The sequence below is a fragment of the Miniopterus schreibersii genome (assembly GCF_964146895.1).
Source record: "Miniopterus schreibersii genome assembly, chromosome: 8".
NCBI classification, from domain to species: Eukaryota; Metazoa; Chordata; class Mammalia; order Chiroptera; family Miniopteridae; genus Miniopterus; species Miniopterus schreibersii.
This window is the reverse complement of record NC_138109.1, coordinates 15426964-15568617: the sequence shown is the minus strand read 5'-3', so window position 1 is coordinate 15568617 and position 141654 is coordinate 15426964. Positions and strand designations below refer to the sequence as shown.

The window sequence follows — 141654 nt, the reverse complement described above, 5'->3', positions numbered from 1 at the left end:
GCCACTTAGAACCCCTGACACTGTTGCCCTCACTTCCTTTTCTTTAGTGGCACCAGGGCCGAAGAACCTCTTGGGAGGTCATCTGTCCATCAAGTCCCTGGACAAGGATCAGCTACTGGAACCTGAATTTGGATCTACATGGTGTAGTAGCAGATAGGATTCTTGGTTATGAGCAATAGACACCACCTCTGCCAATGTTCAGTAAAAGAGAAGTTATTGGAAGGATGTGGGTGGGTCTCAAAGAATTAATGAGTAGCTGGAGAAGTAAGTTTGGGGACAAACAAGAACCAAGGAAAGATGGAGGGCCTACTATCAGGTTGCAGGCACATTTTTGCCTAAGTGCTGCCACCACCACTATGATGAATGACTAGCAAGATCTATTTTGGCCGCACTTTCTCAAAATTCAAATTCTCAGAAAAAGGTTTAGCTTTGATGAGATTAGCTTTCATTATAACCCTCTCCTGCCGGGTAAGAAGAATGTGGTTTCTTTAGTGGGATGGATCTTTTGGAGTTACTTTTCCATCAAGGCCACAAAGGAAATTACAGTAGTCCCCTCTTATCTATGGGGGATATTTTCTAAGGCTCCCAATGGATTCCTGAAATCTCAGGTAGTATCAAAACCCATATATATATATAATATATATATACATATTTCCTTTACATACATTCCTATGATAAAATTTAATTTATAAATTACATACAGTAAGAGATTAATAATAACTAATAATAAAACAGAACAATTATAACAATGTACTGTAAAAAGTTACATGAATGTGGCATTATTAAGTAAAATAAGGGCTCCTTGAGCACAAGCACTGTGATACCTTAACAGTAGATTTGATAACTAAGACGGGCTACTAAGTGACTGGGTTGCTAAACGGGCAGGGAGCTTATAGAGCATGGATATGCTAGAAAAAGGGATGATTCACATCCTGGGCAGGATGGAGTGGGATGGAGTGAGATTTCATCATGCTACTCAGAACAGTGTGCAGTTTTAAACCTATGAATTGTTTATTTCTGGGACTTTCCATTTAATATTTTTAGACCATAATTGACCCAGGGTAACTGGAATAGCAGAAAGTGAAACCACAGGTTAGGGGGCATTACTGTAATATGGAAATATGCATAGCAAACAATCACATGCTTTAGAAGCATGTGACAATAAGCTTATACATCTGATCTTGGTTGGATTTGTTCACATGTCTGGAAGTTGGCTGGCTGTTGGCTGATCTAGTCTGACCTTGTCTGGAAAGATGAAGGCCTCTGGCTCTGCTCCTCCATTAGTCTAGTTCTGGCATGTTCTCACGTGTAATGGCAGAGGCAGGAGAGGGGGTAAACCCTATCACACAAGTGCTTTTTAAGCCCTGGCTTGCATCACATTTGCTAATGTGCTATTGGCCAAAGCAAGTCACATGACTAAGACCAGCATTAGAGAGAGCACTGAAAAATTTCGTGGTAAAGGGTTTGGATATAGGGAAGGGTGAAGAATCGGTGCCATCCCTGCAGGGGAATGGCTAGGGGAATGGCTCATGCCGCTATAACGCACCAATGTTTATGACAGACATCCAAGTCCAAGCTCTTTCCATGTTCCACACCACCCGGGGCCCCAGCCAAACGAGCATTTATCCAGGATGGACCTCTGTCCTCATTCAGTGGCATCACTAGAATGTCAACTCCTCAAGAACAGGGAATTTTGTCAGTTTTGTTACCCTGTAAACCCACTGCCTTGAACAGTGCTTGATACAGTACAGGGGCTTAACAAAGAGAGGCTGGATGAAAATTACCTTGTGAACTTACTTTATAAATCTAACCAAGATTTTTCACTTTTCTGGGGGGATTGTATGCTATGGAAGAAAGGACTTAGATGTGAAGACAAGCGAACCTGGGTTAGAATCTGGGCTTCATCATTTACTACTGGGTGGCCTTGGGCAAATTATCCAGTCGTACTGGGCCTCAGATTCCTGAAGTGGAAACCTTTTGGGGTGACTTCTTAGTGCAACCTCCCCATTTTCTGGTAATTGCCCTTCCCAATCTTCACATTTAATATGATAGGGCTTCTACTATTATGTGACCCTCTCTCCCTCCTCCAACCCTATCTCAACTGATTGGACCGGGGGTATGGATCTGACCCAAAATGGGCCAATCAGAGCCTATTCTCTAGGAATTTGTAATTCCAGTCTTAGTCTGGTTGACCTTTTAAATGGAGGAGACAGGAATTCAGGAGCTGACTATGGTCATTATCCATCAGATAGAGTTGAGTTGGTCTGCAGCAGGAGAGGAGAAGAAAGCTCTTATTCCAGATTATTTCTTAGGCCTACCTACCTGTTGAACAGCCAGGTAGTAGCTAGTTAAGCGTTGGTGTAATGAGTAAGGTCATAGTCTCTAGTCCCAGACCACCTTGGCGATGCAACCGGGGTCACATTTACTGGCTGTGTGATCCTGGCTGCATCAGTTAACTTCCTATGCTCTAGTTCCCATCTGTGAGGTGGGAATGACATTAATACCTACTTCATGGGGTTGCCATAACGGTAAATAAAAGCACATGGAACAACATATAATACATGGCGAGTACTAAGTAAACACTACTTGTTTTTATTATCCATGTCCATGGATTCCAGAACACACCCTTTGCTCCTTAAAATGAATACCCCTTCCCCACCCTACTCCCTTCTTTTAGGAAAAGCTCACTTCGGTAGACTGTTGATCCAATGCAAAGATACTGAACTCATACCATTCTTCACCTGTGAAATAGGGCAAGTTAAGAATCATGCGGTCTTAGAGTGGTAGTGAGGCTTAAATGAGATAAGCAAAACCTTTGACATATTGTAAGTACTCAGTGTTTGCATGCTTCCCATCCTTCCTACCGTGCCTTCCTCAGACTTGCACCATTTGACTCACCTTGGCCACGCTGGGGCCAAATGTGGGAGATGGTGCTTCTGGTGTGGATGATCTTGCCCACAGCTTGGTTTGGCCCCTTTCCAAATAGGTCTGATCTTTTCTGATAAGGTTGTTAGAACCACACACTTTGATGCCTCATTCCGCATTTAGAGGAGTGAATCATAGATCTTGAGGTGCCTTCCCCCAGGAAGACTTCATATCCGGATGCACTCTAGATTTTCTCATTGCTGGGGACATGACTTAGAGCACAGCAGCCCTGGGGGGCAGGGAGGGGAGTGAGTGGTGTCAGAGAGCTAAACCCAATTTTCCTCACTTGTCCTCTACTGGCACAATCCTTTCCCTAGTCCTTGGGAGCTACATCGGAATGAGGAAAGGTGTGCCACTGGCTTAAGAAGACTGGGACAAGAGCCTTGGAGATGTGGACCGAGCTTCTTGATTCATGTGATAATATTCCAGAGTGGAGATCAAGTCCACGGTAGGGAGGTCCTTTTCCTCTGGGTTGGCTTCCTTGGTCTCCTGGGCTCTTTGAGGCTCCTCCTCTAAGCCAGCCCAGCCCAGCCCCTGGGAGCACCCTAGCAAGAACAGGAGGTATGTGTGAGTGGGGTGGGAGGTTCTAAATCAGATTTGTCTCCTGCATCCATTTGTCTCTAGGTGAGACAAGCAGGAGGATGATCCCCAGAGACGAGTCAATTGTCCCTGCTCCTGCCCCTGCCCCTTCTCTCCTGTGGGGAAAACAGTTGTGGACATGGCAAAGGCCATGAAGTGTTGGTGGATGCTTCTGGGGACCCATAAATCCAAGATACTGCAGACTTTTCCTTCCGACAGGTTGATCCAGTTATTGACTGGGATTCTGCTTCAGTTTTCCTTTCTAGTTCTCCAAATGATGCACGTAAACATAGCTTCAGATTTTGCTTAAATGGGGCTATGCAATAAACCTGACAAGCTCAGGGGGCCACACAGCAGGCCTGACAAGCTTAGCAACCAAAAGTAACCACACAGGATGGTCGAACTGCAAATTCCTAACTGGGCAGGTCACGGTGGGTAGTCAAGTCCCAGGCCTATAGCTTCCTTAGCAAAGGTCAATCTTTACCTTAAGTTAGCTCTGTCCTTATGCATCTAGGATAACATATTTTTGAAATGTCAGAGTAATTTTCTTTTCCTACTCCTTGAAGGCAGGAAACCTAAGGCACCAGAGCACAGACCACAGAAGCCTGCATTGTTATCTTGTTTCCTGAAGACCATCTCTATGTGCTGTAAATGATAGTTATTAAGTGTCCTGTACCCTACCAATGTAAACAAAGTGTGTTTCTCCATTTTGCCTTTTAGCCAGTCCTAGAGATTTCCCAGCTTTGCTTTCTCCTGCCTCCTTAACCTACCACCAATGGATTTATTTCATGTACCTTCTGTAAGTCTTCTCCTCTGATACTATGTATAAAATAAGCCACAAGCTGCCATTGTCCCAACCATCTGAGATCCTGCTCCTCTGTATATGTCGTCAGTTTGGCTCAAATCGACTCATAAAAATTCTCTACAGGTTTGGACCTTTCCTGTGTCTTCCTCTTAACTGCACCAATTGAGCATCTGCCAAGGCCACACCAAGTCCCTACCCCTCCTTGGATCCCACACCGGGACTGCCTGACTTCCTATACAGGGTATGCCATTAGAGCTGGGTCAGTGTGCCAAGACCCATCCACCCAACATCCTCCCTGCCCAGCCCATCATTCCCTGCCTGAGTCAACTACAGTAATTATATTTTGAGTCTTTGTCGAAGAGCCAGCCTGGGGAAGGGGCCTGGTCTGTAGAATCAGATACTCTGGGTTAGGATTCTGACACCATTATCACTTACCTGCTGTGTGACCTTGAGCTGGTCACCTCCCCACTCTGAGTCTGTTTCCACACCTGTCAAAGAGGCTAAGAATCCCCTACCTTGGAGTTGAAAGGATTTAATGAGGTGACCTATCTATAGTCCCTCACGCATTGCTCCCTCCCCACGCACCACTGTAGAAGGGGAAGGAGTTCTGTATCATCATTACTCCATTTAAATTATCTCCTTCCCGGAAGCTTTTCATAAGCCTCTTATCAGATCAAGATCTCAGCTTAGTGCTGGGGAGGAGTCTGGGAACAGGAAACTGCGCTGGAGCAGCCAGTCACCGAAGACAGAGGCAGCAAGACACAGTGGCGGAGTGTGTGACCCTGGAGGCAGACTGCTTGGGTTCAAATCCCAACTTTAACTCTATTGAGTAATGAGCAAACTACAGTGTTTCCTGTAGCCTCAGTTTCCCCATTTCGTTTATGAGGGGTAAAATAGCAGCGTATACCACATAGAATTGTCTTGAGGATTAAATGAAATCATCTGTCAGGTGTATAACATAGGACCTGTCACAAAATACACACTCAAAACACCTTTGATACACAGGCCATTTCCAAGTTTTTGCTACTTTACTTTTCTCTTCTTTATGTGATATAACTAGGGTAATACTCCAGGAGAGGAATTACTGCCTCCTAAAAGATGTTACCAAATTGCTTTTGAAAGAATTGTGCCAGTGATCATGTCACAAACATATTGTATAAGTACTGGTTTTGTCATATCTTTGCTAGGACTGACCATTATAGCTATTTTAAGTACTTATGAAATCGTTTTTGTCTAACAGCAAAGGTGAACAGGGTATGCCAATAAGTTTATTAGAACTTTTTGAAGAGGGAACTCAGAAAGAAAAACACACACACACACACTTTGTAAATATCTTGAAAACTGAGGATGTGGTTCTTCCTCTTAACTGCTGCTACTTCTCTTTTCTGAGACACTCATTTCTATACATCTTGTTTAGTTCCCTTGGTTTTGACACTTGTAGAACTGGAATGTGGAAGTGCCCCAAAGTGATAACAATTTAACAGCTTGAGAGAAACTTTTGATGAAACTTCGGACAGATTTCTATGTTCTTTGGAACATAGAAATTTTTATCGTGGCAACTTTCAAACTCAGAGGAGGTACGTAAATTTTTCTAGAAAATTATTGAAGGAGATGCGACTCAGTTTCTCTGTCTGTAAAATGGGAGAGGGGGGTTGAGATGAGACAGTCTCCAAAGGGCCTTGCATTCAAAAGGGAACAGCTTCATGGGCCTACAAAGACCTGCAAGGACTTGGTTGGGAAAACATTTCTTGGGAGAAGGAGGAATTAAGCCAAGCCCAAGCAGCATTGAGATTCTCAAAGTCCTGTTTGTTCATCCCAGGAACCTATAGGATGACAGAGAGTTAAGAATCCGGGAAAAGGGAATTGGAGCCCCAGTAGATCAGAAGCCATAGATTCACAGTCATATCCTTAGAGATACTGGGAGGGACTCTGGGTTTCCCACTCCCCAGGGTTTGGGAGCTCAACACAGGTTTTTTTAAAAGTATATTTTTATTGTTTTCCGAGAGAGGAAGGGAGAGGGAGAGAGAGACAGAAACATTAATGATGAGAGAGTCATTGATTGGCTGCCTCCTGCAAGCCCCCGACTGGGGATCGAGCCCGAAACCCGGACATGTGCCCTGACCAGGACTCAAACCGCGATCTCCTGGATCCTAGGTCGACACTCAACCGCTGAGCTACTCCGGGCCAGGCTCAGGGCAGTTTTATTAAACTTTCTCCATCTTAGCAGCCCCTTGCTTTCCCCCTTCATTGAAATTATATGCACTCTTTGGTATTTTTACTTTTGTGGTTTTTTTAATTGACTGACTTTAGAGAGAGGGGGAGGGAGGGAGAGAGATTGATTTGCTGTTCCACTTATTTCTGCATTAATTGGTTGATTCTTGTATGTGCCTAAATGGGGGGATCTAACCTGCAACCTTGGCATATCCGGATGATACTCTAACCGAATGAACTACCCAGCCAGGGCCAGCATTTTCACTAGTTACTGTCTGTCTCCCTTACTAGAATATAAACTCCATGAAGGCAGGGAGTACATCTGTCTCATTCATTGTTGTAGCTCCAATTTCTGGAAGATGCTAGGTGTCCAAGAAGTACTACTGGATTAAAAGGTGACCCTAATGGGCTAGAGATGTGAAAATCACCCAAGCTGCCAATCGTTGGGTTACATACATTCATTTTCTTTATAAAAATTGTCCTGTTAAATATATAATTGGTAGAGGTGGGATTTGAAAAAGGCAGTGTGACTCCAGAGTCCATGTGCTTAACCATGAGGCTTTGCGGCTATGCAAAGGAAGACTGTGCAGCCGTAAAATCCATGTGGCAGAAGACTATTTATTGATGTGGGAAGATATTCACAATACGCCAGTGAGTGAGTAAGTACATCAGGCTTCAGTAGACAGCACTTACTGCCCAGGGTTATTGGAAGAATTAAATGACTTAATGTGTGAAAAGCACGTAGGGAAGGGTCTAGCACATGGAAAGTTCTTGATATGTCTTGGTGAGCCATCTCTCATTGTCAGGATTTCTTAAGGAGAAGTCAGCCCCTGGGCCACAGTGTGGAGACCACCCTGTCATTCAAGAACTGCCTCCCTGGGCTTGAAAGGAGCCATCTCTCCTTTCCCATCCTGGGGGATGGGAACGCTGGTCAGACAACAGCTCTCTCCAAAGATATGTATCTTCATCAAATCCTCTTTCCTTTCCGTATTCTGACCACTTTTTAATATCCTTGATCTGGTCGAGAAGTCCAACAGTGGTAAAACTGGTTCTACACTCTTCCTTTGTAACTTCTGCACAGAAGAAGGCCTCACAGGCACTTTGGAATAAGACATTCATGCGTTGGCATCTCTTTAGAAACAGAAGCAGGGAAAGGCCCCATCGCACCCTCCTATTACATGGCTGCAATTATTGCCTTGGCTTCTGTGAGACACCTGGGTTCTCATAATAAGTTCTTTCCTTTTACGAGTCTGAGTGGGTTTCTTCTCCAATTTGCAAACAAGTGACTGCTGATCAAGGCACAATCCTAAGGACTTGAGCTTGGATGGGGTGTTCCTCCTGAAGTGGCAGGAGTAAGAGGAACCGGAGGGGAGAGTCTGAGTCAAAATCCCCTACAAGTTCAAACGCCTGAAACAGAGCAGAAAATGGAAGACAGAGTTAAGCGTCAGGGTCGGGGTCCCAGAGCTGAACTTCAGTTGAAGAGAAGGTTGGATTCGGAGTGAGGTGATGTCCTGGGCAATGGCCCACTCCTGCTTTTCACAGTTTTGCTTTTTGGACTACACAGCCTGTGATAGGCAATTGGCTTAAAGTTACAAAGTCAGGAAGGTCAGCCCCTGATATCTCCAGCCCTCTGGCCTTTTGTTGAGTTATTTTTGGAGTGGGATTATAGAACCAGAAGATTTGACTCTTGGTATCAGGTACCAATGGCTTTATCCAAAATGGTGCCAATTAGCCCTGCCATTAGCCATGTGTGAGCATATTGAAGGTATGAAGGTGCAGAGTTATAGACAAAGGAGTGTCCCAGGCAGTTTTACGCCTTTAATGAAAGGGACAGTTGCAGGAGGAGCTGACGAGGCACTCACCCAGCAGTCCAGCGTTCCAGACATCCCTTTGGCTTTGCTGTCGTGTGGATTCCTGATTCCCACTTCTTGTTTATCCCCAGTTCCTGGGCTATGTCCTTTACAGTTTGGACTTTTTCTAATCCCATCCCCTTCTCCCCCTTACCTGTAGGTCAGTTCTGCATAAGGAAAGGATCACTGGTTCCTGCCCATCTTTGCTGTTTCAGGCAGGACTGGCTCCCTTGAGCTCCTGAGCCTACTCTGAAAGGCCTGCTGGGCTCTACTTAAAGGTGTTGTCTGGCCAGGGCATTCCGTACCTTCATCTATTCTCTTAATTCTTCATGAGGTAGGATAGCAGAACGGTTAAAAGCACAGGACCTGGAGACAGAGTGCTTGGGTTCAAATGCTGACTCTCCCTATTATGAGCCTGGTAATTCAGGGCAAGCTGCTTAACCTCCCTGGGTCTCAGTTTCCTCTTCTGTAAAATGGGAATGAGAATAACAATGCCTAACTGAGTTCATGTTGCAAAGCCATGGATACTAAACTCACTACAGTGAGTGAGTGATATGAAGAGTCCTGTACAACAAGGGATCATCTCACCCAAAATGACATTAATGCTCCTAGTTGAGAAACACTAGCTAAGAATAGGGAGCCTGGATGCCCGGGATGAACCATAGATCTACCACTTACTAGTTTTGTGACTTTAGACACAACCTTTCTGTGCCTCAGTTTTCTCATCTGTAAAATAGGAGCAATGATACTAACTGGAAAATAAGAACAGTGATAGCCTACCTCATAGGGTTGCCCTGAGGCTTAAGCGAGTTAATATATACATTTCATTTTATGTGATTTATAAAATATATTCTATTTACTTATACAAATTAAATATTTTAAATATTTAAAATATATCTTAGGACAAGGCCTGGCACATAATAAGCTGTAGGTGTAACTGGAGGTGGTATCTGATATATTATAAACATTTTCCCCACATCATAAAATCAGTCCTCTTGGACTGCTCCCTTTGAAAGTTCTCCAGAAAAAAGTTTCCCTCAGGAGATTGACATTTCCTATATGTATTACTCATAAAGTAATAAGGAAAAACACTTTCCATAACACAGGGAAAACAGAAGAGGCCACGTCCTAGATAGTGGTGAATCAGACCAGCCTGAAGAGCTAAGGCGTCTTAGTCAGAGACGGCTCAATGCAAATGACAAATTCTTCCCCACATGCTAGCCTAAGCAATAAAGACATTTTGGGGGAGGGGATGGGAATGGGGGAAATCTGGATAAACCCAGGGGCAGGAAATAGACAGGTCTCACGAGGAACTAGAGCCAGGAACTGGGAACTTCAAAATAGATCCGGGCTTCCACTCATCCTCACCACTCCCCCCCAAGTCCCGGCCACCACCCTCGTCCTAGCCACCGTCTTCTGTTACCTGGGCTATTGCGACATTCTTTCCTTCTCTCCTTGTCCCCCCACAACCCATTCATCACAGAGCAGCCAGAGTGACCTTGTAAAAATGTAATAAGATCGTGTTGTTTTCCTGCACAAAACCTTTCAGTGGTTTCCCATTATACCCAAGGGCAGGAATTTGTCCCTCTTGATCACTGCTGTATCCCTGGGCTGGTGTGTAGTAGGTACACAATAAATTTGTTGAATGACTGAATGGGAATGCACCAGGATTCAAAGTAGAACCCCTCTCTCCTTCTCCCTCTGAGGCGACAGGGTTTCTTTCATTCTTTATGAATCTGTTCCATGGTTCCTCTCTGGCTTCTCAGCACCTCCATTCACATGGCACACAATGCTGCGCAGCCTGGAGCTGTGTCACCTCTCAGCGCCAGCACCACCTGCTAACACATTTCAGAGCCCTAATTCCAAATTTCAAGAAAGGAGTCGTTGACTGGTCCAGCTTGGGTGAGGGGTCCACCCCTGTCCGTTCAGTTATGGCTGGGGACTGTTGAAGCCCACTCCTGTGGGAAACGCATTTTCAGAGAAGAGCATGGTGGGTAGGCCACCCCCCAAATTGTGTACTCCCTCGAGGGCAGGGCTCAGGAGTGGGGAATCCTCAGTTCTCAGGGAGTCCAGTAGTAGGCTTGGGTGGGCAGTTACACCATGTCAAGAAGATCCCAAATAGAATCCAGGATATGATATAGATGTAATAGATTAGCTACCTTTTTATTGAACTGTTGAACCACATGCCAGGCATAGTTCTCAGAACTTCATAGGTATCAACTCGAACTTCTCAACAATGCTATGAAGTAGGTACTATTATCCCCATTAAAGAGACAAGGAAGTGGAGGCACAGCGAGATTGTCAGTCACAGAGCCAGAATTCTAACCTAGCATTCCAACCCAGACTGTCCTTGTTCCTTAACCACCTAAACAAGATAAGGATTCCCCTCTTAAAGTGAGGAAAATTATGTCCCCCGGTGTTTGAGTGCTGACCCATGAACCAAGAGATCACTGGTTTGATTCCCAGTCAGGGCATATGCCTGGCTTTCAGGCTCAATCCCCAGTAAGGGGCGTGCAGGAGGCAGCTGATCCATGTTTCTCTCATCATCAATGTTTCTATCTATCCCTCTCCCTTCTTCTCTCTCTAAAAATCAATAAAAACGTATTAAAAAAATAAAAGAAAGTGAGGAAAACAATGTTCAGAGAGATAAAGTGAAAACAGAAAAATACCAAGGTCACCTGGCGACAAAGTAGCAAAGCCTTGATTGCAACAGCTCTACAGCTTTTAGGCCAAACTTCCCCATCACCTGACCCACTGCAATTTAAAAAAACCCCACAGCTTTATTGAGATATAATTCACATACCATATGATTCACCTATTTAAAGTGTACAATTCAGTGGTTTCTAGTACAGTCACAGATGTGTACAACCATCACAGTCCATTTGCTCACTACAATTTTATGGATAAGAAAACTCCATCTCAAAGAGGGGAAGCGATTAGCCAATAGTCACACGGAGAGTAGCTGGCAGAACGCAGGCCACTGTCCCAACCACTGTGAGAATGCTTTTGGAAACCCCCAAGTGAATAACTAAGCGTGTCAGAAAATTATGGCTTGTTCTGGTGCAATGGCATGAAGAAGAGCTAGGAGGAAACAGGACAAAAAGTCCCCACCGCACGGGGACAGTGACTGACCAAGGCTAAATTCTGGTCTTTGTGGCCTCCGCTGCCTACACAGACAACTGCTTTTCTTGCTTCTCTCCTTTACTCCTTTGACAAACAATTATAGCCCTTTAAGGCTCAGTTTAAATGATCTCCTCCAGAAAGCCCTTGTGGTTCGTACTCCCAGGTTGGGCGAAGTGCTCTCCTGTGGAGCCTGCTGGACATCTTTCTCTGTCATAATACTATAGCTTCTCTCTGTCTTGGCTCCTCTGCCTTTGCTCAGTCCTCCCAGTGCTAAGTGCATGGACTTTGGAACTAAAAAGGCATAGATTTAAATCTAGGCTCTGCCATGTCCTACCTAGCTCTGTGACCTTGGCAAAGCACAAAGTAGGCCTTCCACATTTTCTAGTTCCTTTCACTTCTTCCTCTGGTACAATTCTAAGAAGATGTCGATCAAGCCTCAATTTGCTTTGAAATCCTGGTGCCCTCCTGTCCTTAGCCTTCTGGGACGCTGTAGGCACATTTCAGTTACTCAGCCTGTTTTCCTAGGGGAAATCATTCCTCTGCCCCCAATCCAGTTTAGTCTTTATGGTTTGGGTGGTTCTGACCCCAAGTTCCATGGGTGGGCACAAGACCGAAGGTTTGACCGATCCAAGGTCTATGTCCTTTGTTCCCCTTGATTAGTCCAGGGATGAGCCTGTGACTTAATCAGAATCCCTGAAATTTGTCATATGAACATTAGAAGACACCCCCCCCATCATGATTTACATGGCATTGATTTACATGGCCTGTCAGAGTAAAGCCAAGCAAAATCAAATAACCTGAAAGATAGAGAGAGAGTTCTCATACCCTCTGGATCCAGACATGCCTGAAGTCCCCGTGGACTCTCATTTTCCTTAAGCCAGTCTAGGTTGGATTTCTGACATTTGCAACCAAAAGAATTCTGACCAATGACTAGGTTCACTTCAATATGCAAACAGGGTGGCTGGGCTTATGGTGGCCTGAAGACAAGCCAGCAAGCTGTGGATAGTAGATTAAGCTGCTGAATTAAGCAACCCTAGAACCTATCTAATTTAGGACTTCTTATTATGAGAAATAATAAAATTTCCTTATTGGTTAAGTAATTTCAATTTTTTGTTAAATTACATGTAACCAAAACCATGCTTAACTTGGTCTCCAGCCTTATCCCCCCAATTCCTGTGATTCTAGCCAGGGATAGCATGAAGGTGGGCTACATCCCCCTTGTTAGCCCAAGGAACAGTTTATTTCTCAGTTATTCTCACTCCTTTGATGCCATTTTTCCTTGCAGGCCCTCTCAGCCTTCTGGACCTATTCCTGATTCCTTCATCATCCCAGCTGTCCCTGGCACTTAGTCGGTTCTACTGAAGTTTTGGGGAAACAGAGGGAGAGGTTCAGCACAGTATAGGAACCAACTTAAAATTATATATAAGATGTAACTAAAATTTCATGGGCCATATGGCCAAGAGGAATTTCTTTCTTTATTGTTTAAAATTTTTTTTTATTCATTTGAGAGAGAGAAACATCGATTTGTTGTTCCACTTATTTATGCATTCATTGGTTAATTCTTTTTTTTTTTTTAAGTATATCTTTATTGATTTCAGAGAGAGGAAGGGAGAGGGAGAGAGAGGGATAGAAACATCTATGATGAGAGAGTCATCATTGATCGGCTGCCTCCTGCACACCTCTGACTGGGGATCGAGCCTACAACCTGGGCATGTGCCCTGACCGGGAATCAAACCGCGATCGCCTGGATCCTAGGTCGATGCTCAACCGCTGAGCCACGCCCGGCCGGGCCATTGACTGATTCTTGTCTGTGCCCTGACTGGGGATCAAACCTACTGAACCCTCATTAAAGTGTCCTTAGAAAGAAAGGGCCAAGTACACTTGAAAATTACAGGGAAATTTTCTTCAACAAAATTAAATTATTAGGCTGAGCTCCCTTTAACACCAGTTTTTGGGAAGCTAAAAGGATTAGTATAACAATTTTAATGGGAATTTCCTCCCCTTTTAGCTACATAGAATCACAAGTTGCCCCTGTGTAAATATATACATTTACTAAGTTTTATTTGACATATAGTTCATATACTATAAAATTCACCAGTTTAAAGTGTACAGTTCAGTGGTTTTCAGTACATTCATTCAAAAGGTTGTGCAATCACAGTTACTACCTAAATTCAGAATATTTTCACCATCCCCAAAGGAAACCCCGAAACCATTAGCAGTCACTTCCTGTTCCCCCTCCCCCAGGCCCTGGCAACCACTGGTGAAAACAACTGATCTTAAGAGAAAACATTTAGTCTTTCACTAACAAGTATAATGATATCTATGGTGTTTTTGTAGATGTCCTTTATCAGGTTGAGAAAGTTTCTTTTATTCCTAGTTTGTTGAGTATTTTTTTATCATGAGAAGGTGCTGGATTTTGTCAAATGTTTCTTATCTATCGAGATAATCATGTGTTTTGGGGGTTCCTTTTTCCTATTAATATTGTGTATTATATTGATTGCTGTGTAGATATTAACATGATGTTTTTAACATACTCCATGTTGCTATGTTAAATCATCATATTGGCTTATAAACTCAGGTGGACCTCATTTTAAGAAAATTTGATAAATGACAAACCAGACTTGTACAACTGCAGCTTTGGTTACTTAGGTTAACACAAATTTTTTTTTCTTCCTTACAAAGTTTTTCTGAAGGAGAAAATTTGTTGTGAGCATATAAAATGTGATGCAAAAAAATGAAATTTTAGGTTTTTTTAGGAACTGTTAGTGTCACTCTCTCTGAGGCTGAGAAGTTACAGCCTGCACCGTGACACCTTGGCCTGGGCAGGGGCCTACTGGTCAGAATGGGCCACAGTGCAGTCTATCGCCCTCTCAGGCTTCTGTAGTCAGGAGGCAGCTGTGAAACTGATCTACTACCTCCTTTTTAAAATTCTTTTATTCTCTCTTCTGGAATTTTCTGTCCTGAGAGAAGAAGTTGCTGCTGCAGATCTTGCTCCAGATGGAGAGAGTTGTGAAGTCAGCTTGACCGGTTACCACTTTGAGGACATCTATTTTTGTGTCCAGCATTCCTTTTTTGGGGGAACTTCCCTCCCACCACCACCCCTTGTGATACTCACAGGACCGCCAATCACAGGCCTCTCTGCCTCTTTGACCACAGCAGTGACTCAACTCTTAGTCCACCAGACTTTCTCAGAACTTTAGAACTGTGAGTGGAGACATGCAGGGGTAAAAGGTAGCTGGAGCTGAGTCATTTGACAGGTTTACTATAGAACAGTTGTTCTCATATGTGGTTCCTCAACCAGCAGCAGTAGCATCTGGAAACCTGTTAGAAATACAAGTTCCTAGGCCCCACCCTACACCTGCTAAATCAGAAATTCTCCCAGTTGGCCCAGGCAATCTGTGGTTTTTGTTTTGTTTTGTTTTGTTTAATTTTGAATATTTATTCAACTTTTACACTATTACACAATTTTTAAATGTATTTATACCTTAGATCCCAAAGCAAATGATGTTAGAGATTGTATCTCATGTACCTTTGGTCCCCTTCACTCCCTTGTGTGCTGTATGCTTTGACTATTTAAAGTCTTTAAACCATTTACTTATTAATTCATAAAATTAATGAATTTACCCAATGCTGGGCTTGATTTCATGTGAAATTCTGGCACCAGTGAAGTATGACTTGGTGTTCTTTGATCTGGAAACTTGCTAGAAATAGAGATTTCTCAAGTGCTGATATTTCCTCACATAATTCTTTCAACACAGTCCTGGGCAATATGTGTTTTAACAAGCCCTCCAGCTGATTCTGCCCTAGAGAAACTGAAAATTTCTGTTAGTGGGATTCCCAGGGCTTACTTAAATCTTGTCCTTTCCTGGAACTTGACTGTTGATCAAAGAATCAAAGAAGATTATTGCTCTGCCTTTTCCTAGGACATTGTCAAAGCAAGCTCTCCACCTCTATATCTAAATTCCCAGCCTGTGGGAAAGGGGCTAACTTTTTTTTTTTTTTTTTTAAGAAATTATGTAGGACAGCCCGGCCGGGTGTGGCTCAGCGGTTGAGGGTCGACCTAGGATCCAGCGATTGGGGTTTGATTCCCGGTCAGGGCACATGCCCGGGTTGCGGGTTCAATCCCCAGTCGGGGGCATGCAGGGGGCAGCCAATCAATGACTCTCATCAATGATGTTTCTATCTCTCTCTTTCCCTTTCCTTCCCTCTCTCTGAAATCAATAAAGATATATTTAAAAAAAAAAAAATTATGTAGAAAAAAAAAGATGATATAGGAGAAGTGATGCTCATATCAATTCTATTCACTTTGCAATGGTGAGTACTTGCAAGATCACACCCAGCTTGCTGCAAGGGAGGCTGGGAAATGTGATTTTGAGCTGGGCAACCATGTACCCTGCTACATCTTGAGGTGAGGGTTACTTTGTTACTAGAAGGAAGAAGGAAAACATGGAGAAAAATTAGAAATTTGTTCACACTTTCCAATCCTGAGCCTTATATTCATGTGTTGAAAGCTCAGATACCTTCATGGGCTAGCAGGTGGTCAAGTAAAGCAACCTGAGTATCAGACTAGAGGGAATGAGGTGATTGTGTTTGTGACAAAGTGGGCAGCACCATGTCCTGTCTAAAGGGGCAGCAGCTAGTTGCCTACCCCATGTTCCTTCTCCCTTTATCTTTGCTAACAGGCCTCCAAGTTTGTTTGGATGGTGGTGTAACCAGGGTACAAATCATGAATTCTGAGCCAATCATGAAATTTCTGTTTCTTGTGTCCCCTGCCTCCCTTCTAGCTGGGAGTGTCCCTGTGACACCATGGGGTCCTTCTGGGAAAGTGTTTGCCTTCCTGGTAAAGAGTCAGCCATGACTAGAGCTTCCCCTTACCTGTTCTTTTTGCTTTGAATGTGAGTGTAATGCCCTGAGTTGGGGGAGCCATCTTGTGACAGTGGGGTGACAAGAATGGGGAGAAAGCAAAAAAACTGTGGTGATTCTGAGCCAGAGAGAACCAAGGCCAGAGGTTGCTTACCTCCAGACTTCTTGTTACAGAGGTAAAAGAAAAAACAAATAAAAAACGCCTGTTTGTTTAAGCAACTTAAAATTGGTTTATCTGAACCTCATGGCCATTCAAAACTGATTGAATCCTTCCAGACTTTTTCTTTTCTTTTTTAAATATATGTTTTTATTGATTTCAGAGAGAGGAAGGGAGAGAGAGGAACATCAAGGATGAGAGTCATTGATTGGCCTCCTGCACACCCCCTACTGGCGATTGAGACTGCACTTCGGGCATGAGCCCTGACTGGGAATGGAACCATCACCTCCTGGTTCAAAGGTTGATGCTCCACCACTGAACCCTGCCCGCCAGGCCAGACTTTTTCTATTTGTATATTTACTTGGTAAAAAATGAAGTAATTCACTACTTTGTAACTTGCTTTCCAAATGTACAATAAATAAAGTGCAATGTTGTACAATATTAAAATAATGTATAATATTGTAAGACTCTTTCCCTGTTGTTTACTATTGTTCAACATATTTCACTTTAATGCCTACAGAATATTGATTGTATGACTGTAACATAATTCATTTAATCAGTCCTTTACCATTGCACATTCAAGTAGTTTACAGGTTAGTTGTTTTTGAGGGGGAGGTTTGCTACTATAATCAAGTCATCCTTGCAACTAACTTGAAAACATCTGAACATATCTTTCTAATTACATTCATGAAACAAGTCTAAGAGGCCTGTGCTAAGCACTAAGGGGCACTAAGAGATGAGTAAACTGTAGTCCCTGTCTTTGAAGAGCTCATAATGGAATGGCAGAGACAGGTAGGACAACAGGCAATGATAAGACAGAGTAGAAGGAGTGACAATTGTGGTAGGCAACTTCTGACAAAGTTCTGGATGATCCCTACCTCCTGGTATTTATGACCTTGTGTAATTCCCTACCTGTGAGTATGGGCTACACCTAGGGAGTCACTCCTAGTGAATGGAATATGACAAAAGTGATGGGATATCACTTCTGTGATTAGGTTACAAAGAACTATGACTTCTGTTCCGCTAGCGTGCTCACCCTTGCCCTCTCATTTCTTGTTCTGAGGAAGCCAGCTGCCATGCTTATTTGGTGGGGAGGCCTTCATGGCAAGGGCTCTGGCCAATAGCTCTTGAGGAACTAAGGCCTCAGTCCAACAGCCTGTGAGGAACTGAATCTTGCCAATAATCGTGTGAGCTAGGAAACAGATCTTTTCCCGTTGAGCCTTAAGATGACCAAGGCTTCAGTTAAACCATGCCTACATGCCTGATCCATAGAAAATGTGAGGTAATGAATGGGTGTTATTTTAAGCTACTACATTTTGGAGACATTTGTTATGCAGTGGTAGATTACTAATACACAAGCGGAGTGGTACAAATAAACACAGTGTGTGATGGGTGCACATGTGGCGGGGAAAGGCTGTATCTGGTAAGGCTCCTGAGAGGAGGGCAGGCTTGCATTGCATCCCCCAGGCTAGAAAGGCGTTAGGGGAAGAAGGGGGAGAAGGCATTTCCAGGCGGAGTGTGCAGAACAATCAAGTTTTGTGACCATTTCCCAAACCTGTTACCGGCTCACTCATTCCCCTGATCAGAGGTGAATTTATTGTGAAATCAACAGAGCTTAAGTTTCAGGGCCACTGATCCTCGCAGACCCCCTCCAAAGCCCAGGAAGGGCCCGGCGGTTTTGTGTTGATACTTTTACATTCTTTTTTTGAAGAGGTCACCCAACTTCTTTTGAAGAGATCACCCTCTCTGTGGACCTGCCAGGATCCTTCCCCTGCCCTGCCACTTACCCCTCCTAATCTACAACATAGACGTAATTACCAGTATCCTTTTTGTATTTTATTTGGCTCTGACTCTTTCAAAACTGTTTCTCAGCAGCCCAGCTTTGCCCCTCCTGCCTTCACTTCCTTAACATAAACAATCTAGGTTCTGTAGTCTTTTCTCATGGGCCCTATTTTCTAACTCTTTAATCATCTTTACTGCTATTTTTGAAGACTTTCATAGTTTTCCCTTAGGTAGTGGAGCCCAGAACGGATGTGTTTTTATAAACAGCAAATCTTCTGACCAAATGGCATCTGATCAGGGCCACTTTCAGGCTGGCTGAGTCCCAGGGACAGTCTTTCCACTACCAACTTCAGAATGACTAAAGTTCAGAGAAATAAAAGAAAGAGTGACTAGAAGGAATGAGGTGACTGACTGTGTTTGTGACAAAGTGGGCAGCACCATGTCCTGTCTAAAGGGGGCAGCAGCTAGTTGCCTACCTCATGTTCCTTTTCCCTTTATCTTTGCCAACAGACCTCTAAGTTTTTGTTTGTTTGTTTTTATATATCTTTATTGATTTCAGAGAGAGGAAGGGAGAGGGAGAGAGAGAGAGAGAGAAACATCAATGATGAGAGAGTCATTGATCGGCTGCCTCCTGCACGCCCCCAACTGGGGATTGAGCCCGCAACCAGGGCATGTGCCCTGACCGGGAATCGAACCGTGATCTCCTGGATCCTAGGCCTACACTCAACCCCTGAGCCACGCCTAGCTGGGCAAGTTTTTTGGATGATGGTGTAACCAGGGTATAAATCACGATTTCTGAGCCAATCATGGAGTTTCTGTTTGCATCCCCAGCCTCCCTTGTAGCTGGGAGTAGAAGGGGTGATAGGAGAGGTAGAAGGGGTGATGGGAGAGGGGGAGCCTTGCTGTTTCCTTAGGAGTGAGACTTCTCTTTTAAGATGCTGGTGGCAGTATTTCAAGACGGTGACAGTCTGCCAGAAGGAAGGAAATGTACATTATTCATGCCAGGCACATGGGCTTTCCAGCCATTATCTCATGGAATTCTCACTACCTCCCTGAAAGTTAAGAGTAAGACTCCCCATTTTATAGCTGAGGAAACTGAGGTACAGAGATGAGAAGTTGTGTGCATGCCTCATTGCCAGCAAGCACAGGGTCCTGCCCAGCTGACTTCAGTCCATGCTCTAGACCCCACCTCACGACCCCCTTTCCTTTATTTGTTCTCTCAGAGGCATATCACTTACACTCAAGTTCTAGATGAAAATTGGTGAGCATGCAGCAAAACTCCACCTGGAAATAAGTTTAATGAAAAAGTCAGGCAGGGAGATCTGTCTAAGTGAAGACCCACCAGTGATCTGGGAGCCCACCCAGGGTTGGAATTTATTTTCAGGGAGAAAAAAGAAAAGAAAAAAAACTTGAAAAGAGAAGGCAGGAGATCTGGGCCCCAGACCAGGAAGGGGTTGAGATTATAGCAAGGGGAATAACAATGAAAGTAATGAAAATAATAACTACTGTTTATCAAGTGTTTCAAGTGCTCAATGCTTGCTGTACATTAATGCATCTTATCTTCACAACAACCCTACTAAAAAGGTAGTGTTATCCTTCCTATTTAGGTTGGGAGCCTGAAGATGAAGACACTTACACACAGGTAGGCAGAGGTGATGCAGGGACTTGCACCTAGGAGCATCCGGCTCCAAAGCCATTGCTTTTAACCACTAGGCTTTATTTAGTAAGTCAGGGAGAATGGGAGTGGGAGAAATCTAATTCCTGTGCACGAAGTTAACATAGTAAACAAGGGTTAGCAAGTGCCATCGTTTGAGATGGTGTGGCATGGAGGTGGCTAGGGCTCTCCAGACCCAGTTCCTGCGGACAACAGAGGCGACTCAGGGGACCTGGGGGGAGCCAGCGCATGAGTGCTGTGGGAGCAGGTGTCTGCAAAGGAAGCTCTTGGATCCAGAGTAGCTGGAGAGAAGCAGTCACTGAGTATTCACTGACCTTTTTCCAGATTGGCTCAGAACCTGAGAGGGCAGGGCTTTAGCCTCAGGGATGCTGATCTGAGGCCAGACCAGGAAGCTGGAGCTGGCTTGCCCTCCTGGTGCTACTGTGCTTGAGTCACACACCGGTTTGGAGCCTGCCCTTCCTCCTTCTGTGACTTTGGCTTAGTGATTTAACGACCTTGAGCCCCAGTTTCCTGTAAAGTGGGGATAATCACAGTAGTATATACAACCAAATAAAATAAATATTTTTCTGTAAAAATTAATTAAGTTATTGTGGTAGCCCTGGCTAGTGTGACTCATTTGGTTGGAGCATCATCCTGTACACCAAAAGGTGGTGGGTTCGATTCCCAGGTTGCAGGTTGAATCCCATTCGGGCATGTGTGGGAGGCAACTGATAGATCCATGTTTCCCTCTCACATGGATGTTTCTCTCTCTCTCTCTCTCTCTCCAAGATCAATAAAAAATATATACAGATTGTGCTAATTTACACATAAAATTTACCACCTTAATCATTTAAAGTACACAGTTCAGTGTACACTTAACAATAGTGTTAAATATATTTACATTGTTGTGAATCAGATCTCCAGAATCCTTTTATTTTGTATAACTAAAATTTTACACCTATTAAACGATTCCACTTTGCCCCCTCTCTCCAGCCCCTGGTAACCTCCATTCTGCTTTCTATATTTATAAATCTGACTACTTTAGATACCTCATATAAGTGGAATTATACTCTATTTGTCCTTTTGTGACTTAGTTATTTCACTTAGCATAATGTCCTGAAGGTCCAAACTTGTTGTAGCATGTGACAGTATTTCTTTCCTTTTTATAGCTGCATTGCATTCTATTGTATGTGCATATCATGTTTTGTTTACCCATTCAGGTGCTGATGAACATTTGGGTTGCTTCCACCTCTTGACTATTGTGAATAGTGCTGCTATAAACAAGGGTGTGCAAATATCTCTTTGAGACTCTGCTATTATTTCTTTGGATATATACTCAGATGTGGGATTGCTGGATTATATGGTAGTTCTATCTTTAATTTTTTTGAGGAATTGACATACTGGCTTCCATAGTGGTTGAACCATTTTATAATCCTACCAACTATAGATTGCTTTTTGAGGTTCAACCGTCATATCTATAATAAGATTGTCTCAGGTACAATAGAGAACATCAACAGAAATAAAGCCCAGACCAATGTACTTCAGACATGTCAATCAGGAGAGTTTAAATTGATAACTGTTACAAAACACTGATCATACATTCATTATGTTTTTTAAAAATGGAAACATGATTCAGAGGCCTTATTTTTAGACACTTTTAGTGTAACTAGACTTGTGTTTTGATTTATCTTTAGGCTTTTGTTTAGAAAGATTTGGCTATAATATTTTTGGACTATTTTAATAGCCTTTCCTTTGTGTTCAATTTTGAATGAAATATTTCAGATCTACACAAAATAATATAATATATCTAAGTACTTACAACCCAGCTTGAACAAAACCATATTTTTGCCATATTTCTTTAGATCTGTCACCCGGAGTAGTGTAGGAAAAAACCCTCAATAAACAGTTCCACTCCTGCTCACCATGACAGTAAACATAAATGCATGACATCAGAGAAAAAATTAGTGAGTAAATTAATTCATACTTGGCTATCTATTGCTCTTCCTGTAATTTGAGAGGAGCATGGCCTAGTAGTTAAAATCATGGATCCTAAAGTCATACAGACTTGATTCAAGTCCTAGGTTTGCTTCTTGCTAGTTTTGTGGCCTTGAGCAAGTTGCTTAATTTATTCCTGCCTGTTTCCTCATCTGTAAAATGGACGTAATCACAATACTCCCCAAGGTGTTTGAAAGGATTAAAAGAAAATATGAACACTTATGTATTTACTATGTACAGCCAGTAACACATAGAAAAGCTTCAATAAATAGTAGTAATTATTTATTTTGTTTATTGAGCAGCTACTATATGCCAACCATTCTAGTGCTGGCTGAGAACTTAACTGTGAGTAAGAGAAATAAAGACTCCCGTGGAGCTCACTTTCTAGTGACTGATAAACAAACAAAGCAATTTCAGATAGTGGTAGGGACTATGAAGAAAAGATAAGGCATGGGAAGAGGTATGGGAGTTCCTTTAGACAGGAGACAAGAGGTCATGGGAGATCATGAAGCCTTCAGAGGTGAAATTTAACTGAGAGTAGCAGAAGGAACTAGTCACTTGGAAGTTTGGGGAAGAGTGTTCAAGAGAGAGGGAATAGTATGTGCTTAGGCCATGAGGCAAGGAAACTTGGTTTGTACAAGAAGAAAGAAAAAGACAGGATGGGTAGAGCTCAGCACCTGAGAGAAAGGGAGGTTGGGCATGATACCAGAGATAGGAAGGACAGGCCAGTAAGAGCCTTGTGGGCCATCATAAAAAGCTTGGACTTTATTCTCAAGGGACTATGAAGACATTGGAGGGTTTTTATTGCTAGTAGGTACTGCACTCTTTGCTCAGCAGAGGAATTTGTGTTCCTTTCTGTGGTTCTGTTTTAGAATTAATGAGCATATATATGCTTTAGGAGTAACTTCTGTGAATACCACATTGGTTAGTTGTTTGCACCCCCTGGTGGAGTCAGTGGCTCAGTTTGTATGGTTTCAGATCAGCAATAGCAGTTAATGAGCAATTTATTCTTTCGTTCAACAAATATTTATTGGGTGCCTACATTGTGTCAGGCTCTGTTCTGGTGCTGAAGTATATGCATGAACAAAACAAACACATGTGCCCTCATGGAGCTTACATTCTAGTGTGTGTGGGTGTGGGGAGAGAGACATTAAACCAAATTTATGAATGTTATAAGAGAAAAATTAAGAGGGAAACTGGGTTAAGAAGTGCAGGGAGAATGGTGGTGCTTCAATTGTAAACATAGTGTCAGGGAAAATAATATTGTGTCAGGGTGACATTTGAACAAAGATGTAAAGGAGGTGACAGGGTGAATGATGCTATTATCTGGGGGAAGAGCATTCCAGGCAGAGGGATCAGCAAACACAAAGGCCCTGAGTTTATGTGCAGGTTTGAGGAATAGCAAACAGACCAATGTGCCTTGAGTAAAGAGATAATGGAGAGAGTGGGAGATGAGGTTAGTTGTACTGGGGAGGGGTGTGTGTATGTGTCAAATCCTGAGGGTCCTGTAGGTGAATGTAAGAATTTTGGTTTTCACTTGGAAATAGGAATCCATTGGAGGAGCAATGTGATCTGATTAAGGTTTTAACAGAAGCCCACTGCTGCTGTGTAATAGATTTTGGGAGGGCAAGGGCATAAAAGGGCAGTCACACATTTACTGAGGTGGTAAATGGTCCAATTCTGGACAGATTTTGAAGGCACATCCTACAGAACATGCTGATGAATGTAGGGCGAGAGAGAGGAGTCAAAGATCTTAGTACATAAATATTACTTAGTAAATTATTGTCATAGGTGATCAAAGACTACAGCCAAAAATTTTACCAAAAAGAAAAAAAAAGTATTTTAGAGGCATATCAAGCAGTTAATTAGTAATATATAATTTTTCTGGATTTTGTGTTAGTGAAAATTTTTTAAATTTGTAATTGAATTTTCTTAAAGAAGACCCCCAAATTGAATTTCAAGCTGCTACAAAACCTGGATTCAACCCATATTTGGGTAGTAATTTAAAGTTAATGAAAAATTTTAAAATTTTTGTTTCTGACAAAATAATTACATGAAATAATTTGCACAAAATAGAAGTTAATTGTACGCTAAATACACTATTTGTATAAGCTAATATTGGGGATAAAAACATCACCTTGGGTTAGCCTCCCCTCAAGTATCTTTCAAAACTTCCCACCCATTCTTCCTTCCACAGTTTTTCTAAATCTGCCAAATGCATTTCTCCTCATGTTCGCTTTAGGGAGGCTGGGATTTCACGCATTTTAAGAGATCTTCTAGAAAAAATGAGTGCTTAAGTATTTTTTACCGGGGTACCGTGGCCTGGGCGCAGCAAAAACCAGCCTGTCCTCACCGGGTACCCCCGGGGCCCCCAGAGAGGCGTAACCAGGGGCGGGGCTCGCTGGGGTGGAGAAGTGGGCGGGGCTTGGACTCTGCCCCGCCCCTTGATGCCTGACACACGCGCCCAGAGGCTTCTGGTGGAACGAGGTGTGGATTATGAGGTGACCCTGGACGGTGACTTCCGGTTTCTAGGGATGCGCATCCGGGTCACGCTAACGCCGCGGTTTCCTCCACTCGCTTGGTTCTACTGTGGGTCTGGACCGGTCCCCATGCCCTGCAGCGAGCCCTCTGCAGCCTTTGGGTGAGTCTCCGCTGTCGACAGGGTCTGAGTGCGGCCGGAAGACTACAGCCTGCAGGGGGGCCGGTCAAGAGTTCTGTCCCGGTCCCTGTGGGTGGGGGTTCTCTTTGCCTGTCCCTTGTCCCTGCTGTGCCTCCCTCGCTTCAGCCCTTTGCCTCCCGCTGGCCTCACCCCTTTCACCTCAGCTTAGCCTTTCTCGCCTCCGCGCACCTTTCGCCTCGCTGCTTTTGCTCAGCCTTGCCCGCCCCTCACAAGCCCCGGCTTCGTGCCTGTTGCCTCGGCGCTTCCGTCCGCCACTGTCTCGTTACCCCCCTTACTCTCACTTGAGCACCCTCTTCCTCGAACCCCGTTCCCGGGCTCTCGCTGTTCTTTCACCCGGCAGGACGGTCGGCCGCCTCACTGTGACCTTCCTCCTCCACTGCGAAACGGGGTCCTAGGTTCTTGACCTCCAACTTTCCTCACTTTGACCCTTCCCGAGACTAGTAGGTGACATTTGCGCCTCGCCTGGGGTTCTCCCGCCTTTTCGTAGCTAGCACAGGGCTGTGCTAAACCCCCAATGTGGGCAGATTTACCAGGCCTGGGGGAAGTTTTGCCTTGAGGCGCTGGGTTAGACTGAACTCTGGTAGCTTCCGTAGTTTGGAAACAACAAAGGCGTTCGCAGTTCCTCAGTGGAGCACAGTTTTGGGGGCTCTCTCCGGAACAGGCTAACAGGTAGCAGGCACACATAACTGCTAGCGATTGGGCTTGAGTGATCTTGTTAATTGACAGATCTTGAGGGCGTCGTGTCGTTTTGGTCTTCTCTGTTCCGTGAGAATGGAGACATGCACTTCTGAGGCAAAAACACACACCCATGTTCTGGGAGGGTCGGCTTGGTTTTCTGCATGGGCTTTACTTACAGGACAGTTGCTGTGACAAAGGACAGAGTTTCTTGGGAGATTATTAGGCCCAGATTGATAAATTTATTTCCAAAAATCTTAATGTGTTGTTATTGAAACGTTTTCTGCTAAAGAGTTCACTGCAGTAATTTCAAAGTACATTTTCTTTCGTTGAACTCAGTGTTCAGATGTATCTTTATCCTTGCCTCTTATACATTGTTTCATTTTTACCGTATTGACAATTTTCTGTTTTTCTTCCTGTTTTCTTCATAAGCCAGACATTACAGTACTTTACTTCTTAGAATATTCTTCTTTTATTTCTTTCTTTACTTGTCCCACCTCAGTCTTAAAACCATTTTTTTCTTATTTTGAGACTTAAGTTTCTCTTAAATCTCTTAAAATTTTCTGGAGGCTTTTAGTCATCTCTAAAATGAAGGGGTTGGGTTTAATAATGATTAGTGTACTCTTTCCCAAATTTTGTGATCTGAGGTATATTTGAGGTACAGGATTGGATAATTTTTATTTTTGTTTTTCTGATCTTTATGGTGTATGTCTAGCATTTGATTGCAAATGTTTTTGTGTGATCAGTTTCTATAATCATACAAATTGTGTTCTAAAATTTAGTACTACAGTGAACAGAATAAATACAGCTTTTAGCACCTGCTTCTCTTTTGACTAATGAGTTATAAAAAAGTCTCCCTCATTATATGATACATATACATCTGTGAACATAGCATAGACTTTGGCTTATACCAAAATTGGGCTGCTACCTTCATCTATTTTTAGCAAAGGACTTTGGAGCTTGGCCATATTAGTCCTAGAAGCCACAGAGAAGGACCCTTCTGGTTGGCTTTCAGGACTTATCTAACTGCTGAAGCCCCTTTACAAATAAAGAAGTCCTGTGCATGCACACAGAGAAGTGGGTTTTAGTTCCATCAAAGCCATAGCCTGGAGAACAAAATATAGTATTTAGTGGTTTATTTCAGTAAATTTATGTTATAGGAATGAAAGTTTTAGGGTAATCTATGACAGATTTTTAAATTTAAAGCTTAAGTCACTTTGCCTTCAAAGAAGGACCCTAGAAAGAAACTGTGCAGAAGTAGAAGTTGAAAGTCTTAGGGGAGTGTCTTTCTCCTTTCTTCTAAAATCTCTTCTGCCCCAGATTCTGCATAAAAGCCTCTACATGAAATGAGCATCCTATAGTCACATTGGAGTAGTTGTGTTCATGCTCTTGGTCTTCGTACGGAACACTGATATACTCTAATTACTGAAAAGCCTGCATCTCTTATCTAGCTGCCAAACAACAAAAATTACTAGAGACAGTCTAGTGTGCACAGTAAGTCCTCACTCAATGTTATCGATAGGTTCTGTGACTTTACGTGGAACGACTTATAATGGAACCAATTTTACCATAGACTAATTGATATAAACAACAGCTGAGTTCCTGGGCATCTCATCAATATTAGAACTATTTGAGGACCTGCCACATGTGTTTTTAAAGCTCAGGAGAGGTCTTACTGTCAGTTTTCTATAGAAATTTCTACTTTAGTTTGACAATCTTAGTTTATAACCCAGAGGGTTCAGTTTAAAATGTATTTTTGGATATTAGTTTTATGTCTGCCAGTTAGTTGTGTGTTTTTTTGTTTTAACTTGGTTTGATTATTTTTTATTGTTATTTTTTGTCATTTTCTTTCTTCTGTATTTTGTTTTACATGTTTTGATTTTTATCCTTGAGCCTACGATATGTTTTAAGGAAAATACAGTACGGTATGAGTTTCTGTGATCTGCCTGAGCCACTTCACAGCCCCATTCTCTTTGTTTTGCTTACATACAAAAAACTCATAGAACTTTTTTGGTAGATTTTCTAAAAGATTTTTGTGTTCTGCATATAAAAACAGCATGTTTTAACTCATGTGTGATTTAAGTGGAGGAAGAGTAGTTCAAATTAGTCTGACATAGAACAGCTCAGCTAAGAGATAGTTTAAAATATATTTGAGAATATTAGGAATAGTTTATTCTTTCCATACATTCACTTAATTGGTTTATACCAAGGGGTTGAATTATTATATTTATAGTAAAGTAGAAATTAGGTGGGCTTTCTATCTGCTGATTAAAAAATACAAGTGCATGTTTTTGTACAGAATATATGGCTTAAGCTATAAACTGACTTACTGATATGTCTTATTGGCAGAGAACATATAGCAAACAGTGGAATAGCAGCCACATCATCATGTTGATATTTTTATTTGATGCCATAAACCTAAGTCCTGGAGTATCTAATTATTAAATGTAGAAATAATTAGGGTATTTTCTCTGTTACTTATAGTATATTAAAAAACATTTGAAATATGGACTTCATAAAATTTATACTTACTGTTTTCCCCTTTTAAATATGTAGTATTTTAAATCAGAAAAGGAAATGTGTAAATAGTGCTGACTTACTGTAAGTCAACAGATCAACCCAAGGCAGTCAGTACTTAATATCATAAAGATCTTACTACAGATTGTGATAGATGCACTTTAACGTATTAGCTTGGTTAATATTTGTACTAGTTAGATTTCTTTTTATTCACCCTAGAAAATAGCAGTAATTTTTGTAATACATTTCTTTCAGCATATTTTTTTTAGATATCTACTTATACAATAATAATAATACATAAATAGGCTATCTATGTGAAGTAGGTGACACTATACAGGACTGACATTTATACTTAAATACTGAATTTGGTTTTATTTGTACATATCTGAATTAAACTATAAGACTTAGTATAACCTGCATCTCTAGGGTGTAGCAAAAAAAGAGAGAACATAATTAGAATTTAAAAAGGTTTAACCCTAAGAAAGTTTTGCTTCTTATCAATGACAATGGTATATGATTTTTTAACCTAGATTTTATGATTTTCTATTGTTTTCAAAACAGTGATTTCTCATGATTATTTGAGTTTAAGGTTCTTGAATTACTCTGCGTGACAGCTTAATATAAAATATTCTTTATAGGTACAATTAAATAATTTTTATTTAGGGAACTTTTTCACAACTGAACTATAAAAATCTGTAATGGTAAACAGTAAAAATAAAAGCCAACTTTACATAGTACTTACTATGTGCCAGAAACTATTCTAAGTGATGTGCATATATTAACTTTTTAGTCCTTATTTTAATTTTATAAATGAGAAAATGAAGGCACAGAAGTTACTTAACTTGCCCAAAGTAACAACACTAGTTAGCAGGAGAGCTGGATTTTGAACTTAGTCTTTCTGGCTCCAGAGTTCATGACTTTTTTGTACAAAGTTCTACTAATTTAGTGATTTCTTCCTTTATAGGTTAAGGAAAAAAATCCAATTTCTCTGAAACATGTAAGAATACTGCTTCTGGTTGGGAATTGTGGAGCAGGGGTGGGTTTACCTGGTCTTTTTATTAATGCTGGCTTAGGGCAAATTGCAAACTCTTTACTACCGATATTTCTTAGATGGCAAAAATCATATGTTAAGAAAGCAAAACACGACCAGATCCTTCCCTCTTTAAAAATTATCTTGTGGCCTGCCCGGCGTGGCTCAGTGGTTGAACATTGACCCAGGAACCTAGAGGTCAGTGGTCCGATTCCCAGTCAGGGCACATGCCCGGGCTGCAGGCTCCATCTCTAGTAGGGGGCATGCAGGAGGCAGCCAGTTGATGTTTCTCTGTCATCAGTGTTTCTGTCTCTCTATCCCTTTCCCTTCCACTCTCTCTAAAAATCAATTAAAACATATTTTAAAAATTATCGCCCTGCCCAGTTTGGCTCAGTGGTTAGAGGACTGAAGAGTTGCAGGTTCAGTTCTGGTCAAGGGCACGAACCTTGGTTGCAGGCTTGCTCTGGTCAGGGTGCATTTGGGAGGCAACCAATCAATGTGTCTCTTTGTGTGTCTCTCCCCCTCCCTCCCACTTTCTCTGAAAATCAATGGAAAAAATATCCTTGGGTGAGGATTAACCAAATAAAAAATTATATGGAAATTAATTACTTTTGTGTTATTTGAAGAATAGGCAGTATAAGTAAAATGTATTCTATATTACTAAAATGTCTTACCCCTTGATATTAACTTTTTCCCCTTTCTTTGATCTATAGAATTTCGGCAGCACAAATACCAAAAATAGTTTTAAACTCTGAAATCTTAATATTTCCAATATGAATTTAACAACTTTGAAATATAAAAAACAAGATTAAAACTGAAATTTCTAACTTATCTCTACTCTCATTTTCAAATTTGGAAATTTGTGCAAAATTAAGTACATTAATTTCTTTAAGACTACCATGTCAAGAGTAATATATTTAAATTAGTGTTTTTATTTTTACTTTAGTCAAGAGGAGGGGAACTTTCACAAGCAAATTCTTTTTTTAATTAAAAATAGTCATTTAGAATATTGCTCATCATATTAATATTCTTTTATGCTTTTATTATTTCCAAATTCAAAAAAATTGTTGCACCTCTAAGGGAAGGGGAGATGGTTTTATATTAACTGAGGTGCAGCTTAACTCAAGAGTCTGGGACTCAGATATGATGAGAAATTGTTTTTCTAAGTATTTTTAAAACAATTGAGAATTACGGAATCTGATTAACAGAAAAAAACTATAATTATTTCTGGTAAGAAGTGACACTTGGTTAGGGATACTACTTATTTTAATTCTTATATATTAACTCCGTTTATTAATTCAGACATCAAGTACCCTGTTTGTTTGTTTGTGGGTTTTGGTTTTTTTGTTTTGTTAATCCTCACCTGAGGATATTTTTTCCATTGCTTTTCAGAGAGAGTGGAGAGGGGGACAGAGAGAAACATCGATGTGAGAGAGTCACATGGACTGGTTTCCTCCCTAAGGCACTGCTGGGGAGCAAACCCCATGACCCTTGGGTGTCCAGTGGTGTACTGCCTGATGCTCTGACCAGAGTCATACCGGCCAGGGCAAGTTCCTTTTTCTGGGGTTTTTTAGTATATGTGCTGCCGAAGTGAGCACAATACCCTGTTTTTTTATAGTAGCTTTTGTTTGTTTCTTTTTTTTTCTTTCTTTTTCTTTGGTGGGAAAAGTATTGTATGGAGCTGAAAAGTATAAGCTTTGCTATGATGATTTACTTGTTGGTATTTAGAATGTTCTTTATTTTGATTTAAACATTTAATTTTTGTTTCGGAAGTAACTTTTTATATGTGGATTTGATAATCAGTTTATCTTCTAAAATTTCAGTAGTTTTCTTTCATCTGAAATTTGATAATGTGGCAATTACTGAATTTAGGAAAATTGGTAGTTTGTTGCTATCAGCACTGTTACTATGAAAATAAATTAGAACGATTAGCTCTTAGGTGGGATTGAACTTTATTCTTTAGTTTCCATAGTAGTTGAAAAAGATTTAGGTCAGATTCATCTGTTGTTCCTCTTTTTTTCAAAATAAGAGGGAAGCCCAGCCAGGCGTGGCTCAGCGGTTGAGCATCGACCTAGGATCCGGGCGACCGGGGTTCGATTCCCAGTCAGGGCACATGCCCGGGTTGCGGGCTGCAGCCGATCAATGACTCTCTCATCATTGATGTTTCTATCTCTCTCTCCCCCCTCTCCTTTCCTCTCTGAAATCAATAAAGATATATTTAAAAAATAACAATAATAATAACAGGGAATTTTAATTTAGCACAATGATGTTAATTTTTTCTGTTAGATTGATGATCATCTCAGTGTTTTTACCAACACATGATCCAAAATATGTGTATGATTTTTTCTTAAAATATTTCATAATTTAGAGAATATTGATTAAAAAATAGTACATATGTGTCATATAAAAAATACCCTAGTAATCAGTGTGTTATTACTTCATTGAACTTTCCAAATCTACTTTTCCTTTTTACCAGGTCTGTGCTATAGATTAGGAAGCAGTAATTAGATAACACTGATGAATATGTGTTCTTGAGGTTGAGAACGAGAGCTTTTACAAAGAAAATAGGTCATTTCTCATATTGATGTGGCATTTAATAGGTAAGTGAACTGAAATTCTTAGCTTTGTCTCATTTCTTTCTATCTCTTGTTAGTATATATTTATTTCGTTTCAGTACCTCACATTCTGTGAAATTGTTTATATAGATAACTCTGTTAAACTATTGATTTTTACCCAGATAGTTTCCTTTTTTTGTTGTTCTTTTTCAGAGGCTTGCTTTTAAAAAACTAATTTAGAGAACTACCCAAACTGCCAGTGTTATTTCATATGTAGTTTGAAGTAAATATTTTCTTCTTTTTTGACTGGCCAGTTTTTTATCCTCTGGTAAAGTGGCTTTGAAACTTTTTTCATTACAACCCACTATAAGATGCATTTTCATTGTTACCCAGTATTTATACACACATATGTACATATTAATATTTAAAATTGAAATAAGTTTCATGAAACAATATTTATCTTTACTACTGGTGGTACAATGTAATTTTTTTTATTCTATTTCGTTTTCTTGTATTTCATTCAAAACAAACTTTTGGTCTCCACTAAGTTGATACAAACTATTAATGCGTTGTACCTGCACTTTGAAAAATTCTAGTGAATGCTAAACTTTTTCCAATATTATCTTTTTGGAATTGAGAATGTTTGGGTTTGCTAGTTTCTTCCTCTGAAATGTATCTTGATTCTGTTAAGCTTTTAACCTAAATAATTGTACAGAACAATTGAGAGAGGGACACCCTATTGCTTAGATTATTGTTGCTGTTATCTCTGTTCTTTACTGTGCACATCATTTTTAAAAATCTAACTTTTGGTCAATTAACTTACTTTTCATAAACTTTGCTTCTACTTTTGGCAACTAGTCAAAAGGTTACAAAGCTGCTTTATTCTACTTCCTTCTGGCCCCAATTCAGTCTTTGTAAGTCAAGAAAGAGAAGTGAGGAGTGAAGTAGTTTGCTTCTGTGTATATGATCAGGTGAAAGTAACAGATTGAAGAGTAATTTGGGTTTGTTACAGTGCATTTATTGATTGTACTGATACATTTCCTGTAATGACAAAGGGTAAAAGATGGTAGAAATATCAACAGTTCCTATATATGGCAGCCATTAGAGTGAGGCAGGGTCAGTAGGCATACTCTGCTATTTTTACCACTACTATCTCCTAATAAGATGAGCACTTACTATTTGTCAGGCGCTACTTAAAAGCATCTCATTTGTATTAACCCATGTTTACTTGGGAGGCCTAGGAGAAGAATGAGAAAGAATAGAGAAAGAAAACTTGCATTCTTAGCATCTTCTCATTACTCGGTTTGTGAATTCTGGCTGTTGGTGACTGTAGCATGGCATGGGCATACATTTTTAGGCTTGGTCAGCTTTTAAAATCATCAGTCCTGTCTGTGATATTCCATCTTGAGGCATATAGCTGTGGTTTGAGACCTCAGGCTTTGAAGTTAGGTTGCCGGGGCTTAAGTTCTAGGTTGGTGACTTACTAGGTGTATAACCTTTGGCAGGTTACTCTGTGCTTTAGTTTTCTCATTTGTGAACTCGTGATATAATAAATAATACCTATCTTACAAATTTATTGAGAGGATTAAATTAGTTGATATAGGTAAAATACAACAGTGTCTGACCCGTAAAAACATTCCATAAATGTTAGCTATTAATAGCTCATAACTCACAGTTGGATCTCCTGAAATTATTTTCGACCATGATGCTGCATATTTGCTAAGTAACAGGGCATGACTGACAGTCAATGTTATGTTGCCCAGAAGTTTGAAAACAGCTTTCCTTGAGGACTTGTAGGGAAAGTTCTTGTGTAGAGTATTTGGAATCAAAGCCAAGTGACAAAGGGTATCAGAGCTACAGGCCCAGTTTGTTTAATCTCTTATAGGGATCCCTTGTGATTTGGACCTTACCCTTAATAATTTTAATATTTTGCCCTTTGAAAAACTAAGGGGCACTAGTTAATGAATTGACTTTTACTCAAGACCAGATTTCTTTCCTGAGCCTATCTTATGTCTAAGGTATTTATTTACTTTGTTTTTCTTTAGCAAATAGTTATGTCATATATACTATGTGTCAGGCATTATTATTTTAAGCTTTATAGATATTAACTTATTTAAATCTTATAACAAGCTTATGAGAAAGACATTTATTTTTCCCATTTTACAGATGAAGCACCTGAGTTCCCATGAAAGTTAAGTAAGTTGTCTTAAGTTCCCACATCACTCATCAGTGTCAGAGCTGGGATTTGAACTTAGGTAGTCTGGCTCCAGAGTTCATGCTCCAAGCTTGCCAAACCTGCCTTTTACAGAGATGAATTATGTTGAAAAGGGTAAAATAACAAGTGTTAAAATTTACTTCACTATTCTTCACTCTCTGTGCTGAAATGACAGCACTGAAATTATGGGTGGTGGATTTTTGAAGGGGTAAATAAGTTTGGAGAAATAAAACAGTAAACAAATTGAACCGACAGTTAAAAAAAAATCCTCACCTGAGGATATGTTTATTGATTTGAGAAGGGAAAGAGAAAAAGAGCAACATCGATGGGAGAGAAACATGGATCAGTTGCCTCCCATATATGCCCCGACCAGGGATCAAACCCACAACCTAAGTATGTGCCCTGACTGGGAATCGAACCCTGATCACCTGGATCCTAGGTCGACACTCAACCGCTGAGCCACACCCGGCCGGGCTCTCCCTATTTTAAGGAAAGCTTGTAGGGAAAAGTTTGTGTTAATTTTTATTAAAGATTGGTTTAATAGACAACTTGAAAGGCCGATTTTCCAAGAAGCAATATTAGAAATTGTAAAAACAATTCTACTTAGAGAATCTATTCCTGATAAAATATTTTTTTTATTAAGAATTTGGTACAGCCTAAGTATATATTTAAATATTTTTTCTCAGTAAGTTCTGATAGTGTTAAGTGTAAAGTTACTATAAATATTCCTACAGCTGACAGTACCATGCTATGTTATCAGTCATGCCTCTCAAATAAAGAAGCTAGAAGAATTCATCAACTTTTACCACTGTCAGTTGGCTGGGCTGTTTATTTATATGGAAGGAGTTGTCCAGCATAGTGATGGTTTTTGGCTGTCTGCAGAAAATCCGGCAGGGAAGGTGTAGTTGGTTGCAGTTTTTTGGCCCCAGAAATGTGATTTGTGCTGATGCCTAAATTATGAGAGTTAAAAGGTTCTCTTAAAGTCACTCTAAAAAAAAGAGCCTTAAGGGAGGTCAGCAGAATGTAGATCTGCTGGCTATTTGTATCTACTTTAGCAGGACTCTTAAGTAAATATGTTAGTAGGAACGTTAGATGTTTTTTAAAAGGTGGCAAATAAAAAATGGTTGCCATCGGCTGATGAGACTTTAATGAATTTCTGAAAGATAAGAAACAGATTGGATCAGTAGAGAAACTAGGAGAAGTCACAGCTGGAAGTATGTGTAGAAGTTTCAGAAATGTACTAGACTGTTAAGTAAACAAATATGAAGAATGGAAGGGTGCCTGGAGCATTCATCAGTGTCCTGGCCCTTGCTCTCAATTTTGATCATCTGGTGTTTGTCCCCTGGATAAAGCCCAGAAAAATGCTTTCCAAACATTGAACAATCTGCCTGCAGAGAGCATATATTTCCTTATAGTCTATTCTCCCCATAGTATTTAGTGTTATAAATCAAATCATGTCATTCTCTTGCTTGAAGCACCCACTACCTTCCTAAACTCTGCGTTGTATTTTACAAGGCTGTGTGATCTGGCCCTTTCTTTGCCTGCTTCTCATGCCCCATTTCCTATCCCTCATTCACTTGCTAACATTGGCCTTTTTGCTGTTTCTCAGACATGCCTAGATGTTATCCTTTCAGTTTCTTCATACTTATTATTTCCTTCTGAAAGCCCTCCACATCTTATAGCTCTTTCCTTTTCATTATTCAGACCTCTGATGAAATGTTACCTCCTCAGGGAAGTATCACCCTATCTAAAATAGCTTCCCTTTAGTCACTCTCTATTTTTTACTTTGTTTTATTTTTCATAGTACTTTTTACTTTATGAAATTATATTACCTTATGTATTTGTTTATCTTCTTATTAGAATACAAGTTTCCTTGAGGCTGGGGACTTTGTTCATCACTGAATTCCCTGTATCTAAACTAGGGCCTGGCACATAGTAGACACTCAACTAAATATTTTATAAATGAATGAATGAATTTTGAGGTTAGAGAAAGAAGAATAGACTGAAGCAACTATAGACTGCTATTACAAAAGCAGAGAAAACAAAATGCAAAATGAGTTTCTAACTCCAGTGTTTTTTTCCAGGATAAACCTCTGGTAGCTGTTCTCTCTGAAGTCAAAGGCCTGTCATAAAGACCAGATATATCCCTAATAATTTATATGATGTTCAGAACAGATAGGGATTCATATACAGAAAGCAAGTTACCTACAGATACTGCCTAACTGCATATTTCACCCCTCTTCTGTAGGCACTAGAAGTGGATGTATATAACTAGAACCTGCATATAACAACAAATGGACTAAGATTCTCATCCACTCTGAGGAAAAACTGTTTAGTTGAAACTTCCAACTATGAATATGAATAACCTAGATGAATTAGTCATTTGAGAAAAATACTGTAAGAGGTACCAAATGCAACTGACACTAAAGGAAATAGTGAATAGTATAAATTGAAGGAAATTTTAAAGATCAGAATTATTAGTTATTTCAGAGGAAATAAATTGAAATTTTAAAAATAAAAAATTAATAAGTATGAAGATTGAGCTGAAGGAGTTTCTCAAATCAAATGCAGAGGATGTCAACAATGATGGTAGAGTAATAACCTCTGAAAATTTTCTCCTTCCAAGAGAAGTGAGAACACCGACAAAAATAGAATTAACTTTTTCAGAACTCAGAATTAACCGCAGGCTTACAGCAGTCTGGGAACATTTATTCAAAAAAAATGGCTGAATCTCAGCAAAAACAGTATACTTTGTAGAGTTTTAACTTGCTTTGTTTCCATCTCCCTCTCTCCAGCTCCACAGTAGCCTTGAAAACCAACTTCCCCCAATCATGGTGAAAACTAGCAGCCCCGGAAGCCACTGGAAGGGGCAGAACAAGATTGGAACTCCTTCACAGCCCCATTCCCAGAGAATTGTCATTACTTAACCTGTCTGGTGGTTTCTTGAAAGACCTCATTCACAAGACTGCCTGTATTTGGCCTGACGTGGAGCTCATCCTGTACAAATAGCCTTTTCCCCATCAGGGTATTCACTGAGAACAATTAGAGGCAGTTGTTGAACATCTTGGCTGCCTGTGACAGTGAGTAACAGTTGCGACAAACAACAGGCTAACCAAAAAGCTTAAAAGGAAAAGCTGAGGAATGAGATATCCATAAGGGGATTTGTGAAGCTCTGATGTATTTCTGGGAATCTACAAGGTTGTGCACATGCGTGGGGCTGTGTGCATGTTTAGGAAAGACCTGAGAAGGCCCTAAGCTCTCAGTTCTGGTTCATCTTGAGGCTCTGTGCTGCAAGCAGGTAGTGAATGAAGGCTAAGGTAGAGTTGTAAATTGACTGGCTGAGTGTTAAATATGTGCCCTAATATACATACAGAGCCCATCAGAAGATTTATTGGTTCCAGGCATCTAAGGAAATCTCAGTCTAATCAGTTGCTGACCATTAATACTAATAGCAGAGACTTCAGTAGCCACATATGACAAAGAATCCAGACTCTGCAGAATTAGTTTCTCTATTTCTTGTCCTATTTCATTTTTCTTACCACTACTTGAATAATAAGTTACCAGTTATCTGTCTCTTCTGATTAGAATATCAACACAATAAGAGCTGTGACTGCCTTTTTTACACAGGGCTTTATCTCCAGTGCTTAGAACAATGCCTAGTATATAAAATATTTCTTGAAATAATGAATAACTGAATGACTTGAATATCAGTTCTCTGTCCACTTTGCTAAAAATTTGTTGAATCTTTTCACCTGAAAACACTATTTTTATTTTCTTTGTAGTCGTGTATTTTATCTATTTCATTCCTTTACTGTTATTTTTATGGGGTGGATTTCTGTGGAGAGAGTATATAAATGGGTGTGCTTTGTCAGCTGTCTTGAACCACAATGTTCTGATTCCTGATTTTGATCAAGAGGAAGATCATTGAGAATAAACTGATAGGGACGAAGTTTGGGAGGTTATGTAGTAGGATTCAGCATTCTAAAGAAGAGAATGAAATAACCACACACACATATATATGAAACCCTATACCAATAATTTCGACAATCTGGACGAAGTGGCTTTTTTATTTTATTTATTTATTTTTATTTTATTTTTTAGATTTTCAGGTTTTATTCATCACAGTCTCTTATTCCCATTCCTATTTTATTAAAGTTAAGCCACACATGTAAAAAATTATTTAGGCCCAGTCACAAGATTGATGGAGAAATTATTTGCTAAAATTTTATTTGAGGAGGTGTGGGTAAATCTTTATATTTGCTGTGAGGTTTTAAAACATGTGTTGATTGGTCTAATTAGTTGGTGTTTGTTTTTACAGGCTCATGTGGTCATACTAAAAATGTGATCTGTTGTAATATAGCAATGACTTGGTTTATCCCCCTTTTATGATGATGATTTTCTTATGCTTGAAGTGGCTCTTTTAGAAAAATGTTCACAAACTTGATCCCAGAAGAAAGATATTTAATAGACAATAACAATGAAGAGAATAAAGTTGTCTAAGGACTGCTCCACAAAAACCTTTAGACCCAGATATTTTCATAGGAATGTTATTTCACATAGTCAAGGAACGATAATTGTGTCTGCTCTAGAGCAGCGATTTTCAACCTTTTTCATCTCATGGCACACATAAACTAATTACTAAAATTCTCTGGCACACCAAAAAATGTATTATATTTTCTGCCAATCTGACAAAAAAAAGGTATAATTTTCTTCAATTAAATTATTTTATTTTATTTTATTTTAGAGAGAGAGAGAGAGGGGGAGAGAGGGAGAGAGAGAGAGAAATACCGATTTGTTGTTCCACTTATTTATGCATTCATTGGTGCCCTGATTCTTGTATGTGCCCTGACCGGGGATCAAACTTACCACCTTGGCTTATCAGGACAACGCTCTAACCAATTAAGCTACCAAGCCAGGGCAAAAATAAGTATAATTTTGATTAATTCACCTCAGACTGCTATTGTTGTGTTGGCTCTTGTCATTTTTTTAATTTGACAACCTAAGAGAAAAGAGGTCAGTGCCCCTGACTAAATAGACAGGTATTGCATGTTTTAAAAATTCTTACGGCACATCATTGTGCCTCTTGCAGCGGAGTGGTTGAAAATCGCTGCTCTAGAGCATGGATAAAGAAGAAAAATTTACAATTCTTTTAAAAAAGTTAATGAAATGTTAATTCTAAAACTTCATGGGCAGCACGAAATAGGAAAATATGGAAAAAATTTACAAATATTAATGCAACTTAAATTCAGCACTAAAAAATATAAATCAACAGTACATTAAAATAATCTTCAACCCTAGGGTTTCAGCTCTGAAATAAATGCATATGTGGTTCAGTATTAGAAAATCTATATACATGTTCTATTAATAGGTGAGAGAAAAACCACATGATCATCTTTTTGATGCCAAAAAAGCATTTGACCTAATTAATATCAATTCCCGATAAGCATTCTCCGTATAATTAAAATTGATGAATTCTTATTTCATATGATTAAGAAAAAATCTTATTTCAAGCCAAAGCCACTGTCATGCTTAGTGAGTGGTATGCTAGAAGTATTCTCATTAATTTGAGAAATAAGAGAAGGATGTCCAACATTTAGCACTGTTACTTAATATTATAGTGGAGGTGTAGGCCAATATCCTTAGTCAAGAAGAAGAAATGAAGAGGTTAATATTGAGGAGAGAAGCAGCAAACTTTTTGTGCAGCAGGGAACAATGTATATACATGAAACTTAAGAATCAACCATCTTACCATTCTAATTGTTAGAAACAAGAGACTTTGGTAATGTGGCTGTTTACAAACAATGTACCAGTATCAGCAGCTTTCCTATATATAAAAAGCAAGTTATTTAGAAAATATACTGAAAAATATAACAAACAAAAAGATAAAATACCAACATAAATAAATGAGAAGCTCTACTAAGTGACATTTAAAAAGGATTAACTGGAAATATATACTGTGCTGTTAAATAGGACAGCTCAATATTGTAAACTTACTGGTTTTCCCTAAACTATTTTATGTACTTGATGAAATTTAAGTTAAAATATCATTAGTTTTTAAAGACTTGACAACATTAATGTGAAGTTCATTTGGAAAGCATAAAATGTGAGAAAGGAGAATAAAGAAATATTAAAACACATGAAATAAAAAAGCCTGTACAGCATGTTTTGAAATTATAATAATTCAAGTTGGATTCTGAGGAAGTGCCAAATATACTATGAAACAAACAGACCAGGGAACAAAATCTAGAAATTGCATATATACAGTCATTTTAGATTATACATTATAAAATTGGCATTTCAAATCATTGGAGAAAAAGGCAAGATTTAGTAGATGGTGTTAGGACAAGTGGTTAAGTATTTGGTAGATCACCTAACACTTATTATGCATCAAATAACACCTAACACTTATTATGCATCAGGGTTACTATCATAAACTCTTTACATTTATTTACACATTTAATTCTCCCAACAGCCTTGTGAGATAGATACTATTTTGCCTCCATTTTATAGATTGGGAGATTGATGCAGAGTCACACAGCAATTAAATGGCAAAAAGTAGGATTTAAATCTAGGCAGTCTGGTGCCATGGTATGTTCTCTTAATCACTATGCTATTATTACCTCTCTAAGTACATATGTAAGTGTAAATAATAGAGCCATCAAAGTTATAGAAGGAAGGATGAATGTAATTATTTATAAGTTGGCCCTGTGGAAGCCTAAAATTAGGGCACAAAACCTCGAAACTGAAAAGGAAAAAGATTAACAAATTTTATTTCCTAAAAATTATAACTTATTTGGCAAAATATGCCATAAACAAAGTCAAAAGACAAACAACAAGGTGAAAGAAAACGTGTAATATAAGTGAAAAAGCTAATTTCCATAATTTACAGTGAGTTGATACTAAATAAGAAAATGATCAGCAACTCTGTAGAAATTGGCAAAAGACATGACTAGGCAGTTTACCAGAGAGAAAAGTCAACTGAAAACACTTATTTTTATTTATAATTAATGATATAAAGCATGCAGTTTGGGATCATCTTTTACTTACTGCATTAGGCAAAAATTTTTAAAGTTTGATGGTACTTGGTACTAGTTAAGGCACAAGGAAGTGTGCACTAATCGTTGCAGTCTTTTCTGTAGGCTTTTAGGGTTACTTCAGTCTGGTAGATCTGTCACATTTCATCAGAGAAGTAGAATTAGTCAGGAGGGAAAAAGTACACATATATATGTGTGTGTGTATTTATATATGGGCTAAAGGGCTTACCCTTGTGGGTGAAGAAGGCAATTTTCAGGTACCCCAGAAGGAATATCGTACAGATGGGGCATTCAGTCAGTGTCATCTAATCCAGCAGAAAATGCAAATAAGGTGTTGACTGAGAAAAGACCATTAGTGAAAAATCAGTTATGAATTCCACAGAAAATTTAAAGTTTTAAATTTCGATGAAGTCAAATGTATCTTTTTTTCTCTGTTACGGATTTGCTGTGGTGTCATACCTAAGAAATCCACTGAACCATGAATGCCTTATGGAAATGGTCTTGACTTATTCTTCCATTCCCAGTGCCTAGGAAGATGCTTATGAATGCAAAGGGGACTCACGTTTTGGGGGTGCCTATACTATGTGTCAGGCATTGTGCGTGATACTATTCTCTTTTCCTAAGTATTCATTGATTGAATTAAAATAAAATAAAGTGAATCTATGTTTACAAGAGAAACTAAAACTGACTTGCCCAAAGTTTTATAGCTTGTAGGAACAGAGCTGAACCCTTTTGACCCGGAATCCCATCTCTTTCTCTTGTACTAATTTGCCTCATTAAATAGTAAGCTCCTACAGTGCATTTGGAATGATTGACTTTATAAAAACGTGATCACAAACTTAGAAACATGTCTCATAAAGCAAGATTGCTTAACAAGTTTTTGCACCCTTTTGGTATTATGCCTATAAAGCCCTTTAAATATTTTTTAAAGAAAACAATGCTGTTCATTGTTTTCTTTAACAACCATAATGATACTCCAGTCAATGGTGTGAGCTTTTCTGCAACTTTTCTCTTTTAAAACTGCAGAATTCTCTTTGGGATTTATTTCCTTCTTTGTTTTTGTCGGATACATGTTTTCATTTTACCATGAGATTTGCAAAGTATAATTCTGTAGAATAATTCTTCTGGCTTAATAAATGTATATTTGTTTTATTTATTTTTAAATATATCTGTATTGGTTTCAGAGAGAGGAAAGGAGAGGGAGAGAGAGTATGATAGAAACATCAATGATGAGAGAGTCATCGATCGGCTGCCTCCTGCACGCCCCCAACTGGGGATTGAGCCCGCAACCCGGGCACGTGCCCTGACCGGGACTCGAACCCCGATCGCCTGGATCCAAGGTCGATGCTCAACCTCTGAGCCAAGCCTGGTTGGACTGTATATTTGTTTTACAGAGGTCTTTTACTTGGTTCATTGCCTTTCTCAAGTTCTTTCTTTTGTTCTTTCATCCTTCCTCCCTCTCTCCCTCCCTTCCTCCTGCCCTCTCTCTGTTTTCCTGTATTTCAGTGAATATCAGCTATTTTAGGTGTCATTGCTTCTGAATTGTATATTTTATATTATCTACCTTTAGTGGCTTAGCATAGGGGTAGAATTCTTCCACTACTCTCATTTTGGTAAGGAAAGATCGCCTGAAGGTAGCATTTAAAATAAAATAAAAATAAGAATTTATATAGTTTGACCTTATTTAAGTCATCTCACTAATGGGAAACTCTTCTGTTATGATATCAGGTAATATAACTAACATTTCAGATTTCTGGAATCATAAATAAACTGTTGATCCAACTATGTTTATAATTTTATTAGCCAACATTTCATTCTCTGACTTATAAACTGTTTATTGATCCAACTAGGTTTATAATTTTGCTTGTTTATATTAGTCATAGAATTTTATTCAATTTCATGTGATTAATTTTCTTTCTAAAAAAATCTAAAGAGATCATATTATAATTTTTTAGGTATAATTTACATACAGTATATTCATCCTTTTAAGTTCTGTGAGTTTTACAAATGTGTACAATCATGTGAACTACTAATACAATCAAGATACAGAACAGTTCCATCACCCCAGTGAAGTTCCCTCATGCCCTTTGGAGCCAATCCCTTCTCTAATCCCCAGAACCTGGCAACCACTGATCTGTTTTTTTTGTTCTTATAGTTATATAAAGAATGTCATATAAATAGAATTTTATAATATGTAGACTTTTGAGCCTGGCCCCTCCTCTCCCCTCCCTCTCTTCTCTTCTCTTTCAAAGAAGAGATCAAATGAAAAGAGCCTGACCTTTTCCATTTAGCATAATGCATTTAAGATTCATCCACATTGTTTCATGATGCTGTGTGGTATTCCATTGTATAGATCTTCAGCAGTTGTTTACCCATTCACCAGTTTGAGACATTTGAGTTGTTTCTAGTCCTTGGTGTATATATGAAAAAAAGCCGCTATACACATTCATATACAGGTTTTTAGGGTGAGCATAAATTTACATTTCATTTAGGTTGATACTTCAGAGTGGGATTGCTGGGTCATATTGTAAGTGTATGTTTAGCTTTATAAAAAACTGCCTAACTTTTCTATATAGGTGTACTACACCTTTCTGTCTTCATACCAGCAATGTATGGCAGTTCTAGATGCTCTGCATCTTGCTCAACTTGGTATGGCCAGTTTTCCTTTATTCTAACCATTTTAGGAATTGTGTAATGACACCTCATTTTTCTTAAGATAAGCTTTTTATTATGGAATAATTATTTTGGAATAATTTTAAGTAGGGGATCGTGTAATAATATTCTGGAATAGATTTTCAGAAGTGTCTCAGAGATAGTACAGAGAGTTTCTATATACCCCTTACCCAGTTTCCTCTCTTGTTAATGTGTGTGGTGTTTTTTGTTTGTTTTTTTGTTTTGTTTTGTTTTTTGTTTTTAAATATATCTTTATTGATTTCAGAGAGAGGAAAGGAGAGGGGGAGAGAGAGAGAGAAACATCAATGATGAGAGAGTCATTGATCGAGCCCGCAACCCGGGCATGTGCCCTGACCGGGAATCGAACCCCGATCGCCTGAATCCTAGGTCGACGCTCAACCGCCAAGCCACACCCTGCCGGGCAATGTGTGTTTTTTTAATCCTCACCTAAGGATATATATTTAGAGAGAGGAAGGGGAGAGAGAGAGAAACATCGATGTGAGAAACATCGGTTGCCTCCTATATGTGCCCCGACTGGGAATCTAACCCACAACCTTCTGGTGTATGGGACTATGCTCCAATCAACTGAACCATCCAGCTGGGGCTTACATAACTATTACATTTTTCAAAACTAAGAAGCCAACCTTAGAACATTACTGTTAACTAAATCCAGGCTTCACAAACTTTAGCTTTCACTATTTTTTCCACTAATGTCCTTTTTCTATTCCAGGATCCAATCCAGGGTGCCACATTGCACTTAGTACAACTTTATTTTAATTTTTATTTCTGGCTCTAACATGTCATAACCAAATTATAAGATACCATTACTAGTCTTGGTTCTGTTTTTTGCAAAAATATATTTTTCAGTTCATATCTATTCCAGAATGCTATGTATGTCATATACTCTTCTTTTGTTGAATGAGTTTAATTTGCATATAGTCCTTTTTAAGTTGCAGTCAAAGGAGATTCCAAAGTTTGAGGCTGCTGGCCTCTGTAGAGTAGATTCCTTCCTTTTAGACCAACCAGAAAATAATACAGAGAACCTCTGGGAAGATTGTTTCAGTTAAGAGTCTTTATCAAGAAAAAGAGTAAGTTCTTAAAATTTACTCTTCTCATTTACTTTCTTGCTTGAAGTAGCATTAACAGCTTTTTTTTTCCTTTGGTTAAATTACCTAAGACTTTATATATTTATTATTTTTAATCTACACATTTTAGTGTTAAGTGGCATTTTAAATACTGACATAAATTTTTGACAAACAGCAGCCAAAACACATTAAGTTACTGTGATTTCCTTCAGAATATGCCTTTAATAACCTGGCATGTTCTCCCCTGTATTCTTCGTAGTGTTTTTCTACTGAATTGAGATATTCTGTGACTATTGAGTGTTTAGGAAGGGTTTTAGGGCTCTATTTAAAGCATACAAAAAAGAAAGCCCCAAAGAAAGAAACATGCACCAAAAACAAGTCATTTTCTGACTTAGAAAAGTCACATTTATAATAAAAATTTCTGATGACCTACTGCCATTCTGTGATCTGTTTATGATGTTCTTGATACAGCACTTAACACGGTGTTACAAAATTTTAAATGAAAATTTTTTTTAATGAAATGTTTGGTAAATGCTTTTATGGAGAAGCACAATACAGATATCAAAAAATAACTTTATGAGAGAAATGAAAAATATGAACTTCACTCAAAATAGAAAAATATGAGCTTCAATTTTGAGGCATAGTTTGCCTAAGATTTTTAGTTAAGATCAACTGGAAAAGAGGACTTGTGTATCTTTCAGGTTTAACTCCAGTAGTAATTTTTTTTTTCTAAGCAGAACACATCAAACAGTATAGTGATTGTATTCTGGTTTTAAGTGCTATCTTACAAATAATAGTACAAATAACCCTGGATTTATGATGTAGTTACATCCCAATAAACCCATAAGTTGAAAGTATCATAAGTAAAAAATGCACTTAATACACCTAACCTACAACATCATAGCTAAGTCTCGCCTGCCTTAAACATGTTGAGAGCACAGTATCTCAAAAACACTGGCAGCACACTACACTGTAGAGTATTGGTTCTTTTTTTTTTTTTTTTAATGTCTTTATTGATTTCAGAGAGAGGAGGGGAGAGGGAGACACACATCATTGATCAGCTGCCTCGCACAGGCCCCCTGCCCAGGATCAAGCCTGCAACCCCCGGCATGTGCCCTGACTGGGAATCAAACCTCGATCTCCTAGATCCTAGGTCGATGCTCAACCGCTGAGCCGCGCCCGGCCAGGCAGAGAGTATTGGTTCTTTACCCTCGTGATCGCATACCTGGCTGGGAGCTGCTGCTACCCAGCATCCACAAGAGAGTTTTGTCCTGCATATCGCTAGTCTGGAAGAAGATCAAAATTCAAAGTACGGTTTCTACTGAATGTGTATTGCTTTTGCAGCATCATAAAGTTGAAAAATCGTAAGTCCAACCGTCGTAAGTTAGGTACTGTCTGTACTTGAATTTGTTCTCAAGTCATTAGATCAGTAAGGCTTCCCAAGATCCATGAAACACCTGGGACTGCCAGTGGTATTACTGTGTTAGCTGGGAATTTCTTCCACTATAAATTTAGGGTTTGGCCCAGAGCGAAAGCATGAGAATACTAACTTTGTAGTTATATGACAGTTCTGTTAGGCAAACTGTCCAATTATTTGGAAAGTTTTTGAGTGTTTTATGTTTATCCTATTCTTAATGTTTGGAAGCATTTTCACAGTTGTGTGTATAATTATGTTTTGTTTTATTTTCGTACTTTTCTTCACTTCCCACCTTTGTTTTCAGCTTGTGTATTTCATTCATTGGCCAAGTGGCCAGCAAACCCAAGCAGAGAGGTAATAGCAAAAAAGAATGAAAAGCAAAATAAACTTCTATGCTATTTGTATTAATTTTCTGTGAATACCATAATAAATTACCACAAATTTGGAGACTTGAAACAACAGAAATTTATTCTCTCGCAGTTCTGGAGGCCAGAAGTCTGAAATCAAGGCGTCAACAAGGCTGCACTTCCTTCATAGGCTCTAAGGGGAGAATTTGTTCCTTGCTTCTTCCAGCTTCTGGTGCTGCTGGCAGTCTTTGGCCATATCACTTCAACCTCTGCCTCCATCTTTATATCACCTTCTCAGTGTGTGTGTGAGTTCATTTTCCCTCTGCCTTTCTCTTATAAGGACATGAGTTGGCATTTATGACCTAGCTAGGTAATTAAGGATAATCTCATCTCAAAATCCTTAATTTAATTATATCTGCAAAGAATCTTTTCCAAATAAAGTAACATTCACTGATTCTGGGAGTTAGGATGTAGATTTGTTTTTTCGTTCTTTTGTTCATTCCTTCTTTCCCTCCCTTTCTTTTTAATTTAAAACTTTAGTCTACCATATTGGTAGTTAAAAAATAGTTGTGGGGATGTAAAGTACAGCATAAGAAATATATATAGTCAGTAATATTGTAATAACTATGCTGCCAGTTGCATACTGGAAATATCAGGGGGAACACTTTCTAAAGTATATGATTGTCTAACCACTATGTTGTACATATAAAACTAATACAAAATAATATTGAATGTAAACTGTAATTGAAAAAAATTAAAAAATAAACAAAAACCTTTAGCCTATTAATAAGGGAGGGAAACTAATATGGGCTCCTAACCTCCAAGTAAGTAGGACCTGTGCTGTGATTTCTTGTTACAGATATATTAAAATTTGAAATAAAGTTTATCATTCCTTCCTTTTTTTAAAAGGGAACTTTTTAGTTAACACAAACTTCAAAAGGATGTTTTTCAAATCAGTTAACAAAACCTTGTAAAGAATTAAATTTGTGATTTAAGGCATCCCTGGTGAGAAATGAGAAAAGTGAAGATTTTAATTTTTTGTGCCTCTAAATATATTGAAGGTTCTTAATGAACTGGTTTAAGTAAATATTTAGAGGACTCAAGAGCCTGGAAATTGTGTTTGATAGAATGAATATTTATTGAATGCCTGCCACGTGCTATCATACTAAAAAGAATAAGGTGGTCTCTGCCATTGTGAGATTTAAGATCAAGATTCCACAGAATCTTAGAAGCAAGGAAAAATTAATAGTTTTAACAGAATTAGCTGACAGATTTAGAGGCCACCGTAGAGGTCAGAAGAGTGACTAATTTGAAAAATTCTCAATTATCAACTAATTATGAAGCAGGGAACTCTTTCACTAATAACTGAGGTTTTAGTAGGTTGGGAGATATTTTGTTTTTCTAAAATGATGCTTTTATCTCTGACTAGAAATGGTAAAAGTTTATTTTCATATGCTCTGTAATTAAAATGACCTGTTTCATTAACAGTAGATCATACTCTGTACATTACAAATTAAAGACTTATGGCTGTAAAGAGAAATCAAATTGTTATTTTTGGTAGACTGTACAAGAAGTTAAAAAGTAGCATAAAATCTCATTTTAGGATTTTAAAGAGGTCCTTAAAGTGCCAGATAACACATTTAAAAAGTTTTAAATTTAAGAACATGTTACTATACCACGAGGTCAAAGTAATATAACAGAATAGTTGAAGAATTAATGAAGGAAAAGGAATAAATAGCCTAAGGTAATATTAGGCATGTAATTTTAAAAGGGAAGGTTGTATGCTCAATTCTACATGAAGGGGAAAAGAAGACAAGGGCGTTCAGAATCTTGGATTCCACTACTGGTTCTGCTACTTACAGATGGCATGAGGCAATGCCTTCAAATCTTTGGTTTTAGGTTATTCAACCCTAAAATAAGGATTACCTCTAACTATTTAATTTAATAATCTAAATTTTCTTGCATTCACAGAGTGAATACTTTCTGTCCAGAAGAGGATAATCAAATGTAAAATGTCTTCTGATACCAAATTCTTTTAGCTATTGGAAGCTGAATGCTTTTGCTCAGAACCGTAAAATGAAGCAACCCTGGGTTTATGTGCAGGGTCTGTCTAACTTGACTTCTTATGAAAGAGATGACAGAGCAAGAAAATTAAATGTCTTTCTGCCTGTAGTGTTGTCATGAACTTCTTTGAGATTTGGGGGTAAGGAAGATCATTGCATTTTAAATTGCTTTTCCCTCAAAGTTGAAGTTTTTTCCTGAGGAAAATGGATGAGCCAGAATGTAGAATTTATGCCCAATTTTAGCTTAATACTTGAACATTTTTATAGAAGCATTTTTAAAGTGATGTACCTAAACATTTTACTACACAAACCTTAAGTATTGTATTCCTCTGTATATACTTTTGATTATACTTAAGCTGTTATTATTCTATAATTAATGTAAAATCTTATATTTTTTCATGATTTAAATGAGCTTTTATTGAAATAGGTTATAGTTTTCATCTTAATACAGAATGTTCAATTGTATAATTACAGCATAGGCAAACCATTCTCCATGTGTTAGTTGTTTCTAATTTTTCATTTTTGTGAAAACAGACTTCCCCTTTTTAAAATAGTTAACTTCTTACCCCTCTATTTATTTTAGGAAAAAAAGAACAAGAAAAATTATTGAGATCATGGGCAATTTTATGACCTCTTTTATACTCTTTAACTGGAGAACAGTCTGATTTTAAAGCTGTGCCTGAATATTTCTTATCTTAGAGTCCAGATAACTAGGTTTTGTTGTTTAGATTTATTTTTGGTAGTTGAATAGGCATGAAGTGGTATCTTAAAAATATTAAAATTTATTTAGTTAGTAGGGAGAATCTTTTTTTCCCAAACGCTGATTTGATCTTAAATTGTTTGTGTTCTTTGATGGATGTATATGTTAGTCATTGTTTACCACGTAACAGATGGTCAGTAAATGTTGAATTGGTTAGGTTTACATTGTAGACATTAAGCTTTATCTATTGTAATTATTGCAGGTATTGCTTACATTTGTTATACCCTTTTAATTTTAGGTTTGTTATTTTTCATTGCATGAAAGTATATTTTACATAACCGGATCTGTTGATTAGTTGCTAATGCTTCTGTTGCTCAAAAATTTATCTTTCTACTGATGAAATAAATATGCTATTCTATTTTTCCATTTTTTTAATGCTACTAGTTCTTCATATACTTAGAATTCATCATAGTGTATGATGTGGGTATGTTTTTCTCCATGTAGATATTCAGTTTTTCTGACAATATTTTTTAAAATGGATTTTTCTCCACTTATAAGCACTTTTTAGATTTGATCATTGTTTTGGTATTTCTAGTCTCTTGTGTTTTTGTATGTGGTTTTGTTTTTTTGGTTCTTTGTTTTAAAAAATATGCTTAACAAAAACGATTTTAACCATTTTGAAGTATACATTCAGTGGCATTAAATACATTCACAATGTCAGCCATTACCACTGTCCTCTAGTCTCTTTACTTGATGTATTTCTATTTAAACCTGAAGCATGATTGCTATTATTCTCAGGCACATTGTTTAAATCTCTGAATCCCAGCTGTCCTGTCCATAGAATGAGGATAATGCCACCTGTGTCTTAGGATAGTTGTGGAGATAAAATTAGGTAGGACAATGAATATAAAAATACTTAGTGTATTATAAATGCTTGGTAAATGATAGCTCGCTTACCCTTCTCCCTGTAATTAGTTTTAAAGACTGGTATAGGGCAGCTATTCATTAGTTTCCTCTATTCTCCTCTCCTCCAAAATTTCCATTGTTATTTTTACCTAATTTTCAGTAAGAAATTTGTAGGTATTGGAGTAAACTTTCGTTTACTTCTTATTCGAAACCTAATGCATATATTCTTATTTGAAACCTAATGTATATATTCTGTAGCTTGTGAAGCCCGAATTACTAATTAGTATCATCCCCACCAACACTTACTGCTAATAAGCGCTGTTCCACGAGACCACAGAAATGTTTTCTTATGTTTTGAAACCATTTCTCCTGACATCTTTCTGATTTTGCCTTATAAGCCTCCTAGTTGATAAATTAGAATTTATATTGACCAGATACCTTCAGGCTTTATGTTTGGTACTTTCGGTATTAGGACACTTGTTTCTGAATTCCTTGATAGATCCCCCTTAGAATAGATCAGTTATTGTTGAATAACAATAAAACCATTAGAAGAGCATATTTTGCTTTTTGTTTTCATTCTTCAAGGCATACACATAATTATATTTGAGGATGCCATGGCAAACATTTGCTAATTACTTACTTCTTTTAAATCATGAAGTAATCCACGTGTTAATAAAAATCTTAAGTGGTTATATACCACTTTTTTATACTTCTTTAGGCTACTATTGTTTATAACTATTATTGCTGAGATATATTTAATTTGGGGAGGAAAACTATTGATTTTTTTCCAGGGAAACTTTTGTAGCCTTTTCTTTAGTGTGCTCTGAAAATATATGTAAGGTTCTGGAAGGGGTAGTTAATTGACTTCTAAAATTCAGTGTAGTTAGTGACCAATTTGTGAGCTACCTATTCTATTTAGAACTGTATCAAAGATACTCAGTTAATTCCTGAATATCTCTGCACACTTAGCCACATGCAAGTGTGGACCTATAATCAGACTGTTTTGCTCTATTTAGGACCTATAATCAGACTGTTTTGCTCTATTTAGACACTTTTCTTAATATTATAATTAAGAATAACATATAGTGTGTTTTTGTTGGAAAAAAATGACCTTATACTGTGCTTTAAAGTATTTATATACCTAATTTTTAATTTCCCTTTCTATGTTTAAGGGCTATAATAAGACATTGAAGGAACCTAAGTGCTTGCCTGTTGCCATTTATAATTACAGGGTAAATAGTATGTTGAACTTGGTACAAAACAGAAATTATAAGGTTGGAATATCATTAGAATTTTGAAATAAAATATTTGTTATTATTTCCCTTCTAATTTCTAAGGATTAAAAATTATGGCTGCCATATTACAAAATGATCCAGCTTTTATTTATGAGCATGTGAAGTCACAATATTTAAAATTGTGTGACCTTTTTGTTTCAAACCAAAGTTCCTATTTTTTCATTGTCAGCATTGGCAGGTAAGGAAATATTATTTCTGTTCTCAATTGCAGATTTTCCCAGATTTTTGTCTATGAAGGCATATAAATACTAACAAACTCCAAAAAAGATGATAAAACAGCTGTATTTAGAAACCAATTATAAAAATTGAAACTAAAAAATTATGAAAAGACATTACCATCCAAATGCCTTATAAAGGTGCTTAAAACAAAAAATGAATTCAGAGAGTGTTTTGTAATTTCATCGGCTGCTTGGCTAAATTGTAATTGTATTAATTTACATTACATTAAGAATCCACTTTCCACTCCTGTGTCAAGCCATTATATTAAACTCTAAAACTAGTACACGGAAATGAGAATGCTAAGATTTGTATTGTAATTCCGTACTTTTTGTTATTGTCAAATACTAGATTACTGTGTCTGTGTTATATAACACTTTCATCTGGTTGCTCGTAAACTCGGCTTTTGATTATTCAGCACGTGCCACTGTAGAAAATGGTGTGAGATCTTAAGATTAAAAGTTTTAGCACATTGATAAATGTTAGGAACGTGGTAAATACTTGTATTCTTGTATTGAGTATGTTCTTATATTTCAGGTCTTTTAAATTACAAATTTTTGGAAGGAAGAATACTGTATTGATGGAAAGTAGTATCTTAGATGCATGTTGTGATGCAATTATGTGATTTATGTCATTATTAGTATATTTTATACACATATGTACCAGTATATATGTTTGCATACTTCACAATAGCCAGTAGAATCCCAGAAGATTCTATAAGAAATCATATGTTTTGCTTATAGATTGCCTTTTTTGTTTTAAAATGATCAAAATTATTGGTGATCATTGACCAATTATTGATTTTTAAAGTTTTTTTTTCTAAATATAAAAATTATCTATGCCCCTTTTAGTCCCCTAAATTTAAAAGCTGAGAAAATAAAAGTAATTTTTAAGGATGGAAACAACAAAGGATGCTTCTTTTCATAGAAGAAATAGGAGAGGTAGAAAGGAGTATCTTTCATTTGTTTTCTTAAAGAAGGTTTTCTTACAACTTACCATAGAGTTTATCTCAAGAAAAATAGAAAATTAGTACATTTCCATTATAAAATCACAGTAATATTATCATATTTCTAAAAAGCAAAAAATCAAGATTTTAACATTTAGTTTTATGTGGTCTGAAAAATTTATTTCCCCACTATTAAGAAGTATTTCTTGCCTTTTAAAACCCATAACCTATTTTGATCAATAAAAATCTGTGTTCTTAATGTTGTTCATATTTTTTAAATAAATTAGTTTTTGTGTTTAAAAACAAAGTTAAAGTACATGGTTTTTAGTATCCTTTTTTAAAAAACAAAACAATTTTCCTTACCTTCCTCTTACCCAGAAATAGATTTTAAAACATTTCCCGTATGAGAAGGAAGGAATATCCTCTCCCTCTCCCTTGCCGAGAATCTACTAATTAGAGATTGCAGTTATTACAGTTATGGCCTTCAATTAAGTAAAACATGGAATATTGTCACTTTTTGTTTAGGTCAGAGCTGGTCACACAAAAATTCAACAAATGAGATTTAAAGGCATTACATTTTCCTGATGATTTGGCCCTAGTTTGCTCTTTCTTATGAGATGAAATCATACATGTACATTATGTTCATTTAGCCAGTATTAAAATCCTATAAAGACGCTTCAGTTTAAAACTAAGATAGATATGTTAGTGAAACATAAAAAATGTTTCATCTTTCATAATTATGAGTCAGTTTCACGTCACATTGATTATGCTGTTCTGGGTAGAGCAAAACAAGTGCAGGGAAGATAGCACCTGTGAGCTTTAGTTATTGTGCGCTGTAATTCTGCAGCACTAGTTACCTACGTCAGGTAGTATGAGAACTCAGCTTTTGAGGCTCTGTGCATGAGCTACACGTGAGTGCATTGAGCATCCTGTGCTTCTGACCTTTAAACTTTTTTTTCTTTTGACATTCTAGATTAGGGCAGGGAGTAAAGCTGTTTCAGAGTTGGACATTTTTTAATCTAACCGTCTAGCTTACATATGTTTTCTCTCCTTTTCCCATTCCGGAGTGAGGGTCTAAGAGTGTTGTATTGTACCAAGATAGAGCAATAGAAGTGGAGTGGTGGTATATTGGCATAACTGAAGTCTTTCATTTCCCTTTTCATGTTATTTATCTATTTTCATTACTTCTGCAGTAAGATTTTGTACTTGCTTTAGCTTTATATATTAAGTTGGTTATAGTGGTTGGTAGAAGTGAAAAGAGGTGTTACCTTAATTAAAAGCATAAGCAATCACATCTGTTTTTGGGGAAGTGCTAGTTTCATTTTTGTTAAATAGTAATGGAGTTTTTCTTTTTTATAATGTATTTAAGTTTTCTAATGTCTGTCTGTCTCTCTTGCCAGGAGGGCACATAAGGTGTTTTTACCAGTAAATGTGGGGCTTAGAGTCCTATTTTTCTTTGTTAGTTTGAAAATCAGGACGGGTAGAGCAGGATCTAAGAAGATAAAGGTTTTCCTTAAATAATTGACTAAACAGTATATTTAGTGGAGCTCATTATTTCAGACTAAAATTGGGTCCCAGCCCCGGCCAGATTGCTCAGTTGGTTGGAGCATCGTCCCATACACCAAAAAGGTGGTGGGTTCAATTTTTGGTCAGGGCACATACCTAGGTTACAGGTTCCATTCCCGGTCACGGTGCATACGGAAAGGATGTTTCTCTCTCACATCCATGTTTCCCTCTCTCTCTCTCTGCCGTCCTCTCTCTCTCAAATCAATAAAAACATATCCTCGGGTGAGGATTAAAAAGATAAAAAAAAATTGGGTCCCAGCTTTACATGATTATTTTTTCTTAATTCTAAAATTCAAAGTTTCACTTATTTGCATTATTAAAGTAGATCCAGAGAATTGAGTTTTCCTTTAAATTAATTATATGTACAGATAATTGTGAATGTATTTAATTGGTATTCCAGTTTGTTATATTTAAAGTAATTCTGTGTGTCTGTGTTAACGTTATGTAAATGTTCCACATGAGAGCAGGTTAGATGTTATCATAACTTACTGACTTGCTAGGCTAGTTTTTATCATTAAAAAATGTAACTCTAACCCTAAAAAAAAAATTGCCCTACTTATCAGCACATTGTAAAATGTTTAATGCATTAGGCACTATAGTAACCATGTTTTAAGTACAGCAGAAGTGGTTCCACGTGTTGGCTTTTGTAAGATAGTATAAAAATCATTGCGTATTCCTATCTGGACTTGGTGTAGCATGTCAATTTTGAAAAGCCATGTGCAAGTTTGAGATTTTGAGATTGGAACTCACGTGGAAAGCTTGGGGTAGCAAAATATTTTAAAAAATTATTCTCTGATGGCCTGAATGATAATGCTTTTAAGAGTACATAAGCTTTGAATTCCCTCTCTTTTTTAAACAGACTGTGAAGACTGCTGAGAGACAGTTGTGATACAGTCATATAAGTGTAATAAAGAAATATTGGTCCTCATGGAAGAAGAACAAGATTTACCAGAGCAACCAGTAAGTATTTCCTTTAATAATTTGAAGTTGATTGTAGAAAAGCTAATCTGTAGATATTTTTAATATTATTCAGTTGTACTACAGATTCCAAATTAGAAATAAAAATAAGAAAAAGACTCCTTAATACTTTCCTTCTAAGAAAACAATTTTATATGTTCTTAAATGCATATTTTGCTAACAATGCTAAGGAGTCTGCTTAAAATATTCAGCATTACAAAATCACTATTGTATTTGGGAATGCCATTAAAAAAAGAAATCAATGGATATTTCCTTTGGTCTGTGGCCTGCAGAGCTGTCAGGGAAGGGCATAGCAATTAGCCATTGTGGTGGGTGAGATGGCAGCAGAATGTTCTGTGGGTGTCAGTCAGTTGTGGGACAGACCAGCAAAGGAAAAAAAAAGATAAAACAATGGATATTCTTACAGTTTTTAAAATAAAAGAGGACATCTATTTACCAAACACTATTTACCACTTCTGACGGAAAATTTAGTTTTATCTTTACCTAAATTTTCCTAACTGGCCTAATTTTGAAGAAAGTATAATCTGACCACTAGCTAATTCCTAAAAAGATAAGACCCTAGAGACTAGGTTGAATTCTTAATTTCTTTTAAGTATTTAGTATAAATAAATAAAATCATTTTAAATGTCCACAAGTGATACGGATTTATTGCCTTGCCATGGCTTCTTTTTGTTTGTTTGTTTGTTTGTTTGTTTGTTTTTTGATCCTTAGCATTTAAAAAAGAAAGCAATAATCATTCTCTTAAGGTACTTTTATTATAAGAATCTTTTCCTTTTGTCTTGAGTTTCTTTTTCTGAAGTTAAATAAATACTGATTCAGTTTGCTATTCTGAGCAAACCTCTTGCATTTAATATTAAAAGAGAATATAGAGAGGTACATGTTTACCATCTTTTAATGAAAATCCAACATAGGAAAATTTGAATTTTGAAAGCAGGTAATAGGGTATGTTTTTCATATACTAGATGTATTCTTTACATTACAGAAGGATGGACGACACCAGCTTCCATTTAAATATTAAATTCCTTTAGTAGGTTTTTAATATTTTTCTTTACATTGAGAAATGTGTACTGATGATTACTTTGACATATTTTTTAGCCCTCTCACTTAAGGTAAATATAAAAGTAGGAAGACGTAAACAATTGTTAAAACAACCACAGCCTTTTGAAACATTTGGAATGTCATTCCTTCCCCTGGTGGGACATTAATAATCAGGGAAATGGTAGGGTTAAAAATCATCTTCAGCAGTGTATCTGGGATATACGCTATAAGAACAAATACCTGAATTAGACACACTAAATGTACCAAGAAAAATTACATCATTGAGTTTTAAATGTAGTAAAAGGTCTAGTCATAGTTTCAAAAGACTTTTATAAGTTGTTGAAATGGGTATTGTTAGTTACTCCTTACCTATTTAAGGTAATGAGGATTGTGAGGCTGACCTGCTAGTGGGTCATCTTTTCTGCTCTGCTTCATTTCCTTGCTTTTCTTATTCAGTTTCTATAACATTCCATATAAAACCTGATTGTTACTTCCAAGGAAGGTGAGAAATTAAAGCACTTTAAAAACTAATTTTCTGTTGACTATAAATGGTGATTGCCTTGGGGCATCATTTTCTTACTGATTTGTGCCTGGGTTTAATTTAATTTTTAAAGGTGCCTGAGTGACAACATTGAGAGGTCAGTGCCATTGAAAGAAAAGTTTAATGTTACTCACAATTCCCTTAGAAATTAGAGGCATGACATGCCACACAGGACCCATGGGGTAGGGCAGGGTAAGGGGGAAGCACCAGTTTTGATCAGGAGGCAGAAAGGCTACAGCCTTCATTGGGGTTTCCACAGGCAGGGTGAATGGGGCAAGGCAAGGCAGGGTCAACAGTGTAGGATTGGTTAGTTTGAATAATTCCAGGAGGTTTGGAGTATGGGGGCTGTCACTAGGTGTCTGGTACCCATCTGGCCCTGAGTTGATTTAGAGCAGGGGAAATATTGACTTGGTATGTATGAGTTAGATAAAGGAGGTAGTTCAGAATGCGGGCTCTGGATCGTAGGAGAGATACAAACAACTTTGGCTCCGTGATTAATGAATGTCAAATAAACAAATATGGAATCTAAGAAAACACAGAACACTTATTGACCGTTAAAAATAATTAGAAGAGTCAATGTCAGGCTTTGAGGAGAAAAATAAGTTTTCACAGGCTGTAGTAGAGATGGAAAATTTGAGTGGAAAGACTAGCCCTATCCCAAGTTGATGATGATAAAGTTAAGATTTTTAACCCTACTGTTTACCTGTCTATAGAGGGAGATGTTACTGATGGGCATTATTATTATTGGAGTTATTTTAATCCCATCATCTCTTGTCTCATCCTTACTGGATTATCCCTCTCTGTTTCTCTACTTCTTACTTGCTCTGTCTTAAGATTTAAGATTTGTTCGGGTCATTGTTAACAAAGATTTAAGATCTGTTCGGGTCATTGTTAACAATGCAGCATAAATCCTAGCCACAGGTCTGTCTTTCATTTTCCCTTATTGCCAGTCAATCCTCTGCAGTCAGAAATGGTTTTCTCTGTAGTCAGCAGTTACGTCCCTGATTCAGTCTTCTCCCAGTCTTCATCTTTTTCAACTACTTCGAAGTAGCTCATATTATTATCTAACCTGGAACTCTTTTAAAGAGTGAAAGGGGGCACTAACCAGACCCAGTTTGGGATAACAGGTATAATCCAAGACTATTTCTGGCAAACTGGAAGCACTTTAGTACTCCTTTATGAATATCATAAGTGGTCTCTGACCTCAAGTTTTGAAAGAGCATTATATGCATCGGAAAAAGTTTTAGAATGTACGTATCAAACTCAGTACTCGTTTTATTTACTTATCATTATTTTATTTATCCATTCATCTGTTAATGGATAATGGGGTTGTTTTCACTTTTAGGCTATTTTGAATAATGCTTTTATGAACATTAATGCACAGTTTTTTGTGTGGACATGTTTTCATTTCTCTTGGTTATGTAGCTAGGAGTGGAATTGCTGGATTATATGGTAACTGTGTTTAACCTTTTCATGAACTAGTACTAAAGTAGCTGTACTATTTGCATTCTCTCAGTTTCTGGATTATATTGTTGAATCTGTACTTTTGTAAGCCAGTGAAATATGTCTGTATTCTTTGAGTTAAACTGTCTCTGGTGCCAAGGTAGCACATGCTTCCTATCCCTGACTTACAGAGGGACATAATTGCCCAAATTAAGGTGAACAGTATCTGAAATGTTAAATTTAATCATATTAAATAACTATATTCCCACCTGTTATGTCCATTTAAAATTATTTATCAACATTTTTGCCTTCTTTTGTTAGCTTGAAATACTTTTAAGTATTCATAATTTATACGGTTAACCATACTAAGCATGTTTCTTCTATAACTAGTTATTCTAACCAGAGAGCTCTAAAATCAGATTCTTTTGTAATATGAAAGCAGGGATTATATGGTAAGTCTGTTAGCAGTGTTAAACATTGATTTTTCATTTGTGAACTAAACTGTTTCAATGTAAATGCTTTTACCTCAGAAGGAATTAAGAAAGGATGAAAATCTGGGGGGGGGGGGAGAAGAATATTTTTTAAATTACTGGTAACCTAGTAAGAATTTGTCTTCATTTTTGGTATGTAGGTAGTTTAAGTATAAAGACATTTCTGTTAGCCCTGGCTAGTGTGGCTCAGTGGTTAGAGTGTCAGCCCAGAAGGGTCTCGGGTTGGATTCCCGGTCAAGGGCACGTACTTAGATTGTAGGTTTCATCCCCGGCCCCAATCCGGGCGGTGTGCGGGAGGCAGCCAGTCGATGTCTGTCTGCCTATCGTTCGTTCGTTCGTTCTCTCTCTCTCTCTCTCTTATTCCGATTCCTCCCGCCCTCCCTCTTTCTCTAGAAATCAGTGTAAAAAATATCCTCAGATGAGGATTAACCAAAAAAAAAAAGAAAAAGACATTTCTGTTAAATAAATTTTGAGATGGTATCAAGAGTTCCATATTTACTGTTTGGTGATGTAATTATGCATTTGTTAAAAATTTTTTTAATATATCTTTATTGATTTCAGAGAGAGGAAGGGAGAGGGAGAGAGATAGAAACATCAATGATGAGAGAGTCGTTATTGATCGGCCACCTCCTGCACGCCCCTGACTGGGGATTGAGCCCGCAACCCGGGCATGTGCCCTGACTGGGAATCGAACTGAGATCTCCTGGGTCCTAAGTCAATGCTCAACCACTGAGCCACGCCCGGCCGGATGCATCTGTTAAAATTTAAAACTAATGAGTTTGTATCCAAGTTTAGATATTTCATCCTGGTAAACATTTTATCTTGAGTAAAAATCTTGATAAACATTTTACCCTGAATCTGACAAACACTTTTTTCATCAAAAGATCTGCATGTGAAAAACAAAGTTGTTCATATCTAACTCAAAAATATAATAAGGATTAAATAAATCTAAGCAAGACAAGATAATTATTCTGAAGTTTATCAGTTAATGTTAGCCTGACATTTGAGTAGCTAGATGATTTCAAAAACAGATCACTACATTATTTCTTTGTATATTTATTTTTGCAGGTTAAAAAAGCCAAGATGCAGGAATCGGGAGAGCAAACTTTAAGGTATGTAAAGTTGAATTTCTTTTTAATGATTACAATTTTTTTCACATGCTGATGATGGGCATGATTTAGGTTGACCGCCCTCTTTTTGTTTTTTAACATTAGTCTTTACATTTTGAAATTATTTGGTTTAAAATGAAAATTTCCTCCAAAAGTTTGTTGTTAAAACACATAAGTGCTAATTTATTTTTTTATTCATTCATTATTTATTCAACCATATGTACCAAGCTCATGTGATCTATGGAGGAGACACAAAGGTGAATAATTTTTAGTCAGATGTATAGAATACGAAATAGGAAGAATAAGCAGAAGTAAGGGAAATGCAAGGTGTTTGGCATTAATTACCAAATGGATATGGGAAGCCTCAGTCATTAGCCTCACTCCCTTTATAGAAAAGGGGCAGCTTCTATGCACCTCATACTCTGGCTTCCACAGCACCATGGATTTTAGTTTTCCACAGTTCTTATCTCCTGTCGTTTGAACCGGTAACTATAAGAACCAGTAACTGCATCACCTCCAACATCTTAATTTCTAGAATCCTCCTCTTTTACTACCACATTACATTCCAGCTCATTTATTCTACTGCCACACTATCCATGTTCTTACTCTACACGTCCAGTGAAATGATCTTCCCTATCAGCCATTGACCCGTACCTCAAAAAAAGACTTCAGTATCTTATGTTGCTTTTAAATGATAAGATCTATTACTTTAATCAGTCCCTTACAAATAGTCTTAACTCCCTCCCCTTTTCCTCTGTGTTGTATTTCCCTAGCAAAATCACAACCCTGCTTAAACTCATCTGTCTACCTATTCCACACTTATTTCCAATCACCTGAACATTGCAAGAGAAAAACATAAAACTATGCTGACTGGTCTCAGTTTTCTATCATGATTACAACTTAAACAGACACTTAAACACTCTTGATGGTCCAGCTATCTTTCCTGGTGTTTTATTTCCCACTCTCTGAAATTATCTTTCTTCCTTTCTTCCCTTCTTCCCTTTCTCTCATCCAAGGAAAAATTGTTTGAACATTTAGAATATACTGGGGGGGGGGACTTTATCGATATTATACTTGAATATTAGAGGTTTGTTCAGAAAATATATGAGAGCTTTAAGAATTTTGGTGCTGTGTATTTTTTAATAGAAATAACATTTCTTTAAAAAAGTTTTTTTGTATAGAAACTACTCTTAGTCAGTGTTATCATTCCAGGTATATGGACCCTCTGGTGCAGTGTCCTCCATTTTTCCCTACAGTGTAGACAGCAAAGCAGATTTCTTCCTCGGGAACATAAATGTGGGAAGGGTGCCTGGACTGGGGAGAAGTTGTAATACAGTAATACTAGCTGTAATTATATTGTAGTTACTCTGTTCTAGTCTCTGCTCTTTAATCTCTATAACAACCCTGTGAGGTAAGTTCTGTTATTACCCCTCATTGACAGTTGCAGTTGAAGAACTAGGGCACAGAGTTCAGTGACTTGTCTAAAGTCATAGAGCTAGGCTTGGTAGAGTGGAGTATGGAATGTGAGCTTAAGCAGTCTGGCTCTGCAGTCTGTCCTCCTAAAGATTGTGCTATACTGATAGCTGAGGGAATAACTGGAGAGCGGAAAGTACGGTAGAAGGAAAGAGGAAGGACATTGTGAGTGATGAAAGTTGGTATATTCTCCATTTCAGAATTTCAGTGAGAATCTTCCCAGCATTAAAGCATCTAACATAATGACTTGTCCTCCCAGTTTATATAATTTACTTTTATAAGTTCTCTTAATTTTCTTTATAAGTTAAATAAGAAAAATTTGTCTTTTTTTTTTTTCTTTTCCATTTTTGGAGAAAAGAGAAATACAGTGGAACGAGCCATTTTAAGGTTCAGAACTCCTTCTTGGAAGCAAGCATGTAAAACTTGAAAAAACTTCTCAAGTTATTATGAGAACCATTGTCTTAAAGCATTTTTAGATGTTGTGGAATTTTTCTTTTACCACATTGTCTTTAGAGAAAATGTGACTTGCTTGTGACTTAGCTGGAATTTCTGAGTGATGTAAAAACTGAAGGAGTCTAGAGATATGAGAAAGAACAGTAGAATGCTGTAGGTACTAACCCTGGCCATAGCTCTTCGGGTAGCTGCTAAAAACCAAGAATAAGGATATCACGAGGAAGACTTACTTTACCTCTTTCTTTTTTGTATAGTCTTGGAAGAAATGGGTTTGATTTAACCACTTTTAGCAATGCAGCATGTCAGTCAGGGGCTAATGTGTTCATTTTGGTTCTCCCAGTCAAGTAAGCAACCCTGAAGTCAATGATCAGAAACCTGAAACTTCAAGCCTTGCTTCAAACCTTACCATGTCAGAGGAAAGTAAGTACCAAATTCTCTGCATGACAGAAGCGGTATTCCTATAAACCAGGTGATGCTATTCTCTTATAATTGGTTTTCACTGATTGCTTTGTTTGTCCTAGGATGTCCAGAAGATTTCCTTTTAATATGTGTGCATGTATATGTGTGTGTGTGTGTGTGTGTGTGTGTGTGTGTGTGTATATACACATGTGTGTATATATATATATACACACACACACACACATACTTGTGCTTTCCTATAAACCTTACTGACATACCAGCTGAGGAACAAAGTCACATGGAATTCACTCACCCAAGGAGTCTCCCTTGGTGATTTTATATTTGCTTTGATGTTGGATGTTTTAAAGGTAAGAGTGCCTTACTCAGACTCAGAAAAGTTTGTTGGCTAACCTCTGACTGCTACTCCTGAGGGCTTGGTATTTTTCTATCTTTCTCATAACCAAATGATACTACCTATCAATCCAGGCCAAAAAAGGAAAAGTAATCCCCTGACAGCCCAAGATTGATACTGGGCCCTGAGGATATTCAGCTCAGTAAGATATGCCCCTCCACTTACCAACCCTCACTTTCCTGCAGAATAGTTATATTCATGCCTTAAGCAGAAATGTGTAGTGTTCTGTTTTTGTTTCTGTTTTTTCGTTTATTTGTTTGTTTGTTTTCTTGTGGAGACATAAGCTTTCTCCTGTATACCCGCTTCCACAGATTGCCTTTATAGGGCAAATAGTCCTCCCTGAAACTAAATGGCTATGCCTTTCCTTATTTTACCACAGACTTTAAAAGAATAAAGTTGTGTAAGACAGTTTTAAAAAAGACACTTGTTTCGGGATATTTCTTCTCAAGATGATTATGCTTAATTTTATATACTTGCCATTGTATTAAAAAATAGCATGACTTAAAAAAAACAACACAGGTATGTCTTGAGTTGCATATATTACGTTCTCAAAGGTACTATTTTAGTCGTTCTCAAACTTTTAATGTATCTAAGAATCATCTGGAGTGCCTGTTTATAATATAGAATTCCACCCTCATCTTCAGAGATTTATCATTCAGTAGATCTGATTTGGATGGGAATCTATATTTTCAAGAAGATAGTTACGGTTAAGCAATCTGATGCATGTAGGAAACTCTCCATACTGTGGGAAACTGCTCTAATCAATGAAATGTCTCCTCTCTATTGACGTGAGAGAGAGAGAGATTTGTTGTTCCACTTATTTATGCATTCATTGGTTGATTCTTGTATGTGCCCTAACTGGGGATCCAACCTGCAACCTTAGCATATTGGGATGACGCTCTAACCAACTGAGCTACCCGGCCATGGCTCTCTTCTAGTTTTTTGAATGTCCAACTCATCTACAAGAAAAGACCTTTTCCTTACCTTACTTTAGAGCCAGAAAGTAAGTTAAATTTTTTTGCTCCTTCCGAATCATTTCTATTTTCCTTCAAAAACTCTTAATTTGTTTGAAGTCTACATTTATGCCTCCCCTTACCTTTGTTTTTACCTCTGGTCGAACTTGTAGTCATTTCACTCTTTAAAAAGACTGGATCTTCTTTGTTTTCTTATCCATCAGACTCTTAATATTCTTGGTGATTTCAACATCCATGTAGATGACCTATCCAGTGCCCACCATATCCCTCTTGTCTTCATAACCCTTCTTACTCAGCATAGATTCTATGGTTCTTTATTATAATTACTTCCTTACAAATACTTTCAAAAACCTTGACTCTTGTATATTCCTTTCTAAACCCTAGTTCTAATTTAATCCAACTTTCTACCTTCTCTGTCAGTGCATTCAAATAGCCAAACATTGAATAAATTATATACCTAGCTGACTAATCACAGGACCTCAAGTAGGCACCTAGCATGTTTGGAAATTTTACTACATTTCCCTAATGAGTTTTACTTTTTGATAGTTCACACCACTTCTTTCCCCCTCAAAGCACCCATACTCACCTTTTCTCATTTTTAACTAATGACTCCTCCTCGATTAGAAGCTGTGAGATAGGAAACTCCCTTATCATCCCACCACCACCAAATCTTCAAACCTACCTGTGTTTGTACTCATGTTTTCTTGCATCATTTTTGTCAGAATGGAAATCGTATTCTTGCTCCTGTCAAAGGTAAGGCCTTTTATTTGTGCTCCATATCCTATCCCTTCTCACTTTCCCCTAGGACCTTGCTACTAGTTATCCTAACACCACTCTTGCATCATCATGTTCTTCTCTTTTTAATCCTTCCTGTCAGTAAAGACACATGATCTGGTATCTACCATCTTAATACAAACAAAACCTTCCTTTGGCTTCATATCCCCACTAGTTGTAGACCTGTTTGTTCCATGACTCATTGGAACCTTTGAAAAGAGTTGCCCTCATTTGGTTTCTCACTTCCCATTCACTCTTCAACCCTCTCAAATGTAGCTTCTATTACCACTCTTCTAAGGAAATTGCTCTTGTCAGGGTCATCAGTTACTTTCAGTAACTGCAGGTACTAGTTCTAGTGGACATTTCTCTCTTCTCATATCCTGGCTCTCACTCATTTTCCTCCCATCTTTCTCCTATGCTGGCCCTTCTTTCTGTCTGAACTCTGAATTTAGGTGGGCCCTCAGGACTTGTTTCTAGTCCACCATCTTTTCTCTTTCTGCATCCTCTGTTCCATTATTATATTTCCAGTCTAACTTCTCCTCTGGTTTAATTTGTGTATTCAACTGTCTGTTTGACATCTCCACTTAGCTCTCAAAGGAAAGCCATACTTAAAATGTGTGAAAGCTTTTTATTCCCTTAGCCGCCATCAAATTTGTTTTTTTCCAACTTTCCCACTTAGGAAGTGGTTTCACTGTCCCTCCAGTTGCTTAAGCTGAAACCTAGAAATTATCTTTTTCCCTGTTTTTCTCATTCCTTACATAATCATCCATCAGAATGTCCTATTAGCTTTACCCACAGAATATATTTCAAGGTTTTGCCTCATCTCCACTGCTGTTACTCTACTATAATAGCAGGTTATGCCTTAACTCTTTATAATCCTTTCATAGTTTCTAAATACTGCAAAGATCAAGGCTCATTTGTTCTCTAAAAAAGTAAAAATTGGCCTAAATCTCCTAGGATATTTTGTCGATCTCTTCTAGAATTAACTTAAGTCAGAGGAGGAGAAAGGTTTGGGTTTTTGAAAGTACTTGTCAGCAGAGAAGGGACCATCATGCAGAATTCAGATGAACTTACATTCTTTGTGATGGATAGTAAGAGCTCTACATCTAATTGAGATTTCCTTAATTTCTGTCAAAATGATTATGAATGAATGCGACCTACAAATTTCCAGTCATTATTGTTAAAGACCTTGAACAATGGCAATGGACAAGATCTCCTATGATAAACTCACTGATGTTGATTTGTCTTACTTTTGGGCATGAATATTCCTCTCGTATGCTCTTGAGCAAAGTTCCCTTTTTGGGTCAAACATTCAGGGATCCCAGCTAGACATAAATTTAGTTGGTTCACTCCTAGACCCTATTAGTAGTAGAGCAACCTCCTTTATAGATGTATAGATGCTGAACTCTTGAACAGTTCAGAAGTCTGGTACAAGCTTTATGATGTAACTCAATCTACAGCATGGACTGAAATCGTGCCTAATCGATAGGATTTTGCTAACTGTCAAACTTGAGTTGAATATTTATAGCATTTATCCAGGATGAAATCATGAGGGCCAAGCCTTCACTGTAGCTATTCTAGATGAAGTCATGAGAGTTAGGAAGACATTAGCTATGAAAGTCTCTTTACTTGCTAAGTTATCAGAGCATCACATTGGTTCCTCAGGTCTGCCTCTGCTTTGCCAAACTTAAAACCTTTACCACAAGCTGAAAAAAACAGTAATATAGAAGCATATTTACATCTTTCCTGCTGCTGATTATACATAGCAGTAGCAACAGTTTTCTAATAAAATTGGGTATTTCCCCCTAAATCTGTCTTCCTGCAAGTCACTCACATGGCCAAAATAGAGAGTAAGCACCCATAGAATGAATAGCTGAAGATGTATGATGTGGTTTCCTAGATATGGATCCTGTTTTTTTTTAATAATTTTTAAAAAATATATCTTTATTGATTTCAGAGAGGGGGAAGGAGAGAGAGAGATAGAAACATCAATGATGAGAAAGTCATTGATCGGCCTCCTCCTGCACGCCCCCAACTAGGGATCGAGCCTGTAACCCGGGCATGTGCCCCAACCGGGAATCGAACCCCAATCGTCTGGATTCTAGGTCGACGCTCAACCGCTGAGCCACACCTGGCCAGGCATCCTGCTTTTTAAGTTTGCCTATAGGCATAGCTGAGAGCTTAGGGTGCTCCATCTGTGGTTTTAAATCAGTGAAGGGTGAATGTAGCGATCACTTGGTATTAATCTTCAGCTCTTTTCCATACCCCTCACATTCTGGCTTCTTTTACTGTCTAAAAGTCTCTAAATCCAATATTAGAAGAGTGAGGTATTTTCTATTACATAGTCTTTCTAAATTCTGATGTCCAAGCTGTATTCTGTAATTTAGTTTGAAAGACTATACAGTGAGATATACAATTTTTCCATTTCATTTAGAAATGTTCTAACTTTTTACCTGGTGATATCTTTCTTTCAGTTATGACATGCACCGATTACATCCCTCGCTCATCCAATGATTATACCTCACAAATGTATTCTGCAAAGTAAGTTGAATAATTATTTCAAGATCTATATGGTTTTTCTCTAGGTTATTTGCAAAATTTAACCTGATATTTAACTCAGTAAGTTGACATTTAATTTATTTTCACCCCTCTTGTTCTCAGTCCTTATTCCAGTTTTTTTATTCCCTCCAAATATGGAGTCTATGTAATATCTTTTTATTCATTCATTCATTCATTCATTCATTTACCCAAGGATATGCTTTTTATAGATTTTAGAGGGTGGGGGGAGGAGAAAGATCGGTCAGCTGCTTCCCATACATGCCCTGACTGGGGATTAAACCCAGTACCCAGGTATGTGTCCTGACCAGGAATCGAACCTGCCACCTTTTAGTGTATGGGACGATGCTTCAACCAACTGAGCCACACCAGCCAGGGCTAGAATATCCTTTTAAAAAGTAGATGGTTGCCTGGAAAAGATCACTGTTACCGGGGAGCTTGCTCTAAATGAATAGGCATTGAAAATGAAAAATACTGTTAGTGATCCAAGCATATCACTGATTGACTTCTGATCATTTTTTCTTTTCTTTACCTTGATGGACAGATCAATAAAAACAGCTCAAGCCAGCCTCATCCTGGGACTTCTCAGCCTATTCTATGTTCAGTTTCTTGTCTGAGGAATATCCTCAGAGTAGAAGTGGACTTGAAGTTAGACAGGTTTAATGGGTTGAAGTCACTAAGAGGCAACATTTTTGAGCCTTCAAGGTGTTAAGATTAGCATTTAAGATCCACCAAGTTAATCATCTACCAGTTGAGTAGGTGCAGAACAGTGCATATTTCAAGCTACCAGTCGTACATTGATAGTGAGCCTGTATATACATAAATACATACAAGTGTGCTTATTAAGCTAGGATATATTCTTCTGTGCTTACATAATGCAGGATACATAGAAATTGGCAACAGAGATGAGTGGTGCCTGTGGGGCTGTTGTAAAAAGTAGACTAGCATTTTTCCATCTTTTTGTGCCTTGATATTGCATCAGTTAAAAAGTACACTAATTAAAAAGTTAACTCAATGAGTTTTCCAAATTCTAATCTGGTATTAACACTAACAGTGTCCTTGGGCCAGTCATTTTCATGTGTTTTTCTTCTGTGAGGTGACTAAACCTGTTCTCTGAGATTATTATGGAGTTAACAAAATACTTTGAGCTGTAAAGATACTATATGAAATAGGGTATGGTCTTCAATGTATCTGGAGATTAATCACTAAGATTTTAAATAATATCCCATGCAGTTTGATTAACAGTTGCAACCTGAGCTATTTCCTGGTCTCAGATCTGGTTAAAAAGAATGAAAATTTTCATATTCAGTCTCTTAGAATCCACGGAGATGGGAATATGTTGCATATTCCAAATTCATTTACTCATTCAAAAAGGATTTGCATACCTGGTGTATTCAGGATACCTTATTAGCTATGCCTTCTATCTTAATTCAGACCTCCTGTATAACTTTTTTACCTGGACATCTTATTTCCAGTTTTAATCCATTTTATAAAGCAGTGTTAAACTAATCTTTATTAAGGAGCAGCTCTGATCTTGTCACTGCTCAACAATTTCAGCGACTCCCACTTGTTTCAGATTTGTCTGAACTCTTTTAGCCTGGTATTCAAGGTCTTTGCTATCTATCTTTCTCTCTCTCACTACTTCCCTTCTCTTTATTATACCTCCCTTAGTATAATCTGTGCTTCTTGCAGGCTGAAGCCCTTGCTTTCCTTCCTGTGTACCTTTTCCAGAGTTTTTGTTTTCCTAGAACACTCTCTCATTCCCATTCCTGCACATCCTATATGCTTAGCTCACATACCACTTCTTTATAGCCTTCCTTCATTTTCTTCTCCCCCAAACCTGAAAAGAATCTTTTTGCCTTCTGATACACCCCTTTCCTCCAGGATTTTATCATTATTACTTATATGGTACATGTGACACTTGTATTTTAAGTGCAGTATAACTCATCATATAACTGTTATCTAAAAATTCAGTGCATAAAATTTGGGATCATCTTATTTCATGAAATAACCAAGTCATCTAGCTAGTCTCTATTCCCTGAAGTTTCACTGCTGAATCCAGATCTCTAGGTAAACCTGATGTGGTTGGCACCAACTAGTAGCAGTGTACTCTGATCTAAATATCAGTGGGAAAATTCTAAGTCCTATCTGGGACTTCCCAGATTTTTTTAGTTATCTGGCTCCTGTTTTATGGGCTTGATCTGTCCATATTGGGGCCCATTCCTACCAGCCTCACCCTCTTTTCCAAGCCCCACTTTTCCTCTTAAGGCTTTAGTTTGGCCCAGAGGGCTCGGTGGAGAACGAGAGCCAGTTGCGAAGCCTGCTTTATCCAGTTTTCTGTTATTTTAGAGTTTTATTCTATATGTAGACATAAGGGCATAAACAAGTTTAATCCATCCTTGTATCTCACATAGGGGCTATACATATGGCTTACCATGAATTTTTATAGCATAGTAATTGGACCTTGGGAGGATATTTGAAAATAATAAATTTTCCATAAAATTGTTTCTTAAGTAGGTTGTAGTAGAACCTGGAAAGGAAATATTAGCTCTACTTTTTGACTACAGTGAGAGACATTTTGTGGAAAGTTAGTCTCCTCGTTGCTGATTCTTTGCATTTAGTGGTGTTAGCTGTTCCCCCTATTTTTCATTATTAAAATAAATTACACGTGCAAGTTTTTGTTTTCTTGAACTTTTCTAGACCTTATGCACATATCCTCTCAGTTCCTGTTTCGGAAACTGCTTATCCTGGGCAGACTCAGTACCAGACACTACAGCAGTCTCAACCGTATGCTGTCTACCCTCAGGCAACCCAAACGTATGGACTACCTCCTTTTGGTAAGGCATCCTATTTTAAGCTGTTTTTAAGAATATTGATTTTTATCCCCCAGAAACTTTGGTCTTTTTCCAAAAAGCAAGCGTGGCTGATCAGGAAGCAGAGAAATGAGTTGTTCTTTGCAGAGCACCTACTCAGTTATAGGTGTAATAGAAGTTGGGCATGCAACTTTCTGACAGTATATTTGATGCATGTAATATAAAATCATAATTTTTCAGTACTCATTTGTTTATTTACCAAAGTTAGCTACCAAAATTTCTAAGGTACTAAGTCTTGACTGTAAAACTTGGATTCTTTAAGTGTTTGTGGAAAATCTTTGAGAAATTACTATTGATTTTACTTTATACAAAACGTGGTACCTGGTTAGGTAAACAATAAATGTATTTTGAGGTGACTAGTTTCTTGCTGAAGCCAGGTAATCTAAATATCCAGATAGAATATGCCTTATAGTGGGGGAAATCCCCAATTTTGTACAACTTTACGTACATAGAAAATTTTGTTCTTTGGTTTTAGGTATCTTGGACACGAACTGTATATTAAATTATTTACTAGAAGACAGTTTGAGATTCTTTGTACACTTAATATCTGCACTGATTTGTCTCTGTGTATGTAAATTGATATATTTAGTGTGCTTTATTACCTCTTCCCTGCCTTCCTAGAACTGGTGTCAAAAAGTTGAGAGAATACTGTATTATTTTTAAATATGCAATATGTTAATAAAATTCTATCTCTGTAGCCTCTACCGAAACTAGCTGGGAATTAGAAAAATCTTCCAAACAGATCTCCCCAGATTATGGATGTATTAGTGTTGCCTGCTTCTGGTTTCTACATTGCTACTTTTCCTGGCCCATTTTGCTAATCTTTTATGACAGTGACAGCCTTCTTACTTTTAGGCATTCCTTGGCTCCTAACAGCTACTAGAAACAAAAATTGGGGGCTATGTTTCATGATAGTGATTGTTGGTAACTTCACAAGAGAAGAGAAACAAATGCTCTTGTTTCCTTGTTTGTAGTCCATGCCTATATGCCTGTCAGTTTCAGCCAGTATACTAAAATCTTGCATTTGTCATATATTTAACTAGCCAAGACTGAACAGTCCTTTTGGAAGCAGAAATCTCTGTGATTATGTTTGTGTTTATTTCTTCTTGTGTATCTTAAAGCTGAATTTTTATTAGCTAGCTAGTAATAGGCTAGCAAGTATAAAGTATTTTCACATTGTTTTTTAACTCTGTTTTGATTTAAATTTATTATTAGCAAGTTCAAAGCCCTTTATGATATTGTTGGGTAGTTGATCATTCTTATTGTTCAGTGTTAAAGAAAACTTATATGACACATCTGAATTCAGTTTATGGAATGCCTAACAGTGCCATGTGCATGTAGGTCCTAGATATTAGGGTAGTTTTTGTGATCGCTACATTTTCTCTATATTAAAGAAAAAAAGAAAATTCTGTAAAATAGATCAATCCTTGTTAAAAACTTGAAGGAAACGGTGTTTATATTGTAAAGTAATACTGGTTATAACAGGCTGTTTTATAAATCTGTTTTTGTGTACTATTTGGGGGCCAGGGAAACTTGTTTTATAAATCCATTTACCTGTAATTCAGAGAGAGGTAATCATTAGTTTAATTTGACTTTAAGTTATATATGAGACTTACTGGAGAGAGATTTAGGTTGCAGTAATGTGAATGATATAGCATATTCTCATAATTTGTAAAGAGATGATTGGAATACTTTTTAAAGTGACTGTTTTAAAGACATTTTCCTATGTTATAACATGGCTTTTTTTTTTTTTTTTTTTAATGTGTTCACTCAAATATAGAACATTTCTTTCTTCTTGTGAAGATTTTGGAAATTTTGTCATCTTAATGCTGCCTGTAAGCACTAAAACTAAATTAGCCAATCTGTTATTTCAGGTGTAAAAGGGCTTCAGAAAATCTCATTGTAATAATATTGTCTAATATGTATTGAGTCCTTACTGTACCGGGCAGTATGCTAAGAATAAGTACTTCACACTTTACGTTTTGTCTTCTTTAATCCTCTGAACAGTACTAAGAAGTAAGTAGTAGCATTAACTTTTTTTATAGATAAGGAAACAGGCTTAGAAGGATTAAGTGAGGTCATACAATTAGTAAATGCCTGGGATTAGAATTGAACTCAAGTCTGTTTAACTCCAGAAGTGCTCATAGCTTAGGTCAGCGATTTTCAACTGGGGTGCGCAAGAATTTTTTTAAGCATGCAATACCTGACTATTTAGTCAAGGACACTAGTCTCTTTTCCCTTAGATTGTCAAATAAAGAAATAACAACAGCCAACACAACAGTAGCCTTTCAGTGTGACGTGCCAAACCATAAACAAACATGTAGGTCATATAATAAAGTTGTATCTTATTGGTCCCGTCACATAATACAGTTGCGTCTGATTGGTTAATTCTTGGTATCAGCAATCCTTATATATAAGTATAAGCACCTGATTTTTTAAAAAGTCACTTTGGAGCAAAAAGGGTAGGTAATTACTTTTACTTTTCTTTCTTTTTTTTTTTAATCAATCAAAATTATACCTATATTTTTGTCCATGTGCCACACAATTTTAGTAATTAGTTTATATGTGCCAGGAGATGAAAAAGGTTGAAAACTGCTGGTTTAGGCCTATATGAAAAATATAGTCTCAGAGTTGAGTTTGAAATTTAAAAGTTTCTTCTTGAAGAATGGAGAAAAGACTAGAGGAAATCTAGGAAGCCTATGAGTAATCTTTATAAGTAAAGCAATAGTGGTCATCTTCTTTTCAGAGCTATGTAGAAATGTGGTGGGACGGCAGAAAGAGGATGGCAAGTTTAACTTCTAGTGAGACCTGAATGTGTGAGGAAAAGGGAAATCATTTATTTTTAGGGGCTCATAAAAGATTGCCTTAGCTGCCACTGTTCTAACTTCTTTTAAAAGAACTTTAATGTGAGAGAGAGATTTGACTATATATTAAGAGCCTTAAGGATGTTCATACTATTTCCCTCAGTAATTTCACTTCGAGGAATTTATCCTGTGGAACTAATTAGAGATAACCACAACACTTTACTAACTACAATATTCATTGCAGCATTATTTATAATAGCAAAAAATTGGATACAACATACATCATCAATGGAAAGGTTTGTGTTCAGTTGCAGTGTATCCATAGAATGGAAAACTGTAGCCATTCTGTTTGGTTTTTTTTAATCTTCACAGGAAGACATGCTTAAAGAGAGGAAGAGTGAGAGAGAGAAAGAAATATCTATGTGAGAGAGAAACATTGATCGGTTGGTTGCCTTCCGTAGCTCCCCAACTGGGGATCAAACCTAAAACCCAGGTATATGCCCTGACCGGGAATCAAACCAGCAACCTTTTGGTTTGCGGGACGATGCTCAACCAACTGAGCCACTGCAGCTGGGCGTAAATCACATTCTTAAAGAATATTTAGCATCTTGAGAAAATAGATTACTATTAATTGAAAAAAGCAGTATGTAAAACTGAAAATACAATATAATATCCCCAGTCAGTATATTTTAAAAATATGTACATAAAGACTAATTTGGAAGAAAAAATGTGAACTTAACAATAGAGGCACTATACAGTTCATCTCAGTTACCACAGAACCATGCACAGTGAGAACTGCTTATATTTTTTGGTGTGTGGTGAGACTATGTGAATTTTTCTTTACACTCTGTATTTTCCTAATTTTCTATAATATAATCTACTTATTTTATAATTAGGATAAGTACTCAGATTAAATTACTTGGTATTTATAATAGCTCATCCCAGTGAGCTATTAAATCAGCAAGCCAAGATAGTCTTTCATGTGGTTTTTTTCCGAGCATTAACATGTACTTCAACTCCTAACCAAACTAACCTCTAAAGATCCACTACTCTGATATGTGTTACTATAAACTGAACTCCTCAGGTTAGTTTGATTATTGACTAACCCATAGTGACAGATATTTGTGCTCAGAGATTTGGGTAAAGTTTACGATAAGACCCCAGTTTGGGGCAGCAGGAGGATAGCACTCACAGACAGACTTCCTTTCCCATTGTTAGACCAGCTATTGCTCCACAATCAGGCTTTTTGTGCTTAAAATGACTTGAGACACTTTGTAAGTTGTAGGCATACAGCAGTGGACTAGTAGTCAGGAAACCAGGATTTGGTTTCATCATTTGCTGTGGGGAATGGTGCTCTACAGTCAAATCATACTACCTATTACTTGGAATTCTTAGAAGGGTGCTTTTAAAGGAAGCTGTTTATATGCTTACAGACAGGACTACAGTAATGCTGGAGGCAGTGTCCATATTGTCTTTTATTCCTCTAGTCTACATAAAATAATTGCATGTTAAATATTTACTTTGTGTTTCTGGTCAAAAACATTGAAAACTAACTGTTCCCCTATGTGTCTTAGACATTTTGCCCTAATTTTTGACCTTATAAAAAGGACCAATTTGTAGACATTTTACATTTTGAAACTTTAAAAAAATACTAAATAATGAGGGTAACAAAACATTCTCAGTTAATACTATTTTTACTAATAAGATAGTGTTTTAGTATAGCATAATAATAAACATGTTCACAAATCTAACACCTCTAGTTCAGAACCCATTTAGGAAAAACACATTGATTACAATTAAGTCTGAAAGTTATTATGACATTGAAATAGTGATTTGTTTTCTAGAAATTGTGATACCATTCAGAATCATGGCACTAATATTCAAATTTCACATCATAAATGTTTAAAAAATAACATTCTCAAATATTTTTTATTGAAAATTATACATAGCAAGAACTTTAGTAGTGGCTAACCTAGACAAGATTTTTTAAATGATCTTGAACTTGGGGGTAGTGGGGGCAATCCTAATTCATGCTAGAGATGTTGATATTCCTCAAGCTCCTCAAATAAGTCATTTCATGTGTTTAATAGCTGAGAAAAGAATATGGCTTTTTTTTTTTTTTTTTTTAAATGCTTTGAGTTTGGGCCAAGGCAATTACCATGTCCCATTGTCAACCTTTTATGATTTTACATCTCCCCTTTACTATTCTTATATTTACTTTTTCAACAAATGTTACAGATCTGAGTTGCACTAAGATATCTCAGTGCCCTGGTGAAGCAGAGGTTCTTATTATTAAAGCATTATATTTCTATAAATTCCTTATCAGATTAGGAGTAAATGAAATGAGCTAATGTTGAATTTGAAGCTGTGGCTGACATTGGTATTGACTTCTTACCTGGAATTTATTTGACTGATGTACCTTCTTGAACCAAAGTTGCAACTTCACTTACACTGATCCAGCAACCATAGCTATTCAGAACACAGTGAGTAACCAGACAGTAAGGTTTTTTTATAAATAGACTTTTGCATACCCAAAATTATCACAAAAACTATTCACTCATAAAGGAAAACCTTGAGCTCTCATATAGAAGCAAAGCTTTGTTTATGGTTTCCTAGTTTACTACAAATGAAAAGGGAGATAGATACAAGCAGAGACAGGAGATTGTCAAGAAGTGACAGATCACAGAGAAAAGACAAAGTGATACAAGAATCTAAAAATCACAGAATCATAATTCAGTTCTAAGCAAATGTCTTCACATATCACAATAGCCTGTTTCTATAAGTTATATAGTACTGCACAATATTTATCTTTGTAGAAGTAATTCTGAGAAAATCTAAAGGTACGCTTACTATTTCCTCCCTGCCAAGAAGGCAGGAAGAGATATAAATATATTTTAGAAAGATTGTCGCTCAGGAACATTGTGATAAAAATAGAATAAAAGTGAACAGCTATGATGTCTATCAGTATGAGATAGATTTATATGTTCTGACATGGAAAGATGTCTCTTAGAGGTATGTGAAAAAGCAAATTATGAACAGTATGTATAATATATTTTTAATTTTTATATAAAGAAGAAAAAAGGTTAGTAAGTACATAGAAGAAACCTGAGTGACTCTTCTGCAAACTTAATAGTGCTTAAATCTGGGTGATGGGATTACATGACTTTGTTTTTTCTAAGTTACATATTTCTGTAATGTTTTTAATTTATAAAAGTAAGCAGGTATGTCTTTCTTAATCAGAAGAAACAAAGGTAACAAAATAACCAGCTTAAGAAGGCAGAGAAGTATTTAATACACTTTAGAAAAGTTTGGTGCTTGTTTAATGGGTAAGTGAATTTTAAACTTATGTGGAATGTCTCCCACTTTGACAATGCAGATCAATGATTTATTGCTGTACATGAACATCAGGCACTCTTTACAACAAATACTCTGGTTGGGTATCAGTAGCTCTTTTTTTGAACCCTGGTCAATTTCCCCAACCACTGAAATGAATATATATATTCATTTCAAATGAATATATATATTCATATATATATATATATCACTATTGGAGTTTTGACAAGATTTTTGTTTCTATGGCTCCACTCCCCAATTCTTTGAAATTGTATTTGCTTGTGGTACATTGTAAATGGGAGAATCAGTAATTTTTTCTTACAAGCAAATTTATTTTTCTTTTAAGATTTAGATTTTAAATTACTGGCTGATGTTTAAAAGCATAACCATGCTCCTCAGTCCCAGTGTATTGTTTGTAATTGGTCCAATTTATCTGATTCAGGTGCATTGTGGCCAGGTATGAAACCTGAAAGTGGTTTAATTCAGACTCCATCTCCAAGTCAACACAGTGTTCTTACCTGCACTACAGGGTTAACCACAAGCCAGCCAAGCCCAGCACATTATTCTTATCCCATTCAAGGTAAATAGGCATGGTTTTGTGTGTGTGTTTTATTATTGTTGGTTTTTGCTTTTAATCTACCTGTATCTCCAGACGAACTGGGTAATAGGAGTTCTGTCTTCCAAAATAGAAGGGGGTGATATGTGCATTTGTGCATGCTTTTTGTGTTAGGCAAACCAGAACCCAGGCGCATGGTTTGTAAATAGTTTAACCTTTGAATGTGAACTGCTTAGAATTGAAGTCTTCCCTTTTGCATGTTGGTGTTCAGAAAACCTGTCTGTTCTCAGTGGCATTTTGTCTTATAAATGAGCAGAAGACTCCACGGGTTAGAACTTTGCTGACTTCTTTTGTATGAAGTCCAAATAGAGTGGAATGTGAGATGAGTGCTGCTTTTCTGCCTTGGTTTTGTTATACCTCTACCTCCATTTACCACTTCTTGGTGAGAGCATTTTTTTCTCTCAAAAAGTTGTCTTGTTTCTATTTCATGATGAAAAGCATAGCATTAAAGCTTGAATTCTAAACATCTCTGCCTTCCAAGTTCTTCCTTTAAAAGGTTAGAAGTATGATAGGACTATTAGGAATGAAGACAAAGAAACCCAAAAGGCACTATGGAATTAATTCCCAACCCATCCAAATCCAGTACAAGCAATTTATCATTGATCTAGATTGGGAATTAATGTCCATGTACCTTGCTTATCCTTTCTCCTGATTTCTCCCAGCTTTTAAATTTTTTCCTTATAAAATGGGTACTCAAGGGGTAAGGGCAGGGCAGCAAAAATTGGTCTGAAGTACTCTTAAGATACAAACTTTGATGATGAAAAATGTTTTGATGTAGATTAACAAAATATTTTTATTTTCAGTTTTAACTGTTTTCAGTTAAATGATTTAGAACGATTTCTGCTTCGTCCATTGAGAACAGTATTGGTCACTACTTTCTAAGACATTGCTCTGAGCTACCTTTACCTATTAACTGTTTACAGAGTCTCCTCTTATTTATTTTCCCTTCTTTCTTTCTAAACTGAGAACAAACCAGGAAGGGAAAATCTCAAAGAGCATGACTTTGTCTATCTTCCCCTCTACCCCCTTTTGATTTTTATAAAGTAGGCCTTTTGCGTCCAACTACAGGCAAATCTAGTTGCCAAGTCCCTCCTAAGGGATATATCCCTGGTGACTACACCTTGGTTGACTACACCTAGGTCGTGAAAGAACAGCAGGGGTTCTCTTTTTTTATATTACTAACCCTCTCCAAAGGTGTAGAACCACCACTTCTCTATAGTTATATCTTGAGTCTGAGGAACCTAATAGCTATGCTTCTTCTCCCTCCTTGTAAAACAAGAGGAACCACCTTTTGGAGGTCTTTTAGAACTCACTGCTTTAAAGGGGTCATGAAAATATCCTTTAAACTCCATTGACCACTATCCTAACTTATCTGTGGTAAATTTTTTTCCCTTTTGATAGATTAACCTGGTTTCCTCACATTTTGCTAGTAGTGATCATTGCTGGTGTTTGTTAAATGCTTACTATGTTCTTAGCATTGTCTTAAACAATAGATGGGTGTTACTCATGTAATCTTCACAGTACACTTTGAGGGAATTTCTGTTATTTATTTCATTTTAAAGAAGGGAAACAGAAGACACAAAAAAGCAAAGTGGCTTGTCAAAGGTCACAAAGTTAGTAAATAATAAAGTAAGGATGTTAGCTGGGCAGTCAGACCCCAGAGCGTGAGTGATTTATGATTGAAAACGTATAATTTCTTAATATTAAAGTCATGGTATCAATATCAACCCTCCCATAATTAAGAACCTGTAGTGGCAAATATCTAAATTTATTTTTCATTCCTTTTTCTGGTTAACCTATTGGTCCATTGTATTGTACATTAGAACTTTGGCACAGAAATTAAGGCAGAAGTTCACCAAATTGAATGTCAACTGTAATTGAAAAATTTAATATAAAAAAAGTGTACCATTAACTTGATCAATTTTTTTTGCGACTTATTTTGAAGGAACAGTGGTAGAAAACAAGTTGGAACAATTGGCTAAAATGAAATATAGCTATTGGCACATTTAAATGACCTTGGTTCTCCACTCACTCTCCTCACCCCCACTTTTCATTTCCTTTAGCATGGAAAATTGTTAGCTGTCCAGGGCTGCTTCCTTCCCCCTATGTAACTACCCAGTCATTCCACAGAATAAAAACAAGGAGCATTGTATTGATTTTTTTTTTTAAGTGATCAAAACAGCAATATTCCCTTATCCCAACCCAAAGCATTCTACAATTGACAACAACCCTTCTTCCTTCAGGAAGTTAGGGAAATTATCTGAAAAACCAAATTCCACTTCTGGCTTGATCAGCTCTGATCACCTTTAATTTATACCTCATGCTCATGAAAACCCTTTGATTAAATAGATTTGGCTTCTTTATATTAATCTTTTCCTAGAATGTCTGTATGTGGCCCAATCCTGGTTATTTTCTTCAGTTGAGATGGTTTAAATGATTAATACTCAAGTGGCAAAATTAATTACAGAAATTTCAAATTTAATTTTAACTTAGTCTTGACTTTTAATGAATGTCTTTGAGCTCTGATGTTGTTGGCAATATACAATAGTCTTTTGTTGACCAGATTTGTCTTTTTATAGACTTTAGTTTTTAGAATAGTTTTAGATTTATAGAAAAATTGAGCACGTGGTATAGAGAGTTATATATATTCCCCCCACCATGCACACAATTTCTCCTGTTATTAGCATCTTACATTAGGATGGAACATTTGTTACAATTAATAAACCAGTATTAGTACATTATTACTAAGTCCATAGTTTATTCATATTTCCTTAGTTTTTACCTGATGTCCTTTTTCTGTTCCAGAATCCCATCCAGGATACCATATTTCATTTAATTGTTATGTCTTCTTAGGTTCCTCTTGACTGTGCAGTTTTTCAGACTTCCCTTGTTTTTGATGATCTTGACATGCTATACACAAATTCTATAAGTTATACATGTATACAAGGTATAAATGAATCCCACAAGTAATTACTGAGCATCACCTACTGTAGGCCAGGCACTTTGCTAGATATTGTAGGTAATAAGATATTAAGATTCTGCCTTCATGGAGCTTACGGACTAGTAGAGGAGATAGAAAACAGGCAAGAAAATAAACAGACTTTGAAAAGTGCTCTGAAAGGAATAAAGAATAGATTGCTGTGATTGGGAAAACAAGAAAGAAGTTAATTTTAATAGAGGGGTTAGAGAGAGTCTCCGAGAAGGAAGAGCCATGATGCTGGGAGAATGAGAGGGGCAGGCCAGGGAGAATAGTCCAGGCAGAGATCCTCTCTTGTTTTGAATAACTTGAAAAGGCCAGGGTAAGCAAGGGTGGTGGAGAAACATATATAAAATTAAAGGGTAGAAACTAAATCTTGCAGCAACTTTTATGTGCCATTAACCCTCCAACTTTAGGGCAATGTCACTTAATTCAACCTGCCTCTCACAGTTCTGTAACCAAAGTCTTCTGATTAAAGCTCTCTGTATATTGACTGTATTAGGTCGACCTCTAGTGGGGCATAGTTCTCAGTTGCTTTGTCTATGATTTTAGCTCTGTTGTCAAAACAGGAGTGGAGACTTATCCAGAAAGAGTTGGCTATGCCATTGGCGTTGGGAGAGCTAATAGTCTTTAGGTATATAGAGCTAATAGTCTTTAGGTATACAGCAGTAGGAGTTACCCCTTGAGTTTTATTTGATCCTCTAAATTTGTGCTTTTGTTGCATATCTTATTGCTGCTGCTTTTGTTTTTAAATCTGCAACTGATAAAGAATTGGGAGATCCCAGATTTGTCATCTTTACTATCTACCACTATCTCCATGACTGTGGACAAATTAACTCTTCTTTGTCCCAGGTTCTTCATCAGAAAGCTGGCATTGCAGCATTAGCTATTCCTTATATCTAATTTACCTTAATCTCTTCTAGACTTTCTTCTAAACAGGGTTCCCTTGAGAAAAGGGATAAAAAATTTCCTCTGATTTTGACCAGTACTTGCAAGTTTCTGCTGCATTTGTTCACCTGCCCTATTGTTTTGTTTTGTTTTTTAGTTTTTTAATGTTTTTATTAATTTTAGAGAGAGGAAAAGAGAGGGAGAGAGAGATAGAAACATCAATGGGAAAGAATCAACATTCATTGGCTGCCTCCTGCTTGCCTCATACTGGGGAATGAGCCCACAACCTGGGCATGTGCCCTGACCAGGAAGTGAACCAGCAACCTTGGTACATGGGCCGATTCTCAACCACTGAGCCACACTGGCTGGACCACCTGCCATGTTCTTAATGGAGGTTTTCCTATTAACTTTCCTTCTAGAGGACTTTGTTGCTAATGGGCTAGGTAGTCAAATAGTCAGGTCTACCTGATGCTGAACCCCTTACAGTGTTTGCAACTGCAGTGGGAACCATTTCTTAGTGTGTTTATGATAAGTAAGTGAGAAAAATTCAAGACCATTACCTCAATCTCAGTTACATTGTCCACCTGGAAAAAACTCTGTGGCAAATACTAGTCCCTGAGGAGTTGATTAAAACCTTAGTGGAATCTGTCATAGAAGGGTATGAGAAACTTAACACAAATTCCTTATCTCAAAATAGGCAGCCTAGTTAGCTTATAGGGTATATTTTTACATGCCCAGAATAATGCTTAATATTTTCTAAGTTTTTCCAGGGTCATTGGTAAAATCATTAAATGCCAGATCATGGTATTTGTTGATCCACATTAATAGTTCCATTGAGTAGTGCCCAAGTACTTTAGAATTTGGAGAACCATCTCTCTTTCTCAGACTTATTATGTTGCATCAGGAAAGGCATAATTTGGGGCAAGTGACAATAAATACCATAGTGTGTAGGATTTACATGTGGATTTACCAGAGCTCTTGTTGTTTCTATTGATTGTCAGTAGGCCAGTTGCAGGTAAGTCATTTTTCAACTGCCAGAGAAGATGGACTGCAGTCATTTGGTTTAGCATCTGACTTTATTGATATCATTAGTATGAACCAGTGCATTATATATGTATCCTTCTAGGACATTAGTAGGAATAGTTGAAGACTGAAGTCAAAACAGAAAAATATTTGAACTGTTTTATCTAATCAATTCTAAATTATGGCATAGCATGTAAAAGAGCAAAACTAGTATTTGCTTCCTTTCCTAATGTTCTTTATATCCTCGTAGATCTGTTTATTTAAGATATAATATATTTTAAATTTCTTCTAGCCTTTTACATAATATCTTTAATATCTCTTAACATTCTCAATCCTATAGCTTCAAGCACAAATGCCAGCCTGATATCCACTTCATCTACGATTGCCAATATTCCAGCAGCAGCAGTTTCCAGCATCTCAAACCAGGTACAGTGCAACTTTTTTCATCCTATTAGATATGGTTCATCTAGCTAGCTCTTCTTCTCTTCATTGTCAATTTGACAATCCAAAAAACAACTAGTATGGGCTATAGAGAGACCCTTCTCTGGATGCCCTGAGAACCAGTACCCTGGATGGTTTCTCAAGCTACCATCCAGTTTCTCTCATTTCTCTGCTAAGCCTCTCAATGATATGGTTCTGTCTGCTCCTTTTATCTGCTGTGTGTGTCTCTGCCTCCTACCCTGCCCCTTCTAGAATGTAAACTCCGTGAGGGTAGGGGTTTATTTTTCTATTTTGTTCACTTACGTATTTCCAGAGTTCATAAAAATGCCTAGCACTCACATTAAAGGCACATCATAAATATTTGTGGAATGAATAAATATTTCTTCCACTTTTTATTTAGCCACTCATTCCTTTGTGAATTCTTTGTGGTCTAGTTTTTATCATTGTTCTGTTAACATTTTATGCTTTGATCACTGGTAAGTCTTCAGTGCCTTTGTTATGTTTTAATTTGTTGTTTCTCTGCAGCAGTTAGTATTATCAACCACTGTATCCATAGATCTTTTTTTCTGGCTGCATTTAACATACTACTATTTTTGGTGTGTTTTTTTTATGTTTATTCATGCATCTGTTCATTCTTTTAATCCACAAATATTTATTGAGTTCCTACTATGTACCTAGCACTCTTCAGGTACACCTATCTCTCTCACTTTCTTAGCTTTTCTTTTTTGGTCTTATCTTGTATCAGGAACGATCTGCATTTAGTTTCCCATGTTTTTTTTCCCCCAGGAACATTTAACCACATTCACAATATCCATTTACTACCTTTAAAATGATTCTAGTCCTAATGTTATGGTAGCTGCAGGCTTCCTGCTTATTGATGGACATTTTTTCTTAAATATCCTGCTATTTCCTTAAGTTCATCATATCTAAAACCAACCTTTCTTTCTACCCTTCCTTCTGTCTCCTTGTTCTCCAACAGTAAAACCACTTTTTTCTAGGACTTCTCAATTCTTGTCAATAAAACCTTTTTTAAAAATATATATTTTTATTGATTTTAGAGAGAAAGGAAGGGAGAGGGAGAGAGAGAAACATCAATGGGAAAGAATCAACGCTGATTGGCTGCCTCCTGCATGCCCCCCACTGGGGACCGAGCCCACAACCCAGGCATGTGCCCTGACTGGAAATCGAGCTGGTAACCTCTTGGGGCATGGGTCAATGCTCAACCACTGAGCAACACCAGCCCGGCGAGACCGTTTTTTTAATAAACCTAGGCAAGTCATCAGTATTTTTTCCTCACTTATCCCTAATCCAGCCATTTCTTTTTCACTTCTGTTATCATTTCCTATGTTTTGTCCTCCCACCCCTTAATTCTGAATTACTGTATTTAACTATTCATCTTTCAATTTTTGCTATGTTTGTCCATTTTCTAAAACACTATCTGATCAATTCTCTCTAAATGCCACTTTTTATCCTGCATTCACCTGCTCATTATCTTTTTGTATTTTTACTTGTTGGTTTAAATTGGATAATCCCTATTTCCTGCCCCCACATAAGCAGATCACCATTGCCTAAACAATCCAAGTCATATTCCTTAACTAGTCATTCAAGCCTACAGAGATCCTTTCAACCAGACTGAACATCTCTGGCCCCTTAATAAAACCTTTTCAGAGCCTATTCATGTATTTATTCCCTCTGCCTTTTTCTCAGGAAGTTCTCTACCACAATCTTTAGTGATAGTTGTCTTCCTCTGTATTTCACTCATTTGACATATAATTTATTGCCAACTTATTGGAAATGTTTTGGTCTTAGCTCCTGCTAAATTTTTAACTCCCTTGAGTACAGCTAGTATTCCCTATTCCCACCCATGCATGTGTGTGCATGCGTGCGCACACACACACACATATACAGGCTAGATGCTTATGTACTCTTTATAAATAATTGGTCTGATCAGTTAGCATCTCTCTTCTTGTCACCAATATCAGTATCAATGGACTTCTTTAAGGTGTTTTTTTGAGCTGTACATCATACCCATTTTTTAATAGCTTTATTAAGGTATAATTGCCATACAGTATACTTTACAGATTTAAATTGTACAATTTGATTAGTTTTGACATGTATGTGCCTACGAAACCACCAAAAATGCCCTATGAATATTCTAAAGAAACACTGATTATTTTAGAAAGAAAGATACTCAGTTTTTAAACTGGGAAACTTTAATATAGGATATGTGATTTTTGTTTGTTTGTTTAAGGTCTTCTGTCCTTAGAAGCACTGCCCTCTAGTGCAGTGGTTTATAAACTTCTTACAGATATCAGCCCTCAAGAATTTCATGCAGATATTTATCTAGAAATTCAGTACATAAAATAGGGGAGGAAGCTGTAATAGTAGAAAAGGGGACATTGCATGTAGAGTGCATGCATGGGACCTTTCCCTCTCAGCCTTCCTGTCATCCCGGACAGCCCTGAGGCATCTCCTCTTGACTCAGGTGTCCAATAGAATGCCTTTTGAAAATCATTTGTTTAAGTGAAAGATATAGATAGGCAAATGAGAGGTCAGATTATGTTCTAGGAAGATAATTATAAATAAGAGGGACATGAAAGTCTCTTGTGTTGAAATTAATGTTTTGCTTTTTCTAAAAGACTTGTTTTCCTCCCTTAATCCCTTTGGTCTACAGGACTATCCCACCTATACTATTCTTGGTCAGAGTCAGTACCAGGCCTGCTACCCTAGCTCCAGCTTTGGAGTCACAGGCCAAACTAACAGTGATGCTGAGAGTACCACATTAGCAGCAACCACATACCAGACGGAGAAGCCTAGTGTCATGGTACCTGCGCCTGCAGCACAGAGACTTGCCTCTGGTAAGTACCATAGCTCTAAAAACTTTGGCTTAAGGGCACTTCATCCAATAGGTGATGGTGAAGATTATTTTGTTCTGGTTTAAGATACTGTTACCATGCTATTGACTTTCCCTTTCAGGAGTATTTAAACATTGGAACCAGACTAGAAGTCTTTGGCAGGCTGAGTGTAATTATGACTCCCACTTTGCTCTACCCCCTCCTGTAGCTTTAACATGATTGTCACAGGGTATTTCACAACCATGGCACATTTTATAAAAGTTGGAGGAGTCTAGTTTTAGTCTGAATATTTTGGACTTCTGCTCAGCTTTAGAGCAGTAGTTCTTAATTTTTTCTGTGTCATGGATCCCTTTAAGAGTCTAAGAAAAGCTAAAGAAACATGAAATTTAACCTACAAATTTAGATCTGTACATTTAGCTTTGAAATGTATTGCTGGATTATGATGTCCAAATTAAAAAAAAACCAAAACCCTGGCTAAAGGTTTTATACACATATTCAATAAACACATGCACATACTTTTATTTATCTCTATTTTTCATGAAAATTTGATGGTCTGTTGTCATGTCATGCAACTTGAGGAAGGACTGTTTATTGCTTTTAGCTCTGAGGCATTTTTTAAAACTCTTCTACATCAGCTAAAGCAGTTTTCTGTGCATTTTGCCTTTACCAGTCTTCTAAGTAATGGACATACAGATGGTCATTTCAAACTTACATAACTTTGAAATAATTACATATACTGATGCTTTAGTTTTGAATTCATTTCTCTGAATATCTTTGTTCTTTATAACAATTTTAATTTTTTAATAATGGAGAATTTCAAACATAGACAGAAGTTGTCAGTACTTATAATGAACCCATATGTATCCATCACCCATCTTCAACCATTAACAGTTCATAGGCAATCTTGTTTCAACTACATCCAATTCCCTCTCCAAATTCCAGGCATCATATTTCTAAAAGATAAATACTCAACATAACCACAATTCTGTTATCCCATCTAAAATAATTCAACAATAATTCCTTAATATCATAAATTACCAAGAGGTATTCATATTTCCAATTTTCTCATAAATATTAGGAGTTTTGTTTTTCTTTTTACAGTTTGTTTAAATTAGGATCCAAGAAAGGTCCATACATGTGATTGGTAGATACATATTTTGTCTCTTTTAACCTGTAAATTCCTCCATCTCTTTTTTTTTATTCCCCCGTGTACTTTATTTGTTCAAGAAACTATTGTTTATCCCATAGCATTTCCTGAATTTTGTTGATTATATCCTTATGATAATTAACATGTCTTGCTGCCTTCTATATGTTACTGTAATTTAGTAAATGAATCTAGAGGAGTCTTTTTCAACTAAAGGCAATATTGCTCTGTGTGCCTCCCCTCTGCCCCCTTTGACATTTGGCAATGTATAAAAACAGTTTTGGTTGTCACACTGTGTGAGCATCTAGAGTATAGAGGCCAAGCATGCTGCTTACCCAGACATTCTACATTGCACAGGACAGCACACTTACAACAAAATTATCTGGCCCAAAATGTTAATTGTGCCAAGTTGAGAAACTCTGATCTAAAAGCTTGACCAGACTCAGGTTCGTCCTTCCCTTCCCCTTCCCTTTCCTTTTTTCTTTTTTCTTTCTTTCTTTTTTTTTTTTCAAAACAACTTTATAGATGTGTTCTTTCATTGGGATGCAGGTGTATAAATTCTGGTTATAACTCTCTTTGTGATGCTGTTAGGAGCTGTTGATGCTCGACGCCCAGTTCTGCATTCCCAAATTACTTAGATAAAGTTTGGTTTTTTACCCTTTATCTCTGCAATTTGATTCTTAAGGACAGAAGAGGGTCTGCTGACCCTCTTCCTGCTCTGTGACTACTGGCAATAAATGTCTTAATTTTCCTTTTCAGGAGACCCTTCTACAAGCCCATCTTTGTCTCAGACTACACCAAGTAAAGATGCTGATGACCAGTCCAGAAAAAATATGACTGGAAAGAACCGGGGCAAGAGGAAAGCTGATGCCAGCTCTTCCCAGGACAGTGAATTAGAAGTATGAGAAGAAACTCCTTTGAGTTACTTTGTTTTTTTCCTCATTTCTGAAGTTTATCAAATATATATATCTGAAACTTCTGGAATAATATGGTTCTATGTTGTGTACCCTTTAATTCCTGGTCAGGAGAAACTGATTTTGCCAAGTGAAAAGAGAAATGTAAAAACACATTTGTCTATGCGCATAACTTTCCATATTACTTCAGGTGCTTTTACTGAAAGCATCAAAAAAACTTTTCTGAATTTAAGTAACCAGGTAACTCTTTAAGGGAAAGAAACTCTTCTCTGTATTCCAGAGGAGAACAGAAAGAACAGTGCATCATATTCAGAAAGCAGAGGGTATCACAAGTAATGTTGTACTGTTTGCTGTTCATAAATCTCAAAGTAAACAGAAGACTAGAGTGCTTTACGCCAAGTTTCTGTGAAGCGTACAACCCAGATCTGGAACTTTATTAATGAGATTTATACTCATTTATTCTGTAGTTAAGCACTATAAGAATTTACTATGGGCATACATTTGGCTTCATTATTATAAAAAGACTAGAAAGTCATACAAGCTACTAATAGTGAAGTTTTGATATTAATCCTTTTGCTTTTTTCAATTTTTCTATAATAGAATCATTTGAAAAGGGCAAACTATATTTAAAAATGAGTCCTCCTGGCCAGGCGTGGCTCAGTGGTTGAGCATCAAACTAGGATCCGGGAGATTGCAGTGCGATTCACTGTCGGGGCACATGCCTACATTGCAGGCTCAATCCCCAGTTGGGGGCGTGCAGGAGACAGCTGATCAATGACCACTCTCTCATCATTGATGTTTCTATCTCTCTCTCCCTCTCCCTTCCTCCCTCTGAAATCAATAACGATATATTAAAAAAAAAAAAATGAGTCCATTGCCCTAACCAGTTTGGCTCAGTGGTTAGAGTGTCAGCCTACAGGCTGAAGGGTCCCTGGTTTGATTCTGGCCAAGGCCACGTACCTCGGTTGCAGGCTCAATCCCCAGCCCCAGGCATCTCAAGAGCAGGAGGCAACCAGTCAATGTTTCTCTCTCACATCCATGTTTATCTCTCTTTCTCTCTCTCTCTCTTTCTCTCTCTCTCTCTCCCTTCCATTCTCTCTGAAAAACAATGGAAAAAATATCCTCGGATAAGGATTTTTTTTTTTTTTTAAACATATCCTTATTGATTTCAGAGAGAGGAAAGGAGGGGGAGAGAGAGATAGAAACATCAGTGATGAGAGAGTCATTGAGCAACTGCCTAGCTGGCAACCCGGGCATGTGCCCTGACCGGGAATCGAACCCTGATCTCCTGGTTCCTAGGTCGATGCTCAACTGCTGAGCCACGCCCGGCTGGGCTCCTCTGGTAAGGATTTAAAAAAATAAATAAAATAAAAATGAGCCCATTGGTAGGTGTTTTGAAGACATGGGTAAATTGAAACTGTATTTGGAACCTCTCTTTCCCTTTATTCTTGGGGGGAGGGGGGAGGAAGAAAGAGAAAAAAAGAATCTAAAGTCCTAATATATGTCTTGGGGAAAACAGAGAGAACTCACTCAAGTTTGAAAATTGTGGTAGAATATACATAACGTAGTATTTACTATTTTTAAGTGTGATTCAGTGGCATTAAATATTTTCACAGTGTTATTTAATTGTTACCACTGTTTATTTCCATAATCCTAAACAAAAACTTTGCACCCATTAAGCAGTAACTCCCTATTCTCTACACCACTAGCCCCTAGTAACCTCTGTTCTACTTTCTGTCTCTCTGAATTTGCCTGTTCTAGATAATCTCATAAAAGTAGAATCATACGATACCTATCCTTTTGTGACAGACTTTTTCACTTAGCATGTTTTCCAGGTCCATGTTGTAGCAAGCATAAGAACTTTGTTCCTTGTTATAGCTGAATAATATTTCATTGTAGTATTATATATATACCACATTTTGTTTATCCAGTCATCTGTTGATGGACACCGAGGGTTTTTTCACCTTTGAGCTGCTAAATAGTGCTGCTATGAACATTGCTATACAGGTATTTCTTTGAGTCCCCCTTTTCAATGATTTTAAGTAAACCTAGGAGTAGAATTGCTGGGTCATATGGTAATTCTATGTTCAACTTTTTGAGGAACCAACAAAATGTTTTCCATAGTGAATACACCATTTTACATTCCCACCAGCAATGCATGAGGGTTTTAGTTTTTGTACATCCTTACCAATACTTATTTCCCATATTTTTGATAATAGGCATCCTAACAGATGTGAAGTGCTATCTCATTGTAGTTTTGATTTCCTTTCCCTTAATGACTACTAATGTTGAATATCTTTTCATGCATTTATCAGCCATTTGTTTATTTTCTTTGTATTTTAGAGAGAGGGAGAGAGAGAATGAGAATCATCGATCAGTTGCCTCCCAGAGGTGCCCGGACTAGGGATTAAACCCACAATTTTTGTATGTACCCTGAGCAGGAATCAAACCCGCAACCTTTTTGGTGTGTGAGATGATGGTCCAACTAAGCCAAGTGGCCTGGGCCCTTGACCATTTTTTAATTGGGTGGTTTGGGTTTTTTTGAGTTTTAGGAATTTTTTATATATTCTAGATATTAATCCCTGATCAGATATATGATGTACAAATATTTTTCTCCCATTCTGTGGATTGTCTTTTTCCTTTCTGGATGGTATCCTTTGATGCACAAATGTTTTACATTTTGATGAAGTTGTTTTTCTTTTATTGCTTGTGCTTTTGGTATGATACCTAAGAATACAAGGTTATGAACATCTTCCAGCTTTGTTCTTTTTCAAGGTTATTTTGGCTATTTGGGAACCCTTGAGATTCTATATGAACTTTAGAATGCGTTTTTCTATTTCTTTACAAAAAAATACTGTTGGAATATTTTTGTTGTTAATCCTTATCCAAGGATATTTTTTCCATTAATTTTAGAGAGAGTAGAAGAGAGTAGGGGAGGAGAAACATTGATTGGTTGCCTCCTGCATGGGCCCCGCTGGAGCCAGGGATCGAACCTGCAACCCAGGTACATGCCCTTGGCCAGGCACATCCCCTTTGGTACGTGGGCCAACGCTCTTAACCACTGAGCACACTGACCAGGGCAGGGCCGCTGTTGGAATTTTGATAGAGGTTGCGTTGATTTTGTAGATTGCTTTGGGTAGCATTGTCATCTTAACAATATTAAGTCTTTCATCCATGAATGTGGGATATCCTTCCATTTATTTAGGTCTGTCTTCTTTCATTTCCTTCAGCAATGTTTTATAGTTTTCAGTTTATAAGTCTTACTAAGTATTTTATTACTTTTGATGCTGTTGTAAGTGGAATTGTTTTTTAAGTTTCCGTTGGGATTATTCGTTGCAAGTGTATAGAAATATAACTGATTTCTGAATTCATTTATTAGTTCTAACAATTTTTTGTGTGGACTCTTTAGTATTTTCTACGTATAATAAGATCATGTCATTTGCAAACAGAGATAATTTTACTTCTTCCTTTCAATTTGGGTACATTTTTTTCCTTTTCTTACCAAAGTATTCTGGCTAGACTTGCCAATACTGTGTTGAGTAGAAGTCGTGTAAACAGGCTTCCTTGTCTTATTTCTGATCTCAGGGGTAAAGCTTTCAGTCTTTCACCATAGAGTGGGATATTAGCTGTGGGTTTTTTATATATGACCTTTATTATGTTGAAGAAGTTCTCTTCTGTTTCTAGTTAATTGGATTTTTATCATGAAAGTGGTGAATTTTGTCAGATACCATTTCTCTCCATTCTAGTAATGTGCTTTTTTATTACATTGATTCATTTTTGTGTGTTGATCCATTCTCATATCCTGGAAACAAATCCCACTTGATTATAATGTATAATTCTTTTACTATGCTGCTGAATTTTGTTTGCTAGTATTTTGTTGAGGATTTTTATATCAGTGTTTATAAGTATGTTCATTGGTCTACAGTTTTTGTTTTGTTTTCCCTTGTTGTATCTTTATCTGACTTTGGTATCAGGATAATGCTGGCTTCATAGAGTGAGTTAGGAAGTGTTCCCTCTTCAACTTTTTGGAACAGCTTAAGAAGGCTCGGTGTTAATTTTTCTTTACATGTTTGGTAGAATTTACCAGTAAAGCATCTTGTCCTGGGCTTTTCTTTCTTGGGTTGGTTTTGATTACTGATCCAACCACCTTACCCGTTAAAGGTCTATTCAGAATTTTTATTCCTCCTTGAATCATTTGGTACTTTGTGTATTTCTAGAAGTTTGTCCATTTCATCTAGGTTATTTGTTGGTGTTCACAGTGTTCTCTTATAATCCCTTTTATTTCTAAAATTAGTAATGTTTATTTCTGATTTTAGTAATTTAAGTCTTCTCTCTTTTTTCTTAGTCTAACTAAAAGTTGTCAATTTTGTAGATCTTTTTAAAGAACCAACTTTTAACTTTCTGATCTTTCTCGATTATTTTTCTATTCTATGCTTTATTTATCTCCATTCTAACTTTTAGTATTTCCTTCCTTCTGCTGGCTTTTTCTAGTTCCTTAAATTATACAGGTTAGGTTATTGATTGAGATCTTCTGCCCAGCCGGGCATGGCTCAGCGGTTGAGCATTGACCTAGGATCCAGGAGATCGTGGTTCAATTCCCGGTCAGGGCATATGCCCGGGTAGCGGGCTTGATCAATGACTCTGTCATCATTGATGTTTCTGTCTGTCTGTCTCTCTCTCACCTTCCTCTCTCTGAAATCAATAAAGATATATTTTTTAAAAAAAAGAGAGATCTTACTTCTTTTTTAAGGTATCAGCTTACAAATTTACAGCTATAAATTTCCCTCTTAGCACTGCTTTCGCTGCATTCCATACATTCTGTTTTGTTGTGTTTTTATTTTTATTCATCTCAAGGTGGTTTTGAACTTTACTTGTGATTTTTTTCCTTCGATCCTTGGTTATTTAAGATTGTGTTGTTTAATTTTCGCATATTTGTGAATTTTTAGTTTTCCATTAATTTCTTGCTTTATTCCACTGTGATTAGAAAAGATGTTCACCCATTTTTTAATTTTCCTCCCTCAGCGGGTGTTTCTGTGGGACTTAGATGAAACCATCATCATCTTTCACTCCCTTCTTACTGGATCCTATGCCCAGAAGTATGGAAAGGTAATGTGAGTCTTTCTTCCTTTGTTGTAACTGCCCCTCTTCTGCTATAAGGGCAGGTAACTAAAATCACTTTCTCTGCTCCCTGCACCTTACCCTGTTGGCCTTTCCATGTTAAGTTTCACCTAATAGCTTGTACCACACAGGCTGCATGGTCAGGCAGAGTTGATGATAAAACTAGAGACTAGACCTGGGACTAGTGCTGAAAGCTGAAGTTCTTTGAGAGTGGTATTCTATATAAATGCAGTATGGGAATGATGCTCAAAACAGAGTGGAGTCTCAGTATTATGTATTCCAAAGACCAATGTACTATCCCTTAAGTCACTGTTAACAGCCCAAACTGTGCATTTCATTTAGCTGAGTATATGCCAGATATGTAAGGTCAAAATACAGATAAAATATAAAATATCTTTCTAAAATAGACTACATATCTTCTTAAATTAAAAATACCAAGCAGAATTTAACTTGTTTAGTCATCAATCTAAACATCAGTTTTAATAAAGGGATGAGCTGTTTTTGAGCTACGGCTTATATATTTCTACACTAAGTTACCTTCAGGCTCCTATTTTTCTGTTTCTATGAATACATTTTATAAAGATATCTGCCTCCTTTGCTCTCTTACTATTCCCATTTATTCCTTATTATCACTAATGTTTGTGTTAGAAGTAATTTCCACAGGCTTTTAGTACATAGACTGGCAAGCTCATACACTGTATAATTAGGCTGTTTATCAAAGTATATAAAATAAGAACATATAGCCTCTAAATGAAGACCTGGTTGTTCATTTTAAAGCTAGGTGCATTGGGGGAGGGTGGCAAGCTAAGTGTATTGCTTTTTCTGCAAATATTATGACTCTTTAGCCTTTGTTTACCTATTTCCTGGTTGTTGAGATTGTCAGATAACTGATTTCTGGTGTTATACTGTGTGTGTGTGTGTGTGTGTGTGTGTGTGTGTGTGTGTGTAGAGAAGATAATGGATGTTACAATACTAATATTTTAGCAATAGTTAGAATTTCTCCTGAAACAGAATTTCTCCCCAAAATTCAGGTTTTTGGTTTTTTTTATATTTTTATTGAATTTTAGACAGAGGAAGGGAAAGGGAGAGAAACATTGACATAAGAGCAACACATTGATTGGCTGCCTCCCTGCACATCCCCTACCAAGGATCTAGCTTGAAACCTGGGCATGTGCCCTGACCAGGAATCAAACCAGCAACCTTATGGTGCACTGGGTGATGCCCAGCCAACTGAGCCACACCAGCCAGGGCAAGGTTGTTGTTTTTTTAAGTGGGTTTGGTTTTCTAGAAACTAAAGTCCTGAAATTTTTAACTTTTCACAATTCCAGATTCTTATAACCATGAATGAAATTGCATCAGTAATAGTTGGAAGCACTATTGTGGGTCTGTGTTGTTTTGGCCTGGACCCAGAATAATTTTGAAATATTTAAGGATCAGAAGCAGTGCTGCAAGTACCACATCAAGCACATTTTTCTCTTACTGTATTCCAGGACCCAACGGTAGTGATTGGCTCAGGTTTAACTATGGAAGAAATGATTTTTGAAGTGGCTGATACACACCTATTTTTCAATGACTTAGAGGTAAGCCTTTTAAATTGTTTCTGTGCTTCAATGAAACATTTTGTTCAATAACTATTTAGTGAAGCTGTGCTTATTATAGTTAGAGGATATGTGGTTAGGGTGGTATTACCTAGTTTTAAAAATAGGGTGGGTGTGGAGAGGCCAGCTGGTTACTTAGATCAGTATAGTCTTGCAGGAATAATGACTTGGTTGGGTCACCACAGTCTTGGTTCTGGCCCTCAATTTTATTGGCTCAAAAATTTGATTTTTGTTCTGGAAGTGATCTAGCTCTAGGGGAAATGCCAACCCATTAGGCAAAACACTGGTACATAAATCAACATTCCAATTTATTGATATATATTAAATAATATATAAGGTGGGTTTATTTGTGCTCTTAAAGTATATTTGACTATTCTTCAATTTTTACCTTCTCAAACAGTCTCTAGATTTGTTAGATCTACAAATGCTTGCAGTAACTCATTACATTTTGTACATGTTGATTTTCCATGTATGCATTAGCCTTGACATCCAGCATCATTTTATAGTTAGATGCAAGGAAAACCAAGAAACACTGAGAACTTCTTGGTGAATATTTTGGCTTTGATATTTGAGTTCACCTTTGAGGTAAACATGGTTTAGTGGAAAAAACATAGAACTGGGAGTCAGAAGACCGGAGTGTGAGTCCCAAGTTAGGAAAGTTATCTTCCCATTTTTGGGCCTCAGTTAAGCAGTTACTCCACACAAGATACTAGTAACAGTTGTCCTTCTGGGAGGGGGATGCATTGCTGGGACACAGAAGTAGGGAGGAGCAGATTTGTCACTTAATGTCCTTTTGAATTTAGAACTGTGTACAACATGTATTACCTAGTTTTAAAAATAGTGAAAATTTTAAAGTAAAATAAGATACCATTTTATAAACACAAAGTAATTCTATTCCTTTTAAAGCAGAACAGCTTAGTTCTATTTAACAGACAATTCTCCAACAAATTAAATTAATAGGGCTCTAAACTCTAATACCTTTGTCTAAGCTCCACAATGTTTTAATCTTTCCTCAACTTCACATGTTGATAAGTTAGGACATCAGTTTTTATTCAGCAAACATTTGTTGAAAACCTACTATGTGCCAGTAATTATTGCCAAATTGTATTTGTAATGATTTTCTAGACATAGTCCTCACTCAGGACTGAAAGTTCTGTGAAGAATTTGACCTGAATGTGTTCCTGCCCCCCAGGTCAGTGGTTCTCAACTTTAGGGGGCATAAGAATCACCTGGGGACCTTGTTAAAAATGAAGATTCTAGGACTTCACTCCCAGAAATTCTATGCAAGTAGGTCTGGGGTGGACCCAAGAATATGCATTTTTTAAAAACTTCCCCAGAGGATTCTGATGCACGTGGACATTACAACACTGCCCTAGGTGATATCAGAGGAGTGACTCTGTTAGAGTTAGGCAGTGGGTGGCATTTTATATCAGTACTAACGTGGGCCTGGTGGAAAGAACCTTGGATTTGAATCAGAAGGCTTTTTCTAATTTCTTTCTACTACTCACTTGGGTAAATAAATCATTTTACCTCACTTTTATAACATGAGGAGATTGACTTAGATCTGACTTCTGAGTACCAAGTTTGAATTTATAAATTTCTGTTTCAGTCGCTTTCAGTCGTGATACTACACTCTACCAACATCTGTTTCTTCTGCAAGAATTTATTGGGTACATGCTGCATAAAGTCACTGGACTAGACTGGAAGGGTACAAACGAGATGTGAGATAGGGGTTGTGCCATAAGAGGCCTGCAGTGTAATGGAACTTTCAATCTAGTATAGAACATAAACACACCTAACAATGTAAGGGAGCTTGTGCTCATACCCATGAGCTGTTGGGAAAATGAACTATTGAGATAAGAGCATAAATGAGGATTGGGCTGGTTAAGGAAGATTTCATGAAGACTGTGGTATATGAATTAGGCCTTAAAAGAAGATGGACAGCAAGGGGGGTGAGAGTGATCCTCCAACTGTAAGAGAAGCCATAAGGTATTTCATCATTCCACCATTGTTTGTGGTATTTTTACAATATATCATGGTGGTAATAGCACTACTATTCGCTGGACTGAAACAGTGTATGGTTTTGTTTTTTAACAGGAATGTGACCAAGTTCATGTGGAAGATGTGGCTTCTGATGACAATGGCCAAGACTTAAGGTGATAAAAACAATGATGCCTTAAATATCAGTACACCTGTTATGCACAAGACACAGTCTAGGTTTAGAGGGAAACGAAGATGAGTAAGACATAGCCTTCAAAGAGCTCCCAGTCTCTTAGAGGCGGCAGACAGTTAACGACGGCGTGCGGTAGGAGGTGACAATAGAAAATGTGATGGAGCACAGAAAAGATAGCAGTTCTGATGGGTGTGGGGGAGCAGGTGGAGGCCAACATTAGAGTCGCCTTTCCTGTGCAGTAGAATTTGAGTGTGACTTTGAAGAACGGTGAACAGTGATGGGAAAAGGAAAAAGCATTCCAAAGGAAAGGATATACCAGTTTCTCTTTGGCCAGATTTTCAGTCAGAAGTGTGCATCCAGACTGGTTAGTTTTAGATACAAATAGGCATCATGAATTTTACTAAGAAGACTAGTCATGGGGATCTGATGGTGTGAGGAATAGCCCTATGGAAGACAGTCTTAAACATTATATCATAGCGCCTCTGCATGGTGCAGCTTGAGCGTTCTCATGTGACGGCTTCTTTCAGAGCACGCACTCCGAGAGAAAGCAAAAGAAGCCTAGTCTCTGAAGTCTAACACCATCACTTCACCATATTCTGTTTACATTCAAATACCCAAAGGGAGCAGAATTAGTGGAGTACTTAAGAATCTGTGGGCATACTTTATTTTTATTTTTTTTTAATATATCTTTATTGATTTCAGAGGGAGGAAAGGAGAAGAGGAGAGAGAGAGAGAAACATCAGTGATGAAAGAGAGTCATTGATCAGCTGCCTCCTGCATGCCCCCAACTGGGGACCGAGCTCTGACCGGTAATCGAACCCCGATTGCCTGGATCCTAGGTTGACGCTCAACCACTGAGCCACGCCCGGCCGGGCTGTGGACATATTTTAAAGCCACCCGTGAACCATGAACTTAATAAACTAGCCAACAGATCACTGAAAGAGAACATCCCTATTATGTTACTCGTATTAGTATTTTGGGTTATTACTTTCCATTATTTTTTTACTTTTTTTTTACATAGTTGCAATCATTTTGTATGTACATACACAGAAATTTTATATCCTGGCCTTTATCACTGTCAGCTGTTCTGCCTTTAATGACAGGGTGCCTCACTTTAAGCTCACCTGCAGGATGGGAGATGGGGTGCTGGTGCTGGACTTCGTCCTTTCTCTCATAGAAGCTGCAGGCATGAGAGAGAGGACTAGTGAAAGACAGACTCTGACACACAGACATAGGGCAAGATTCTCAGCACCAGCAGCCTTGGTGTCAGGTGCCAGGAATATGACAGAATCCCAGGTGGCATTCATCCAAAAAAACCATGCGGTATAGATTTTAATTTCTATTATCCTCTCTTCCGCAGCAACTACAGTTTCTCAACAGATGGTTTCAGTGGCTCAGGAGGCAGTGGCAGCCATGGTTCCTCTGTGGGTGTGCAGGGAGGTGTGGACTGGATGAGAAAACTGGCTTTTCGTTACCGAAAAGTGAGAGAAATCTATGATAAGCATAAAAGCAACGTGGGCGGTAAGTGCGGCATACAACCAGTCCGATTTTCTGTTTCCTTCTTATTTCCTGCTTTCTTTTCCAAGGATTCCTTAGAACTCCCTGGCAACTGCTTATGAATTTGTGCCACAGTAACATTTTAATTCTGTGTTTAAAAACATAGAGGTTTGATTAAAACCCTTCGGGGAGGAAGCTCTGCATTTCTCATGGACTTTGCAAAATTCTCTTGTTCTTTTTAGACAAATGCCTTTTTTAAAGGAAATGTGTTCTGTTGATTATATTTGGTGATGAGTTTTATTCTGGAGTCAAAACTACTGTCAATACCGGTTAATAGGTTGTCTTATTTTTTTATTTTTTTTAAACTAATATATCAGGACAAGTCACTAGGCTTATAGTAGATGGAAAACTAGGTTCAGGAGTATAGGTTGGCAGTATCCATGTGTTGTGATTTGAAGGACCTTGGAAATATCTTCTACCTATAAATATCTCATATGTCAGGTGCCACCAGGCCTAAAATTCTATTATTTGGAATTAATTAATTAGCGATAGATTGTCCATATTAGAAGAGACATTAGATATCTACATTCCTTCTTTTGCATTTGAGAAAATTGATGTCCGTCATGAAAGTAACAAAGGCAGCTACCATAGCAAGTTAATGACCTACCACAGTGGGAATCCACACCCCTTAATTCTTGGTCCACTTTACATTTATGCAGTTCTTTTTTAGTGATATACTCTTATGAGAAAATATTTAAAACTGTGAGCCATCACCCCCAAACTTCTACATACACACAAAATGTTACATGAAATTTTAGGGATTCCATAGACTACTTAGAGATACATTACCCCAGGTCAAGAGAACCCTCCTACCGTACCATGCTATCACTTTCTGGGGTGTAGATAGTAAAAATAGGGCTTTGAAGGTCAGTTTGGCTTGTTCCTGTTACAGCCCTCTAATACCAGGTAAAAGTCATGGGCTTCTGGGTTTTGGGAATAGAATTTAAGTATATGATTCTTTCTCTGCCTAGTGAATCCCTGGACCTAATTTCCTGTAGAAAGTAATATAACCCTCTGTGAGAATGTCCACCTGTATTTTGTAAACATTTTACATTATTAAAGTGCCACATCATTTAAGTATATGGCATATATATATTTATGTGTATATCATACATGATTAGAGGTATTGGTTTTGTTTTATTAGAAGCATTGAGAGTCATCTAATTCTAGGCTTGCACTGCGAAACCATCCATCTGAAAACAGTATACGCAGTTCTAGTCCTCACAGAAATGCCTTCTGTTTTTATGGAATATTAGTAATAGAATACAGGATTTCTCTTTTTACCTTCACTATAGAAAATTCCAAGCCAGATTTATTATTTGAATATTATAACTCAAGTGTCTGATAACATGCTCTCATCAGATGAATTCTGTTTTATTATGCTTAATTATGTGATCATAGCAATGTTTTTGGTCTCTTATTAGCTGGAGTTGTTTCAGATATAAGTACAGTACAAGTAAATGACATTCAGAGAGTTGGTCTTTCAACCTGGGATCTCAGATTGATGATTCTGAAAGGTATAAAAAAACAGTCACATTGGGAGCAGTGTATGGTAGTGGAAAGACTTCTGAGACCAAAAGCTACTAACTTTCTGTGTGATCTTAGCACTGCTTTCCTCCCTGGGTTCTGGTTTCTTTAGACTCTCCCAGCTCTAACACTTACTTTTTCACCCTTTGGTTCTTGGAGCCATGTCTAAATCAGTGCTCCTCAGGGTATAGTCCACCAGTCTGCAGGTTCTGCTGCTGATTTCATGATGAAAGAGCTTGTGCCAGAATCTCACTAATCACAGTGTTTTCATCTGATTTGGTTGTTGTGCCCTTTACAAACATTCTGATGAAGAAAGTCAAAAAGGCATTTTGAGCAGACTACTCTAGGGTTTTACTAAGAAGAAAACTATATTAGCTCAGTAGAACATTTCAGTGACACACTTTCTCAAATGAGTTTAGAAGTTGTTTGTTCGATGTCAGCAAGGATATGTTGTCAAATGATAATGTTTCTGCTTTTCTTCCCAAAGGCCTTCTCAGTCCCCAGAGAAAGGAAGCACTGCAGAGACTAAGAGCAGAAATTGAAGTTTTAACAGATTCCTGGTTAGGTACTGCATTAAAGTCCTTACTTCTCATCAAGTCCAGGTATGAAAATGGTTCTTGTAGGTCTCATCCCCTCAGAGACACACTCTTTCCAACACTAGTCTAGGACAGTCATTCCCTAAAATAGCATTTAGGGTGGGGTGAGAGGAGTTTAAATGAAGCAAGGAAGTATTTAGGTTAGGTGAGAAGCAGGGTCAGTTATACCAACAACACACTTAGCGTTTTAAGAGAATATATATGAAAGCCTTTTTCTTTCTTCCTTTACTTTTTTAAAAAATATGTTTTTATTGATTTTAGAGAGAGACGAAGGGAGAGGGGGAGAGAGAGAAACATCAATGAGAGAGAAACATTGATCGGCTCCCTCCTGCAGGCCCCCTACTGGGGATCCAGCCAGCAACCTGGGCATGTGCCCTGACCGGAATCAAACCATCGATCTCTCGGTGCATGGCACAATGCTCAACCAACTGAGCCACACCAGCCAGGGCTTCCCCTTATTTTTTGCTCACAAAATTAAAACTCAGTAACTTAAAATCTCCAGCCCAGGAGATGGGCCTGGTGACATCAAAGAATACGTATAAGAGACATATCTCAAATATCCTAAGTACAGGAAGCTCCAAAGAAATGTATCAAAACTTACTCAGGAAGGCAGGATTCAAAAGAAAAGGGTACATTAAGCAGATTAAGGAAACTTCAGCTTGAAGCTTATTATAGGAAATAAATACAGTCATAATTGTACCAATGTCCCTTACTGATTCCTTCCTCAAAGCAGGAATTCTAGATCTATAACCTAATAGAGCAGACAGTAAAACTGACACCAAGGTTATTCAGTGAAGTTTATATAGGACCTGTGAAATTAATGTGTGTTCTGGAATCTATGTTGCTGTTGTGTAAACAGCAGAGAGGACTTAAATCATACCTCATTTAAGAGCTGGGTTGCATTCAGATGAAATAACAATGTAACTGAAAGTCTTTGTCATTTGTTTTCTGGAGAGTGGTATCAATGACATGGGTTGATGGTTAATTGCTAACAGGTGCAGTGAGCTAGAATAGTCAGAGGGAAATAAGGCAAGAATCAAATTGCTGCACTGTGCCCACTATAGAATCTCTGTCCTTTAATATGGAAAGTAAATAAACCTGAGATAATTAGAGCAATAACTGAACATTGGCACTGAACAAATATCATACCAGGCCCTTTAAGGTTGATTTTTAATAGTTAGATCCTAAAGATGAGATCTTTTTGAATACTTGCTCCTGGGTAGGTTCACCTTTTTCTTTTTTCCTTCTTTCTCCCTTTTAGGAAGAATTGTGTGAATGTTCTGATCACTACAACCCAGCTGGTTCCAGCTCTGGCCAAGGTTCTCCTATATGGACTTGGAGAAATATTTCCTATTGAAAACATCTATAGTGCTACCAAAATTGGTATGGTTTCTATTCTGTTTCTTGTCACTTGCATTGCAATAATATTTCCTACTTATGATGCACTTATTATATACCAGTCCCTCTGTTAGACCATATATATATTCCTCACAGCAGCCTTCTGATACTACTGATGAGGCAGTTCAAGCTTAACAGTTATGTAGCTTGCACAAGACTTCACAGATAGTAAGTTACATAAACAGGATTCAAATCCAGATCTGTGGGACTTAAAACTTATCTTTCTCTTTTTCTTTATAATATTTGAAAGAACATAATATCTAGTTTACAAATCTACTTTTGCCTCATTTCAGATTTCTTTTTCATAGAGAGAGCGCTGCAGTATAGTGTAATAGAAAAGTCACTAGATTAAAAATCAAGGACTAAGCTGTATGTTTAAAAATGGTTAAACCCCTCACACTTGTTAGGATGCTTGCTATAAAAACACACAGAAAAATAACAAGTGGTAGTGAAGATGTGAAGAAATTGGAACCCTTGTGCACTTTTGGCGGGAATGTAAAATGATGCTACTGTTACGGAAACCAGTATGGCAGTTCCTCAAAAAATTAAAACTAGAACTGCCATATGATCCAACAATCCCACTTCTGGGTATATATCCAAAAGAATTAAAAGCACGATCTCAAAGAAATATTTGCACACCATGTTCATAACATTATTCATAATAGCCAAGAGGTGGCAGCAGCTCAGATATCCATCAATGAATGGATACACAAAATGGTATATCTACATACAGAGGGATATTATTCAGCCTTAAAGGGAAGGAAATCTTGTCACATGCTACCACATATTTGAACCTTGAAGACATTATGCTAAGTAAAGTAAATCACAAAAAGATAAATACTGTATGTTTTCACTTATATAGGGTACCTAGAGTAGTCAAATTCATAGAAATAGAAAGTAGAATGGTGGTTAACGGCTTTGGGGAAGGGAAAATAGGGAGTTGTTTAGTGGGTATAGAATTTCAGTTTCACAAGATGAAAAAGTTCTGGAGATATGTGGCACAACAATGTGAGTAACTTAACATTACTGAAATATACATTCGAAAATGGTTAAGATGATAAATTTTAGGTTATGTGTTCTTTTACTGTGATTTTTTGAAAAGGCAAAAAAGTAATGACTTGCTTCCCCACTTACTAGCTCTTTCCATAGGCAAATTACTTTATCTCCTGATCCTCAGTTTACTCATGTAAAATGTGAAACTAACAGGTTGTGAAAATCAAATGAGACTGTGTATATTAAGGTACTTCTTAACCCCTAAAAATATATTCAGTACCAAGTACAGGCATACTTCGTTTTATTGCACTTAACAGATGTTACATTTGGTAAGCTGACTAGTCATTGGCCTCATCTTCCTGAGCAGGAAAACCCATGTCCAGGATTGTTTTGAGAGCGTAAAATGGAAGAAATTTATTTACCAACTGTATTGGAGTCATTTCTTTACAGTTTAAGTTGTTACTAACTCTTTCAGTCTCTTAATCCTTTTAAAGGAGACATACCTAAATGTATTTCATTCTTTATCATTGCATGCCAGGACAGTGAAAACATCTGTGTTCTTGTCCTCTAAATATGAGACATTCCCTTCATTGGGCCTTGGAGAAAAGTCTAAAATTCTGACTTAAAATTTTTTTTATATAGACAGATCATAAATTAGACTATGGGTCTAGCAGAGGTTGGATTAGGTTGTAGGGATATAATGGAATGGAATTAGACAAAGAACTCTTTGAACATAATAATTCATTATTAGTAGAATTCATATTTTAATTAGGGCTCAAGACATGAACTACAATCATCCATTGAGTCAGTTGTGAGATTAATATGCACTTAGCAAACATTGATTAAATGCCTGATATGAATGTAAACCATGACAATGCTATTGTAAGATGTTAGCACTGAAAGGGACCTAAGTATACCTAAGCCAAGCCTTGTACTAAAAGTAGGAGGCTAAAGTCCAGAGTGTACCAGTGTCTGGTCCAGGTGACTAGTCAGTCAACCTGGTTTGAGATGCCACTTGAGCTAGGGATGTCAAAGACTTGCAGTTACTCAGATGTACCAAGCAGGACTTCTGAGTATGGGTACATAGGTGCTTGTCGATTGCGATGTAGTTATCTTAAATTTGTGTATTTGTATGTTTTTTACAACAATTTTCCAGCAGATGGCAGTCAAGTGCCTTGAGGAAAAGGCACTTTTAAAATATATATGTTTTTATTGATTTCAGAGAGAGGAAAGGAGAGGGAGAGGGAGATAGAAACATCAGTGATGAGAGAGAGAATCATTGATTAGCTGCCTCCTGCAGATCCCCTACTGGGAACTGAGCCTGCAACCTGGGCATGTGCCCTGACCCAGTCGATGCTCAACCACTGAGACACACTGGCCAGGCAAAGACACCTTTTTATTTGCACAGGGATCCCTGTGTTAAGTCACTGGATCTGGCAAGAAGAAAGAACAAGAGTGTTAATGGAGCAGGATGAAGAAGGAAGCAGAGTTAGGACCTTGCTTAACTGAAGGAAGTGACAGAAGTAGGGAAATAAAATATAAGAGATGGTAATGGAAATAATTTCCTTTTTATTTATTTCTGCAAATAAAAAGCAGTATCATCTGTGCCTGTTTTAGGTGTAGGTTCCAGATGGGATTTGAATTTTTATATATTGCCATATATCTAAAAACAGTGTGCAGTGTATTGAAATCACCCATTTTCCAAGGTTTAGTTCAGTGATACAGTATCTCAGTTGCAGTTGCAAGTATAATAGTGAGGGAACTCCAGATGTGACAAATGTAGCTGCCATATTTATTGGTACTCTGGGCCTCCTCCCCCACTGAAAGACATAAGGCTCACGCCTAAGACTGTTTCTGGAAAATGAAGAATTGGAGGGAAATGGCTATTTGTCTATTTCTTATTACTATCAAGAAGTCGAGTCCTTATACTTATACTTCTTTTTCCTACCCTAAAACAGTTTCCTCTCAGAAATATCCTTTCACAATGTCCAGAGCCTAGACTTGGAGTCAGGAGCCCAAAGTCTAGCTATAAGCTTGTTTGGATCAGGGGCAAGTCACTAGTCCTATTTCCTCTGTTAAAATAGGGTATGGTACCCATCTCACTGGATTATTTTGAAAATTAAATAAGGAATAATTTGAAAACTGCTTTGTAAGCTGTAAAGTACAAGAGATGTGGAAAAGGGAAGTGGTGCTCACAGTTGTCACTATAGATCCAGAGGGCCTACTGGATCTCTGTCTGCCACTCCTACTCCCCACCAGGCAAACTTCAGGGGCTGCCACTCACTTTGTCTAAGCATAGGCAAGTGACCCTAGCAGCAGCCCTTTTCTTTGGTGTTGAAAAAAAGGTAGGGCAGAATGTCCTAATAGGAAATTGTTTTCTCTCATCAGGTAAAGAGAGCTGCTTTGAGAGAATTGTGTCAAGGTTTGGAAAGAAAGTCACATATGTAGTGATTGGAGATGGACGAGATGAAGAAATTGCAGCCAAACAGGTAACCATGGTAAAGAAAATAGTCTGGGAATTTCAGGACCTTTCATTTGTATATGCTTTGGAAAGGAAAAAAATTCTAAGGAGAGTCTGAACCTGATCTTCAGTGTACTTCCTTGGATCATTTATATACTTGGAGAGGTAGTGATCTTCATTCAGAAGCATTTTTGGAGGGTGGAGGGGTTAGGCCTCACAGTTCTTACAGAGGACATTAGACTTTTGAACTGTCTGATAACACACATTGAGTCTATTTAAATTAAAACACAAAAAATCTGTAGTTCAGGGTAATACTGAAGCATAAAATATGAACTCATTGTTTGCTGAGATGTTATCAGTGTCTTAGCTGAGAGAAGTAATGTTTTGGTATGACTGACCAGAGAATTTATTGTCTGTAGACGGTGCTGTGGTCAGACCTCCAGCAGGACTGAGGCACTCATTTCCTTAGCCACCTCCTGATCTTGGCTGCTGTTCCCTCACAGTCCCTCTCCCAGAATTGCCTTCAGCAGAAGCTGCCTTGCCCAAGGTTACATCACCTTCCCAGAGACAGCTTGCTTCCAGTTACTGGTGGGGGTAGGGACACAACTCTAGTTTCAGACCTTCGTCTCTGAAGGGTGATCCAGCTCCAGCACTCTCTCTGGGGTGGATTAGCACCTCTCCGGCAGCTGTATCATAGTTCAACTTTGGGCAATTCCTTCTGAAGAGCATGAGACTTGGCTACAAAAAGGCAAATAATTCTGACTTTTCCAGGCTTCAGATTCTCAAAAACCATTACAATCAATGAGGAGTTATTTAGAAAAAGTTCTTTCTGCTTCTGAGCCCTGGAAAGATTGTTCTGATGTTATCCTCCACACTATGCAGGCCCCAACTTCAGGTTGTCCCTTCTTAAAACAGGAAACAGATGAAAGAGTCTTGGCAATGGAATCTAAAAGCACACCAGTTCAAATCCAACTCATTTATAAGCTGTGTGAATTTGGACCATTTACTTAATCCTGTCTGAGTTTCCTCATCTGCTAAATGGATCTACATAGGTTCTTTCCCTTCTACCCCAGCTTTCTTCTAGCAACTCTATTTCTTAAACTTGGAGACAGTGGGTTACCAGCTAGGACCACTGTCCTAATTTTCTTCATTCAGTAATATACAAACCTTCAGCAGCTATTAATGAACTATGAGATTGGTGGTGCTCAGTTGGCATTATTAACACATTTTGTTTTCATTTGCCACTTTATGTAGCAATTCAAGGGCCTTTATTTTTTCTCATGTACTATCTTTGAAGCTTTGATTCTAAAGTGCTCGTTGCCCTCTGGGAAAGATACCGAGTGAATGTAGATATCAGTACTTCTTGGTCTGAAGAGGGGGTCGGGGAGATAAAGAACAACCCAATTTATTAGCAGAGTTGGTATCTCTAAGCTGATACCTGTGATCATCTACCAGAAAATATATCTGTTGGAAGATGCCTTAGAGCCTCTGTGCAGTTCAGCCCCCACTCTGTGAGGGATCTTTTCTGCAGCCTTTTTGACAGAAGACTTTCTAGTCCTTACTTGAACACACCCAAGGATAGAGGGCTGCTTCCCACGTATCCTATTGTGGGGTTGTCCACACTGTTAGGCTGTTCCACCTTCCACTGAACTTAAATTTATCTCTCTCACTTTCACATTTTGGTCCTAGTCTGGCACTCCTGAGTACAACATAACAAGCTGCTTCCTTTTCTCTATAGTAAAAGCCTTTTAAATAGTATGTGTGCACAAGCAGCTAGAAAAAACATTGAGTTACATGCCAAAAGAACCGTTCTAGGACTTCAAAATTCTGGGTAATTTGTAACCTATTTGAACAAGACAATCAGTAAAGCTAATCTCCTTCAGCTTCATAGAATATAGTTTCTAACATATGCATTTGTCAAAGCCCTTTAAAAGGTTTCAGAATGGCACACAGTTTACTGGACATAATTCTGACCACGTTTTATAATGGGATTATTATTTCCCAGATCTGTATGTTCTGAATCTTGGTGATGGACAAAATTTGGGCCTTGTAGCTCTGTAACTTATAGGAAATTGGTTATCTGTAAGAAAATGTAATATTAATACTAATTTCTTATGTGGCTATTTTATTTGATCCTGAGGACCCTAGATAGCAGCTAGAATAAGTATATCTCCCATAAAAGCATAGCGTTACCACTGAAATGTAATGAAAATCTCTCCCATTTGTAGAGTGTCCTAAAGTGTACAAAGTCCTTATATATATGACTTATTTGATCCTTATGACAGCCCCATGAGGTGCACAGGAGTAGACAGGATTACCAAATACCTTGGGGAGAAGTCTGTGGAGAAAGGGGTTTGGGTAAATATGACCTCCCAAAAGAAGTTGAGTTAACCGGGTGTCCCTGCTCTCTTCCAGCACAACATGCCTTTCTGGAGGATCACAAACCATGGAGACCTAGTGTCCCTCCACCAGGCTTTGGAGCTTGATTTTCTCTAAGAACTGGAATGAAGAGCCTTCCCCATGAGCTGCTTTTCACTCCTAAAAGGAGCTGGAGACCGGAACCGACTGGGAACTCTCTTTCTCTGTGGAATGCTGGCGAGAACACAATCAGAACCAACAGCTGCAAGGGATGAAGCTTATTTTTGCTAAGAGTGAGCTGCAGCCCCATGTTCATCCTCGTGCAGAAGCAGGAGACAATTAGATTGAGAGAACAGTAGACTCACTGAAGCTACAGTGCTTTTAATTCTTGTGTTTTTTGTTTTGTTTATTTTGTTTCAAAAAAATGAAGAAAAAAAACAAAAGGAAATTCTTGGGGCAGAGTTGCACTCTTCGTCCATAACCTGATTGAGAACTGCTGTTAACTTGTGGTGATAGGATAAATGTGGCAGACTTTTGTAATAACATCTCTTGCAGTCTTTATAACCTCCTTAGCTGTAGAACATATTCCCAGTGAATGTGTATGTAATTTTTATAGGTAAGGGTCTGGTCTCTGAAGCAGGTTTTTCCTCCTTTTTCTGTCAAGAAAGGGGTGTGTAAAGTTTCCTTGGAAAATAATAATTGAAATGTCTAGAATACCTCTCTGTGACAGTAGCACCTCTTTAGCTGCTCCAGTGTTCTGCTGTCTAGGATGGTTTCTCTCCTGTTCTTCCATCTCCAAGTTTGCTGAACTGTGGGGCACTGGACACTGATTAACTTTCGACTTTGGTATTTCTCATCCTAGAAGCCTTAGTCCCCTTTCTAATCCCTCTTCCCCTTTAACCAAATGGCACAATCCTGGAAACTCCTTCTCTTAGACAGTAAATGCTGAGCCTTCAGCGTGACTCTTTTATTCAAAGACTATGTCCCAGGGGCTTACCTCTAAACTGGAGATAATGGACTAAGGCTTCTTGTGAATTACCGCTTCTTTGGTTCTCAAAACAGGAAGATTCCACCTTTTTCTCCTGCAGAGAAGCACTCGTCCCCCAACAGATGCTCACCCTACAGCCTTCTCTTCCTTCTTAGTCATCAGTGTAGGCTCCTGTCCCATTCCTGCCCTGCATATCTCACAGTGACCTCCATGCAGCTCTGGCCAATCCCTTTGGACCCAAGAAGTCTAAATTAAGTCTAAGAACAGGCTCATAACTACATTTGGTCAACCAATGTAGTTGACTTCCTTTGAAGCCCTTAAGCCCTATGAAGGGTCTTCTAGGCATATATTTACCCAGGTCTCTGTCTGAAACTGAAGAAGAGATTGCTGTGATCAAAACCCAATTTTCCCATGGTACACCCTTCCCACTTCTCAAATCTAAAATGGAAAACCAGAAGCCAGAAGGCTTTCCTGTTTTAAATGAAGTTGCGAGGTCCCCTACTCACTTAATCCTGGGCCAAATGCAGGAACATTTCCCAGCCTGACCTCTGGGAAGACTGGTAGGTGCCAGGTATACTAGTCCCAGCCTTCTAGCCCAACTGTGTTTGTGGATGCTCCATCCCTCGAAGACCAGCCTGGGCATCTGCTCAGGCTGGATAAACTTCCCTGGAGCTGAGTAAGTTCAGCCTGGCCCAGGCTGCACCTCAGAGAGGTGTAGTCTAGGTTCTCAGTAGGAGGCATCCTTGACCAACCCCACCTATACTTGCTTGTCCCCAAAGATTCTGCATATTCATTTCTAGGGATGTTGTAGCACAAAGAGGCCATACTCCTCCCAAGGCCAGGTCACTCATATAGCAGAGAAAGGCTGTTCATACACATTCCTTCATAACTGATTGAGAAACTGCTTCATGACACAATTTTAGGGAAGAGGCCTTTGGAGAGGAGCTGAAGTCAGTGCCCATTACTTAGCTGCTGCTTTGGCCTTGTTTCCATTGGTTGGGGGGGATTATGTAGCCTGAGGCAGACCTTGCCTTGGTCTGAGTTCAACACAGTTGCCCAGATGTTGCTCTGCCTTGATTGACAATTGATCTTAGAAAGCTCTAGGGTGGGTCTTTTCTTCCAGGCCCCAAGCCCTCCACCTACCAGCAGTGTAACTGTTGGTTTCCTGCCCTGGACATAGGCCACCCGATTGGTGCTGTGCTTCAGGCTTGTGAGACTGGAGTGGTACCCCCATCATGTACCCAGGTCCACATACAAACCCCTCCCTCTCCCTGCCCTTTGGGAGAAGCTCTTTATTCCTATAATATGACTTGGACCCCTTTTTCAGTTAACTTTTCCCTTCTGCCCTGACTGCCCAGCCTGGGTCTTTGGTAAAAGAACTTGAAATTGACCAAGAGGTGAAGAAGCTCTGAGCAGAGCAGCCTTTGCTGTTTTCTGGTTGTTGCCACCCTCATTTAGAGGTTCAGGCAGAAAATGGGACCTGGCTCCTCTTTGCCAAAATGAATTGTCCAGGGAACAGTCCTCTTCTTTTACCCTGTGTTTTCCTCCTCCCAGAACAAAGATCTGGAAAGGAAAACAAGTGGATAGCACCAAGAGCTCTTAGAAGCTGGGGGCCCAAGGATAGTGGGGGTCCTTTCGTCAAGATGGAAGCCCTCTTTACTAGAAAAAGTCCCCATGAGATAAGCCACATGATGAATCCTTCCCCCAGGTGGAGGTGGGGTTCTATAGTATGGGTCTGCACATTTTGTGTTGAGGACTATCTCTAGTAAGGGATCTGGAGTTTTCAAGTGTGTCCTGGGTTTAAGAGATGGCTTGACTCTCGAATGTAAAACTGACTGTGCCTTAGCATCACCCTGTCCAGTGCCCCTGGGGCAGCTGGTGGTGTCCAGGAGAATGGTTCCTGCTCCAGATTTAGATACTTTTATTTGGTTGGGGTGTTCCTGTCTTCTGCTCTGCAAGTTGGGGGGTGGGGGTGGGGCAAAGCTAGTATCCCAGGAGACTTGTGCCACAGCTTGTTCGCAGTTTACACAAACTCATCTTTAAAGCTCCCAAGTAGAATCTGACTGGCAAACTCCAGCTGCAGCATACGGAGCTTCTAGATGTCCACTCCTTTGAATGGGTGTCAGTGCCGCTGAAGCATGGGAGAGAGGAGAAGCAGGGCAGAGCTATTCTTCTCCTGGGAGAGGGATGGCCTAAGCCCAGGGGTGGTGAACTTGGGGCGTTCCTCTCACTCCTGCAGGAAGGGACAAGTAGGACCCCTCTTAAGCAAGTTCCTGTTTCTTACCACTAAATTGGTTTCCTTTTTCATCCAAAAGTTGGAACTCCCCAGATTCACACTATACAAGCCAAATCTGAATTCTGAGGTTCTAAAATATCTTTTTTTTAAAAATGTATATATATATATATATATATATATATATATATATATATATATATATATATATATATTACTGATTTTAGAGAGAGGGGAAAGGAGAAGTGAGAAACACCTATCGGCTGCCCCCTGCACACCCCATCCTGGATATTGAGCCCAAAACCCAGGCATGTGCCCTGATGGGGACCTCTTGGCGCATGGGATGATGCTCAGCCAACTGAGCCTCACTGGCCAGGGCAGATTCTAAAACATCTTAAACCACAAGAGAGAAAATCTAGTTGTTTTCCGTCCAGATCAGCAGGCCCTCTGTTCCTTCCTTTCCTCAGTCAGCTCTAGCAAGCAAGGCTCATAGGCTAGTTCCTAATGCACTGACAGGAGCCATCCCATTAAGGACGACTTCTCGAAACCTGCCCCTCTGGATTACAGATGCCTCATTTAGCAGTAAAAGGCATTGCTTGAATTGGATATATTTATGTGACTGCGGGCATTCGTGGCTGTAGAGTCTTTGACCATAATGTTATATGTAATGGGAACTATCTTGTAAACTTGAAAAAAAATAAAGTTTTTATTTTCTATACAGTTTCCTCCTGTGTCTTTTCTGAATAGGATCCACCCAGCTGGTAGGAGACTAAGTAAGGCTTCATAAAAACCTGAAGCACTCATTAAAAGATAGCGCCCTTTTAATAAATGAGTCATTAATTTCACCAAAAAAGTAGAAACCAGGTGACTAACCATTTGGTATAAATGTACATGGGAAAATAAAAGATTTTAAAATAATGTGCAAGGGAAAGTTTCTTAATTGTCTATAGAATATATTGCTTTTTAAAGTTTAGGACTGGTATGATGAGAGATTTCATTTGCTGTCAAATGTGCTGAAACTCAGTTATTAAAGAGAGTAACTTGCTGTGCTGAGCTTAAAATGCAAAAGCAATAAAACGGACAAACTGACATCAAACCTTGTTTGACTTGGCCCGATTTCATGTCACATCAGCTACTTTTTCTCATTTCATTTCTTCAGGTTTGGGTTTGACTGTCCGTTACTGGTCTGGAAAAATCAAGAATTATTTTGCCTTTTATTCCAGTGAAGCAAATCAGAATTCAGTTCTAGCTTCCAAGCACCATACACGTCAGACTACAAGATGTATTTTCTCCCAAGTTGCCCTAGAAAAGAGGGGGTTGCTATGTACTCTAGGCATTAAATATTTTCATCAGAAGGCGCATATTTTGGCCTGGCCGGGTGGCTCAGTTAGTTGAAGCATCAGCCTGTACACCAAAAGGTTGCTGGTTCAATTCTTGATCAGGGCACATATCTAGGTTGACGGTTCGATTTCCCGTCGGGGCACTTACGAGAGGCAACCAATTAATGTCTCCCCCTTGACCCCCCGCCTTCCTCTCTCTCAAATCAATAGAACATATCCTTGGGTGAGGATTTAGGGCAAAAATTTTTATTTATTTAAAAAAAGAAGATGCACATGCTGGAACCACAATGAAGCCAACTTGTGAGTTGCTAGATCCTTACTTGCTTGTAAGTACAAATATTAGAGTATTGACTGCTGCTCAAGCCCAAAGAGTAAACGCCTCCGTCTCCCTCTGCAATAAGTATAACATCTGCACATTTCTCAAAAAATTTTTGGTGGCAGGCAATTCAAGAGGTTTTCATTCTTCAAAAATAGGTTTATTGACATTTTGAAAAAAAGGATTGACAGGAATCTTCAAAAGAAATTCCTAATGGCATGTAATGTCACTCATCTTTGTAAAGTCTTTGACTCTGTAAACTTTTAAGTGTATATACAAATGAAGCTTTTTCTATAGCTTTTTAGTCTACTTTGGAGTTAATTGCATATATATTGCCATCATTTGACAACTTCATCTAGAGTATAGAACTTTGGCAAAAAATTAAAAACATCTTTTTGGGGATGTTTTCTCAGGGGAAAATAGGGAATTCCCTACTTTGCACCTTCTGTTGATATATTTGGCATCTCCCCTGAGTCTAGTCTCCACATACGACAGGAAGAAATGTGGAAAAGTAAACGGAGCAAGTATTTGATTTAGTGAAACTTAGGATCTACATCCAAGGCTAGGCTGGGCACTTAGCCCACTGTCTGGGGTCTCAACCTGACATTCTTTATGGGTTAAGAAAAATGATAATTATTTCACTGTTGTGTGTGTGCATGTGTGTGTTGAAATGTATTCAATTAAAAGAATGGTCCTTTCCCTGAGTACATTATATCCTTTCTTTTAGAGATGATGAAGATAATAGATGGTGATACTTTTTACTGCCTTTTTTGTTCAAAATTAAATTTTACTGGTCCATGAAATTTAGAAGTCTGGAAGTCCTTTCTGCCTCTACTATGTTATATATGTAGAAAAGCACCAGCATCATGTTCCCGGAGCCTCTTCCTATTGCCAACCCTCATCTCTGTGTCATGCTTGGCTGTGGGCCAATATAGCAGCTACAAGCCCTCCTTCATACAGTCCCTGCTGACTTGGGGTCTGGGATAAAATTCATGCGCATGGCTCTCTCCCTCATCTCCTTTAGGGCTTGGTTTCTCAGGGAGGCCTTCCCTGGCTATTCTACATAAAACTGTAACTCCCACATAACACACAAAAACACACACACTCCCTGCCCCCTTCCCTACTTCTGTTAGCACTTAACACTATCAGATACACTGTCTTACTTACCCTACTTATGAGTCTCCACTAGAACAAGTCATGAAATGGAGACTGTCCTGAGTCCCATCACAGTGGTGACTGTTTTCTTCTGTCTCCAGCACCCTTTTCCTGTTATGTGTTTCTCCAAACCACAGATCTCCCAAGAGCAGCAAAAGGCTCCACCTCCCTGGCACCACTGCCCACTTCCACATCCCTTAAGCCACCTCATCACTGGAGCGCCCAGCAAAAGCTACCTGAGCTCCCAGCAAAAAGACCTTCACCTGGGCTCCTGTATTTGCTTCCTGGCACTAAAGGTGTTTGTGGCTACTCCTGCCAGGCCCAGCAGCAGAGCACTTGTCAATCCAGACCAGGGTTCTGATCCCACCTGAACGATCAACCCCACGCTGGCTCACCGGCTCCTGAAACTTAGAAAACAACATTGAGAAGTCCTGCCTAAGCCAGCCCTCTTCTCTGTCCCAGGGCCTTTACCGATTTTGAGCAGTGGATTTTGTGTCCCTGACCCGTTCTTTGCAGGCAGCTTTGAATTCTGTAGATTTAGATTAATGACACAACTAGTTTGTAGGATTTTATAAGGTTTTATTTATTTTTTATTTTTTTTATGATTTTATAAGGTTTTAATAATAACCTAATAATACTGTTGAACAAAACAGCACATACATGTCTCTCACCTGCAGAGACACGCATACACCTCTCCTTCTCACAATAGACTCTGAGGTAGAAAATACACTGTCTAAAGTGTAAAAAAATATTCAACCAGCTTAACCATGGCCCAGACCATAGGTTCACAAGGCACTTGGTTGAAAGGCAGCCCCTGGAGAGCAGGGACAGAGGCTGGACCAGCTGCACTAAGGCCTTGGAGGGGTTAACGGAGGCCAGCCAGTTGGGCATCCATGGCTCCAGCATGGAGCAGCTGGAGATGGGCAGGGTGGCAGCTGATCTTGTTCTAGGATCCAAGGATAAAATAATGTCCCTGGCACATAAAATGCTCTCGGTAAACATTTGGTGAGTGAATTGAATGACTGAGGTGGGGCAGAGGGGGAAGAACTCTAGAGAACACATCCTGGAGGTCAAGGCCTTCTAGCTCAGGCTAGGGGAACCAAAGGGTAGGAGAGCACCTCCTCCAATTATTTCGGAGGTGAAAATACCAACACTGGGGTGTTTGGGGCACCAGATATACTGGTTGGGAGGTACAGAAAAGAGGATCTCTTCTTTCTTCCCAAAGTGCTTTGAACATAATTGAGGCTCTTGACCTCCAGGGCCTGGAAGGCCAGCCTCTGTCTTACTCAACTCTGGTCTTTGGTGCCTGGCAAGAGCAGGCATCAAGAGCTTGTTGAGTGAATCAAGGCCCACAGCAGCATAATTAGCTTATCTTCTCCTGCAATCTAACTGACTGCACGTGTCCTTCTGTCCCTGGCTGGGTTTGACCCTGCCTCAAAGGACTCCATTTACCTCTCCCTCCTGGGGCCAAGCAGCCTCCTCCCTAGCCTTGGGGAAAAAATTCTGAGCCAAATGGTCCGCACGCCTGTTCTGAGGCAGCTGATAGCACTCGAGGGAGCGGAAGGCGTGGGTCCCGTCCACCTGCGCAAGCTGCCAAGGGTAGCTGGGGTGCAGCCAGCGGTAATAGACAAGCCGCAGAACCAGACCCAAAAAGAAGCTGATGCCTCCCACAAGCAGCAACACCTGCAGGGGGATCCCACTGGGCAGCCAGGCACTTTGAGTCACCCAGGTGACCACCATGAGAATGCTGTCACTCAGGAGAAACACCAGGTGGATGGTGGCACGGCCTCGAGTGCGACCTTCAGCCACATTGAACCAGGAGAAATAAAGGATGGTGGCCACTGTTGCCCGGTACAGCCACTCAGAGTGGGGATCTGGCATGAAGTCGGTGCCCTGAAACGAGACCCAGAACAGCAGCACCAGCCACAGGCCCAAGAAGTGCAGAGCCACGTAGCGGGGGAAGAGAGCTGAGAACAGGGCCACAGCCAGGACTCGGGGCCACAGCAGCAGCAGGTTCCACAGGAAGTAGATCACGGAGGAGCCCAGCCCCAGGACGGGCGTGGAGGGGAGGCAGGTGCGCAAGGCCCGGTGGTAGTCAAGCAGTGCCCACGAGATGCCCACGAAGGACGTGCAGATGCCGACCCCTACGGAGAGGAAGAGGGAACAGCTGAGCCCTGTGGGCAGCCTGCCTGGCACTCCCCAGAGCTTGCAGGTTCTGGGGGCCCTCAAAACCACCCTGAGGAGGGTATTAGAACCCCTAAGTTGTGGAAGGGAAAACTACAGCTAGAGAACATTGTTCTCACAACCAAAAACAGGCTTGGGATTCAAATATGGGGTCTGCCCTCCACCACAAAGCTTTACTTTTCAGATGCTATCACAGTGATATTTTTTAGGGATAAGAGGCTGTGTGACATATACACTTTCATCTACACCCCTGGGCCTTGGCCACACCATGAGCATCTTAGAGAGCCCTGTAACCCTTCCTTTCCCGAAAGAGCCCAAGTGTTTCTTGCATCTGAAAATCAGTAGTCCCAGTTTCCCCTTTCTTAGTCTCAGAAAGGAAAGCTGTCCGGCCGGGCGTGGCTCAGCGGTTGAGCGTCAACCTGGGATCCAGGCGATCGGGGTTCGATCCCCGGTCAGGGCACATGCCCAGGTTGCGGGCTCGATCAATGACTCTCTCATCATTGATGTTTCTATCTCTCTCTCCCTCTCCTTTCCTTTCTCTGAAATCAATAAAGATATATTTTTAAAAAAAGAAAAGAAAGGGAAGCTGGAAACCCCACAAGGTGGCAACAGGCCTCCAGCTGAAGGCGCCCTGCTGTATGGCCGGGACATCCTCACTCCCCTCCCCTCCATGCTCAGACTGGGCCCCGCTCTCAATTTTCCAAGACTCAAAAAGTTTACAGTGGGGATCCTATCCCACCTCCTGGTTGTCCACCATGGTTTAGAAGCACCAGGGCCCCTAGGGAGGGAGGGAAGCAGCACTGGAATGTCTCTAGAATGCTTCCTCCCTGGCCTCCTTCCCACCACATCCATTCAATAGATGTTTACTGGGAACCTGTTTTGGGCCAGGAACCCACGCGCAGCCTGGATTCACATCTGTGGCCATCATCCTAACTCCGCACACTCTGAGTCTCAGACTATTCTTCCAGTCTGCCCAGCACGCCGCATTCTCTGGGCACGCAGCTTTGCCCATGATAGGAAGGCCAGGAGCACATGCCCCGTTTCTCGTGGCCTGCTCCTCCTTACCCTGCAAGTTCCAGCTTGAGTATCCCCTAGAGCCACCCATCCAGATCCCACCCCACTCACTTCTGTTGAAGTAATTATCTATTTCCTTATCTCTGAGCTCCTGCAGGATAGGAAACTGATTCTGCTCCCCTGGGATCCCCAGGCAGCCCAGTACGTGCCACATAATAGTAGCTGAACAAATGTTTGCTAAATAAAAAGTTGGGGAAATCTGTCTCTTCCATCATTCCTCTCCCCCATCCCCCATACACGTTCAGTGTAGACTGTATCCATTTGTCCCTGGTCCTAGATACCCACTGCCCTCAAATAGACAAACAGAAATGTGTGCCCCCTAAGTACTGTGTGTCCCAGGGCAAATCACTTTACCTTTCTGTACCTCTTTCCTCTGTGCAAAATGGAGATAAACATAGCACCAACCTACAAGGCTGTGAATGTGACAATAAAGCACTCTGTACAGTGCCCGGTCAATAGTAGGCACTTGATCATGATGGCCGCTATTACTGGTGTTTTTCAATTAATACTACCGGAGTCTTCCCCAGGTCACACGGTGAGTGATGGCAGAGTGGAGACTTGTTCCTTGGGAGGCTGTGGCATCTACGGGGGGATGGGGAGGGGGTGGCAGAGAAAGGAGAGTCCTGGACCTTGAATCAGACATGAGTGAGTTAAAGTCCTAGCTGGGCCACCAGCTGGTCTGCAACCTTGAGCCCAATACTACCCTTTTACAGGAGGAAACCTTCCCAAAGCTCCTCAGTGTACAAACTTCTCCCATGGCTTATAAGGCCACCTGCCTCTCCGTTTTCAGCCCACTTTAATTACCTGCTTTACAGTCAGCCCAGCAGGGCAGGGGCTGGTCCTTGTTCACTGCAGTGTCTCCAGCACAGAATTGCTCAATAAAAACTTAAGTGAATGAAGGTGCTCAATAAACAGTTACAGACCAAGTTGCCTATTATGTGTCAGGCACCCTACACACTTTATCTGTTGTCTTCAAAATTGCAAAAGTTACAATTAAGATTTATTATGCACCAGGCACTAGGCCTATATGCATCACATCCCTTGATCCTTTCATCGATTCTATGAGGTAGGATTATTTACGTCTATTTTACAGATGAAAACAAACCGATTCTCAGAGAGGTTGAGTCATTTGTCCAAATTCATACAGCCAGTGTTTGGATTTGACTTTGGAACTGAACCCAGACCAGCCTGACTAAAGGATGTGCTCCTATTTCCTAGGCAGTCCTTATAAAAGAGTGAAAGCGTTTCTGAGATTTGTGGGAACCTTTCCCAAGCTGTGAAAGTGGGGCTAGCTGCTGGCAGAATGACTACTCACACTGGTAGTACTCGGCCTGGCCACTCTGCAGGACGATGGCCAGCACCAGCGTGAGCTGCGGCGTCTTCTCCAGGAAGGTCTCAAAGAGCCGCAGCATGCTGATGTCCAGGGAGAGGAAGTCAGCATAGGCCAAGTCAAACTGGGAGGGCACCTCCTGTTGCCACACCAACAGCCCCTGCTGCAGCCCTTGCATGCACCTAGACGCACAGGGATGACCCCAGGGGCCAGGTTAGTGTCCTGAGGCATTCCTCCTTCCCCTACCTATCAGGTACCTGCAGACAGGCTCCAATCCTAGCTCATCGCTAACATGCTGTGGGGCCTTGGGCAAGCAACTTAACCTCACTGAACTTGTTTCTCCATCTGTAAAATGGATGAATACAACTCCTGCTGCTCCTGCTGGCCAGGCACTGTCCCAAGTTCATCACAAACCTTGTCCAATTTTATGTTTTACAATATCCCCATTTTACAGATGGGAAAACATAACCAAAGAGCGAATAAGCAGTAGTGTTTGAATATCAAAGGCACACAATATAATTGCCTAAAGCAACAGTCCTCAAATTTTAGCAAGCCTAAGGATTTCTTAGGATCCTGTGGGGAAGGGGAGCCACTGAGAACTTCTGAGCACCAGTGAGACAGGTCAGATTGTGCTTTAGAAAGAGCTCCCAGGCTGTGGAGAAGAAGCATAGAAGGGGATAGACCAGAAGCAGGGATCTATTTAAGAGACTGTTGTAACAATCTGGGGAGAAAGGACAAGAGCCCCAGAGTGGTGGGGATGGAGACCAGCTGAGTTAAGAGAGCCCAGAAGCCTGGCCAAGTGTGGCTCAGCGGTTGAGCATCAACCTGGGATCCAGGTGATCAGGGTTCGATTCCCGGTCAGGGCACATGCCCGGGTTGCGGGCTCGATCAATGACTCTCTCATCATTGATGTTTCTGTCTCTCTCTCTCCCTCTCCTTTCCTCTCTCTGAAATCAATAAAGATATATTTAAAAAAAAAAAAAAAAGAGAGCCCAGAAGTTGGACAGACAGGCCTGGGTGACCCATTGGCATGAGGGGGGAGTGGAAGATGCACTAAGGCTCCCCCCACCCACAACTGGTCTACTGGCTACTGGGAGCTGAGCCCATTCACTCACTGTGAATTCACTCGTCAGACACATACTGTTACCTCCCTTGGACGCACTTGACAACACAGTAAGGGAGTAGGCAGGCAGGCTGGGGCTCTCCTTCAGCAGAAGCCTCGCCTCTGGTCCCTCAATGCCATGGCAGAGTCCTGCCTCAGCCTAGTCACAGGCAGACACAGAAATCCCATTTTCAAAACCAAAGCTTAGTACATTGTCTGCCTCACACTCAGCAGAAATAGGAAAATGGAAGATGCATGATTTAGTTATGGATTCGGGGCTCATCAAGGCCTGCCAAGATGGTAATAAGTGTGTCTCTTCATGCCACCCAGAGTTTTACTGATGCCTGTACAGTCCCTCGGGCAAAACGGCAACATTCAAAGCCCCTCTTGCCCACTCCTGGGCACTCGATGCAGCTTTGTCAAGGCAAGAGCTGGAGAGAATCTGTAAAAATGGATTCAAGAGCAGACCCTGGCTCCAGCCACCCCATCCCAACCAAGGCCACATTGCGTCCTGACTTTATCCCATGACTCTGACCCCTTGGTATCAGTTTCCCCATCTCTAGCGGGCTCTGCCAGTTCTAGAAAAGAGCAAAACCCACGCAGATTTTCTGGGACTGGGCCTATGCCCAGCCCTGGCTGGCTCCAGGGGCATGGAAGAGTCAAACCCCATCTCTGCCCTCTTGCTTGGTCAGGGGTGGGCGGGGGGCAGGGAGGAAATTTTCTGGGAGAATACAACTAACTGGGAAAGAAAAGATGAGAGGCCCTCAGGGGTGAGGGAATAAGTACTGCTCTGGGGGGTCAGGACTGCAGAAACTCTCATGAAGCTAGCTCACATTTGCACACAATTCACAGGTCTCATTTCATTTAATCCTTACCAAACAGAAGGAGGCACTATGACCATGCCACTGGAACAATGAGTAAACTGAGACCTAGAGGGGTCAAGTGACTTGCCCAAGGCCCCATCCTCAGCTAAAAGGAACTCTGGTCTCTCTGCACGTCTTTGCCCTTTCAACAGAGTCCATCAGGAGCTGAGCACTGTGGTCTTTCCTTCACTCCTCACAACAGGCCTGCCTGCCAGACCTATGTCTAGATTTACTACCTCTTTTTAACAGAGGAGGAAACCCAAGCTCAGAAAAAGCCAGGAATGAGGTCACAGGGGGTAAAGCCAAGACTGGCCCCCAGAGAGATCTGACTCCAAATCATGCCTTTCCTCTCTGGGCCTCAGTTCCTTTACCTGTGAGAGGAAGGGTAGGGCTAGGTGAGTTCTGAGCGCTGTCACCCAGAGTTACCTTTCTTTAAGGAGCTGGAAGCTCACCTGCAGGTGACGGCGCCCACGGGTGCCTCCCCACCCCCTCCCCGTGTCAGGGCGCTCACCTGTACAGGTAGCCCAGCTGCAGGAGGTGGAGCAGCGCCAGGCAGCGGACTGAGGGCTGCGACGAGTGCAGGCCAGCGGGATCCGCGCGCAGCCAGACCCAGCTGAAGACTTGCAGCGCGACCGAGGCGAGACCCAGCAGCGCCAACACCAGCGCGGCCCACACGTAGCGGCCGCGGAGCGCATACTGGCTCACAGCCCACAGGTCGGAGCCCAGGTGGATCAGGAAGGCGGAGATGCCCAGGACGCCCAGGATCAGGTCCCAAAGGAGAGTGGTGCGCAGTGACCAGGACATGACCCGCCGGCCTCTCCCCTTTCTTCTCTTCTGGGCTGGCACCCGCCTTCCCCGCCCGGGTCCTAGCGGCAGGAAGGAGGCGGTCACAACTCTCCGAGCCTCCCACCGCCGGGACCTCTTGCGCGGGACTTCCCGGTCCCGCCCTGTCCGGGGTGGAGCGAGGCCCGCAGACTCCGCCCCAGCTGTTTGGGGTCCACCACCCCAGCCTCGCCGCTCCGGGGAAGGCCGCCCTGACCCTGGCTCTGCAGCCTTCGCAGGGATTCCCCTCCCCAGACCCGCGGAGCGCCGAGGGCCGCTAGGTCCCCAGAAGGGCGTCGGAGCTGCACTGCCCTTAATGTAGCAGGTTTCTAATTGCCTTGCTTTGCATTTAAGACCCCTGGAGGTCCATGATGGCGAAAATGGCCAGAGATGAGCGTCCAGGCTAGAACTGCCACCTCTCACGTTGCATTGTTGCGAAACAAAACAGAAAGGCCTAGCCCGGCTGGCGTTGCTCAGCGGTTGAGCATCCACCTAAGATCCAGGGGACGGAGGTTCGATTCCCGGTCAGGGCACATGCCCGGGTTGCGGGCTGGATCCCAAGTAGGGGGCATGCAGGAGACAGCTGATCAATGACTCTCATCATTGATGTTTCTATCCCTCTTTCTCCCTCTCCCTTCCTCTCTCTGAAATCAATACATATTTTAAAAACAAAACAAAAAACCAAAAAGGCCTATTCTGATCCCAGATTGCGGGACTTCGCCAACTAAGTGTGTCTTGACTTTGGGCAATTGTGCGAGGGAGGCCACATCTTCCTCGGGGCTCAATGTACTCCCGTCATCAGTGGAGGAACACTCACTAACTGTGCAAGAGAGTTGCTTTAAACATTATTTACATATTGAAAGGATAATGCACAGAATAAGAGGCACAAGGAGGGGTTCTTTAATATATAAAACGTGAAACTTGGAAGAAATGTGCTTGTGGTAGGTAGGGTCTTTGGGCTTCATTTCCTCCTGATCTGGCTGTCCCATCCTCGTTCACTCTGCGGTGGCCGGGAAAATGGTAAAGTCCAGCCCTCGGTGGGTGACGCTGGCCCCAGTCTACCCGGAGGAAGGCAAACGCAGCTACCCTGCAGGCGGCGCCCGAGGTCACCACGCGAGCAACGCGCCCGCGCTGAGCAGCGCCGCCAGCAGGAGCGCGAGCGCGCGCGTGGGTGCGGCGCCCGAGGCTCGCAGGCAGGCGGCGTAGGCGTCGAAGGCCACTTGGCGCAGCGCGCACACGTGCTCGGCGCGGCAGGCCCGGTCGCAGGCCCGCGTGTCGTAGCTGACGGAATTGTAGACATAGTAGCGCTGCAGCGCGCCCTGGTCGCCGGCGATGCGGCCCAGCGCCGCGTGCATGGAGCGGGCGGCCGCGTCTGGCACCCCGTAGGCCGCGGTCAGGCGGTACTCCAGGTCCCAGCGCGCCTCCCCCTGCGCGTTCGCCTGGCTCAGGTTCACGAAGTAAGTCACCATGTCCTGGAGAGGAAGGCGACCTTGAGCAGATGTCTGCTTCCACCCCCAACCCTGCACCTCGCCTTTGCCCCCAGATTCTATATATCCATAATGTCTGTTAATTAATGAGCATTTACTACTTACCAGGTGTGTGTATGACAGACATCCTCTGAGTGAATCTGATGCAGTATCTGTGCTTATTACCCCCATTTCACAGATGAAGAAACTGAGTCCTAAAGAGGTTAATTTTTCCCCCCAGGGTCCTACAGGTGTTCAGTGGCCAAGGCAGGAGTGGAACCAGGTGGTTTACCCCATGGCCTGAGCATTTTCTGTTCCAGGAAGCTCCCGGGGACACAGAAGATGTTCAGTAAATATTTACAGAATGAATGGATAAAAAGCAACTTAAAAGAGGTAGGATGGAGTGCCTGGCTGAGAGAGGTTATAGAAATGTGGTTGATTGGAGGCCTGGGATACACCCAAGACCCCGAGGACTCGGGTGCACCTTCAGTACTAGAATCTGGAAGGGTTTATCTGTGCAGCACTTTCCACTTAAATTCATGGGCCTGCTTCAGGTCACTAGAGGTGGGGTAAGAGGAACTGCCATGGATGGATGACACTTCCTGCCTCCCATTTTACAGATAAACCAACGGAGGCCCAAGGAGGTCAAAAAGCTCCTGAGTGGTGGAGCCAGGATTCAAACCCAGGTGTGTCTGACTCCCTCCCTGAGAAGGACGTGAGGCAGGTTGGTGGGACCAGGTGCAGCAGGGAGGAGGGAGTCCTGGCCTGTGATTCCCCTCACTAAGGCCCTCTGAGTGCCCATGTGGGCAAGAAGTCATACTCTTAAAAATCCTCAGACCTCTTCTCTATCTCCATTTACTCCAAGAATCAAGGAACCAGGTTATCTTATCTAGTCCGTGGTTTTAAATGGCCTTTCTCAACTCCCAGATTAAATCTCAATAACCACCCCTTCCTGGAACTCCACGTGCCTCCTCCCTCAGCATTTTCACTTGGATGCCATTTAGACATCCTGAAATTAATGGGTCCAAAACCAGATTTATCTTCCCTCCAAAACCTGTTCCTCCTGCAGTGATCCCAGTCAATAGCAGTTTCATCCTTACGGGTTTTCAGACCAAAGCCTTGGAGTCCTCATCGATTCCTCTTTCTCTCACACTCCTCATCCAGTCCACTAGCAGATCCTGTCTGCTCTGTCTTCAGAATACATCCAGGATCTGGCCCTTCCCACCACCCAACTGCTACCACCCTGGCGCACAGCAGCATCACGTCTCCTGCTTTTAAAGCCGCCTCCCAATTCATCCTCATGTTTCCGCCCTTGCCCCCCAGCCTGTTCTCTGCACGGCAGAAGCGGTGATTTTGCAATTTTGTAAGTCAGTATGTTTAATTCTTCTGCCCCAAACCTTCTAGATCCAGAGTCCTACTCATGGCCTGCGTGATCTAACCTTGTCCCTCCCACTGTGCCTCCCACTGTGACCACACTGGCCTCCTTGCTCTTCTAACACACCAGGCACACTTCTACCCCAGGGCCTTTCACTTGCTCTTCCTTCACCTTCCCCAGATGCTCACGTGGCTCACTCCCTCAGTTTACTCAGAAGTGAAATGTCATCCTGTCAGTGACACTTCCCTGCCACACACTCGCATGCACACTCCGTAACCATCACCACCTGTCTCTTCACTGTTTTCTTTTCTCCTTAGCACTTATCTCTTGCCATACTTTATTTGTTTATTGGCTCCTGTAAGAAGTCAGCTCTAGGAGAGCAATGATTTTGTTTTTGTTCACTTATGTATCTCCTGAGCTTAGCACAGGGCCAGGCACATGGCAGATAATTAATATATTTTGTTGAATAAATTAAGGAATAATATTTCTTTGTCATTTCAGCAATCACAAGCACATCCCAGGAGGTGAGGGAGTGCTTGATGAGTTAGGGACCTGCTTTGGCTGCAGTGTAATCAGTGTAGAGAAGACAGACATGGGCAATGGGCCTGAGGGCACACTTGAATACCAGGCCAAGGAGATCCATTTTATCTTGGGGACACTGGGGAGCCATGGAAGGTTTTTGAGCAGGAGAGAGATAAGTGCTTTAGCAAGATTAATCGTTTCTGTAGTATGTAGCAGATGAGCTTCAGCAGGGCAGCGCTAGAGGCAGAGAAATCAGGTAGGAGGCCATGACAATGATCCAGGGCAAAGGGAGACTTGGGGAAAGGAGAAATGACTTGATTTGGTGGCAGGATTTGGTGACAGCACCAGGGGTCTGATCCTGAGCTCTAGAAGGGTGGAAGTAACTTGACCTTCCTGAGGTTCGGTGGTCATTAGAGTGTGGATTATCTGGGAAAGAGTTAGGGAGTGTGGTGATACGTTCAGGTCCCTCCCCTCCCTTCTCCTGTAGCCCCAGCAGACCCAGGGCTCCTGACCTGCAGACTCAGTGTGGCTCGGTCATATTCAAACACCCGGATGCCTGGATTATTGGCCCCGTTGACCACTCCAGGTAGTGTGGTTTTCCATGGGGTGACTCCAGGTGTAAGGAACATAACACTGATGGGGGCACCTTTCAGGAGAGAGACAATGGGACTGAGAGAGACTGGCGAGAGAAGGAGGGAGGGAGGCTGGCAGGTGCCCTCCAGGCTGAGTACCTGTATCATCATAGAACATCCGAAAGCTGTCGGTGTGGTGGTGCCCGAAGAACTGCCCTGCGATGACTCGATGGTGCTTCTGGACCACCTTCAGGTACTTCTCGTTGAATTCCTCCCTGAACCATGCTTTGTTCCGCGTCTTCTCGAAGAAGCCCGGGGGCACGTGGCCAATGATGTACACCTATGAGGAAGCAGTGCCAGGAGGGACTCAGAGATGACCTCCCCACCCCTTCATTTCCACCTCTCAAAACTCGCCCATCTCCCCAAAGGCAAGCAGATAGGCTCAGGTGTACCTCCTGTCAAAGCCCTCTGCTTTCCCTCTTCCGGGCGGACTCCAGTGTTCTCTGTACCCAGGATCGAAGGTACACCTGCTTCCCCCCTCTGTGCCTTTGCGCGTGCTGTGCCTGCCACCTGGAGTACCCTTCTCATTTTCACTTCTGTAAATCCTACTCAGACTTCAAAACCCACTTCAAAGTTCACCTCCCCGTGAAACCTTCCTGATCCTCACAGACTGGTCTTCTCTTGGAGAGCCCGGGCACTGTAACTGAGCCTGCCTTGCACGACTGCATCGCACATGCTATGTGTTAATGTGTGATCGCGTCTTACGTTCCTTGAGTCGCTCAGCTAACGCTACCTGGGCCCTTGGCCGTCACTGCAACGGGTAAAGTGGGGGTGAGGGAGAGACAGTTAGGAGCATGAACTTTGGAGTCAGACTACAGCTTGGACACCATCAGAGAGGTGTGTCACCTCTCTGAGCCTCAGTTTTTTAATTGGGAATAGCACCTAACTGGTGGAGCTTTGAAAGTTAAATGACATAATCCATAGTGAGGGCCCAGAAGCACCAGCCATGACATCCTGCTGGGATGTGCTGTTGTTCCGTGCAGGGACTCAAGCAAATGAGACACAGGGCCAGTCCTTGGGGGGCCGCCAGCCCAGCAGACTAGACGGACACACCCCAAGGGCAGGGCATCCCCTCGAGGTCTAGCCCACAGTGTGGGCCACGGCCGTGGAGTGCAGAGACTGGGGTCCTGGCCTCAGCTCTACCACTAACTGTGTGATGATCATCGCCTCCCCTCGGGAGCCTCACATCTGTAATAGGCTTTGGGGTCCCAGCCTCACAAGCTGTTCTGAGGATGGAAAAAGCCCCCTCCTGGTGCCAGGCTGCTGAAGACCCTCTGTGATGTGGGCATCTGGAGAGAGTAGATGGATTTGTGTGGAGGTGGGAGACTTGTTCAGGAAGTGATTCCAGAGAGGGGGAGGAGAAGGGGGGAGCCCTTACCATTTCCCCAGCTCTGGACGCATTGCTCAGCACGTCTTCCAGCCACTGGAACTGCTGGCCAGGGTCAGCCATGCTGGCCGTCTGCTCGTTGTTGCTATAGTACAGATTGGTGTTGAGGACCACGATTCGCCCAGTCCTCCCGGGCCCCGGCAGCTTCTCAGAATAGAAGGCACCTAGGACATCACCGCCCGGGAAAATATGAAGGGTTCCTCTGCCTCTGACCAAACACACCTCTGCCCCCTCTCACTTCACTCTCCCACCTTCTCCCTACCTGGGTCCTCCCTCCCCATCTTTCCCATAAGAGGGGCATCATGGGTTAAGACCAAAGACTTTGGAGCCAGGCTGCCTAGGTTCATGTCCTGGCTCTGTCCCTTATTAGCTGTGCAACTCAGGAAAGCTACTTAACTTCTCTGTGTCTCCGTTTCCTCATCTGTATAATGGTGATAACAATGACGTGTGTTTGCCCCTCCAGATACACCATCAACCCTTCTCCACAGCTCTCTGCCCCAGGAGCTGATCTATTGAACTAAATCAATGGACTTCTGAGCCACAGTCTTCTGGTTGGCCTGACCAATGGGGAGCCTCAGCAGCAGGGAACTGAGGAAAGGGAAGAGAGTAGTCAGGGTTACCTTGGGCTAGCTGCATCTTGGGATCAGTTGTCCTCAACAAGGTGACTTTTGTCCCCCAGGAAACGTTTGGCAATGTCTAGAGATATTTTTTGTTTATCACAACTGGGGTGTTACTGGCATCTAGTGGGTAGAGGCCAGGGATGCTGCTAAACATCCTACAGTGCACAGAACAGCTCCCACTACAAACACTTATGTTGCCCAAAATGTCAATAGTGACAAGATTGAAAAACCCTGCTTGAGCTGAATTAAAAGTCACTGCCCTTTCCTAGTTTTTTTTGCCAACAGTCTAGTAACACCCTGAGGGTAGTGCCTGGCACAGTAAATGCTCAATAAATATTCACTGCTGATCCTCATTAGTGCTGTGGGGTTAAGAGCATGGGCACTGGAGTCAGCCTTGGATTTTGCCCCCAAGCCTGCCTCTTCTAAGCTGGGTGACCTTGGCCAAGTGACTTGGTACCTTTAAGCCTCAGTCTCCTTATCTATACAATGGGGATAAAATCAGTACCAATCTCATGGGGATGTTGTGAAGATGAATTAGACCTTGGCATACGATAAGTGCATATAGTAACAAATGGTATTAGTACCTTCTTTGAAGAGAGCGATGGATTCATTACTGAGCCAGGGTCTCCACAGTTCTGCTACCTGATTGTAGATATTGTTGCTCCCTGCTGGGAACTGGTTTTTGGGATGAAAGTCATGATTTCCTAAAGCAGCGTATACTTTAGTATCTGGGAGGGAAAGGAGAAACATAAAAATATGTATGTGGAAGCCCTTGGTGGGGTCAGTCATCTTCAGTTGGCCATTGGCCATCAGAGCCAATGAGGAATGATGAAGGAAAATCCACAGATGAGGAAAATACAGAGCTAAGCTGAAAACTTCATTTTATAGAATCTGGCTGAACTTTGCTCAGACCTGCGAAGGAGGAGCAGTGAGCTCTTGGATCCTGGACCCTAACCCCATTCCCAGCAGAAAGTTTCCTGGGCAGAGAGGAAGCATCGGCTGAGAGGAAGGGAAAGCTAGAAGACCTAAATCATCCTCAGATCCATTACAGCTGCTTGGCAATTTAGTGTTCCTTGTTCTTGTCAATTCCAGAGCCAGGAAAGAGGTCAGGTTCACTCTGGGAGGCCTAAGGAGTTTCACTCATTCATGAATCAAGAGTGTGTACTGAGCACCTAGTTTGTGCCAATCTGTAGACCTTGTACCAGGCACCCAGTCCCAGACCCAGTGCAGTAGGGTTGACAGGTATTGAGTAATGGGAGGTGTGTGGGCTATTTTTACAAAAAAGGAAGAGCCACTTGCTGTGGAAGTGTATAACAGGGGTGGCGGTGAATCAGGGGAGGCCTCCCAGAGGAATTGGCCTGTGAATGAGCCCAGGAAGGGGAGGGGAGGGGAGGCTGTCAGACTCCTTTCCTCCTTATGAGTAGCTTCATTCCTGATTTTATTTTACTACTGTTTCTGGCATGTAGTAGTTGCTCAATAAATATTTGAGGACAAACAAAAACTCCTTTGAGCTCAGGGCAAGGCAGTGCCTTATATGAGCTTGGCTCATCCCAGAGAGTGACCTTGAACCACTGAGGGAGGCTGGAGCTTCCAGTTCTCAGTTGGGAAAATGTCTCTAACTGACTTTTTATTCTGTATAGCCTTCATGTTCTGGAAATGCTGAGAGCTCTGCCAAAGGAGGAGGTTGTAGAAGTAGAATTCCCACCAGGAATTGGTCACAAAGCAGGAAGCCATCAGTGTAACTGATGGAAAAACCTCACCTGGTTAAAGTAATTGCGAGCAGCCATTAAAGATCCATTTAAGAAAAAACATGAATTTCTGGAATCTCAAGGGCAGATGGGAAGGGAGAGAATCCCCCCCCCCTTTTGCTGCTTCTATGTGCCAGGCATTGTTAGAAGCTCCGTACAAGCTCCATGAGGTCACGACCTGACATCTTGTTCACCGCCAAGTCCCCTATCACTAGACTTGTATCTCCCATAATAGATGCTTGATAAATATTTGTTGATTGACTAAATGAGTGAATGGGTTGGCTTATTTAATCCTCACAACAACCCTCTGGGCAGGTACCAGTATTGTCTGTATTTTTCCCAGGGAGAAAAGGGTCTTAATAAGATTACCCAGCTAGAACACAGCAGAGCCTGGACTGGGCCTGGGTCCTTCCAACCAGGATTTGCGTCCCTCCTCCCCTACCACCCCCTCGCCACATAACCTTGGCCAGTTTACTTGACCAAGGCTCACATTTCTCACAGTAAAGCTGAGATAGTAACAGCACCTCTCTAGAATTATCATGACAATGAATGAGCTAAGACATATTTTGAGAGGTCTGCCTGACACTTAGCACTCAATACATAGATACATATAGTTATTGCTGCTGCTATATTATTTATTATCATTATTCCATATCTGGGTCCTGGGCACCCATGACTGAGACCTTGAGAGGAAGCAGCTGTACCAGGACAGCTGGGGCTGGGGGCCTGGGGGCTGCTTTCACAGGTCCCAGCTGGCAGCCCGAGAGCCTGACTCAGCCCCTGATACCTTGTGTTTGGCACAGCTTGCGTTAAAACCATTTTCAAGCCTGGCTGGGCCAGGAGATTGCAGTTCAATTCCCGGTCAGGCCACATGCCCGGGTTGCGGGCTTGATCCCCAGGAGAGGGTGTGCAGGAGGCAGCCAATCTGACTCTCTCATCATTGATGTTTCTATCCCTCTCTCTCCCTCTCCCTTCCTCTCTCTGAAATCAATAAAGATATATTTTTTAAAAATTTAAAAAACAACAACACATTTTTAAGAACCATTAGATGAGGCACGCAGACCCCCTTCTCCCTGTCATATCCCCGGGGCTGCAGCCCTAATCACTCACAGTCCCCGCCAGCTCTCCCAAGCTCTGAAGGAAGGTCTTGGAAGCACCAAGCAATAGCACCTTGGCTGGAAATCATCATCTCCCAGAGGTCCCAGCAGCTGATGGTTTGAGGGCCATGGATGGTAACTCGGGAGCCACAGCAGGACACAGGCTGTGTACGAGCCCACACGAGACTTACCCAGGGAAGATGCCTGTGTATAACTGTAGATGCCTTGAGAAGGGGCTGTGAGTCTGGTGTGAGGGCAGAAGGCAGTGAAATGTCAGGCATTTCCATGAACAGGTTCTGGTGCATCCACAGGCCAGTGAGCTCTCATTTCCTTGCAAGGTTGTTGGAAGGTAAGGAATGATGGCCGTGAAGTGTCTGGCGTGGGACTCCACCACAGCCATCATAGTCAATGAATGAAGGCCCTTCCTCTACACCTTGCTGCTATTGTCCCATGGTGCCAGGCACCAGCTGGGGTTCAGGAACTGCTGGGGGGAACCGACAGCAGGGTCTTACCTGGAAAGACCTCTCTGATGAGCTTGGTCAGGCGTTCCACAATCTCCAGCACAGCCGCCTCTCCCAGCCTCTCGTTGGGCACATGAGGTGTGTCGTCACTGCAAAACACCACCAAGCTAGTTTGGTGTGGGTGGCTCAGGATGGGCAAAGAGAAAAGGGGTGGGGTGGGGGCTCTGCTGTGAGAAAAGAGGCTGTGGAACTGAGAGGTGTGGCCAGGCTGAAGCTGGAGGGTCACACAAGACAGTGTTCAAACCCGGGCTCTGCCACTGACCTGCTGTGGGTCCCTGGGCTAGTAATTTAACCTCTCTGAGTGCCCATGAGCTCATCTGTAAAACAGGAATAATGAGACGTACCCTCCCATCCCTGCATCGGGATCTCTAGGGCTGCAGTCCCTAAGTCCCAGTGGGAGTGGCTGCAATATTCATCCCCCAACTTGAAACTGGGGAGTTTTCCACGTGCCCAGATGTGCCATGACCTTCTCCCCAGCCTCAGTGAGAGCTGGAGACACGGAGGGGAGGAATCAGCCACGCCCGGGGGCCCTCTGAGCTTCAAGTGAGGAAGGGGATAGTGCAGGAAGGTGCCAGGCAGCAGGTAGCACCCAGCAGAACCCGGCGGAGGGTAGCTGTTGTGACAGCTCTCACCCTGTCCAGAGGATGAAGTCGGGCTCGGGCTCGATCTCCTTCATGGTGTAGATGGAGGAGTTGATGAGGGCCCAGGGGGAATCACAGAGGTAGTCACCCCAGGGGCCCGAGTTGGGCACCGGCTGGGAGCCTGCTGATGGGCAAACCTGGAGGGGGTCTGCGGATACCTTGTAGTCAGGGTCAAGGTGAAGGTCAGAGACGTGCCAGAACTTTCCTGCAGGGGAAAGGAGACCCCCCTCAGTGCTGGGCCCTCCCTGAGCCGGATGGGGAGGCAGTGGGCCGGAGCAGGGGAGGTTGTGCATGTGAAAGGGTCCAGAGAAAATCGGCCATGGGACTTGCCCAGGGAGGCATCGAGTGGAGCAGAGCACAGGCTTAGCTCTGTCCCCAACCTGTGACCTTTGACAAGGCCCTCTCCATCTCCCCACCTCGGAGTTCCCAGCAGCAGTATGAGGAATTGAGCTGAGGAGTGACCCTCAAGACGTCTTTGGGAGTTCTAAGCAAAATGCTTGTCTTAAAGCAAAGGTGGGAGAGAGGCAGGGTAAGCACCCAGGCTACAGAGCCGCATACTGACAACGTTGTAATAATCTGGTGATTATTTAACAGGAAAGGAGTAAAGGGAAGACTAGATAATACAGGCATGCCATTTATACAGCTTTGCTAGAGACCTGTAATTTAACACTCTCCGTCTGTTCCCTGCTGATCCATGGGGGAAGGGACTAGACAAAGGCAGCTTGGACACATGCCCAGGAAGGTCTGAGTGACGTGGGAAGGTGCTTACCTGTCAGTCACACCTGGGAACAAGTCAGTGGCCAGAATAGGTGTGGCCACTGCAAGGGCTCTAAACTTGAATATTTAAACTCCTAGACAAAGGGAGTTCACTCTCTTGGTTTTTACTCTCGAGCTCTCTTGGGACTCCTGTTGCAGGGGGTGCCTTCCCCTGCATTCGCCCACGTGGCTCACGGCCATGTGGACTCCGCACAATGGACTAATGGACTTTAATTAGCCTGATGCTGACCTGGGCCCAGCTGCAATATGGAATGGAAGCTCTGGACACTGGCCCTGCTTTTGGCTCTACTGGAACCCCAGCTGCACCTTTTTCAGAACTGGGTTAAGGGGCATGGGACTTTAAAGTTTTTTACCACATCTCATTCTCCCGTGGGGGCTTCTGAAAATGCTTATTTCAATGGTACCCAAGAACCCCACTCCCACGAGCGACAGGGAAATCTGGCCTATTAATATCTCTGTCAACAATACTAGCTGTGTGACCTTGGGTAAGTTGCTTCACCTCTCTGAGCCCATAATTAGAGCCAGATCTAATCATACCCCAGGGAAATACAAACAAAAGTCTGAAGAAGGCTTACACACCAAATGCGTTGTAAGATCTTGCTAATTAATGCCACCAAAACCCTGGGGGAGAGGTGTGGAAGTAGAATTTAAGAATGCTAGACCAGAAAAGAAGGAACATAATTTCAGATTGGGCTGGATCCCTCCTGTGGGTGTACTCAGTGAGTCCGGATGCAGGGTGGCAGCTCAGGCATCTGGGAGTGGTCCTGTTTACTGAAGAGGTTGACTGAACCTGGTCTCAGCTCCAAACCAAGGGAGGCTGAAATGCCAACATTCTCTTGGTGTAACAGAGAGAAGGGAAGCCAAAGAAACAGGCCACACGGAGTGGACTCATCATCTGCGCCCAGTACCAAGCCTGACATAAGTAGTTCCAACGATGTTTATTGAAGAGGGTTGAACAGGTTTGGCCTCTGCCCAAAATCCTGTGTTTCTGGCTAAAACGAGGGTGAGGCCTGGGATTTCCTCACCCTCCACCATTGCTGTCACTTCCGCCTCCATTTCCTGTGTCTCTCAGGGCCAACAGTCAGCACCTGCTCAGCCTCAGGAAACTGGGCCTGGGCCTGGCCTTCCTGCTTCTGTTGCCTTCAGGGTTAGAGAGCAGGGTGCCACCCAAGCCACATTCAGGGACATTCAGGGTGGCCCAGGACAGGCTGGAAGTTAAAGTCTGGCCCCTGATCCTCAGTTCTTGACTTTTCCTCCCAGGTGCTTTAGAGCTTTTGCCCACCTCTTTGGATCTAAACCTGGTCTCAGGAAAGAAGCAGAAACTTGTTCATACTAAGGTGCAAATGACTGACAAAACAAATCTCTATCCCTCCCATGGTCATTATACAGTCACCCTCCCACGGTGCTGGAGGTGTTATTCATCATTATCCCCATTTTGCAAATAAGAAAATGAAGCTTCAGAGGTCAGCAATGCAGTGCAGCAGTTACTCTGAATTTGGTCCCTGGGAGGTTCTGCAAGTCACCCTTTTACCACAGGAGGGAGATGGGACCTAAGGAAGTGACTGTGTCCTTCCCCTGTTTGCCCCAACGTCCCCTCAGCTGTTGTCCTCTGCAGGTAAGGTGCAGGTCCAGGGACAGGACATATGAAGCAGAACAAAGTGAAGACAGATCCTGTCTCCTGGCCACAGTGCACCCTCTAGTTTTAATATTGAGAGCTCAGCTCTGCCCACTGTCCCTGGGCAGGCAACACAGTCTGCTGCTCTCCTCCTCCTTCATCAAAGGGGTTACGGGGCCCCCTTGTCCACTGGGGATGACAGACACAGGGCCCAGGGCCTAGTAGCTTTGTAAGGCCCATGGAAATGTCTGAGACCAGGAAAAAAATGCATTGGCTCCAAAGTTTAAGTGGGAAAAGCCAATGCCATCAAAATCAAGAAATCATTTCAAAAGCAAAGCAAATATTAAAAATTTAATTAAAAGTCATATAATTTGAGCTCCTTTTACTATAATTTGTGATGGGGTTGGGAAGACTCACAAAAATAATTTCTAGAGCCCAAGATGATCTTAAACTGGCCAAAAGTGAGTTTGCTTATGGTCAGAGCCAAGAAAAGGAATGCAGGAAGACACCTGCCATTTATTTGGCAGCTACGGAATGCCAGATGCTGTGACAAGCACTCTACCCATGCAGCCTCAGGACAAAATTATGAAATACATTCTATTATGGGACTCATTTTACAGATGAGGAAACTGAGCTAGTTAGCAGCAGATGTGTGATTCACATCAAGTCAGGACAGAAATGACCCTGGTGCACTTTACTCTGCCACTAGCTACCAGTGTGATCTTGGATATTTAAAAAATGGTTCCTTAAACTTTTACAGAGCTTTACCAAGTATGTGCGTGACGTTACTTAGCTATCACATTTAATCTCTCATCTGCTGATATCCCTGTTTTATAGACAGTGAAATAGAGACTTGAGGTCACATAGATATTAAAAGGTAAGACAGGTTTTCTGACTTGAGGCAGTGGGTTGTTTTTGAAAGGGCATGAATGAAACTTGAAATTAGGAAAGTCTTGTTTTGAATCCTGGTTCCCCCACACAGGCAGAGGCAGCTTGAACAAGAAATTTCCTCAGCCGAGCCTCAGTTTCCTTATCTGTAAAAACGGGGATGTGAATAGCAAAAGGGTGGCTGTGTGGATGGAAAGGAGAGATCTCATGTGTCTGTTATGGTGTATAACCCACACCATCAAACGATCTTGGCTCCTGTTTCCGTCCTTTGCTTTTGATGCTAAGCAATAACCCCAAACACTTCCATTGCTATTCCTCCTGTGTAAACTAAGGCCCGCCAAAACACAGAGGGTTCACTTGTGAAATCCAGCATTTACTGAGCCCTTGCATTAACTACGTGGGTTGCCCTTTCCCCACAGCAGCTGCATGAGGTAGGCTTAACATTCTTGAGGGAAATGTTTTCCTACCATGCTGACCCACACTGAAAAAGCGTGTCTGTTTTTGTCCAGTTAGAAGCTGAAGGATAACAGTGTTGTATAGGGTGTGTGTGTGTGGGAAGAAATAAGGAACAACAAGTTGGTGTCGCACGCAAGCTCTTGGCTAGGGGAGATAGAGGTAGAAACCCCAAGTTTTATGCAAAGCAGGGATGACTGCTATCTGACTGGTTGTCCCAAAATTCTCTTGCACTTCAGGAAGAGACTCAGATTCTGTAAAAACTTACAGGTGCTGTGGAATTCTTTTTAAATTTAATTTTGTTTTAAAATTATACACGTATACATTCCAGAAATCTGGAGAAAAGAGAGAAAAAAAAAGTACCTATAAAACCCATTATCCCAAGAGAACACATCAAACGGCATAATGCATAAGGCAGCCGAGTGGTGTGAACGTTAATAAACAGAAACCTCATTTAAATTGGAGCTGGGAGGGCCTGCAGGGGGCGCTCTCACACCCTGACACTCGCGGTCAATTACCCAAAACCGGAAGAGACTGACTTTCCATCTCCATCAGGTGTTTCTCTGCCGGCAACTCCGGCAGGAGGGAGGATCTTTTTCTTGCCTGGCAACCACTGAGCCAATGAAAGACTGTTACAGCTCAGCCAATGAAAAGCCACTGCACTTGGCACTACCCGTTTCCTCCAATGGGCTCCTTGCTTACAACAGCCCCTGTGAAATCCTTTCTTCGAGAAAAAAATCCTGCGTGTCTTTTGTTCTCTGGACTTACTGTAGTTCTCCATTAGGCCACACGTCCCGAATTGTAATTCTTTGTTGTTCCTGAATAAAACCACTTTGCTGGACAAATATCTGGCTTCCTATTTGTTTAAGGTCAATAGTATAGGCTTGGCCCTGCCACTTCCTGGCTGTGGACCCTTGGGCAAGTGCCGTGTCCCTCTGAGTCTCCTTTTCCTCGTCTGCAAAACGGTTAGAATGGCAATAGAAACCACTTTACAGGGACTAGGAAAATCAAAGGTTTTTTTTATTTCATGTCTCAAATAGACTTTAAAAAGAGGCTGCATGAAGCCCTAGCTGATTTGGCTCAGTGGTTAGAGCATTGGCCCATGGATTGAAGGGTCCTGGGTTTGAGTCCCAGGTTTGAATCCTGACACATTGGTGTTTCTCTTTCTCCCTTCCACTCTCTGAAAAGCAATGGGAAAAATCCTTGGGTGAGGGAAAACATTTTTTTTTAAAAAAAAGAGCATATATCAAGCACCTAGCACAAGCATGGCCCGTCATAACTGCTCAATAAACAAAGGTTAGCTCAATAAACACGGGAGAGAGATAGAAACATCAGTGATGAGAGAGAGTCATCGGTCCGCTGCCTTCTGCACACCCCCCACTGGGGATGGGGCCCACAACCCGGGCATGTGCCCTGACCAGGAATCGAACCCCGATCTCCTGGATCCTAGGTCGATGCTCAACCCCTGAGCCATGCCCAGCCAGGCTTACATAGCATTATTTTAAAACAGCTTGAAATTGTACTGCTTGAGTTCAGGTCCAGGCTCAGGCATTAACTAGATGTGTAACCTTGGGTTAGTTACTTAACTTCTCTAAGGCTCAGTTTCCTTGATAATCCCTACTTCACAAGGCTGTTGTGAGTGTATTATGCAAAAATTTCAGCAGTGTGTGGCACATAAGTACTTAATAAATGTTGCTTATTGTTTTCAATTTTGCTATAGTGTCTTGAATCTGTTCCACCAGGAGGTTTTACCATAATCTATTGAGCTATCCCATTCCTGTTACCATTTCTCATTAGTATCACAAACAGGGAGAAGAGATTCCTTTTCACCGCTAAGACCCTGGCCTGGGGGGTTGCCCATTGGCATTTGGGTTTCTAAGAAAACATATTTAAAAGTGAAAGTGAGGGAGTGGAAGAGTCTTCCAATCATTCCAAACCTCCAGTCAGACTGGCAGGGATCTGATTTCCCAGAGGGGAGCCAGGTGTCTGCCTCCAGTGGAAGGAAGACCGCCACCCCCAGCCTTCTCCCAAGCCGATTGTCTTCACAGGGAATGATACATCCTCTGAGGGCTTGTCCCAGAGATATTTCCATCTTCAAGTCACAGCTTTTGGATCTGAGTCCTTCCCAGGCATTTTAGTCTGGTCTCCTGCCCCCACCTCCCATCTTCTCCTCACTGGCCTCTGAGATGCCCGGCCACATTGGCAGAGTGCTTTGTCAAGTCTCCCAGCTGCTCCTGGGTAGGGCCTGAGGAAGTGGATGACCGAATGACTAGGGACAAGCAATAAGCAGAACCCTAAGCCAGTCCTTCCCCTCTCAGCCTCAATTCAATTTCTGCAGCTGTGGAAAGGGTGCTGGATCACCTCTAAAGTTTCATTCAAAAGACTCCAGAGAGGGGCAGTCAAGAATCCTAAGAAAACTGCAGGTCCAGCCCTACCACTGACTCCCATCTAACTGCATGGAAACCTAACCCTCTAACAGGCATCTCTGAGCCACCCTGGAGTCCTCCTCTCTCACACCTGCCATCGGTGAATAGTCTAGTTCAGAATCAGACCACCTCCCACCACCTCCGATCCTACACCCCAGGCCGAGCTGCCATCCTCTCTCACTGGATGATGGCAGTCGTCTCCCCCCTGGTTTGGTGGCCTTTCCTTTACTAGGGTGATCAACCGTCCCAGATTGCCCAGGACAGCAGAAGTGTCCAAGGCAGCAAACTTTAAGTGCTAAAATTAGGAGAGTCTCAGGCAAACCAACGTAAGTTGGTTCCCCTGCCTTTATATATTGCATTACAGTCTCTTCTCAGTACAACAGCCCGAGGCTCTTTTTCAATGTTTACATGTCAGATCACATCACGGCTCCGCCTAAAACCATCTAATGATGACCTATTTCACTCTTGACTCCTTAAATTGTCTACAAGTTTATACATGAGCTGGTGCCAGCCCCCACCCCCACCCCCGTGGTTCCCTGACCTCATCTCTCCTGCCCCCTTGCCCACTCCGCTCCAGCCGTGCTGGCTTCCTTGCTGGTCCTCACACATCACCTGTGCTTCCAGCTCAGGGCCTGTGCACTGACCATCCTCTCTTACTGGATTGTTCTCCAGACGTCCACATGGCTCTTTCCCTCACTGCTCAAATGTCACTTTATTAGACAGCTCTTCTCTGGCCACCCCACAAACACCCCCTCCTCACCCTCCCTTGATTCTGCTTTATTATTTCCCACAACACTTATCTCCTGGACTACTAAGCATTTACATGTGTCTTTTGGGTTGTTTCTTCCTGGTGAAGGGATGCTTCAGGGACTAGGGCTTTGCTTATTTTCCTTTATTTGCTGGTTCCTGGAATAGCTCATGGTACATGGCAGGCTCTCAGCCAGTATTTGTCCAGTGAATTCACAAATCTTCCACCCACCTTCTCCCTCTACCAGCTGGCTGGCTCTTATGTCTCAACACCTCTTAGCAAAGTCAGTGTCCCTCCCCTGGCCAGCTGTCGCCTCCACTTACAATCTTCAAGGTCAAACAACACACCTACCACCTGCTAACTCTCTCACCTGCTTCCCTGCCCAGCTCCCTGCCTTGCTATTTTTAGCAGCACTTCCAGCTTTCTGTGAGCAGCTTCCAGCAACCTGGATCCTGAGTTCCTAATACAAAACAAAGACATCACAGGCATTTGCAGCGCCTACCTGGTCCAGCCCTCGCCACTCGCCAGTGGGCCAGGAAAATCAGCAGTTTGAGCAGCTTCATCCTTGGGGCTCGAGTCACAGGGGACAGGTTCTTCAGGAGCTATTTTTCACACCACAGGCTTCCTTACTAGGTCTTGGTGGCCACTTGCCTGAGCAGAGCTTTCTGTCGTGTTACTTGGTGTTCCCAGTCATCCAAGGCATCTGGCTCCTCTGGCTTTTCCTCCTTCGTCCAGCAGGGTGTGAGCTGGGTTTGCCCGGGGCGATACACCAGCCAGGCCTTTGGACTCTGAAGTAGAAAGTAACAGCTGTCCCACCAGCTCCTTAGCGCCTGTCAGTCCAGCCAGCAATTGGACTCTCAAGGGAACTCACCCAACCCCGGCCACTGAGAGGCAGATGTCATAAACTCTCATCGTTTTTATGTGCCTCACTCAGCACAAAGAACAAATCTGCATAACATGGCCTGGCTTTGCCATCAAAGGAACTTAACTGCTAGTTGGGGATGTAGCTACTCAGTCACAAATGAACCAAGACTAAGAGTCATCTATTCATTCATGCTGGGAACTCTGTTCCAGGGAGATGGAGGGGACCCAGGGCAGTCCCTGCCCTCAGGATGGAGAGGTAAACCCAGGACTGCATTTCAGCACGTTAGATGGCTTGACAAGCCCAGAGGAGGGATCTGAAGCAGACTGAGACAGTGACCTGGGCTTAATCCCTTATTATTGAAAGTGTCTGGGAGGGAGGTTGGGGGGGATGGGTGAAAAAAGGTGAAGGGATTAAGAAGTACAAATTGGTTATAGAACAGTCACGGATGTAAAGTATAGCATAAGGATATAGTCAATAATATTCTAATAACTGTGTATGGTGTCAGATGGGAACGAGATTTATCTGGATGATCACTTAGTAAGTTATATAATGCCTAATCGCTGCGGTGTACACCTGAGTCTAATATAATATTGTATATCAACTGTAATTGAAAAATAAAAAACGATTCAAATTTTAAAAAAAGAAACTGTCAAACATAAATAAAAGCAAAGAATTGTGTAACGAACCCCAGAGCACCCATCCTCTAGCTACAGTAATTTTGAATTTACAGCCAATCTTACTTTATCTACAACCCTCACTCCCAACCCTGTTGGGTTATTTTAAAGCAAATTCCAGAGATCATATCATTTGCCAATAAACACTTTAGTATATATGTCACTAAAAGATAAGGATTCTTTTTTTCCTAACACAATGATAATACCATTACCAGATCTAAAAAAATAATAGTAATTCCTATCACCTGGTAGATGTGTGGTGAATGTTTACATTTCCCAGATGATCTCATCATTATTTTTAAAGCTGATTTATTCAACTCGGGATCCAAACCAGATCCACACATTGCATTTGGTTGGTGTGTCTCTTAAGTCTCTCTTAATTTGTAGACCTTTCCCCCACTGCCTTTTTTCTTTGCTCTTTGTCAGTGGAACCAGGTACTTTGTCCTATGAAATTTCCCACATTCATTGGAAGATTTTGCTGATTGCTTCTTGGTGGTGCCATTTAACATGTTCCTCTGTTCCCCATATTTCCTGTAAATCGGTAGTTAGATCTAGAGGTTTGATGACATACAGATTTGATTTTTATTTATTTTTTGTCAAGAAGACTTCTCAGGTGGTCTTGTGTCCTTCCTGTTACATTGCAGCACAAGGCATGTACTTGTATGGTTTGTCTTAATGTACACGTAGGAGTTACCTAGAAGAAGAGGGAAATGGGGAGGAGGGTGTCCTAAGTAGAAGGAGTGACCTCTGCTAAGACAGAGATGCTGAAACATCCCAGAGAGCTATGTGGGGTGATATTGGGGCTTGGGGTTCTGAGCCAGGGAAGCAGGCAGAAGCCAGGCCATGCTCAGTTGTTCAGCTGAGAGCTGTGGAGAACCATGGAAGAATCTTTTTTTTTTTTTTAATCTTTATTGTTGAGAGTATTACAGATGTCCCCTTTTTTCCCCCTTTGCCTCTATCCACCCGGTTCCTACCCTGCCCCAGTCCTTCACCACCCTGGTGTCTGTGTCCAGGGGCAATGCATATATGCATATAAGTTCTTTGGTTAATCTCGTCCCACTCCACACCCCCACACCCACTTCCCTTTGAGATTGCCATGGAAGAATCTTAACTGGGGGAGAGACACAACCCAATTAGCACCTTAGAAAGGCTGCACTGTGGAAGATGGGCTTTTGGGGAGACCAGAAAGAAAGCTAAGGCAGAGAAGTCCTTGTAAAAAGTGGCAAGGGTCTGGCCTGGCCAGTGTGGCTCAGTTAGTTGAGCATTGCCCCATGCACCGAGAGGTCACTGGTTCCATTCCTGGGCAGGGCACATGCCCGGGATGGGGGCGTGTAGGAGACAGCCAATCGATGTTTCTCTCCCTCTCCCTTCCTCTTTCTCTAAAATCAATAAAAACGTATCTTTAAAAAAAAAAGCGGTGAGGGTCTACTTTAGGAAACTAGTAACTGTTAGTAGGGAGAAACTAAATAGACTGGGCCTGAGGAATTGGTTGAAGTGTTAATTTGTGTTCTCACTGTGTTTTTTTAAACCCTGCTCTAAGCAGGTAGCAAAGATCCCTTCCCTTGGCAGGGGATGGGGCCAGGGGGAAGGCTGAGGCCTCTTGAAGAAGCCACCTCCATGCTTTTGTCCTTTGACCTCCTAGAGGGGACAGTGGAGGGGCAGGGTTGGGGAAGCATCTATAAGAGAGGGGAGCTTAGCCCAGCCAGGGCAGCAGACAGAGGTTACTGGGTTCCGAACGTGTCCCGGCTGTCTTCGGGAGGGAGATATGAAGTCCCTGAACATTTACTTAGGCTCAATAAATATTGAATGTCTGTTAGCTTCTGGGCTCTGGGGACACCATGATGAGCAAAAAAGTCTGCTCTCGTGGAGCTTACATTCAGCACATTACACGGAGAAATCAACAAGGCTCCCAGCCTGGCCAGGCCCCCGGGCCAGAGTTACAGCAGAACCTCCAGCCCCTCAGAACTGAACAAACTTAGTCGAGGAGTAAATCAGCAGGGCTCACAAGCAACTAAAGACTAAAGCCCTGTCCATATTCTGGGCCCTGAGTCACCCCAAGAAGGAAGGCATCAAAATAACCGCCAGGACTGAGTTTCCTGCCAGTTCAGAGGACAACGGCTCAGAGACCTAACTGCTGTTGATTTAACAAAAATAAGGCAGTGTGACATTTCTTGCACCTGAACCTATGGCCTGATTCATAACTGCTGAACGGTATCTAGGGCACATCGAGGTACGCTTGGAAGGTATCCCAGGGGACTGGTGGGAAGGAGGGCAGGCAAGAAGTCTAGGGCAGGCGACTCCCCAAGGGCTGAGCATGACTTTGGCAATGACTAGGCTAGAAATTGGAACAAGGGGGAGACATCCAGGGAGCTTAGGTGCTCTTTGTAAATACATTGAGGGGTGCTAGAGTCCCACTCAGCTTTTGGTTGAATGCAAAGACTTCTTTTACATCCCAGCTTTTTGGTCAGTGTCCCCAGAAAGCCCCCCATCACCATCACTATCACCACTACTAACCCACAAGGCATAGTCTGTGCAAGTAGAAAAAGGCACCCCTCTAGGCCTTTGTGTGGGTTAGAAAAAGATGCCTCCATCCCAGACAGACACAGCCAGGGCTCAGAGTGGAGCCAGGGGGCACTTCAGTCCCCACTCGGCCCTCTGCCAGAATTTTGCTACCTAAATGACTGGCTTCTTCCTGGGTCCAGCCTGACCAGCTGAACCCATCTGTACTGGGTTTACTGGAAGAGGTAAGTGAGGCAGAGAAATCCGAATGGTTGGGACTTTAAGTACAAACCAGCTCCTTTTCTTCAAATTGCATTTATTTGACTCTTGGCAATTGTAAAATCCAGAAAATCCCCATCACTCTTAGAGAAAAGCATGTTGTATAAAAGCTGTAAGAGGCAAGAATTCTTCATGATTTTGCTGTAGCCCTTTCAGGCCTATCACCTCAGTAGTCATATGAAACAAACACCTTGGCAACAAAGCCCTGGGGAGTGTGGGCGATAGCCCTCAAGTACCAGTGACCTTTGCCCATTCCTAGCCTCAGAGCCTCTGGGAGGCTGCTGCTGTGGTTGCCATGGGGCTCAAGTCCACAAAGGGCTTAGTCCAAGAAGGTCAGGAATGGGCCACAACAGAATCCATGAATGCTGACATCTAGTCCAGTCACTCTAAAGCAAAGCCACATTGCTCTTCTGCTTTTGAAAATTCATTCACTCATTCAACACGTTTTTTTAAATCCTTACTCAAGGATATGTCTCTTTATTGATTTTTAGAGAAAGAGGAAGGGAGAAAGAGAGAGAGAGAAACACCAATGTGAGAGAGAAACATTGATCAGCCACCTCCTGCACACCCCCCACCCCGATCAAGCCCTAAACCTAGGTAGGTGCCCTGACCTGGATTTGAACCTGCCACCTTTTGGTGTAGGGGACACCGCTCCAACTAACCGAGCCACCTGGCCAGGGCTACCAGAATGTTTTTAAAGGGTGATTTCTCCTCCTTTCAGTCTTGCTGTGGGTTTCCCTGATAGTAGCCTACACTGAGAGGGAAATGGAAGATTTCTTGGAAATCACTGTGACTAGAAGATTGCCACTTGGCAAAACTAAACCTTGAGAGATGAATTCATTAACACATACATGGTAAGTA

The 141654-nt window shown here is 40.5% G+C and overlaps 3 protein-coding genes across 6 annotated transcripts; 1 reads left to right on the top strand and 2 right to left on the bottom strand.

Moving 5' to 3' along the window:
• The first annotated feature begins 24467 nt into the window (after positions 1-24467).
• Positions 24468-107109, top strand: EYA3 (EYA transcriptional coactivator and phosphatase 3). 3 transcript variants are annotated; one of them, XM_081145963.1, is made up of 18 exons: positions 24468-24585; positions 54724-54824; positions 59424-59467; positions 61731-61810; positions 66424-66490; positions 69206-69342; positions 75958-76095; positions 81360-81445; positions 84135-84318; positions 86219-86358; positions 91396-91479; positions 92982-93071; positions 95187-95245; positions 96623-96783; positions 98834-98948; positions 100204-100325; positions 103722-103822; positions 106210-107109. In XM_081145963.1, exons 2-18 carry the CDS (start codon positions 54792-54794, stop codon positions 106288-106290), a joined length of 1722 nt encoding a protein of 573 aa, XP_081002089.1. In that variant the 5' UTR covers positions 24468-24585; positions 54724-54791; the 3' UTR covers positions 106291-107109. The 3 variants fall into 3 exon arrangements, with proteins under 3 accessions (XP_081002089.1, XP_081002091.1, XP_081002090.1); XM_081145964.1 differs by lacking the exon at positions 24468-24585 and adding an exon at positions 36622-36696; XM_081145965.1 differs by lacking the exon at positions 75958-76095.
• Positions 107110-112785: 5676 nt separating this feature from the next.
• Positions 112786-119689, bottom strand: XKR8 (XK related 8). The gene is made up of 3 exons (XM_081146281.1): positions 119249-119689; positions 116758-116954; positions 112786-114328 (listed from the first exon to the last, which is right to left on the bottom strand). The coding sequence occupies exons 1-3, from the start codon at positions 119539-119541 to the stop codon at positions 113619-113621; spliced, it is 1200 nt and encodes a 399-aa protein (XP_081002407.1). The 5' UTR covers positions 119542-119689; the 3' UTR covers positions 112786-113618.
• A 748-nt stretch (positions 119690-120437) lies between these two features.
• Positions 120438-137211, bottom strand: SMPDL3B (sphingomyelin phosphodiesterase acid like 3B). Of its 2 annotated transcripts, XM_081145189.1 has the most exons (8): positions 136978-137211; positions 129560-129773; positions 128919-129016; positions 126146-126289; positions 124933-125105; positions 123654-123834; positions 123435-123568; positions 120438-121031 (listed from the first exon to the last, which is right to left on the bottom strand). In XM_081145189.1, the coding sequence occupies exons 1-8, from the start codon at positions 137036-137038 to the stop codon at positions 120666-120668; spliced, it is 1371 nt and encodes a 456-aa protein (XP_081001315.1). In that variant the 5' UTR covers positions 137039-137211; the 3' UTR covers positions 120438-120665. The 2 variants fall into 2 exon arrangements, with proteins under 2 accessions (XP_081001315.1, XP_081001314.1); XM_081145188.1 differs by lacking the exon at positions 123435-123568.
• Between the last annotated feature and the right edge of the window lie 4443 nt (positions 137212-141654).

What these genes read in the sequence shown, in the direction of transcription:
- EYA3 (XM_081145963.1), top strand. Translation starts at nt 54,792, where the DNA reads ATGGAAGAAGAACAAGATTTACCAGAGCAACCA. An exon ending in CCCAGGACAGTGAATTAGAA is followed by an intron (nt 86,359 to 91,395) that starts GTATGAGAAGAA and finishes TTCCTCCCTCAG; the next exon opens with CGGGTGTTTCTGTGGGACTT. An exon ending in ATGCCCAGAAGTATGGAAAG is followed by an intron (nt 91,480 to 92,981) that starts GTAATGTGAGTC and finishes ACTGTATTCCAG; the next exon opens with GACCCAACGGTAGTGATTGG.
- XKR8 (XM_081146281.1), bottom strand. Translation starts at nt 119,541, where the DNA reads ATGTCCTGGTCACTGCGCACCACTCTCCTTTGGGACCTGATCCTGGGC. An exon ending in CAGCTGGGCTACCTGTACAG is followed by an intron (nt 116,955 to 119,248) that starts GTGAGCGCCCTG and finishes CTGTGCGTCTAG; the next exon opens with GTGCATGCAAGGGCTGCAGC. An exon ending in CCAGGCCGAGTACTACCAGT is followed by an intron (nt 114,329 to 116,757) that starts GTGAGTAGTCAT and finishes TCCTCTCCGTAG; the next exon opens with GGGTCGGCATCTGCACGTCC.
- SMPDL3B (XM_081145188.1), bottom strand. Translation starts at nt 137,038, where the DNA reads ATGAAGCTGCTCAAACTGCTGATTTTCCTGGCCCACTGGCGAGTGGCG. An exon ending in CATCAGAGAGGTCTTTCCAG is followed by an intron (nt 126,290 to 128,918) that starts GTAAGACCCTGC and finishes TTTCCCTCCCAG; the next exon opens with ATACTAAAGTATACGCTGCT. An exon ending in CGTCCAGAGCTGGGGAAATG is followed by an intron (nt 123,835 to 124,932) that starts GTAAGGGCTCCC and finishes GCTTCCTCATAG; the next exon opens with GTGTACATCATTGGCCACGT.